Source organism: Salmo salar, chromosome 02, assembly GCF_965601325.2.
Source record: "Salmo salar chromosome 02, fSalSal1, whole genome shotgun sequence".
NCBI lineage: Eukaryota > Metazoa > Chordata > Actinopteri > Salmoniformes > Salmonidae > Salmo > Salmo salar.
In genome coordinates this window covers 14,101,526-14,245,704 of record NC_138292.1, presented here as the reverse complement: position 1 = coordinate 14,245,704, position 144,179 = coordinate 14,101,526, and the positions used below count along the sequence as shown (strand labels likewise).

Here is a 144,179-nt window from a genome sequence, read left to right as displayed (position 1 = left end):
TGTGTGTGTGTGTGTGTGTGTGTGTGTGTGTGTGTGTGTGTGTGTAAGTATTGGGCCTTTCTAATGGCTCTGTATGGAAGAGTACTGGAGCAGAGGAGTTTTTCAGAGTGTCATTTCTCTCTGTAGTGGTATGGTTCATATCTAAAGAGAGGAGGAGTTTTTCAGAGTGTCATTTCTCTCTGGAGTGGTATGGTTCATATCTAAAGAGAGGAGGAGTTTTTCAGAGTGTCATTACTCTCTGTAGTGGTATGGTTCATATCTAAAGAGAGGAGGAGTTTTTCAGAGTGTCATTTCTCTCTGTAGTGGTATGGTTCATATCTAAAGAGAGGAGGAGTTTTTCAGAGTGTCATTTCTCCCTGTAGTGGTATGGTTCATATCTAAAGAGAGGAGGAGTTTTTCAGAGTGTCATTTCTCCCTGTAGTGGTATGGTTCATATCTAAAGAGAGGAGGAGTTTTTCAGAGTGTCATTTCTCTCTGGAGTGGTATGGTTCATATCTAAAGAGAGGAGGAGTTTTTCAGAGTGTCATTACTCTCTGTAGTGGTATGGTTCATATCTAAAGAGAGGAGGAGTTTTTCAGAGTGTCATTTCTCTCTGTAGTGGTATGGTTCATATCTAAAGAGAGGAGGAGTTTTTCAGAGTGTCATTTCTCCCTGTAGTGGTATGGTTCATATCTAAAGAGAGGAGGAGTTTTTCAGAGTGTCATTTCTCCCTGTAGTGGTATGGTTCATATCTAAAGAGAGGAGGAGTTTTTCAGAGTGTCATTTCTCTCTGTAGTGGTATGGTTCATATCTAAAGAGAGGAGGAGTTTTTCAGAGTGTCATTACTCTCTGTAGTGGTATGGTTCATATCTAAAGAGGGGAGGAGTTTTTCAGAGTGTCATTTCTCTCTGTAGTGGAATGGTTCATATCTAAAGAGAGGAGGAGTTTTTCAGAGTGTCATTACTCTCTGTAGTGGTATGGTTCATATCTAAAGAGAGGAGGAGTTTTTCAGAGTGTCATTTCTCCCTGTAGTGGTATGGTTCATATCTAAAGAGAGGAGGAGTTTTTCAGAGTGTCATTTCTCTCTGTAGTGGTATGGTTCATATCTAAAGAGAGGAGGAGTTTTTCAGAGTGTCATTTCTCTCTGTAGTGGTATGGTTCATATCTAAAGAGAGGAGTGAGTTTTTCAGAGTGTCATTATCTCTCTGTAGTGGTATGGTTCATATCTAAAGAGAGGAGGAGTTTTTCAGAGTGTCATTTCTCTCTGTAGTGGTATGGTTCATATCTAAAGAGAGGAGGAGTTTTTCAGAGTGTCATTACTCTCTGTAGTGGTATGGTTCATATCTAAAGAGGGGAGGAGTTTTTCAGAGTGTCATTTCTCTCTGTAGTGGTATGGTTCATATCTAAAGAGAGGAGGAGTTTTTCAGAGTGTCATTACTCTCTGTAGTGGTATGGTTCATATCTAAAGAGAGGAGGAGTTTTTCAGAGTGTCATTTCTCCCTGTAGTGGTATGGTTCATATCTAAAGAGAGGAGGAGTTTTTCAGAGTGTCATTTCTCTCTGTAGTGGTATGGTTCATATCTAAAGAGAGGAGTTTTTCCAGAGTGTCATTTATCTCTGTAGTGGTATGGTTCATATCTAAAGAGAGGAGGAGTTTTTCAGAGTGTCATTTCTCTCTGTAGTGGTATGGTTCATATCTAAAGAGAGGAGGAGTTTTTCAGAGTGTCATTTCTCTCTGTAGTGGTATGGTTCATATCTAAAGAGAGGAGGAGTTTTTCAGAGTGTCATTTCTCTCTGTAGTGGTATGGTTCATATCTAAAGAGAGGAGGAGTTTTTCAGAGTGTCATTACTCTCTGTAGTGCTATGGTTCATATCTAAAGAGAGGAGGAGTTTTTCAGAGTGTCATTTCTCTCTGTAGTGGTATGGTTCATATCTAAAGAGAGGAGGAGTTTTTCAGAGTGTCATTTCTCTCTGTAGTGGTATGGTTCATATCTAAAGAGAGGAGGAGTTTTTCAGAGTGTCATTACTCTCTGTAGTGGTATGGTTCATATCTAAAGAGAGGAGGAGTTTTTCAGAGTGTCATTTCTCTCTGTAGTGGTATGGTTCATATCTAAAGAGAGGAGGAGTTTTTCAGAGTGTCATTACTCTCTGTAGTGGTATGGTTCATATCTAAAGAGAGGAGGAGTTTTTCAGAGTGTCATTACTCTCTGTAGTGGTATGGTTCATATCTAAAGAGAGGAGGAGTTTCTCAGAGTGTCATTTCTCTCTGTAGTGGTATGGTTCATATCTAAAGAGGGGAGGAGTTTTTCAGAGTGTCATTACTCTTTGCAGTGGTATGGTTCATATCTAAAGAGAGGAGGAGTTTTTCAGAGTGTCATTACTCTCTGTAGTGGTATGGTTCATATCTAAAGAGAGGAGGCGTTTTTCAGAGTGTCATTTCTCTCTGTAGTGGTATGGTTCATATCTAAAGAGAGGAGGAGTTTTTCAGAGTGTCATTTCTCTCTGTAGTGGTATGGTTCATATCTAAAGAGAGGAGGAGTTTTTCAGAGTGTCATTTCTCTCTGTAGTGGTATGGTTCATATCTAAAGAGGGGAGGAGTTTTTCAGAGTGTCATTACTCTTTGCAGTGGTATGGTTCATATCTAAAGAGAGGAGGAGTTTTTCAGAGTGTCATTACTCTCTGTAGTGGTATGGTTCATATCTAAAGAGAGGAGGCGTTTTTCAGAGTGTCATTTCTCTCTGTAGTGGTATGGTTCATATCTAAAGAGAGGAGGAGTTTTTCAGAGTGTCATTTCTCTCTGTAGTGGTATGGTTCATATCTAAAGAGAGGAGGAGTTTTTCAGAGTGTCATTACTCTCTGTAGTGGTATGGTTCATATCTAAAGAGAGGAGGAGTTTTTCAGAGTGTCATTACTCTCTGTAGTGGTATGGTTCATATCTAAAGAGGGGAGGAGTTTTTCAGAGTGTCATTACTCTCTGTAGTGGTATGGTTCATATCTAAAGAGAGGAGGAGTTTTTCAGAGTGTCATTCCTCTCTGTAGTGGTATGGTTCATATATAAAGAGGGGAGGAGTTTTTCAGAGTGTCATTACTCTCTGTAGTGGTATGGTTCATATCTAAAGAGAGGAGGAGTTTTTCAGAGTGTCATTACTCTCTGTAGTGGTATGGTTCATATCTAAAGAGAGGAGGAGTTTTTCAGAGTGTCATTTCTCCCTGTAGTGGTATGGTTCATATCTAAAGAGGGGAGGAGTTTTTCAGAGTGTCATTTCTCTCTGTAGTGGAATGGTTCATATCTAAAGAGAGGAGGAGTTTTTCAGAGTGTCATTACTCTCTGTAGTGGTATGGTTCATATCTAAAGAGAGGAGGAGTTTTTCAGAGTGTCATTTCTCTCTGTAGTGGTATGGTTCATATCTAAAGAGAGGAGGAGTTTTTCAGAGTGTCATTACTCTCTGTAGTGGTATGGTTCATATCTAAAGAGAGCTCTTCATGTTCACTTTGATGTTCACTGACTTACGTTGTCTCAGTCCCGATGTGTAAACATAGACACACACACACGATAAGAAGATGGAACATACTGTATATAAATGACAAACATACAGCTGTAACCTACTCTGTGATACAAACTGGTTGTTTGTTCCGTACTGTCTGACAAGCTTGTGGGACTCAGCTGTCACAGACTGTTATTTTCTGAGCTGTTTGGCTTTTTCTCTGAGGAAAACCTGCAATTTGCAGCCAGCCAGCCTTCGCACTGCACAGCCAGCCTCAATACATTGTCCCCAGACACCACAGTGATGGTGATTAGAATCTTTAATACCATCACATTACACTTGACCATTATTGTGTTCTTTTGCATTACCAAAGATGTTGGATTTCTTTCTCTCTAATTCAACCAATTTTCCCCATGACAGAGCAGGGGGCCATTTTGATCGTTTCCAAACAACTCTGTGGAGATATTGAGGATGTAGGAGCCCCCTCCCATCTCATGACTTTTTGCATTCCAAAGTAATGTACACTGGGCTAAATTACCTATTGAAATATTCATGTATTCAGCCGAGGTCTATGTGAGCGTTTACACCTACACAGAGCTGGTGACAGCCAGACAGTTTGTTTTACAATGAGCTCTCTCCCTCAGGAGAGACGTGCTAAAGGCAGGAATTGAAATCTGAAAAAGCAACATTAAGAAGGGCTTTTTCCCCCTCACGATGAGTGTGTGATTGAAGGCTGAGGCTGGGCTGTTAAGGATGGAGCCAGGGGATGATGAATACAATACAGGTGCTGGGGTTTAGCTCGGGTTATGATGAGGTGACAGAAAAGCACATTACCATGGCAGGGGGTTCTCTCCCCTTCTTTCTCTCTGGAACACACAGGCACACACAGATACACACAGATATACGCACAGACATGCCGGAACGTAGACACACACACACACACACACAGGCACACACAGGTACACACACACACACACACACACACACACACACACACACACACACACACACACACACACACACACACACACACACACACACACACACACACACACACACACACACACACACACACACACACGCCAAGCATGTTCTCTTTCACATACACACTCTCTCTTCTCACTCTCTCAGCAAAATAATGTTGAAGTGATACGGAGCAGTGCATTGCAGAGGTGCGTGATTTGTAATACATTCATCAATTCTGTGAAATATTACAGTATGTCATTTGGCCTTCATGTACAATTAAGAATTTTCTCTTTAAAACAAAGACTATAATATCTTAATATGTCCCAGCTACTTGCATTTCTGGCAATCAATGTAGCAAAAGTAGCTCATCCATCACTACGTCTCAGACGATACAGGATAGCTATGGTGTGGTGCATGTTATGATGGCTGCATCACTAGCCAGCATCCTCTTAGCTTGTCTTTGTTGTGTTGAGGATGGGGTAGTTTAACATGATGTTTCTGTCTTTGTTGTGTTGAGGATGGAGGTTGTTTAACATGATGTTTCTGTCTTTGTTGTGTTGAGAATGGAAGTTGTTTAACATGCTGTTTCTGTCTTTGTTGTGTTGAGGATGGAGGTTGTTTAACATGATGTTTCTGTCTTTGTTGTGTTGAGGATGGAGGTTGTTTAACATGCTGTTTCTGTCTTTGTTGTGTTGAGGATGGAGGTTGTTTAACAAGCTGTTTCTGTCTTTGTTGTGTTGAGGATGGGGGTTGTTTAACATGCTGTTTCTGTCTTTGTTGTGTTGAGGATGGAGGTTGTTAAACATGCTGTTTCTGTCTTTGTTGTGTTGAGGATGGGGTTGTTTAACAAGCTGTTTCTGTCTTTGTTGTTTTGAGGATGGAGGTTGTTTAACAAGCTGTTTATGTCTTTGTTGTTTTGAGGATGGGGGTTGTTTAACATTATGTTTCTGTCTTTGTTGTGTTAGGATGGGGTTGTTTAACATGCTGTTTCTGTCTTTGTTGTTTTGAGGATGGAGGTTGTTTAACATGATGTTTCTGTCTTTGTTGTGTTGAGGATGGGGTTGTTTAACATGCTGTTTCTGTCTTTGTTGTGTTGAGGATGGAGGTTGTTTAACATGATGTTTCTGTCTTTGTTGTGTTGAGGATGGGGTTGTTTAACATGATGTTTCTGTCTTTGTTGTGTTGAGGATGGAGGTTGTTTAACATGATGTTTCTGTCTTTGTTGTGTTGAGGATGGGGTTGTTTAACATGATGTTTCTGTCTTTGTTGTGTTGAGGATGGAGGTTGTTTAACATGATGTTTCTGTCTTTGTTGTGTTGAGGATGGGGTTGTTTAACATGCTGTTTCTGTCTTTGTTGTTTTGAGGATGGGGGTTGTTTAACATGATGTTTCTGTCTTTGTTGTGTTGAGGATGGAGGTTGTTTAACATGATGTTTCTGTCTTTGTTGTGTTGAGGATGGGGTTGTTTAACATGCTGTTTCTGTCTTTGTTGTGTTGAGGATGGAGGTTGTTTAACATGATGTTTCTGTCTTTGTTGTGTTGAGGATGGGGTTGTTTAACATGATGTTTCTGTCTTTGTTGTTTTGAGGATGGGGGTTGTTTAACATGATGTTTCTGTCTTTGTTGTGTTGAGGATGGGGTTGTTTAACATGATGTTTCTGTCTTTGTTGTGTTGAGGATGGGGGTTGTTTAACATGATGTTTCTGTCTTTGTTGTGTTGAGGATGGAGGTTGTTTAACATGATGTTTCTGTCTTTGTTGTGTTGAGGATGGGGTTGTTTAACATGCTGTTTCTGTCTTTTTTGTGTTGAGGATGGGGTTGTTTAACATGATGTTTCTGTCTTTGTTGTGTTGAGGATGGGGTTGTTTAACATGATGTTTCTGTCTTTGTTGTTTTGAGGGTGGAGGTTGTTTAACATGATGTTTCTGTCTTTGTTGTGTTGAGGATGGGGTTGTTTAACATGATGTTTCTGTCTTTGTTGTTTTGAGGATGGGGGTTGTTTAACATGCTGTTTCTGTTTTTGTTGTGTTGAGGATGGGGTTGTTTAACATGCTGTTTCTGTCTTTGTTGTGTTGAGGATGGAGGTTGTTTAACATGATGTTTCTGTCTTTGTTGTGTTGAGGATGGAGGTTGTTTAACATGATGTTTCTGTCTTTGTTGTGTTGAGGATGGAGGTTGTTTAACATGCTGTTTCTGTCTTTGTTGTGTTGAGGATGGATTTTGTTTAACATGATGTTTCTGTCTTTGTTGTGTTGAGGATGGAGGTTGTTTAACATGATGTTTCTGTCTTTGTTGTGTTGAGGATGGATGTTGTTTAACATGCTGTTTCTGTCTTTGTTGTGTTGAGGATGGATTTTGTTTAACATGATGTTTCTGTCTTTGTTGTGTTGAGGATGGAGGTTGTTTAACATGATGTTTCTGTCTTTGTTGTGTTGAGGATGGAGGTTGTTTAACATGATGTTTCTGTCTTTGTTGAGCATGGGGTTGTTTAACATGATGTTTCTGTCTTTGTTGTGTTGAGGATGGAGGTTGTTTAACATGATGTTTCTGTCTTTGTTGTGTTGAGGATGGGGTTGTTTAATGTGATGTTTCTTTCTTTGTTGTGTTGAGGATGGAGGTTGTTTAACATTATGTTTCTGTCTTTGTTGTGTTGAGGATGGAGGTTGTTTAACATGATGTTTCTGTCTTTGTTGTTTTGAGGATGGAGGTTGTTTAACATGCTGTTTCTGTCTTTGTTGTGTTGAGGATGGAGGTTGTTTAACATGATGTTTCTGTCTTTGTTGTGTTGAGGATGGAGGTTGTTTAACATGATGTTTCTGTCTTTGTTGTGTTGAGGATGGAGGTTGTTTAACATGCTGTTTCTGTCTTTGTTGTGTTGAGGATGGATTTTGTTTAACATGATGTTTCTGTCTTTGTTGTGTTGAGGATGGAGGTTGTTTAACATGATGTATCTGTCTTTGTTGTGTTGAGGATGGGGTTGTTTAACATGCTGTTTCTGTCTTTGTTGTTTTGAGGATGGAGGTTGTTTAACAAGCTGTTTCTGTCTTTGTTGTGTTGAGGATGGGGTTGTTTAACATGATGTTTCTGTCTTTGTTGTGTTGAGGATGGGGTTGTTTAACATGATGTTTCTGTCTTTGTTGTTTTGAGGATGGGGGTTGTTTAACATGCTGTTTCTGTCTTTGTTGTGTTGAGGATGGGGTTGTTTAACATGCTGTTTCTGTCTTTGTTGTGTTGAGGATGGAGGTTGTTTAACATGATGTTTCTGTCTTTGTTGTGTTGAGGATGGGGTTGTTTAACAAGCTGTTTCTGTCTTTGTTGTGTTTAGGATTGGGTTGTTTAACATGCTGTTTCTGTCTTTGTTGTGTTGAAGATGGAGGTTGTTCAACATGATGTTTCTGTCTTTGTTGTGTTGAGGATGGAGGTTGTTTAACATGATGTTTCTGTCTTTGTTGTGTTGAGGATGGGGTTGTTTAACATGATGTTTCTGTCTTTGTTGTGTTGAGGATGGGGTTGTTTAACATGATGTTTCTGTCTTTGTTGTGTTGAGGATGGGGTTGTTTAACATGATGTTTCTGTCTTTGTTGGGTTGAGGATGGAGGTTGTTTAACATGATGTTTCTGTCTTTGTTGTATTGAGGATGGAGGTTGTTTAACATGATGTTTCTGTCTTTGTTGTGTTGAGGATGGAGGTTGTTTAACATGATGTTTCTGTCTTTGTTGTGTTGAGGATGGAGGTTGTTTAACATGCTGTTTCTGTCTTTGTTGTGTTGAGGATGGATTTTGTTTAACATGATGTTTCTGTCTTTGTTGTGTTGACGATGGAGGTTGTTTAACATGATGTTTCTGTCTTTGCTGTGTTGAGGATGGAGGTTGTTTAACATGATGTTTCTGTCTTTGTTGAGCATGGGGTTGTTTAACATGATGTTTCTGTCTTTGTTGTGTTGAGGATGGAGGTTGTTTAACATGATGTTTCTGTCTTTGTTGTGTTGAGGATGGGGTTGTTTAACGTGATGTTTCTTTCTTTGTTGTGTTGAGGATGGAGGTTGTTTAACATGATGTTTCTGTCTTTGTTGTGTTGAGGATGGAGGTTGTTTAACATGATGTTTCTGTCTTTGTTGTGTTGAGGATGGGGTTGTTTAACATGATGTTTCTGTCTTTGTTGTTTTGAGGATGGGGGTTGTTTAACATGATGTTTCTGTCTTTGTTGTGTTGAGGATGGAGGTTGTTTAACATGATGTTTCTGTCTTTGTTGTGTTGAGGATGGAGGTTGTTTAACATGATGTTTCTGTCTTTATTGTTTTGAGGGTGGAGGTTGTTTAACATGATGTTTCTGTCTTTGTTGTGTTGAGGATGGGGTTGTTTAACATGCTGTTTCTGTCTTTGTTGTGTTGAGGATGGAGGTTGTTTAACATGATGTTTCTGTCTTTGTTGTGTTGAGGATGGGGTTGTTTAACATGCTGTTTCTGTCTTTGTTGTGTTGAGGATGGAGGTTGTTTAACATGATGTTTCTGTCTTTGTTGTGTTGAGGATGGGGTTGTTTAACATGCTGTTTCTGTCTTTTTTGTGTTGAGGATGGGGTTGTTTAACATGATGTTTCTGTCTTTGTTGTGTTGAGGATGGGGTTGTTTAACATGATGTTTCTGTCTTTGTTGTTTTGAGGGTGGAGGTTGTTTAACATGATGTTTCTGTCTTTGTTGTGTTGAGGATGGGGTTGTTTAACATGATGTTTCTGTCTTTGTTGTTTTGAGGATGGGGGTTGTTTAACATGCTGTTTCTGTTTTTGTTGTGTTGAGGATGGGGTTGTTTAACATGCTGTTTCTGTCTTTGTTGTGTTGAGGATGGAGGTTGTTTAACATGATGTTTCTGTCTTTGTTGTGTTGAGGATGGAGGTTGTTTAACATGATGTTTCTGTCTTTGTTGTGTTGAGGATGGAGGTTGTTTAACATGCTGTTTCTGTCTTTGTTGTGTTGAGGATGGATTTTGTTTAACATGATGTTTCTGTCTTTGTTGTGTTGAGGATGGAGGTTGTTTAACATGATGTTTCTGTCTTTGTTGTGTTGAGGATGGAGGTTGTTTAACATGATGTTTCTGTCTTTGTTGTGTTGAGGATGGATGTTGTTTAACATGCTGTTTCTGTCTTTGTTGTGTTGAGGATGGATTTTGTTTAACATGATGTTTCTGTCTTTGTTGTGTTGAGGATGGAGGTTGTTTAACATGATGTTTCTGTCTTTGTTGTGTTGAGGATGGAGGTTGTTTAACATGATGTTTCTGTCTTTGTTGTGTTGAGGATGGAGGTTGTTTAACATGATGTTTCTGTCTTTGTTGTGTTGAGGATGGGGTTGTTTAACATGATGTTTCTGTCTTTGTTGTGTTGAGGATGGAGGTTGTTTAACATGATGTTTCTGTCTTTGTTGTGTTGAGGATGGGGTTGTTTAACATGATGTTTCTGTCTTTGTTGTGTTGAGGATGGAGGTTGTTTAACATGATGTTTCTGTCTTTGTTGTGTTGAGGATGGAGGTTGTTTAACATGATGTTTCTGTCTTTGTTGTGTTGAGGATGGAGGTTGTTTAACATGATGTTTCTGTCTTTGTTGTGTTGAGGATGGAGGTTGTTTAACATGATGTTTCTGTCTTTGTTGTGTTGAGGATGGAGGTTGTTTAACATGATGTTTCTGTCTTTGTTGTGTTGAGGATGGAGGTTGTTTAACATGCTGTTTCTGTCTTTGTTGTGTTGAGGATGGAGGTTGTTTAACATGATGTTTCTGTCTTTGTTGTGTTGAGGATGGAGGTTGTTTAACATGATGTTTCTGTCTTTGTTGTGTTGAGGATGGGGTTGTTTAACATGATGTTTCTGTCTTTGTTGTGTTGAGGATGGGGTTGTTTAACATGATGTTTCTGTCTTTGTTGTTTTGAGGATGGGGGTTGTTTAACATGCTGTTTCTGTCTTTGTTGTGTTGAGGATGGGGTTGTTTAACATGCTGTTTCTGTCTTTGTTGTGTTGAGGATGGAGGTTGTTTAACATGATGTTTCTGTCTTTGTTGTGTTGAGGATGGGGTTGTTTAACAAGCTGTTTCTGTCTTTGTTGTGTTTAGGATTGGGTTGTTTAACATGCTGTTTCTGTCTTTGTTGTGTTGAAGATGGAGGTTGTTCAACATGATGTTTCTGTCTTTGTTGTGTTGAGGATGGAGGTTGTTTAACATGATGTTTCTGTCTTTGTTGTGTTGAGGATGGGGTTGTTTAACATGATGTTTCTGTCTTTGTTGTGTTGAGGATGGGGTTGTTTAACATGATGTTTCTGTCTTTGTTGTGTTGAGGATGGGGTTGTTTAACATGATGTTTCTGTCTTTGTTGTGTTGAGGATGGGGTTGTTTAACATGATGTTTCTGTCTTTGTTGTGTTGAGGATGGAGGTTGTTTAACATGATGTTTCTGTCTTTGTTGTGTTGAGGATGGAGGTTGTTTAACATGATGTTTCTGTCTTTGTTGTGTTGAGGATGGAGGTTGTTTAACATGATGTTTCTGTCTTTGTTGTGTTGAGGATGGAGGTTGTTTAACATGATGTTTCTGTCTTTGTTGTGTTGAGGATGGAGGTTGTTTAACATGATGTTTCTGTCTTTGTTGTGTTGAGGATGGAGGTTGTTTAACATGATGTTTCTGTCTTTGGTTGAGGATGGGGTTGTTTAACATGATGTTTCTGTCTTTGTTGTGTTGAGGATGGAGGTTGTTTAACATGATGTTTCTGTCTTTGTTGTGTTGAGGATGGAGGTTGTTTAACATGATGTTTCTGTCTTTGTTGTGTTGAGGATGGAGGTTGTTTAACATGATGTTTCTGTCTTTGTTGTGTTGAGGATGGAGGTTGTTTAACATGATGTTTCTGTCTTTGTTGTGTTGAGGATGGAGGTTGTTTAACATGATGTTTCTGTCTTTGTTGTGTTGAGGATGGAGGTTGTTTAACATGATGTTTCTGTCTTTGTTGTGTTGAGGATGGAGGTTGTTTAACATGATGTTTCTGTCTTTGTTGTGTTGAGGATGGAGGTTGTTTAACATGCTGTTTCTGTCTTTGTTGTGTTGAGGATGGATTTTGTTTAACATGATGTTTCTGTCTTTGTTGTGTTGAGGATGGAGGTTGTTTAACATGATGTTTCTGTCTTTGTTGTGTTGAGGATGGAGGTTGTTTAACATGATGTTTCTGTCTTTGTTGTGTTGAGGATGGAGGTTGTTTAACATGATGTTTCTGTCTTTGTTGTGTTGAGGATGGAGGTTGTTTAACATGATGTTTCTGTCTTTGTTGTGTTGAGGATGGAGGTTGTTTAACATGATGTTTCTGTCTTTGTTGAGATGGGTTGTTTAACATGATGTTTCTGTCTTTGTTGTGTTGAGGATGGAGGTTGTTTAACATGATGTTTCTGTCTTTGTTGTGTTGAGGATGGAGGTTGTTTAACATGATGTTTCTGTCTTTGTTGTGTTGAGGATGGAGGTTGTTTAACATGATGTTTCTGTCTTTGTTGTGTTGAGGATGGGGTTGTTTAACATGCTGTTTCTGTCTTTGTTGTGTTGAGGATGGTTGTTTAACATGATGTTTCTGTCTTTGTTGTGTTGAGGATGGAGGTTGTTTAACATGATGTTTCTGTCTTTGTTGTGTTGAGGATGGGGTTGTTTAACATGATGTTTCTGTCTTTGTTGTGTTGAGGATGGGGTTGTTTAACATGATGTTTCTGTCTTTGTTGTTTTGAGGATGGGGGTTGTTTAACATGCTGTTTCTGTCTTTGTTGTGTTGAGGATGGGGTTGTTTAACATGCTGTTTCTGTCTTTGTTGTGTTGAGGATGGAGGTTGTTTAACATGATGTTTCTGTCTTTGTTGTGTTGAGGATGGGGTTGTTTAACAAGCTGTTTCTGTCTTTGTTGTGTTTAGGATTGGGTTGTTTAACATGCTGTTTCTGTCTTTGTTGTGTTGAAGATGGAGGTTGTTCAACATGATGTTTCTGTCTTTGTTGTGTTGAGGATGGAGGTTGTTTAACATGATGTTTCTGTCTTTGTTGTGTTGAGGATGGGGTTGTTTAACATGATGTTTCTGTCTTTGTTGTGTTGAGGATGGGGTTGTTTAACATGATGTTTCTGTCTTTGTTGTGTTGAGGATGGGGTTGTTTAACATGATGTTTCTGTCTTTGTTGGGTTGAGGATGGAGGTTGTTTAACATGATGTTTCTGTCTTTGTTGTGTTGAGGATGGAGGTTGTTTAACATGATGTTTCTGTCTTTGTTGTGTTGAGGATGGAGGTTGTTTAACATGATGTTTCTGTCTTTGTTGTGTTGAGGATGGAGGTTGTTTAACATGATGTTTCTGTCTTTGTTGTGTTGAGGATGGAGGTTGTTTAACATGATGTTTCTGTCTTTGTTGTGTTGAGGATGGAGGTTGTTTAACATGATGTTTCTGTCTTTGTTGTGTTGAGGATGGAGGTTGTTTAACATGATGTTTCTGTCTTTGTTGTGTTGAGGATGGAGGTTGTTTAACATGATGTTTCTGTCTTTGTTGTGTTGAGGATGGAGGTTGTTTAACATGATGTTTCTGTCTTTGTTGTGTTGAGGATGGGGTTGTTTAACATGATGTTTCTGTCTTTGTTGTGTTGAGGATGGAGGTTGTTTAACATGATGTTTCTGTCTTTGTTGTGTTGAGGATGGAGGTTGTTTAACATGATGTTTCTGTCTTTGTTGTGTTGAGGATGGAGGTTGTTTAACATGATGTTTCTGTCTTTGTTGTGTTGAGGATGGAGGTTGTTTAACATGATGTTTCTGTCTTTGTTGTGTTGAGGATGGAGGTTGTTTAACATGATGTTTCTGTCTTTGTTGTGTTGAGGATGGAGGTTGTTTAACATGATGTTTCTGTCTTTGTTGTGTTGAGGATGGAGGTTGTTTAACATGATGTTTCTGTCTTTGTTGTGTTGAGGATGGGGTTGTTTAACATGATGTTTCTGTCTTTGTTGTGTTGAGGATGGAGGTTGTTTAACATGATGTTTCTGTCTTTGTTGATGATGTTTCTGTCTTTGTTGTGTTGAGGATGGAGGTTGTTTAACATGATGTTTCTGTCTTTGTTGTGTTGAGGATGGAGGTTGTTTAACATGATGTTTCTGTCTTTGTTGTGTTGAGGATGGAGGTTGTTTAACATGATGTTTCTGTCTTTGTTGTGTTGAGGATGGAGGTTGTTTAACATGATGTTTCTGTCTTTGTTGTGTTGAGGATGGAGGTTGTTTAACATGCTGTTTCTGTCTTTGTTGTGTTGAGGATGGATTTTGTTTAACATGATGTTTCTGTCTTTGTTGTGTTGAGGATGGAGGTTGTTTAACATGATGTTTCTGTCTTTGTTGTGTTGAGGATGGGGTTGTTTAACATGATGTTTCTGTCTTTGTTGTGTTGAGGATGGGGTTGTTTAACATGATGTTTCTGTCTTTGTTGTGTTGAGGATGGAGGTTGTTTAACATGATGTTTCTGTCTTTGTTGTGTTGAGGATGGGGTTGTTTAACATGCTGTTTCTGTCTTTGTTGTGTTGAGGATGGAGGTTGTTTAACATGATGTTTCTGTCTTTGTTGTTGTTTAACATGATGTTTCTGTCTTTGTTGTGTTGAGGATGGAGGTTGTTTAACATGATGTTTCTGTCTTTGTTGTGTTGAGGATGGAGGTTGTTTAACATGATGTTTCTGTCTTTGTTGAGCATGGGGTTGTTTAACATGATGTTTCTGTCTTTGTTGTGTTGAGGATGGAGGTTGTTTAACATGATGTTTCTGTCTTTGTTGTGTTGAGGATGGGGTTGTTTAATGTGATGTTTCTTTCTTTGTTGTGTTGAGGATGGAGGTTGTTTAACATTATGTTTCTGTCTTTGTTGTGTTGAGGATGGAGGTTGTTTAACATGATGTTTCTGTCTTTGTTGTGTTGAGGATGGGGTTGTTTAACATGCTGTTTCTGTCTTTGTTGTTTTGAGGATGGGGGTTGTTTAACATGATGTTTCTGTCTTTGTTGTGTTGAGGATGGAGGTTGTTTAACATGATGTTTCTGTCTTTGTTGTGTTGAGGATGGAGGTTGTTTAACATGATGTTTCTGTCTTTATTGTTTTGAGGGTGGAGGTTGTTTAACATGATGTTTCTGTCTTTGTTGTGTTGAGGATGGAGGTTGTTTAACATGATGTTTCTGTCTTTGTTGTGTTGAGGATGGAGGTTGTTTAACATGATGTTTCTGTCTTTGTTGTGTTGAGGATGGGGTTGTTTAACATGCTGTTTCTGTCTTTGTTGTGTTGAGGATGGAGGTTGTTTAACATGATGTTTCTGTCTTTGTTGTGTTGAGGATGGAGGTTGTTTAACATGATGTTTCTGTCTTTGTTGTGTTGAGGATGGGGTTGTTTAACATGATGTTTCTGTCTTTGTTGTGTTGAGGATGGGGTTGTTTAACATGATGTTTCTGTCTTTGTTGTGTTGAGGATGGGGTTGTTTAACATGATGTTTCTGTCTTTGTTGTTTTGAGGATGGGGGTTGTTTAACATGCTGTTTCTGTCTTTGTTGTGTTGAGGATGGGGTTGTTTAACATGCTGTTTCTGTCTTTGTTGTGTTGAGGATGGAGGTTGTTTAACATGATGTTTCTGTCTTTGTTGTGTTGAGGATGGGGTTGTTTAACAAGCTGTTTCTGTCTTTGTTGTGTTTAGGATTGGGTTGTTTAACATGCTGTTTCTGTCTTTGTTGTGTTGAAGATGGAGGTTGTTCAACATGATGTTTCTGTCTTTGTTGTGTTGAGGATGGAGGTTGTTTAACATGATGTTTCTGTCTTTGTTGTGTTGAGGATGGGGTTGTTTAACATGATGTTTCTGTCTTTGTTGTGTTGAGGATGGGGTTGTTTAACATGATGTTTCTGTCTTTGTTGTGTTGAGGATGGGGTTGTTTAACATGATGTTTCTGTCTTTGTTGGGTTGAGGATGGAGGTTGTTTAACATGATGTTTCTGTCTTTGTTGTGTTGAGGATGGAGGTTGTTTAACATGATGTTTCTGTCTTTGTTGTGTTGAGGATGGGGTTGTTTAACATGCTGTTTCTGTCTTTGTTGTTTTGAGGATGGGGGTTGTTTAACATGATGTTTCTGTCTTTGTTGTGTTGAGGATGGAGGTTGTTTAACATGATGTTTCTGTCTTTGTTGTGTTGAGGATGGAGGTTGTTTAACATGATGTTTCTGTCTTTGTTGTGTTGAGGATGGAGGTTGTTTAACATGATGTTTCTGTCTTTGTTGTGTTGAGGATGGAGGTTGTTTAACATGATGTTTCTGTCTTTGTTGTGTTGAGGATGGAGGTTGTTTAACATGATGTTTCTGTCTTTGTTGTGTTGAGGATGGAGGTTGTTTAACATGATGTTTCTGTCTTTGTTGTGTTGAGGATGGAGGTTGTTTAACATGATGTTTCTGTCTTTGTTGTGTTGAGGATGGGGTTGTTTAACATGATGTTTCTGTCTTTGTTGTGTTGAGGATGGAGGTTGTTTAACATGATGTTTCTGTCTTTGTTGTGTTGAGGATGGGGTTGTTTAACATGATGTTTCTGTCTTTGTTGTGTTGAGGATGGAGGTTGTTTAACATGATGTTTCTGTCTTTGTTGTGTTGAGGATGGAGGTTGTTTAACATGATGTTTCTGTCTTTGTTGTTTTGAGGATGGAGGTTGTTTAACATGATGTTTCTGTCTTTGTTGTGTTGAGGATGGAGGTTGTTTAACATGATGTTTCTGTCTTTGTTGTGTTGAGGATGGAGGTTGTTTAACATGATGTTTCTGTCTTTGTTGTGTTGAGGATGGAGGTTGTTTAACATGCTGTTTCTGTCTTTGTTGTGTTGAGGATGGATTTTGTTTAACATGATGTTTCTGTCTTTGTTGTGTTGAGGATGGAGGTTGTTTAACATGTGATGTTTCTGTCTTTGTTGTGTTGAGGATGGAGGTTGTTTAACATGATGTTTCTGTCTTTGTTGTGTTGAGGATGGGGTTGTTTAATGTGATGTTTCTTTCTTTGTTGTGTTGAGGATGGAGGTTGTTTAACATTATGTTTCTGTCTTTGTTGTGTTGAGGATGGAGGTTGTTTAACATGATGTTTCTGTCTTTGTTGTTTTGAGGATGGAGGTTGTTTAACATGCTGTTTCTGTCTTTGTTGTGTTGAGGATGGAGGTTGTTTAACATGATGTTTCTGTCTTTGTTGTGTTGAGGATGGAGGTTGTTTAACATGATGTTTCTGTCTTTGTTGTGTTGAGGATGGAGGTTGTTTAACATGCTGTTTCTGTCTTTGTTGTGTTGAGGATGGATTTTGTTTAACATGATGTTTCTGTCTTTGTTGTGTTGAGGATGGAGGTTGTTTAACATGATGTATCTGTCTTTGTTGTGTTGAGGATGGGGTTGTTTAACATGATGTTTCTGTCTTTGTTGTGTTGAGGATGGGGTTGTTTAACATGATGTTTCTGTCTTTGTTGTGTTGAGGATGGGGTTGTTTAACATGATGTTTCTGTCTTTGTTGTTTTGAGGATGGGGGTTGTTTAACATGCTGTTTCTGTCTTTGTTGTGTTGAGGATGGGGTTGTTTAACATGCTGTTTCTGTCTTTGTTGTGTTGAGGATGGAGGTTGTTTAACATGATGTTTCTGTCTTTGTTGTGTTGAGGATGGGGTTGTTTAACAAGCTGTTTCTGTCTTTGTTGTGTTTAGGATTGGGTTGTTTAACATGCTGTTTCTGTCTTTGTTGTGTTGAAGATGGAGGTTGTTCAACATGATGTTTCTGTCTTTGTTGTGTTGAGGATGGAGGTTGTTTAACATGATGTTTCTGTCTTTGTTGTGTTGAGGATGGGGTTGTTTAACATGATGTTTCTGTCTTTGTTGTGTTGAGGATGGGGTTGTTTAACATGATGTTTCTGTCTTTGTTGTGTTGAGGATGGGGTTGTTTAACATGATGTTTCTGTCTTTGTTGGGTTGAGGATGGAGGTTGTTTAACATGATGTTTCTGTCTTTGTTGTATTGAGGATGGAGGTTGTTTAACATGATGTTTCTGTCTTTGTTGTGTTGAGGATGGAGGTTGTTTAACATGATGTTTCTGTCTTTGTTGTGTTGAGGATGGAGGTTGTTTAACATGCTGTTTCTGTCTTTGTTGTGTTGAGGATGGATTTTGTTTAACATGATGTTTCTGTCTTTGTTGTGTTGACGATGGAGGTTGTTTAACATGATGTTTCTGTCTTTGCTGTGTTGAGGATGGAGGTTGTTTAACATGATGTTTCTGTCTTTGTTGAGCATGGGGTTGTTTAACATGATGTTTCTGTCTTTGTTGTGTTGAGGATGGAGGTTGTTTAACATGATGTTTCTGTCTTTGTTGTGTTGAGGATGGGGTTGTTTAACGTGATGTTTCTTTCTTTGTTGTGTTGAGGATGGAGGTTGTTTAACATTATGTTTCTGTCTTTGTTGTGTTGAGGATGGAGGTTGTTTAACATGATGTTTCTGTCTTTGTTGTTTTGAGGATGGAGGTTGTTTAACATGATGTTTCTGTCTTTGTTGTGTTGAGGATGGAGGTTGTTTAACATGATGTTTCTGTCTTTGTTGTGTTGAGGATGGAGGTTGTTTAACATGATGTTTCTGTCTTTGTTGTGTTGAGGATGGAGGTTGTTTAACATGCTGTTTCTGTCTTTGTTGTGTTGAGGATGGATTTTGTTTAACATGATGTTTCTGTCTTTGTTGTGTTGAGGATGGAGGTTGTTTAACATGATGTTTCTGTCTTTGTTGTGTTGAGGATGGATGTTGTTTAACATGCTGTTTCTGTCTTTGTTGTGTTGAGGATGGATTTTGTTTAACATGATGTTTCTGTCTTTGTTGTGTTGAGGATGGAGGTTGTTTAACATGATGTTTCTGTCTTTGTTGTGTTGAGGATGGAGGTTGTTTAACATGATGTTTCTGTCTTTGTTGAGCATGGGGTTGTTTAACATGATGTTTCTGTCTTTGTTGTGTTGAGGATGGAGGTTGTTTAACATGATGTTTCTGTCTTTGTTGTGTTGAGGATGGGGTTGTTTAATGTGATGTTTCTTTCTTTGTTGTGTTGAGGATGGAGGTTGTTTAACATTATGTTTCTGTCTTTGTTGTGTTGAGGATGGAGGTTGTTTAACATGATGTTTCTGTCTTTGTTGTTTTGAGGATGGAGGTTGTTTAACATGCTGTTTCTGTCTTTGTTGTGTTGAGGATGGAGGTTGTTTAACATGATGTTTCTGTCTTTGTTGTGTTGAGGATGGAGGTTGTTTAACATGATGTTTCTGTCTTTGTTGTGTTGAGGATGGAGGTTGTTTAACATGCTGTTTCTGTCTTTGTTGTGTTGAGGATGGATTTTGTTTAACATGATGTTTCTGTCTTTGTTGTGTTGAGGATGGAGGTTGTTTAACATGATGTATCTGTCTTTGTTGTGTTGAGGATGGGGTTGTTTAACATGATGTTTCTGTCTTTGTTGTGTTGAGGATGGGGTTGTTTAACATGATGTTTCTGTCTTTGTTGTTTTGAGGATGGGGGTTGTTTAACATGCTGTTTCTGTCTTTGTTGTGTTGAGGATGGGGTTGTTTAACATGCTGTTTCTGTCTTTGTTGTGTTGAGGATGGAGGTTGTTTAACATGATGTTTCTGTCTTTGTTGTGTTGAGGATGGGGTTGTTTAACAAGCTGTTTCTGTCTTTGTTGTGTTTAGGATTGGGTTGTTTAACATGCTGTTTCTGTCTTTGTTGTGTTGAAGATGGAGGTTGTTCAACATGATGTTTCTGTCTTTGTTGTGTTGAGGATGGAGGTTGTTTAACATGATGTTTCTGTCTTTGTTGTGTTGAGCATGGGGTTGTTTAACATGATGTTTCTGTCTTTGTTGTGTTGAGGATGGGGTTGTTTAACATGATGTTTCTGTCTTTGTTGTGTTGAGGATGGGGTTGTTTAACATGATGTTTCTGTCTTTGTTGGGTTGAGGATGGAGGTTGTTTAACATGATGTTTCTGTCTTTGTTGTGTTGAGGATGGAGGTTGTTTAACATGATGTTTCTGTCTTTGTTGTGTTGAGGATGGGGTTGTTTAACATGCTGTTTCTGTCTTTGTTGTTTTGAGGATGGGGGTTGTTTAACATGATGTTTCTGTCTTTGTTGTGTTGAGGATGGAGGTTGTTTAACATGATGTTTCTGTCTTTGTTGTGTTGAGGATGGAGGTTGTTTAACATGATGTTTCTGTCTTTATTGTTTTGAGGGTGGAGGTTGTTTAACATGATGTTTCTGTCTTTGTTGTGTTGAAGATGGAGGTTGTTCAACATGATGTTTCTGTCTTTGTTGTGTTGAGGATGGAGGTTGTTTAACAAGCTGTTTCTGTCTTTGTTGTGTTTAGGATTGGGTTGTTTAACATGCTGTTTCTGTCTTTGTTGTGTTGAAGATGGAGGTTGTTCAACATGATGTTTCTGTCTTTGTTGTGTTGAGGATGGAGGTTGTTTAACATGATGTTTCTGTCTTTGTTGTGTTGAGGATGGGGTTGTTTAACATGATGTTTCTGTCTTTGTTGTGTTGAGGATGGGGTTGTTTAACATGATGTTTCTGTCTTTGTTGTGTTGAGGATGGGGTTGTTTAACATGATGTTTCTGTCTTTGTTGGGTTGAGGATGGAGGTTGTTTAACATGATGTTTCTGTCTTTGTTGTGTTGAGGATGGAGGTTGTTTAACATGATGTTTCTGTCTTTGTTGTGTTGAGGATGGTGTTGTTTAACATGCTGTTTCTGTCTTTGTTGTTTTGAGGATGGGGGTTGTTTAACATGATGTTTCTGTCTTTGTTGTGTTGAGGATGGAGGTTGTTTAACATGATGTTTCTGTCTTTGTTGTGTTGAGGATGGAGGTTGTTTAACATGATGTTTCTGTCTTTATTGTTTTGAGGGTGGAGGTTGTTTAACATGATGTTTCTGTCTTTGTTGTGTTGAGGATGGGGTTGTTTAACATGCTGTTTCTGTCTTTGTTGTGTTGAGGATGGAGGTTGTTTAACATGATGTTTCTGTCTTTGTTGTGTTGAGGATGGGGTTGTTTAACATGCTGTTTCTGTCTTTGTTGTGTTGAGGATGGGCTTGTTTAACATGATGTTTCTGTCTTTGTTGTGTTGAGGATGGGGTTGTTTAACATGATGTTTCTGTCTTTGTTGTTTTGAGGATGGGGGTTGTTTAACATGCTGTTTCTGTTTTTGTTGTGTTGAGGATGGGGTTGTTTAACATGCTGTTTCTGTCTTTGTTGTGTTGAGGATGGAGGTTGTTTAACATGATGTTTCTGTCTTTGTTGTGTTGAGGATGGGGTTGTTTAACAAGCTGTTTCTGTCTTTGTTGTGTTTAGGATTGGGTTGTTTAACATGCTGTTTCTGTCTTTGTTGTGTTGAAGATGGAGGTTGTTCAACATGATGTTTCTGTCTTTGTTGTGTTGAGGATGGAGGTTGTTTAACATGATGTTTCTGTCTTTGTTGTGTTGAGGATGGGGTTGTTTAACATGATGTTTCTGTCTTTGTTGTGTTGAGGATGGGGTTGTTTAACATGATGTTTCTGTCTTTGTTGTGTTGAGGATGGGGTTGTTTAACATGATGTTTCTGTCTTTGTTGGGTTGAGGATGGTGTTGTTTAACATGATGTTTCTGTCTTTGTTGTGTTGAGGATAGAGGTTGTTTAACATGATGTTTCTGTCTTTGTTGTGTTGAGGATGGGGTTGTTTAACATGCTGTTTCTGTCTTTGTTGTTTTGAGGATGGGGGTTGTTTAACATGATGTTTCTGTCTTTGTTGTGTTGAGGATGGAGGTTGTTTAACATGATGTTTCTGTCTTTGTTGTGTTGAGGATGGGGTTGTTTAACATGATGTTTCTGTCTTTGTTGTTTTGAGGATGGGGGTTGTTTAACATGATGTTTCTGTCTTTGTTGTGTTGAGGATGGAGGTTGTTTAACATGATGTTTCTGTCTTTGTTGTGTTGAGGATGGAGGTTGTTTAACATGATGTTTCTGTCTTTATTGTTTTGAGGGTGGAGGTTGTTTAACATGATGTTTCTGTCTTTGTTGTGTTGAGGATGGGGTTGTTTAACATGCTGTTTCTGTCTTTGTTGTGTTGAGGATGGAGGTTGTTTAACATGATGTTTCTGTCTTTGTTGTGTTGAGGATGGGGTTGTTTAACATGCTGTTTCTGTCTTTGTTGTGTTGAGGATGGAGGTTGTTTAACATGATGTGTCTGTCTTTGTTGTGTTGAGGATGGGGTTGTTTAACATGCTGTTTCTGTCTTTGTTGTGTTGAGGATGGGGTTGTTTAACATGATGTTTCTGTCTTTGTTGTGTTGAGGATGGGGTTGTTTAACATGATGTTTCTGTCTTTGTTGTTTTGAGGATGGGGGTTGTTTAACATGCTGTTTCTGTTTTTGTTGTGTTGAGGATGGGGTTGTTTAACATGCTGTTTCTGTCTTTGTTGTGTTGAGGATGGAGGTTGTTTAACATGATGTTTCTGTCTTTGTTGTGTTGAGGATGGGGTTGTTTAACAAGCTGTTTCTGTCTTTGTTGTGTTTAGGATTGGGTTGTTTAACATGCTGTTTCTGTCTTTGTTGTGTTGAAGATGGAGGTTGTTCAACATGATGTTTCTGTCTTTGTTGTGTTGAGGATGGAGGTTGTTTAACATGATGTTTCTGTCTTTGTTGTGTTGAGGATGGGGTTGTTTAACATGATGTTTCTGTCTTTGTTGTGTTGAGGATGGGGTTGTTTAACATGATGTTTCTGTCTTTGTTGGGTTGAGGATGGGGTTGTTTAACATGATGTTTCTGTCTTTGTTGTGTTGAGGATAGAGGTTGTTTAACATGATGTTTCTGTCTTTGTTGTGTTGAGGATGGGGTTGTTTAACATGCTGTATCTGTCTTTGTTGTTTTGAGGATGGGGGTTGTTTAACATGATGTTTCTGTCTTTGTTGTGTTGAGGATGGGGTTGTTTAACATGATGTTTCTGTCTTTGTTGTGTTGAGGATGGAGGTTGTTTAACATGCTGTTTCTGTCTTTGTTGTGTTGAGGATGGAGGTTGTTTAACATGCTGTTTCTGTCTTTGTTGTGTTGAGGATGGGGTTGTTTAACATGCTGGGTAGTGAGGAGGGAACCTCAGGAGAGAGTGAAGCTCTATCTCAATTGCTTAAAATCCTCTCTTTTCTTCTGGTCAGTTCTTTCAGAACCGAACAGAGATAGCATGCTGCGGTAAGGTGTGTGGTACTGTGTGTGCTATAGTGTGTACAGTACAGGTGGTGCAGTACTGTGTGTGGTATAGTGTGTACAGTACAGGTGGTGCAGTACTGTGTGTGGTATAGTGTATACAATACAGGTGGTGCAGTACTGTGTGTGGTATAGTGTGTGCAGTACAGGTGGTGCAGTACTGTGTGTGGTATAGTGTGTACAGTACAGGTGGTGCAGTACTGTGTGTGGTATAGTGTATACAGTACAGGTGGTGCAGTACTGTGTGTGGTATAGTGTGTACAGTACAGGTGGTGCAGTACTGTGTGTGCTATAGTGTGTGCAGTACAGGTGGTGCAGGACTGTGTGTGCTATAGTGTGTACAGTACAGGTGGTGCAGTACTGTGTGTGGTATAGTGTATACAATACAGGTGGTGCAGTACTGTGTGTGGTATAGTGTGTACAGTACAGGTGGTGCAGTACTGTGTGTGGTATAGTGTGTGCAGTACAGGTGGTGCAGTACTGTGTGTGGTATAGTGTGTGCAGTACAGGTGGTGCAGTACTGTGTGTGGTATAGTGTGTACAGTACAGGTGGTGCAGTACTGTGTGTGGTATAGTGTGTGCAGTACAGGTGGTGCAGTACTGTGTGTGCTATAGTGTGTACAGTACAGGTGGTGCAGTACTGTGTGTGGTATAGTGTGTGCAGTACAGGTGGTGCAGTACTGTGTGTGGTATAGTGTGTGCAGTACAGGTGGTGCAGTACTGTGTGTGGTATAGTGTGTGCAGTACAGGTGGTGCAGTACTGTGTGTGGTATAGTGTGTGCAGTACAGGTGGTGCAGTACTGTGTGTGGTATAGTGTGTACAGTACAGGTGGTGCAGTACTGTGTGTGGTATAGTGTGTACAGTACAGGTGGTGCAGTACCTTGTGTGGTATAGTGTGTGCAGTACAGGTGGTGCAGTACTGTGTGTGGTATAGTGTGTGCAGTACAGGTGGTGCAGTACTGTGTGTGGTATAGTGTGTACAGTACAGGTGGTGCAGTACTGTGTTGTATAGTGTGTACAGTACAGGTGGTGCAGTACTGTGTGTGCTATAGTGTGTGCAGTACAGGTGGTGCAGGACTGTGTGTGCTATAGTGTGTACAGTACAGGTGGTGTAGTACTGTGTGTGGTATAGTGTATACAGTACAGGTGGTGCAGTACTGTGTGTGCTATAGTGTGTAGAGTACAGGTGGTGCAGTACTGTGTATGGTATAGTGTGTGCAGTACAGGTGGTGCAGTGCTGTGTGTGGTATAGTGTGTGCAGTACAGGTGGTGCAGTACTGTGTGTGGTATAGTGTGTGCAGTACAGGTGGTGCAGTACTGTGTGTGGTATAGTGTGTACAGTACAGGTGGTGCAGTGCTGTGTGTGGTATAGTGTGTACAGTACAGGTGGTGCATTACTGTGTGTGATATAGTGTGTGCAGTACAGGTGGTGCAGTACTGTGTGTGCTATAGTGTGTACAGTACAGGTGGTGCAGTACTGTGTGTGGTATAGTGTGTACAGTACAGGTGGTGCAGTACTGTGTGTGGTATAGTGTGTGCAGTACAGGTGGTGCAGTACTGTGTGTGGTATAGTGTGTACAGTACAGGTGGTGCAGTACTGTGTGTGGTATAGTGTGTGCAGTACAGGTGGTGCAGTGCTGTGTGTGGTATAGTGTGTGCAGTACAGGTGGTGCAGTACTGTGTGTGGTATAGTGTGTGCAGTACAGGTGGTGCAGTACTGTGTGTGGCATAGTGTGTACAGTACAGGTGGTGCAGTGCTGTGTGTGGTATAGTGTGTACAGTACAGGTGGTGCAGTGCTGTGTGTGCTATAGCATGAGAGCATCAGCTGTTCCGGAAAACTGTGTAATCACGCTCTCCGTAGCCGATGTGAGTAAGACCTTTAAACAGGTCAACATTCACAAGGCAGCAGGGCCAGACGGATTACCAGGACGTGTACTCCGATCAAGCGCTGGCCAACTGGCAAGTGTCTTCACTGACATTTTCAACCTGTCCCTGACCGAGTCTGTAATACCAACATGTTTCACCCTGTGCCCAAGAACACTAAGGTAACCTGCCTAAATGACTACCGACCCGTAGCACTCACATCTGTAGCCATGAAGTTTTTTGCAAGGCTGGTCATGGCTCACATCAACACCATTATCCCAGAAACCCTAGACTCACCCCAATTTGCATACCGCCCCAACAGATCTACAGATGATGCAATCTCTATTGCACTCCACACTGCCCTTTCCCACCTGGACAAAAGGAACACTTATGTGAGAATGTTATTCATTGACTACAGCTCAGCGTTCAACGCCATAGTGCCCTCAAAGCTCATCACTAAGCTAAAGACCCTGGGACTAAACAGCTCCCTCTGCAACTAGATCCAAGACTTCCTGACGGGCCGCCCCCAGATGGTAAGGGTAGGTAACAACACATCCGCCACACTGATCCTCAACACGGGGGCCCCTCAGGGGTGCGTGGTCAGTCCCCTCCTGTACTCCCTGTTCACTCATGACTGCATGGCCAGGCACCATTCCAACACCATCATTAAGTTTGCTGATGACACAACAGTGGTAGGCCTGATCACCGACAACGATGTGACAGCCTATAGGGAGGAGGTCAGAGACCTGGCCATGTGGTGCCAGGACAACAACCTCTCCCTCAACTTGATTAATACAAAAGGAGATGATTGTGGACAACAGGAAAAGGAGGACCGAGCACGCCCACATTCTCATTGACAGGGCTGTAGTGGAGCAGGTTGAGAGATTCAAGTTCCTTGGTGTCCAGTTCCTTGGTGTCATGTTAACTAAATTAGTATTGTTTTTTTTCTCCATAAATTATACAGATCTGTATTAATTCCATTGTTAACTTGATTTTTCCATGAATCACAATTAATTATCCAATTTGATTCATCTAAAATTGGTGGAAAGGGCAACATTTTGTTGGTCTCTTGTGTCAGCTTGAACATAGCTGATTTGGGGCGCGCTCAGCACGACGCATTGATTTGGAACGTTCGGTTAGAAATAGGCTATGTAGAACAAACATGACTTTCTGACTTGTAGAATAAGGAATCATATCAACTCTATTCATGGCATTTCTATCTACAATGTTCACAACGTTTGGCAACTGAACGTGGCCTTGGTTCTGGGTGCTGAGATTAGACATAGAGCATAAACCATAAGTATTTGTATCATTTCATAAGTGTAAATATACATGAATATAAAAATATATATTGCGCTTGATATTCAATTATGTGTAAATGAGATATTATGGCCCTGTACAAAAATCATCACAGTATTGCTGTTAATTTTGCTTTTCTTCTTTTCTTTCATTTCATTCCAACTACTAAATCTAAACTATGAATTGTGTTTTCTTGTTGTTTCTGTCAGACATTAAAGGGCCTAAATAGTATTGATAAATTCTGTATTTATGTGACAGTGATGAGATTCATGCTTTAAATAGCTTGACCCTCCTGGATAAATATTACAGGAAATGAAATCTCCTGCATGAAATGAAGACTAGAGAACAGTGTATTGAAATAAATTGTAAAAACTCTTGTCAGTAAAATATTTTTTGGGGGGATACTCAAATTCCATTTCCATCATTGTAGCACAGTGCCCATTTAAACACACATTTGATTATCATACCCGATGTTATTTTAAAACACTGATTTTGAAATTAGCATTTGGAATAATGAAACACTGCTTAAATGCAAATTCTGAGCAATTGAAAACATTAACGAATTAGAGGAAATCCACTGTTGGGTGAACAATAACATTCTAGTCGGACAACTGTGTGTGTGTGTGTGTGTGTGTGTAAAGCTGAGTGTTCTGTGTTCTAGTAAAGCTGAGTGTTCTGGTCTCTGTGTTCTAGTAAAGTTGAGTGTTCTGGTCTCTGTGTTCTGGTAAAGCTGAGTGTTCTGGTCTCTGTGTTCTGGGTCTCTGTGGTCTAGTAAAGCTGAGTGTTCTGGTCTCTGTGTTCTAGTAAAGCTGAGTGTTCTGGTCTCTGTGTTGTAGTAAAGCTGAGTGTTCTGGTCTCTGTGTTCTGGTCTCTGTGTTCTAGTAAAGCTGAGTGTTCTGGTCTCTGTGTTCTAGTAAAGCTGAGTGTTCTGGTCTCTGTGTTCTAGTAAAGCTGAGTGTTCTGGTCTCTGTGTTCTGGTCTCTGTGTTCTAGTAAAGCTGAGTGTTCTGGTCTCTGTGTTCTAGTAAAGTTGAGTGTTCTGGACTCTGTGTTCTATTAAAGCTGAGTGTTCTGGTCTCTGTGTTCTAGTAAAGCTGAGTGTTCTGGTCTCTGTGTTCTAGTAAAGCTGAGTGTTCTGGTCTCTGTGTTCTAGTAAAGCTGAGTGTTCTGGTCTCTGTGTTCTAGTAAAGCTGAGTGTTCTGGTCTCTGTGTTCTATTAAAGCTGAGTGTTCTGGTCTCTGTGTTCTAGTAAAGCTGAGTGTTCTGGTCTCTGTGTTCTAGTAAAGCTGAGTGTTCTGGTCTCTGTGTTCTAGTAAAGCTGAGTGTTCTGGTCTCTGTGTTCTAGTAAAGCTGAGTGTTCTGGTCTCTGTGTTCTAGTAAAGCTGAGTGTTCTGGTCTCTGTGTTCTAGTAAAGCTGAGTGTTCTGGTCTCTGTGTTCTAGTTAAGCTGAGTGTTCTGGTCTCTGCCAGTCAGCCACGTGCTTCCTTGGCAGCGTGACAGTCTTGGGTGATTCAGCCTTTTCTCAGTGCCATCCCCACAGTGCAGCAATGTGCTCGGCTGCCCGGCTCGCTCCACACAACACAAAGACACTGAAGGCTCACAGACGTTCTGCCTTTCAGATGAAAGACAATTAGCCAACACTCCTTCTGGTTACATCACCACAGCACTTTCCTGTTGTGCGGCTTTCCAATATTGCAACCCCATTGTTGTTACAACCACATTTTTGGACTTTGTTTGTAATTCACACAAGTGTGTGTGTGTGTGTGTGTGTGTGTGTGTGTGTGTGTGTGTGTGTGTGTGTGTGTGTGTGTGTGTGTGTGTGTGTGTGTGTGTGTGCGTGTGTTTAGTGCAAGGCTTCATAGGCTGATTATTCAGACAATCAGTCAAGGAATTTAATAGTACTTGCCACTGGGTAAAGCCACGATGAGTGAATGAATTGCTTGTCGAGCTTAAATATTTTCTCAACCATTAGAGTAGCGTTCATCTCAGTCTGGAGTAATTTACCATCATCCTGGTACCTCTCTTTCTCATAGCAGACATATAATGAAAGTTAATTTTGGGGTTTTGTAATTCACATTATACATATCAATTCCAGTGTGTTTAATTCAAGACTTAATTTACATTGTTAAGACACATAACAGTTGCCGCTGGGTAAAGCCACATTGAAGTAATTGCTTGTCAAGCTCAAATATTTGCTAAGCCTTTATAAATTATACAATAGTGCATAAGTTTGTGTTAACGTTTGGATTGAAACAGTCATGTGCCATTTAATTTACCCTAAACCTAGAACCTGGCTTTGTCATAGCAGACACAGATTCAAATGGAAACAGGGCAGCAGAGATGTAGCAATCGTGACACAGTGGCTCTTAGTCATTGATGATGTATGATATTGACTCGTGTTGCCAGTAGAGGTGAGGTGATACTGTATAATGGTGACTAGTGTATAATGACAGGCAGCTATGTGTTAGGCTGCTGTTGCCTCATTACACCTCTAAGGACCTGGTTTGATCTGTCTCTGTCCGGGAATGGATGAGCGTGTCTGGAGAGGGAAGGATGGAGGGAGGAGAGTCGGAGGGAGGGATAGAAGGAACGGATGGATTGATGGAGGGGCGGGGCGGACAGAGACAGGGATGTATAAGAGGGAGGGGTGTAGATAGGGAGGGATTGAGGAAGGGAGAGGGAGGGATTGACGTAGGTAGGGATTGAGGAAGGGAGAGGGAGGGATTGAGGTAGGGAGGGATTGAGGAAGGGAGAGGGAGGGATTGAGGTAGGGAGGGCTTGAGGAAGGGAGAGGGAGGGATTGAGGTAGGGAGGGATTGAGGAAGGGAGAGGTAGGGAGGGCTTGAGGAAGGAGAGGGAGGGGTGTAGATAGGGAGGGATTGAGGTAGGGAGGGATTGAGGAAGGGAGAGGTAGGGAGGGATTGAGGTAGGGAGGGATTGAGGAAGGGAGAGGTAGGGAGGGATTGAGGGAGGGAGCAGAACTAGGGTCAGTGGAGGTGCTGGTGCATGGGGATTTGAGATGACAAGTCGACTGGCAACAGGAAGAGGACAAGGCTACAGGAAGTGGACTGGTTATATTATTTTGGCTGGGGTGGTGTGGTAGCCTACAGGAAGTGGACTGGTTATATTATATTGGCTAGGGTGGTGTGGTAGCCTACAGGAAGTGGACTGGATATATTATATAGGCTGGGGTGGTGTGGTAGCCTACAGGAAGTGGACTGGTTATATTATATTAGCTGTGGTGGTGTGGTAGCCTACAGGAAGTGGACTGGCTATATTATATTGGCTGTGGTGGTGTGGTAGCCTACAGGAAGTGGACTGGTTATATTATATTGGCTGTGGTGGTGTGGTAGCCTACAGGAAGTGGACTGGTTTTATTATATTGGCTGTGGTGGTGTTGTAGTCTACAGGAAGTGGACTGGTTATATTATATTGGCTGGGGTGGTGTGGTAGCCTACAGGAAGTGGACTGGTTATATTATATTGGCTGTGGTGGTGTGGTAGCCTACAGGAAGTGGACTGGTTACATTTTATTGGCTGGGGGGGGGGGGGTGTGGCAGCCTACAGGAAGTGGACTGGTTATATTATATTGGCTGGGGTGGTGTGGTAGCCTACAGGAAGTGGACTGGTTATATTATATTAGCTGGGGTGGTTTGGTAGCCTACAGTAATGAAATTCTACTGTATCCTTTGGGGTTGTTGAGTGCAAGACCCTCAACAACATGTTGATGAAGGTCAATATAATGGCTATAGCTAGCATAGAGCATATATAGCCATCCAAACCTTTATGTACTGTAACTACCTCCTCTTACCGTACTCCTCATGTAACCCTCTCATCACAAGACTCAGATTGACCAGCATGGGAATAATGGTGAAAGGATAGCTCAGTAAATTACCTGATAATGACTCACTAGGAGAAAAACAAGAGGCTAGGGATATTACTAAGAGATTTATAAAGGCTTAGATTACTGTTTACAGAATGTTCTCCCATCATGCAACAAGAATAAATGCAGTATGATTCAATGAAAATACAACCACACAGGGAAAGCAATTTGACTTGAATATATTAGCTAAACAAAAATTATCAGCTGCTCTATAATCAATTACAGTGTAGAGAAGTAAAAATATAATCCTGGGTATTACAGTGTACTCTTATAAAACTCACTGACACTGTTTAACTAACAAGCTTGTAAGCTAAAGTTGGCGGTCATTGGAGCTCATTGAAGGTATGATGAATGATACAGCAAAATTCATTGAAACCCAATGTTGCTCATGGTACCGGACCAAACTCCCTGAAACAATAATTCCAAGGTCAATGCCTATTTTTTATCCATGGCGGAAAATGCCCTGCTTGAAGTCCACAGCTCACTAGGAACAGCCGTCCTCCCCAGCTCAAGATCTGACGACGCCAGGCTAACGCTTGTTGATTCGACGATGGCTAATCCTCCACACAGCAGGCAAATTCAGGTAAGTTCAATAGATGTTTATTTAAAAATATAATTTAGCCCCTTTTTCTCCCCAATTTCGTTGTATCCAATTGGTAGTTACAGTCTTGTCTCATCGCTGCAACTCCCGTATGGACTCGGGAGACGCAAAGGTCGAGAGCCGTGCGTCCTCCGAAACACAACCCAACCAAGCCGCACTGCTTCTTGACACAATGCCCACTAAAGCTGGAAGCCAGCCGCACCAATGTGTTGGAGGAAACACCGTACACCTGGCGACCGTGTCAGCGTGCACTGCGCCCGGCCCGCCACAGGAGTCGCAAGTGCGCGATGGGACAAGGACATCCCTGCCGGCCAAACCCTCCCCTAACCCGGACAACGCTGGGCCAATTGTGCTCCGCCCCATGGGTCGAACCCAGAATCTCTAGTAGCACAGCTAGCACTGCGATGCAGTGACTTAGACCACTGCACCACTCAGGTGGCAGTTCAATAGGTGTTCAACTAGACTTTCTCTAGTCAGGTAACAGGTAAGTAAGAATAGGCAACAGGGTATTTGCTAAATGTAATTCGAAATCTCTTCACAGATGTAAAAGCCCAACAACAGATAGTGTCTCTTTTCAACCCCATGACTCTTGAGCAGAGTGTCCTCAAAGTGCCCCTAAAAGTTCTGTGTAACAGCTAAACCAGAGTTCACGCAATTGGCCCCAACTTAACAAAGATTTCTCATTCGCTAAACCAAATCAGGTTACTGAGTCCATATCCATGTAAAATTTCTAACTAATTAAGAAGACTTTCAATAATTCAAACCAACAGTGCCTCTTTGATTGACAGGTTGTTTATTTTGAAGTTTAAACTTGAAAGCAACATAATTGTTTGATGCTTTGCAACACAACATAGTAAAACATAGTGTATCTAATACATGGTTTTAACAGGGTATTACATACATAATAAAGGTCTATCCAACCTGCACCTTGGTGGTTGGTAGTTATAACTGAAGAGGTCCTATGCCTGTACTGTGGGTTATGGTTAGTCACTCAAAAGGATCCTAAAATGGCGCCGGAGAAGAAGGCAGATGTTTTACATGCCCCCAGCCGATTGTGTTTTTTAGTTCGTTAATTGGCGTTGTTTGTAACTTATTTTTTAAACTTATTTTGTACATAATGTTGCTGCTACCGTCTCTTATGACTGAAAATAACTTCTCGACATCAGGACTGCGATAACTCACCACGGACTAGCAGAATCCTTTTTTCCCTTTAACGAGTCTGACGAGCCCGATGCGAACGATATACTGCTTTCTCGGGAACAGGCCCAGATCTCCGTGATTTGCATGAAGAGGAGGCGGAGAAAAAGGGGCCAGAGGGCGGGCTGCCTTCTGAGAATTAGTAGGTGATCGAATAACCCCCCACTTCCTTCCATTCTGCTAGCAAACGTGCAATCTTTGGAGCATAAAATAAATGACCTACACGTAAGATTAAACTACCAACGGTACATTCAAAACTGTAATATCTTATGCTTCACGGAGTCATGGCTGAACGACGACACTATCAACATACAGCTGGCTGGTTATACGCTGCACCGGCAGGATAGAACATCTGCGTCTGGTAAGACAAGGGGCGGCAGACTATGTATTTTTGTAAATAACAGCTGGTGCATGATATCTAAGGAAGTCTCAAGCTATTGCTCGCCTGAGGTAGAGTATCTCATGATAAGCTGTAGACTACACTATCTACATAGAGAGTTTTCATCTGTATTTTTCGTAGCTGTTTACATACCACCACAGTCAGAGGCTGGCATTAAGACAGCATTGAATGAGCTGTATTCTGCCATAAGCAAACAAGAAAATGCTCACCCAGAGGCGGCGCTCCTAGTAGCCGGTGACTTTAATGCAGGGAAACTTAATTCCGTTTTACCAAGTTTCTATCAGCATGTTAAATGTGCAACCAGATGGAAAAACAACTCTGGACCACCTTTACTCCACACACAGAGATGCATACAAAGCTCTCCCTCACCCTCCATTTGGCAAATCTGACCATAATTATATCCGCCTGATTCCTGCTTACAAGCCAAAATTAAAGCAGGAAGCACCAGTGACTAAATCAATAAAAAAAACTGGTCAGATGAAGCAGATGCTAAGCTACAGGACTATTTTGCAAGCACAGACAGGAATATGTTCCGGGATTCCTCCGATGGCATTGAGGTGTACACCATATCAGTCATTGGCTTCATCATTAAGTGCATCGATAACGTCATCCCCACAGTGACCGTACGTACAACCAGAAGCCATGGACTACAGGCAACATCCGCACTGAGCTAAAGGCTAGGGCTGCCACTTTCAAGGAGCGGGACTCTAACACGGAAGCTTATAAGAAATCCCGCTATGCCCTCCGACGAACCTTCAAACAGGCAATGCGTCAATACAGGACTAAGATCAAATCGTACTACACCGGCTCCGACGCTCGTCGGATGTGGCAGGGCTTGCAAACCATTACAGACTACAAAGGGAAGCACAGCTGAGAGCTGCCCAGTGACACGAGCCTACCAGACGAGCTAAACTACTTCTATGCTCGCTTCGAGGCAAATAACACTGAAACATGCATGAGAGCATCAGCTGTTCCAGAAGACTGTGTGATCTCTGCAGCCGATATGTGTAAGTCCTTTAAACAGGTCAACATTCACAAGGCAGAAGGGCCAGACGGATTACCAGCATGTGTTCTGTGAGCATTTGCTGACCAACTGGCAAGTGTCTTCACTGACATTTTCAACCTCTCCCTGTCCGAGTCTGTAATACCAACATGTTTTAAGCAGACCACCATAGTGCCTGTGCCCAAGAACACTAAGGTAACCTGCCTAAATGACTATCGACCCGTAGCACTCACGTCTGTAGCCATGAAGTGCTTTGAAAGGCTAGTCATGGCTCACAACACCATTATCCCAGAAACCCTAGACCCACTCTAATTTGCATACCGCCCCAACAGATCCACAGATCAAATCTCTATTGCACTCCACACTTCCCATTCCCACCTGGACAAAAGGAACACCTACGTGAGAATGCTGTTCATTGACTACAGCTCAGCATTCAACACCATAGTGCCCTGAAAGCTCATCAATAAGCTGGGACTAAACACCTCCCTCTGCAACTGGATCCTGGACTTCCTGACGGGCCGCCCCCAGGTGGTAAGGGTAGGTAACAACACATCTGCCACGCTGATCCTCAACACGGGTGCCCTTCAGGGGTGCGTGCTCAGTCCCCTCCTGTACTCCCTGTTCACTCATGACTGCACGGCCAGGCACAACTCCAACACCATCATTAAGTTTGCCGATGACACAACAGTCTCATCGACAATGACGAGACAGCCTATAGGCTATAGGGAGGAGGTCAGAGACCTGGCCATGTGGTGCCAGGACAACAACCTCTCCCTCAACATGATCAAGACAAAGGAGATGATTGTGGACTACAGGAAAAAGAGGACCTAGCACGCCCCCATTCTCATCGACAGGGCTGCAGTGGAGCAGGTTTAGAGATTCAAGTTCCTTGGTGTCCTTGGTGTCCACATCACCAACAAACTAACATGGTCCAAGCACACCAAGACAGTCATGAAGAGGGCACGGCAAAGCCTATTCACCCTCAGGAGACTGAAAAGATTTGGCAATGGTCCTCAGATCATCAAAAGGTTCTACAGCTGCACCATCGAGAGCACCCTGACTGGTTGCATCACTGCCTGATATGGCAACTGCTCGGCCTCCGACCGCATGGCACTACAGAGGGTAGTGCGAACACCCAGTACATTACTGGGGCCAAGCTTCCTGCCATCCAGGACCTCTATACCAGGCGATGTCAGAGGAAGGCCCTAAAAGTTGTCAGACTTCAGCCACCCTAGTCATAGACTGTTCTCTCTATCACACGGCAAGCGGTACCGGAGCACCAAGTTTAGGTCCCCCCCTCTTTTACACCACTGCTACTCGCTGTTGTTATTATCTATGCGTAGTCACTTTAATAACTCTATCTACATGTACATATTACCTCAACTAATCGGTGCCCCTGCACATTGACTCTGTACCGGTACACCCCAATATTTAGTCTTGCTATCGTTATTTTACTGCTGCTCTTTAATTACATGTTACTTTTATTTTTTTAACTGCATTGTTGGTTACGGGTTTGTAAGTAAGCATTTCACTGTAAGATCTATACCTGTTGTATTCAGTGCATGTGACTAATAAAATTTGATTTGATTTGAAAAGGAATATTGTCTTTGTTCTTGGTTATATGGCTCATATTTAGCTGTGTACTGTAGTGCCCTGGTCTACAGCAGTACACAGTATAGGAAGGGGGTGCCATAGTCCAACAGCAATGCAGCATTTACACGAAAAAGAGCTTAAAAATATGTACATAACTACAGTCAGTATATTATATAGCGTCGATCCATGATAATTGCGATGGTAGCAGGACCTCTCTCTGCTCCAGTCCCTCATTAATATTGTTGCATTATGCTAATTATAGCACTTGGTTGGTTACATAATCACAACAGAAGGGAAGAAGTATTCTTCTGGCTCTAATGATTTGCTTCTTTCCTGTAAAATCCTTACAAATAAAAAGGCTTAAGCAGCCCCCCCCCCAACACACACACACACACACACACCCACACCCCTGTTATACTAATGGCTGCATACCCAGAAAAGTACATGCTTTAACTGTCATTTTTTGGTTATTTTTTTGAAAATGTTTAAAAGTGGAAATGTTTGCGTCAAAGAAAGGTGGTCTTTCTTTGCAGTACTGTGTACCGTCAAGCTGTACTGTAAAAACCTGAGTACGGCCATAGCCCTGCAGTATGCATTCTACACAGGAGCCGAGGTAAAGTGGGGCTGGGACAAATGGTGAAAGTGTTTGTAATGTTAGTCTGGGAAGTGTCTGCTACAGTAGCTTTACTACACCTAATGTTCACAGTCAGATGTTGCCGGAGGGTGCCATGATACACAAACGAGAGTTCTGACATCAGAACAGAGGATAGGGGGTTAGAGAAGAGGGGAGGGGTTTAGAGGAGAGGGGGTTAGAGGAGAGGGGATTAGAGGAGAGGGGATTTAACCCCCTCTCCTTTAATCCCCTCTCCTCTAACCCCCTCTCCTTTAACCCCCTCTCCTCTAATCCCCTCTTCTCTAATCCCCTCTCCTCTAATCACCTTTTCTCTAACCCCCTCTCCTTTAATCCCCTCTTCCCTAACCCCCTCTCCTTTAATCCACTCTCCTCTAATCCCCTCTTCTCTGACCCCCTCTTCTTTAATCCCCTCTCCTCTAATCCCCTCTTCTCTAACCCCCTCTCCTCTAATCCCCCCTTCTCTGACCCCCTCTTCTCTAACCCCCTCTCCTCTAACCCCCTCTCCTCTAACCTCCTATCCTCTAATCCACTTTCCTCTAACCTCCTATCCTCTAATCCCCTCTCCTCTAACCTCCTATCCTCTAATCCCCTCTCCTCTAACCTCCTATCCTCTAATCCCCTCTTCTCTGAACCCCTCTTCTCTAACCCCCTCTCCTCTAACCTCCTATCCTCTAATCCACTTTCCTATAACCTCCTATCCCCTAACCTCCTCTCCTCTAATCCCCTCTCCTCTAATCCCCTCTCCTCTAACCTCCTATCCTCTAACCTCCTATCCTCTAACCCGCTCCTCTAATCCCCTCTTCTCTAACCTCCTATCCTCTAACCTCCTCTCACCTAACCTCCTCTCCTCTAATCCCCTCTCCTCTGATCCCATTTCCTCTAATCTCCTATCCTCTAATCCCCGCTTCTCTAACCCCCTCTCCTCTAACCCCCTCTCCTCTAACCTCCTATCCTCTAACCTGCTATCTTCTAACTCCCTCTCCTCTAATCCCCTCTCCTCTAACCTCCTGTCCTCTAACCTCCTAACATCTAACCTGCTCCTCTAACCCCCTCTTCTCTAACCCCCTCTCCTCTAACCCCCTATCCTCTAACCCCCTCTCCTCTAACCTCCTATCCTCTAACCTCCTCTCCCCTAACCTCCTCTCCTCTAATCCCCTCTCCTCTAATCCCCTCTCCTCTAACCTTTATCCTCTAACCTCCTTTCCTCTAACCTGCTCCTCTAATCCCCTCTTCTCTAACCCCCTCTCCTCTAATCTCCAATCCTCTAACCCCCTCTCCTCTAATCCCCTCTTCTCTAACCCCCTCTCCTCTAATCCCCTCTCCTTTAATCCCCTCTGCTCTAACCCCCTCTTCTCTAACCCCCTCTCCTCTAACCCCAACTCCTCTAAACCCCTCTCCTCTAATCCCCCCTTCTCTGACCCCCTCTTCTCTAACCCCCTCTCCTCTAACCCCCTCTCCTCTAACCTCCTATCCTCTAATCCACTTTCCTCTAACCTCCTATCCTCTAATCCCCTCTCCTCTAACCTCCTATCCTCTAATCCCCTCTCCTCTAACCTCCTATCCTCTAACCTCCTATCCTCTAACCCGCTCCTCTAATCCCCTCCTCTCTAACCCCCTCTCCTCTAACCCCCTCTCCTCTAATCCCCTCTCCTCTAACCCCCTCTCCTCTAACCCCAACTCCTCTAAACCCCTCTCCTCTATCCCCTCCCCTCTGACCCCCTCTTCTCTAACCCCATTCTCTAACCCCCTCTGCTCTAACCCCCTCTCCTCTAACCCCAACTCCTCTAAACCCCTCTCCTCTAATCCCCCCTTCTCTGACCCCCTCTTCTCTAACCCCCTCTCCTCTAACCCCAACTCCTCTAAACCCCTCTCCTCTAATCCCCCCTCTCTGACCCCCTCTTCTCTAACCCCCTCTCCTCTAACCCCCTCTCCTCTAACCTCCTATCCTCTAATCCACTTTCCTCTAACCTCCTATCCTCTAATCCCCTCTCCTCTAACCTCCTATCCTCTAATCCCCTCTCCTCTAACCTCCTATCCTCTAACCTCCTATCCTCTAACCCGCTCCTCTAATCCCCTCCTCTCTAACCCCCTCTCCTCTAACCCCCTCTCCTCTAATCCCCTCTCCTCTAACCCCCTCTCCTCTAACCCCAACTCCTCTAAACCCCTCTCCTCTTATCCCCTCTCCTCTAATCCCCTCTCCTCTAACCTCCTATCCTCTAACCTCCTTTCCTCTAACCTGCTCCTCTAATCCCCTCTTCTCTAACCCCCTCTCCTCTAATCTCCAATCCTCTAACCCCCTCTCCTCTAATCCCCTCTTCTCTAACCCCCTCTCCTCTAATCCCCTCTCCTTTAATCCCCTCTGCTCTAACCCCCTCTTCTCTAACCCCCTCTCCTCTAACCCCAACTCCTCTAAACCCCTCTCCTCTAATCCCCCCTTCTCTGACCCCCTCTTCTCTAACCCCCTCTCCTCTAACCCCCTCTCCTCTAACCTCCTATCCTCTAATCCACTTTCCTCTAACCTCCTATCCTCTAATCCCCTCTCCTCTAACCTCCTATCCTCTAATCCCCTCTCCTCTAACCTCCTATCCTCTAACCTCCTATCCTCTAACCCGCTCCTCTAATCCCCTCCTCTCTAACCCCCTCTCCTCTAACCCCCTCTCCTCTAACCTCCTATCCTCTAATCCACTTTCCTCTAACCTCCTATCCTCTAATCCCCTCTCCTCTAACCTCCTATCCTCTAATCCCCTCTCCTCTAACCTCCTATCCTCTAACCTCCTATCCTCTAACCCGCTCCTCTAATCCCCTCCTCTCTAACCCCCTCTCCTCTAACCCCCTCTCCTCTAATCCCCTCTCCTCTAACCCCCTCTCCTCTAACCCCAACTCCTCTAAACCCCTCTCCTCTATCCCCTCCCCTCTGACCCCCTCTTCTCTAACCCCATTCTCTAACCCCCTCTGCTCTAACCCCCTCTCCTCTAACCCCAACTCCTCTAAACCCCTCTCCTCTAATCCCCCCTTCTCTGACCCCCTCTTCTCTAACCCCCTCTCCTCTAACCCCAACTCCTCTAAACCCCTCTCCTCTAATCCCCCCTTCTCTGACCCCCTCTTCTCTAACCCCCTCTCCTCTAACCCCCTCTCCTCTAACCTCCTATCCTCTAATCCACTTTCCTCTAACCTCCTATCCTCTAATCCCCTCTCCTCTAACCTCCTATCCTCTAATCCCCTCTCCTCTAACCTCCTATCCTCTAACCTCCTATCCTCTAACCCGCTCCTCTAATCCCCTCCTCTCTAACCCCCTCTCCTCTAATCCCCTCTCCTCTAACCTCCTATCCTCTAACCTCCTATCCTCTAACCCGCTCCTCTAATCCCCTCTTCTCTAACCTCCTATCCTCTAACCTCCTCTCACCTAACCTCCTCTCCTCTAATCCCCTCTCCTCTGATCCCATTTCCTCTAATCTCCTATCCTCTAATCCCCGCTTCTCTAACCCCCTCTCCTCTAACCCCCTCTCCTCTAACCTCCTATCCTCTAACCTGCTATCTTCTAACTCCCTCTCCTCTAATCCCCTCTCCTCTAACCTCCTGTCCTCTAACCTCCTAACATCTAACCTGCTCCTCTAACCCCCTCTTCTCTAACCCCCTCTCCTCTAACCCCCTATCCTCTAACCCCCTCTCCTCTAACCTCCTATCCTCTAACCTCCTCTCCCCTAACCTCCTCTCCTCTAATCCCCTCTCCTCTAATCCCCTCTCCTCTAACCTCCTATCCTCTAACCTCCTTTCCTCTAACCTGCTCCTCTAATCCCCTCTTCTCTAACCCCCTCTCCTCTAATCTCCAATCCTCTAACCCCCTCTCCTCTAATCCCCTCTTCTCTAACCCCCTCTCCTCTAATCCCCTCTCCTTTAATCCCCTCTGCTCTAACCCCCTCTTCTCTAACCCCCTCTCCTCTAACCCCAACTCCTCTAAACCCCTCTCCTCTAATCCCCCCTTCTCTGACCCCCTCTTCTCTAACCCCCTCTCCTCTAACCCCCTCTCCTCTAACCTCCTATCCTCTAATCCACTTTCCTCTAACCTCCTATCCTCTAATCCCCTCTCCTCTAACCTCCTATCCTCTAATCCCCTCTCCTCTAACCTCCTATCCTCTAACCTCCTATCCTCTAACCCGCTCCTGTAATCCCCTCTCCTCTAACCCCCTCTCCTCTAACCCCCTCTCCTCTAATCCCCTCTCCTCTAACCCCCTCTCCTCTAACCCCAACTCCTCTAAACCCCTCTCCTCTATCCCCTCCCCTCTGACCCCCTCTTCTCTAACCCCATTCTCTAACCCCCTCTGCTCTAACCCCCTCTCCTCTAACCCCAACTCCTCTAAACCCCTCTCCTCTAATCCCCCCTTCTCTGACCCCCTCTTCTCTAACCCCCTCTCCTCTAACCCCAACTCCTCTAAACCCCTCTCCTCTAATCCCCCCTTCTCTGACCCCCTCTTCTCTAACCCCCTCTCCTCTAACCCCCTCTCCTCTAACCTCCTATCCTCTAATCCACTTTCCTCTAACCTCCTATCCTCTAATCCCCTCTCCTCTAACCTCCTATCCTCTAATCCCCTCTCCTCTAACCTCCTATCCTCTAACCTCCTATCCTCTAACCCGCTCCTCTAATCCCCTCCTCTCTAACCCCCTCTCCTCTAACCCCCTCTCCTCTAACCTCCTATCCTCTAATCCACTTTCCTCTAACCTCCTATCCTCTAATCCCCTCTCCTCTAACCTCCTATCCTCTAATCCCCTCTCCTCTAACCTCCTATCCTCTAACCTCCTATCCTCTAACCCGCTCCTCTAATCCCCTCCTCTCTAACCCCCTCTCCTCTAACCCCCTCTCCTCTAATCCCCTCTCCTCTAACCCCCTCTTCTCTAACCCCATTCTCTAACCCCCTCTGCTCTAACCCCCTCTCCTCTAACCCCAACTCCTCTAAACCCCTCTCCTCTAATCCCCCCTTCTCTGACCCCCTCTTCTCTAACCCCCTCTCCTCTAACCCCAACTCCTCTAAACCCCTCTCCTCTAATCCCCCCTTCTCTGACCCCCTCTTCTCTAACCCCCTCTCCTCTAACCCCCTCTCCTCTAACCTCCTATCCTCTAATCCACTTTCCTCTAACCTCCTATCCTCTAATCCCCTCTCCTCTAACCTCCTATCCTCTAATCCCCTCTCCTCTAACCTCCTATCCTCTAACCTCCTATCCTCTAACCCGCTCCTCTAATCCCCTCCTCTCTAACCCCCTCTCCTCTAACCCCCTCTCCTCTAATCCCCTCTCCTCTAACCCCCTCTCCTCTAACCCCAACTCCTCTAAACCCCTCTCGTCTATCCCCTCCCCTCTGACCCCCTCTTCTCTAACCCCATTCTCTAACCCCCTCTGCTCTAACCTCCTATCCTCTAATCCACTTTCCTATAACCTCCTATTCTCTAACCTCATCTCCTCTAATCCCCTCTTCTCTAATCCCCTCTCCTCTAACCTCCTATCCTCTAACCTCCTAACCTCTAACCTGCTCCTCTAACCCCCTCTTCTCTAACCCCCTCTCCTCTAACCCCCTATCCTCTAACCCCCTCTCCTCTAACCCGCTCCTCTAATCCCCTCTTCTCTAACCCCCTCTCATCTAATCTCCTATCCTCTAACCCCCTATCCTCTAACCTCCTCTCCTCTAATCCCCTCTCCTCTGATCACCTTTCCTCTAACCTCCTATCCTCTAACCTGCTATCTTCTAACTCCCTCTCCTCTAATCCCCTCTCCTCTAACCTCCTGTCCTCTAACCTCCTAACATCTAACCTGCTCCTCTAACCCCCTCTTCTCTAACCCCCTCTCCTCTAACCCCCTATCCTCTAACACCCTCTCCTCTAACCTCCTATCCTCTAACCTCCTCGCCCCAACCTCCTCTCCTCTAATCCCCTCTCCTCTAATCCCCTCTCCTCTAACCTCCTATCCTCTAACCTCCTATCCTCTAACCCGCTCCTCTAATCCCCTCTTCTCTAACCCCCTCTCCTCTAATCTCCTATCCTCTAACCCCCTCTCCTCTAACCTCCTATCCTCTAACCTCCTCTCACCTAACCTCCTCTCCTCTAATCCCCTCTCCTCTGATCCCCTTTCCTCTAATCTCCTATCCTCTAATCCCCGCTTCTCTACCCCCCTCTCCTCTAACCCCCTCTCCTCTAACCTCCTATCCTCTAACCTCCTCTCCCCTAACCTCCTCTCCTCTAATCCCCTCTCCTCTAATCCCCTCTCTTCTAATCCCCTCGCCTCTAACCCCCTCTCCTCTAACCCCCTCTCCTCTAACCCCTCTCCTTTAACCCCCTCACCTCTAATCCCCTCTCCTTTAACCCCTTCACCTCTAACCCCCTCTCCTCTAACCCCTCTCCTTTAACCCCCTCACCTCTAATCCCCTCTCCTTTAACCCCTTCACCTCTAATCCCCTCTCCTTGAACCCCCTCACCTCTAATCCCCTCTCCTCTAATCCCCTCTTGTTCTTTCCCCCACTTTTTCCCCATAGAGTGATATCTTGATCTCTTTATGGATTTTCTCAGATCTCATCTTTCCAATTGATTACTTCTCAAGGAACCTCTACTGCTCTCTAGCTTTTCCTGTTCCTGTTCCCATTTAAAACCCTGTTAGAATTCCTCAAACAATACTGCTGCCGTGGTCCTCACCTCCTATCTCTTTCTATATTCTATCTCTTTCTATATTCTGTACTATATTGATCTCTCTCCTCCCTCTTCACTAACGCTTTCATATGAAAATCATTGCTGTGCTCACAGCATACTGAGCGCAGCATGGAGCCTGGATAATGGGGACCTGTCTGGTGTATCCTCTGTCTGTAGCAGACTGTATGATAATGGTCATCTCAGCTTCCTGTAGCAGACTGTCTGATAATGGTAATCTCAGCTTCCTGTAGCAGACTGTCTGATAATGGTCATCTCAGCTTACTGTAGCAGACTGTCTGATAATGGTCATCTCAGCTTCCTGTAGCAGACTGTCTGATAATGGTCATCTCAGCTTCCTGTAGCAGACTGTCTGATAATGGTCATCTCAGCTTCCTGTAGCAGACTGTCTGATAATGGTCATCTCAGCTTCCTGTAGCAGACTGTCTGATAATGGTCATCTCAGCTTCCTGTAGCAGACTGTCTGATAATGGTCATCTCAGCTTCCTGTAACAGACTGTCTGATAATGGTCATCTCAGCTTCCTGTAGCAGACTGTCTGATAATGGTCATCTCAGCTTCCTGTAGCAGACTGTCTGATAATGGTCATCTCAGCTTCCTGTAGCAGACTGTCTGATAATGGTCATCTCAGCTTCCTGTAGCAGACTGTCTGATAATGGTCATCTCAGCTTCCTGTAACAGACTGTCTGATAATGGTCATCTCAGCTTCCTGTAGCAGACTGTCTGATAATGGTCATCTCAGCTTCCTGTAACAGACTGTCTGATAATGGTCATCTCAGCTTCCTGTAGCAGACTGTCTGATAATGATCATCTCAGCTTCCTGTAGCAGACTGTCTGATAATGGTTATCTCAGCTTCCTGTAGCAGACTGTCTGATAATGGTCATCTCAGCTTCCTGTAGCAGACTGTCTGATAATGGTCATCTCAGCTTCCTGTAGCAGACTGTCTGATAATGGTCATCTCAGCTTCCTGTAGCAGACTGTCTGATAATGGTCATCTCAGCTTCCTGTAGCAGACTGTCTGATAATGGTCATCTCAGCTTCCTGTAACAGACTGTCTGATAATGGTCATCTCAGCTTCCTGTAGCAGACTGTCTGATAATGGTCATCTCAGCTTCCTGTAGCAGACTGTCTGATAATGGTCATCTCAGCTTCCTGTAGCAGACTGTCTGATAATGGTCATCTCAGCTTCCTGTAGCAGACTGTCTGATAATGGTCATCTCAGCTTCCTGTAGCAGACTGTCTGATAATGGTCATCTCAGCTTCCTGTAACAGACTGTCTGATAATGGTCATCTCAGCTTCCTGTAGCAGACTGTCTGATAATGGTCATCTCAGCTTCCTGTAGCAGACTGTCTGATAATGGTCATCTCAGCTTCCTGTAACAGACTGTCTGATAATGGTCATCTCAGCTTCCTGTAACAGACTGTCTGATAATGGTCATCTCAGCTTCCTGTAGCAGACTGTCTGATAATGGTCATCTCAGCTTCCGGTAGCAGACTGTCTGATAATGGTCATCTCAGCTTCCTGTAGCAGACTGTCTGATAATGGTCATCTCAGCTTCCTGTAGCAGACTGTCTGATAATGGTCATCTCAGCTTCCTGTAACAGACTGTCTGATAATGGTCATCTCAGCTTCCTGTAGCAGACTGTCTGATAATGGTCATCTCAGCTTCCTGTAACAGACTGTCTGATAATGGTCATCTCAGCTTCCTGTAGCAGACTGTCTGATAATGGTCATCTCAGCTTCCGGTAGCAGACTGTCTGATAATGGTCATCTCAGCTTCCAGCTTCAAGAGGAAGTGATGCTGTACGGCCATGTTATTTCAAATGTAGCTGATGTATAATACCGTTGTTAATCATGTCAATATCCGCCTCGCACACCTACAGCGTAAAGCAGCAGACAGACAGACACTCTGCTTTGACAAGGACAGACATACAACACATACACACACACACTCACATATGCGTACACACACATGCTCATCAAATACGGAGGCTGCTAGGGGGTTTCTACAGTAAGTGGATGCGGACGGAGTCAAAAAGTGTTTCATCTCCTCTCAACCCACACTGACTTACTGAGACAAAGAAAGAAAAGGCAGAGAGAGGCCTGCTGAGCTGGAGCAGTGACAGGTAATACATGCAGAGCAGCTGCAGGAAACACACACAGCTTTAGTATTGACTGACACAGACTCTATACACACACACTGACATATCTCCTAATAGCTCCCTATTAGCCCTCATGAAACGTACTTAGTTTCAGTCACAAATACTGTGGCATCTCTGCCTGAGTAGATCTCTCTGTTGTCAGAATCCATAGAATACCTCTCATAGCACACACACTCACACAGACCAGCATGCACCGTTCCTTTGTGTGGCTGACTGTCAATCAAACCGCCTGCCCATATGAGACCCGACGGCCATTGAGCTCAGCCATATGTTGTTATGAGTAATAGAACACTGCTCAACATAGGCATTCTTCTTACACGGTCTATCTAGAGGAATTTAGCTCAGATGCTACTGCAGGAATGTAGGATAAATGAAGGGTTCATTATATGTGTCAGACGATTGCTAGGAGTGGTGGTAGGAGTCAGGCGCAGAGAGCAGAGGTACGGAACTTTGTGTTTATTTAAATCAAAAAACACAACACGAACAACGCCAACACAATCGGCGTGGGAAAAATGCCAAGTGCCCAAAACAGGTGCACAGCCAGCATACAATATCACAGTCGTAAATCGCCAGCACATCCAATGACAAAAAACACAACCTGACGCTAAGATAATCCCGCACAACACTGGGCGGGCTAACCAGGCTTAAATAACCAAAATTAAAAGACAAATGAGGAACAGGTGCAAACAATAAGACAAACCAAACGAAAAGGAAAAAAGGATCAGCGGCGGCTAGTAGGTCGGTGACGACGACCGCCGAGCGCCGCCCGAGCAGGCAGGGGAGCCACCTTCGGTGGGATTCGTGACAATATGTGCTGTGATGCCAGGGATGGAGCCAGGTCATTTTGATTGCTTACAGTGTGAAATTCCATTCTACCGCTTTGTAGTTCATGCTAAAATGGTAATCGATTTACTACTTGAGAAGACTCACAATGCAAGCCTTGAATTATTGCAACTGCTTTCCTCCAAGCTGATGGAACTAGGTTGGCTCTGAAAACACTATAAACCAGCTGGGCAGTGCACTGCTGTCAAGGTATTTACCTTCATATTTTAGTAGAAGAGGAATCAGGTGTAGTAGCCATGATGAACAACTACAGAACTCTTTACAGGCAGACTGCTGTAGTCACTAGAATGAATAACATCTCTGGCAGACTGCTGTAGTCACTAGAATGAATAACATCTCTGGCAGACTGCTGTAGTCACTAGAGTGAATAACATCTCTGGCAGACTGCTGTAGTCACTATAATGAATAACATCCTCAGCAGACTGCTGTAGTCACTAGAATGAATAACATCTCTGGCAGACTGCTGTAGTCACTAGAATGAATAACATCTCTGGCAGACTGCTGTAGTCACTAGAATGAATAACATCCTCAGCAGACTGCTGTAGTCACTAGAATGAATAACATCTCTGGCAGACTGCTGTAGTCACTAGAATGAATAACATCTCTGGCAGACTGCTGTAGTCACTAGAATGAATAACATCTCTGGCAGACTGCTGTAGTCACTATAATTAATAACATCTCTGGCAGACTGCTGTAGTCACTAGAATGAATAACATCTCTGGCAGACTGCTGTAGTCACTAGAATGAATAACATCTCTGGCAGACTGCTGTAGTCACTATAATGAATAACATCCTCGGCAGACTGCTGTAGTCACTAGAATGAATAACATCCTCGGCAGACTGCTGTAGTCACTAGAGTGAATAACATCTCTGGCAGACTGTTGTAGTCACTAGAATGAATAACATCCTCGGCAGACTGCTGTAGTCACTAGAATGAATAACATCTCTGGCAGACTGCTGTAGTCACTAGAATGAATAACATCTCTGGCAGACTGCTGTAGTCACTAGAATGAATAACATCTCTGGCAGACTGCTGTAGTCACTATAATGAATAACATCCTCGGCAGACTGCTGTAGTCACTAGAATGAATAACATCCTCGGCAGACTGCTGTAGTCACTAGAGTGAATAACATCTCTGGCAGACTGCTGTAGTCACTAGAGTGAATAACATCTCTGGCAGACTGCTGTAGTCACTAGAGTGAATAACATCTCTGGCAGACTGCTGTAGTCACTATAATGAATAACATCCTCGGCAGACTGCTGTAGTCACTAGAATGAATAACATCTCTGGCAGACTGCTGTAGTCACTAGAATGAATAACATCTCTGGCAGACTGCTGTAGTCACTAGAATGAATAACATCTCTGGCAGACTGCTGTAGTCACTAGAGTGAATAACATCTCTGGCAGACTGCTGTAGTCACTAGAATGAATAACATCTCTGGCAGACTGCTGTAGTCACTAGAGTGAATAACATCTCTGGCAGACTGCTGTAGTCACTATAATGAATAACATCCTCGGCAGACTGCTGTAGTCACTAGAATGAATAACATCTCTGGCAGACTGCTGTAGTCACTAGAATGAATAACATCTCTGGCAGACTGCTGTAGTCACTAGAATGAATAACATCTCTGGCAGACTGCTGTAGTCACTATAATGAATAACATCTCTGGCAGACTGCTGTAGTCACTAGAATGAATAACATCTCTGGCAGACTGCTGTAGTCACTATAATGAATAACATCCTTGGCAGACTGCTGTAGTCACTAGAGTGAATAACATCTCTGGCAGACTGCTGTAGTCACTAGAGTGAATAACATCCTCGGCAGACTGCTGTAGTCACTAGAATGAATAACATCTCTGGCAGACTGCTGTAGTCACTAGAATGAATAACATCTCTGGCAGACTGCTGTAGTCACTAGAATGAATAACATCTCTGGCAGACTGCTGTAGTCACTAGAATGAATAACATCTCTGACAGACTGCTGTAGTCACTAGAATGAATAACATCCTCGGCAGACTGCTGTAGTCACTAGAATGAATAACATCTCTGACAGACTGCTGTAGTCACTAGAATGAATAACATCTCTGGCAGACTGCTGTAGTCACTAGAATGAATAACATCTCTGACAGACTGCTGTAGTCACTAGAATGAATAACATCCTCGGCAGACTGTTGTAGTCACTATAATTAATAACATCTCTGGCAGACTGCTGTAGTCACTAGAATGAATAACATCTCTGGCAGACTGCTGTAGTCACTATAATGAATAACTTCTCTGGTTTACCTTCATTGATGGTTCGCTGCTTATTCATTAACATGAGTAACTTCACATATCCACGTTTGCGTAACCATTTACAGCTCTTTAGAATAAGTCTATTGAACCATAACGCTGAGGAGCAGATTATGCTGAGGACGATGCATGTATTAACAGTGGAGGGAGGAGGATATATGGTGGGCAGGCAGACAGTGTGACAGTCAAACAGACAGACACCCTGGGGCATGACATGAGGAGATTCTTACACACACATCCGCACACACACACACTCCATTATTTTGGTGGTTAAAGCCTGTATGCGAGAGGATTGTGAACTAAAAGACAGTGGAAGTCTGCATAAACACCCAGAGTCAGAGCTTCCTTGTTTCCCATGTCAAAATGAATGATGCTATTGTCTACTATGTCTTAAGCCCAGAGTCTCCACTGAATCAGTATTTAAAGCTTTAAGGCATCTATCCCTCCTATCCCTCTGTCTTTCTCTCTCTCTGTTTCTCCCCCCTTCTCTCTTACCCCTCTCTCTCTCTCGCTCTCTTTTTCTCCCCCCTTTCTCTCACCCCCCCTCTCTCTATCTCTTTTTCTACGCCCTCTCTCTCACCTCTCTCTCTCTTCCCCCCACTCTCTCTCTCCCCTCTCTCTCTCTCCCGCCTCTCTCTCTCTCTCTCTCTCTCTCTCGCTTTCTTTAGGATTCTTATAATGTTAATGAGGGGGAAGCAGGACCTCCAATCAGGGCAAAGAAAAAGGAAGAGACCAATCCCAGTGCAGACAGAGGGATGAAGGGAAGGTATGGCTGGAGAGCGTTAGACTAGTCTAACCCTCCTCTCCTCCTCCTCCCCCCACCCCCTCATATTTCTCTTCTGGGTGGTACAACCTAGTAGACTACAAAACACCCCTCCCATGTGCCTCACTGCTCTCTGTACCAGGCTGGAGAGAGTGATCTGATTCTTCTGAAGCGCATGTCAGAGAGGAGGAGGAGGGAGGGAATGAACCAGGAAGAGAGAGCGAGAGAGAGAAGGCAGCCTCCGGTTGACAGTACATGGAGGTCTGCAGGAGCTCCAGAACCAGGAAACATCCCTTGCTGCTGCGCCTGGTGTGTGTTCCGCCTGCTGCTTTCACAAGGGGTAAGTCTGAAGGGTGCTCACACACTCTGTCACACACTCTGTCACACACTCTGATACATACTCTGATACATACTCTGATACACACTCTGATACACACTCTGATACACACTCTGTCACACACTCTGATACATACTCTGATACATACTCTGATACACACTCTGATACACACTCTGATACACACTCTGTCACATACTCTGATACATACTCTGATACACACTCTGATACACACTCTGATACATACTCTGATACATACTCTGATACATACTCTGTCTACATTTGTCTGTTCATTGTCTTGCTTGCCTCAGCTGCCGTAACTTCCCAGGCTCATACACACTGGTTTATTGCCAAGCTTGACTCACTCACAACACCTAACATGTCTTGTTTTAAACAAGGTAACAGATACACCTGGATCATTTCAAATGGACAGACCTGAGAAGAGACCGTAAAACAGGCACTCCTTTTGACTAGCATGGCATCACCTGAGGGTCAAAGTTGGACCTTCGTCTTCTTAAGTTCCTCAGTCTCTTCCTTCCTTTTTCTTTGTTTCCACAGCCGGTAGAACACAGAGCACCTCCTTCTTTTTTGGAAAGATAAGAAGGAGCGTTGCTAAGAACGAAACACGGCACTCTGATAGAGAGAGGCACTTTTGCTGCATGTAATCAATTTCATACAGTGTCTGACATGTTGTCATGGAATCATTAGGCAAAATCCCCTGGAGACAAAGAGTTGCTTGAAGAGCCCAGAGCAAAGAGGGACGTCTGTGTGTTTCATTTACATCGCGTAATGGGATCAATGCTGAGAGACGCACAGTCGCTGGTACACAATCAGCCTTTCACATCACACCAGCCTCCACACAGACACCTCACTCTGAAAATATCTGCCCATTTAGCTGCCCTGCCCAAAACCACTAAGTCATTTTTCTCCGAGGCATGCAGGCACAGCCCCATGTATGATGGGCCAGTGGGTTTTTATTTTCCTCCAGCGAAGACCAGAGAGAAAGAGAGAGGGGGGTAGAGAGAGAGAGGATACAGTGTTGTGGAGGGATTGGTTGGTTGGTTAACCCTGTAGATTCAGGAGCCAGAGCGTGCTGCATTAGATGGAGTGGGAGGACATTTCACCCCTAACGTGTCCCTATTAGAGGCGCTCCTGTGTCTGTGTGGCTCAATTGACAGAGAATGGCACTTGCAATGCCAGGATCGTGGGTTGGATTCCTACTGGAGCCATACAAAAATGTGTGCACACCATGCATGACTGTAATCCACTTTGGATAAAAGCATCAGCCATATTGGACTGGTGTGACCGGTCCTGGCCAGTGTGACTATGGCAGCCATGTTACAGAGTTGATGGGCCTTGACAGCTGACTGGTGGTGACTCCAGTGGTAGACAGTGATGGTGGAGAGGGGATGTGATGGAGAGGGGATGTGGTGGAGAGGGGATGTGGTGGAGAGGGGATGTGATGGAGAGGGGATGTGATGGAGAGGGGATGTGATGGAAAGGGGATGTGGTGGAGGGGGATGTGGTGGAGAGGGGATGTGGTGGGGAGGGGATGTGGTGGAGGAGAGGGGATGTGGTGGTGGAGAGGGGATGTGGTGGTGGAGAGGGGATGTGGTGGTGGAGAGGGGATGTGATGGAGAGGGGATGTGGTGGGGGAGAGGGGATGTGGTGGAGAGGGGATGTGGTGGTGGAGAGGGGATGTGGTGGTGGAGAGGGGATGTGGTGGAGAGGGGATGTGGTGGAGAGGGGATGTGGTGGTGGAGAGGGGATGTGGTGGAGAGGGGATGTGATGGAGAGGGGATGTGGTGGGGGAGAGGGGATGTGGTGGAGAAGGGATGTGGTGGTGGAGAGGGGATGTGGTGGTGGAGAGGGGATGTGGTGGTGGAGAGGGGATGTGGTGGTGGAGAGGGGATGTGATGGAGAGGGGATGTGGTGGGGGAGAGGGGATGTGTTGGTGGAGAGGGGATGTGGTGGGGGAGAGGGGATGTGATGGAGTGGGGATGTGATGGAGAGGGGATGTGATGGAGAGGGGATGTGGTGGAGAGGGGATGTGGTGGAGAGGGGAAGTGATGGTGGAGAGGGGAAGTGATGGTGGAGATGAGGATGTAACTCTAAATTGGATAGCTGTGCTGTGGCATGAACCTCCCTCTCTCCTGACACTGCTTCTTGTAGGATTTGTCCTCAGCAGAAATCACATCTATAAATGCCATAGTGGAAGGTGTGTGTGTGTGTGTGTGTGTGTGTGTGTGTGTGTGTGTGTGTGTGTGTGTGTGTGTGTGTGTGTGTGTGTGTGTGTGTGTGTGTGTGTGTGTGTGTGTGTGTGTGTGTGTGTGTGTGTGTGTGTGTGTGTGTGTGTGTGTGTGTGTGTGTGTGTGTGTGTGTGTGTGTGTGTGTGTGTGTGTGTGTGTGTGTGTGTGTGTGTGTGTGTGTGTGTGTGTGTGTCTGGGAGATCTCCTTAGTTGGCTCAGGAGGAGCAGGTAGATGAGCCGCCATGGAGCCCCACCCCACAGGTTGCCTAGGAGGGGTTGTCTAGGAGGGGATGTCTAGGAAGGGTTGTCTAGGAAGGGTTGTCTTAGAGGGGTTGTCTAGGAGAGGTTGTCTAGGAGGGGTTGTCTAAGAGGGGTTGTCTAGGAGGGGTTGTCTAGGAGGGGTTGTCTAGGAGGGGTTGTCTAAGAGGGGTTGTCTAGGAGGGGTTGTCTAGGAGGGGTTGTCTAAGAGGGGTTGTCTAAGAGGGGTTGTCTAGGAGGGGTTGTCTAAGAGGGGTTGTCTAGGAGGGGTTGTCTAGGAGGGGTTGTCTAGGAGGGGTTGTCTAGGAGGGGTGCTATATGTGACATTTGGAGCTCCTTCCTGTCTCCCTCTCTCTCCGATGTCTTTACACACACATCTATCTCTCCCTTCCTTTTCATCTGAGAAAGAGGTTGACTTTCCCAGACGTTTCTCCTGTTTAGCCAACACCCACTCCTTTAGTCTTTTATATTAATTGCCCAGAGGGGGATGTATAAGGATATGGTGCTATTAGATGTTTTTAGCCCAAATACATTGGGTCAGTTGAGTTTTCAGGCCCTTAAGCTTTTAATTATGCATTTTGATCAAAGGGAGTGGGAATTTGAATAGATATCAAAACCCACAGTCTACGAACTATTTAAAAAACGAATATCTGCTTAAACAACGAATGACTAGATTATATAGCAACCCCTTACAGCTATGAACAATTTCCAATACAAATGTATACACATTAATCCATATGGGTGTTAGTGTCAGGCTGGGAAATATAAGAGCCTTTATTTAGCCACCCGTAAGTTATTTATTTTATAGAGAGAGACAAATGAATTAAAACCAATATATGTATTACAGAAAATGACGACTCAATTTGATCAATCTGACATTGGAATCATCTGTCATTACTCCCTACAACAAATGATATGATGATATGATAATGATATGAACAATGTATATGCATACAGGTATGTTTGGCAAAATAATTAACTTAAACTAATATGATAATTCTGCACTAACGAATACAGCTGGTACTTTTATAGAATGGTATGGATAATGATTCTGTAGAGAGAATGTGTAAGAACTCTTTGACTTGTAGTATTACTGTGTACCATAGTCCCCCATGGTTCTTCATTCTGCTGTCAGAGGACGTATGCACTAACCAAATCATATCCCATAGCTTTGTGTTACTAGACTTGGGAATTCTAGACATAATTGTAAATCTGAAAAGGGATACTAAGTATTATAAAACAAGAAATTATTCAAACGTCACATGCAATTTTCACAATTATTGGACTTTTACTGGAATTCGATGAAATTCAACTTAAATGCTTTGGCATCCCTCTCATCCACTCATAGCCCTCCGCACTGCCTCATTCTTGCTATGCAGAGTTTGTCGTTGTAATGCTATTATGTGCATAGTACTCAGCCATGCATTCTGTGAAGTGCTTGGGCTAGCCGCTATATGCTGGAAAATCCTTGGGTGTGGTGGCATTGCTCACGTTGTGCTGAGGACATTGGACATTAGATTTACCATGCAAATAGCCAGTGACATAACACATTGTAAGTGTACTATAATGCATTATAAAGGACATTATAAAGCATTATACATATGTACTTCATAGAAAGTGGAGTCACTGTACCCGTAGCCTTTTCCATGCCCTAGCAGGCCTGTCTATGTACTGTCATGGTTTGGCCATTCATTCATCAGGGAAATACGGCGTTTTTCAAATGCTGTTCCTTTTCTTCACAATTTCTGTCTTGTTCATATGAGCTCATATATATAGTTAGACTGTCTTGTACACATTCCATATAGGATTTGATTTACATTTAAAATATATATATATTAAATGTTTTGCATGCACCAATTATTATTTTATTTTTTAAACTGTGATATCCAATTGCTGGTGCAGATAGAACAATCTACATTAAAATGAGGAAGTAGACCAGGAGGTTAACTAGACCTATTGCATAGTTGTGAATATATTTGAAATAATAATCTAAGCGTCCGTGTTACACTTCATTCCACTGCTAGGGATATTTCACTATCCCACAGTAATAACCAACCATATCCACTAATTATAGTTATCCAAGTCTATACACGCTGTATTATAGTCCATTCCATGGCAAGGGTTTCTAAAAACATATTTCTTTAGACATGGTAATACACTTAACCTTGCATACTAGCCCGTCCAATGTATACGCAGAAGAATGAACATAGACGGTTGCAAGATGTGTTAGTGAGTGAGGAGGCAGTGTGGGGGGCGTATGGTATGTTATGGTGGGGGTTCAAATCCTTTGTTCTCTCAGAGGGCATGTGGAACAAAGGCAGTTGGGAACTAATGAATTAGATTTTTAATGAGAGAGCTTACAACACCGTTTATTTTGTCACTGCCTTTCACAAATTTCATGAACTAAAATACACACGTTGTAAAATAGTGTATATTGAAAATGGAGAAATAACTCCTCAGAAAAGAGTTGTTAGTAAATCCCACCGCGTACGTTTTACTAGTAGATTAGAGACAGAATGACATAGATATGATTGTTTATGTGTTTATTTTGACGATCATCCTCCAATGATAACATGTAGAGAGAGAGAGACATATCAAACATGTTCAGTAACTGGATTCTAATGGTTCCATGAATTATATGGTACAAATATAACATACACTATACAACACATACATATTTATGTTTACAAAATCATACAGAGTGAAATTAGTCATAAAAAAAAAATCCAGTCTGTTAATTATCTATAGGAGAATTCACATTTGACATTTAATGAAAAAAAATCCTTATAATCTTTCCAACATAGCAATGTACAACATCAGCGTTATTATACTGTGTGCGTGTGTGTGTGTGTGTGTTTGTGTGTGTTTGTGTTTGTGTTTGTGTGTGTGTGTGTGTGTGTTTGTGTGTGTGTGTGTTTGTGTATGTGTGTGTGTGTGTGTGTGTGTGTGTGTGTGTGTGTGTGTGTGGTGTGTGTGTGTGTGTGTGTGTGTGTGTGTGTGTGTGTGTGTGTGTGTGTGTGTGTGGGTGTGTGCATCTTCCATATGTACAATTCATCCCTCTACATTTCTCACTGTTAGAACATTTAGATGGATGGAAATTTAATGAAATAAAAACTATTTTGATTGACTACTGAAATCTGCAGCAACAATTAAAAACACAAAAGGAGAATCAGTCGGTGGAGAAATATGGAGGTGTTTGTTAAGTAGTAGTCTGCCTTGCTGCCACTGCTAGCTGCTTAGAGATTTATCCCCAATCTGAATGGTCTGGGTAAAAAGACCCTGCGTCCCAAATGACACCCTATTTAGTCCGGCCGGCCCAGCTGTGTGGAGTCAGTGGACGGGGGGAAATCCCTCCAGTCAGCAGAAAGTGGTGGTGGCTAGGCTTGCCCTTCCCTTCCATGTCTCCCTCTTCTTTCCTCCATGTTAAAACAGCGACGCTCCTATTCCATATAATGGAAGCATTAACATGTGTTAATAATGCAGCTGGGGTAAGTTTCTGGAGTCGTGCGTTCCCCTAGGGGCTGGTAAAACAGATGTGGGCTAAATCCTCTCTGCTACCTTCTGATGGCTGTCGACCAGGACTGGGGGACAAGGGGACTGGGGGGACTGGGGGACTGGGGGACTGGGGGGGATGGGGGGGGGCTGGGGGACTGGGAGACTGGGGGACTGGGGGGACTGGGGGACTGGGGGACTGGGGGGACTGGGGGACTGAGGGGGCTGGGGGACTGGGGGACTGGGGGGGCTGGGAGACTGGGGGGGCTGGGGGGGACTGGGTGGGCTGGGGGGTCGAGAAGGTTCCTGTTTGTTTTCGCTAGTAGCTAGCCCTCTGGTGAAACAGAAATACACACTTATACAGTAGTAATACACACACTCACTCCATGCACGCACACACATACACATAACATGCACGCAAGAATACACACACACACACACACACACACACACACACACACACACACACACACACACACACACATACTTACAAACACACATTGACATGCTATATACTTACAAGCGCACTCACATCACATGATCATATGGGCTGTGAGGGAGAGTCTTTTTGTGGAGCACATACGCTGAGAGAGAGAGAGAGAGAGAGAGAGAGAGAGAGAGAGAGAGAGAGAGAGAGAGAGAGAGAGAGAGAGGAAGAGAGAAAGCGAGAAAGAGAGCGAGAGAGACTGTATGCACAGGGTGGGATTCCGAGCGGTGATGGAGGGGAGGATGGTGCTGGGGGTAGACTGTTGCTCCAGCATATTTCCATCCATCCAGAGAGAGAGAGAGAGAGGTAGAGAGAGAGAGAGAGAGACATAGAGAGAGAGATGGGGAGAGAAAGAGAGAAGCAGAGAGAGACAGAGAGAGAGAGACAGAGCAAGCTGTGTGTGTGGGAGAACAATGATGGGTTCTCTCTCGTCTGCCTGTTCATATAGTGTGTATCTACTCTCATGTTCTGGTAAAGGAAGGTAGGACCCTTTTATCTCTCTTTGTACTGGCTGTGGCTGATACGCACAGGGTTGTCGTTCCTAGTAGTGACTGTTTATCCATCTTCTCCTTTATGGAAATATTATATGTCATTGTTCTAATATTAATGTATTTTATTGTGATATTATTCAGTAATTATGAGGTAATTATTTTTGTGAACAAATACTGTCTTTATGTCTGAAGAGAAAAATCCATAGACATTTAAAATGTTTTTGATTGGGCAATATCAATTATATGATTCATAAGATCTCAAGATTCGTCCATAAGATTCTATTATTTTTGTTACGAGTTGATTCTCTAAACCTTTTGTGACAACCTGTCTGGCAGGGAGTCACATAGTCCAGTGAGCCATATGAGTTCATTATCTGCCATCAAGTTATTCCATCAATGACTTTTGCAATTTGTCATATGTCAATATGACATGCATATTGGCTGTGAGGGCTTCAACACATATTCAAAGAGGCATACCCTCAGTCCCAATTTGTTGAAGCATTTTAGAACAAGGTCCCCAAAGGAACCTCCATTCTTCATTGTCTTCCAACGCTTCCATAGCCCACATGTGGTAGTTAGTAAAATATGCACCGGTACATTTCCATATCAAAGGTGCTACGGCACCAATGGAGCTATTACTGACCATATATTCTCCATAATAATTATTGTGCAGGCTAATATTAGCTGCCGGCAGTGGGTTGGGGCAGAACAGAGGAGATGGTATGGCAGAGTATGACAGAGTCAACGTGGAGTCATTTTCACATGCTTCACTGGGCTGTGCAGACAGACACCTCTCCTCACCTCGGCAGGGACAGGACAGGAAGACTGACGAGTCTTTGGTTGACGTATACAGATGTAGGATCTTCATTTGAGACAGTTTGCTACAGCAGGAAAAGAATCCTGCAGCAACAGAAAATTTTCATTATTATGTGGATTATAATTAATGGTAATTTTTTGCAGAGTTGATACATTTTTCGTCAGGGAAAATTAAGTCTGAAATGTCAACTTTGAAATTACAAACTTCAGAAGCCTTTTTAAAACACAAATAAACTACAAGTTTTAAATGTCCTGCACTGCAGAAATGTTATCCTGCAACAGGGTGATCACATTAAGATCCTACATCTGTACACCAGTATTTCTCAAGTTCTTTTTTTACCACGAACCGACATGCTCTGGTCCCTCTTGTGTCAGGGACCGATAAACTGTGATTTCTCCTCCTTGACTAAATCAGGGATCAGCCAGCAACATCCTGCGGACTGGCACCGGCCCGTGGACCGGAGGTTGAGAAACACTGCTATACAGTATATTACCATGTGGCTCAGACTTGTGGCCGTATTTATCAAGCGTCTTAGAGTAGACGTACTGATCTAAGAGTATGTCCCTCCTGTCCATCTAATCTTATTCATTGTGATTTAAAAGGTAAAACTGATCTTAAATCAGAACTCCTCTGAGACGCTTGATATACAGTCCCTGCTATCTACAATCTAGAATACACAAAAGGTGCTATCTAGAACCTAAAAGCGTTCTTCGGCTGTCCCCATAGAATAACCCTTTTTGGTTCCAGGTAGAACCCTTTTCACAAAGGGCTGTACATGGAACCCAAAAGGGTTCTACCGAAGAACCCTTTTGGAACCCTTTTTTCTAAGAGTGTACCTCATGCTGTTTCTTACAGTAGGATAGGAAGCCTTTCATCACGATCCATCTCTGCTTCGTTAACCCCAGGTAGTTAACCCCAGGTAGTTAACCCCAGGTAATTAACCCCATGTAGTTAACCCCAGGTAGTTAACCCCAGGTAGTTAACCCCAGGTAATTAACCCCATGTAGTTAACCCCAGGTAATTAACCCCAGGTAGTTAACCCCAGGTAATTAACCCCAGGTATTTAACCCCAGGTAATTAACCCCAGGTAGTTAACCTCAGATAGTTAACCCCAGGTACTTAACCCCAGGTACTTAACCCCAGGTCGTTAACCCCAGGTAGTTAACCCCAGGTAGGTAACCCCAGGTAGTTAACCCCAGGTTTTCTGTCTGTGCCAGGTGGAGGTCAAGATCTCATTTGACTCTGCATTAAACAATCCTATTGTGGGGTAAACGTGAGATTTAACCTATATACTGACTGAGCCTTAGTACGCATCCCAAATGTTGCCCTATTCCATATATACTACATAGAGCTCTGGTCAAAAATAGTGCACTACAGTGCCTTCGGAAAGTATTCAGACCCCTTGACTTTTTCCACATTTTGTTACATTACAGCCTTATTCTAAAAATTGATTAAATTGTTTTTTTCCCTCATCAATCTACACACAATACCCCATAATGACAAAGCAAAAACAGGTTTTTAGAAATGTTTGCTAATTGTTCAAAATAAAAAATGGAAATATTACATTTAAATAAGAATTCACACCCTTTACTCAGTACTTTGTTGAAGCAGCTTTGGCAGCGATTACAGCCTTGAGTCTTCTTGGGTATGACGCTACAAGCTTGGCACACCTGTATTTGGGGAGTTTCTCTTATTCTTCTCTGCAGATCCTCTCAAGCTCTGTCAGGTTGGGTGGAGAGTGTTGCTGCACAGCTATTTTCAGGTCTCTCCAGAGATGTTCGATCAGGTTTAAGTCCGGGTTCTGCCTGGGCCACTCAAGGACATTCAGAAACTTGTTCCGATGCCACTCCTGCATTGTCTTGGCTGTGTGCTTAGGGTCGTTGTCCTTTTGGAAGGCGAACCTTCGCCCCAGTCTGAGGTCCTGGGAGCTCTGGAGAAGGTTTTCATTAAGGATCTCTCTGTACTGATCCCCACAGCCTGATTCTTCCACCACCATGCTTCACCATAGGGATGGTGCCAGGTTTCTTCCAGACGTGACGCTTGGCATTCAGGCCAAAGAGTTCAATCTTGGTTTCATCAGACCAGAGAATATTGTTTATCATGGTCTGAGAGTCTTTAGGTGCCTTTTGGCAAACTCCAAGCGGGCTGTGCTGCAGACATTTTTTGGTACCCTTCCCCAGATCTGATCCTCGACACAATCCTGTCTCGGAGCTCTACGGACAACTCTTTCGATCTCATGGCTTGGTTTTTGCTCTGACATGCACTGTCAACTGTGGGACCTTATAGAGACGGGTGTGTGCCTTTCCAAATCATGTCCAATCAATTGAATTTATCACAGGTGGACTCCAATTGAGTTGTAGAAACATTTCAAGGATGATCAATGGAAACAGGATGCACCTGAGCTCAATTTCGAGTCTAATAGCAAAGGGTCTGAATACTTATGTAAATAAGGTATTTCTATTTTTAAGTTTTTATAAATTTGCTAAAGTTTCCTAACATCTGTTTTTTCATTATGCGGAATTGTGTGTCCATTTTAGAATAAGGCTGTAATGTAATAAAATGTGGAAAAGTCAAGGCCTCTAAATACTTCCAGAAGGCACTGTATGTAGGGAATACGGTGTCATTTGGGAAGCACGCTTAGACATCTCAGTATCAGATACTGAATATCCGGAAAAGCGTATAGGTTGAGGTCAAATAATTACTAATTTGTCACATCCTTGGTAAACAGCTAGTGTAGACTAACAGTGAAATGCTTACTTACAGGCCCTTCCCAACAATACAAAGAGAACAATATAGAAAAAAATGATTACACAGGGAATAAATACACAATGAGTAACGTTAACTTGGCTATATACACGTGGTACCAGTGCTGAATGGATGTGCAGGGGTACATAGTATGTACATATGGGTAGGGGTGAAGTCACCGGGAATTGGGTTGAAAGAAATAAAAGTAACTCTAAACACTTCTGAAATTCTTCAGATGTCTTTCTTGGTGTTTAGCTGACAGTTTTGACAACATTGTATAGTACATACGCTGTGAAGTATCAGTGAAGTAGCCTCCTCCTCAGTGACCATGTTAATCTAGAATGGTAATGCAGCAGTCTCCTCCTCAGTGACCATGTTAATCTAGAATGGTAATGCAGCAGTCTCCTCCTCAGTGACCATGTTAATCTAGAATGGTAATGCAGCAGTCTCCTCCTCAGTGACCATGTTAATCTAGAATGGTAATGCAGCATTCTCCTCCTCAGTGACCATGTTAATCTAGAATGGTAATGCAGCAGTCTCCTCCTCAGTGACCATGTTAATCTAGAATGGTAATGCAGCAGTCTCCTCCTCAGTGACCATGTTAATCTAGAATGGTAATGCAGCAGCCTCCTCCTCAGTGACCATGTTAATCTAGAATGGTAATGCAGCAGTCTCCTCCTCAGTGACCATGTTAATCTAGAATGGTAATGCAGCAGTCTCCTCCTCAGTGACCATGTTAATCTAGAATGGTAATGCAGCAGTCTCCTCCTCAGTGACCATGTTAATCTAGAATGGTAATGCAGCAGTCTCCTCCTCAGTGACCATGTTAATCTAGAATTTTAGTGCAGCAGTCTCCTCCTCAGTGACCATGTTAATCTAGAATGGTAGTGCAGCAGTCTCCTCCTCAGTGGCCCTGTTAATCTAGAATGGTAATGCAGCAGTCTCCTCCGCAGTGACCATGTTAATCTAGAATGGTAATGCAGCAGTCTCCTCCTCAGTGACCATGTTAATCTAGAATGGTAATGCAGCAGTCTCCTCCTCAGTGACCATGTTAATCTAGAATGGTAATGCAGCAGTCTCCTCCTCAGTGACCATGTTAATCTAGAATGGTAATGCAGCAGTCTCCTCCTCAGTGACCATGTTAATCTAGAATTTTAGTGCAGCAGTCTCCTCCTCAGTGACCATGTTAATCTAGAATGGTAGTGCAGCAGTCTCCTCCTCAGTGGCCCTGTTAATCTAGAATGGTAGTCCCGTGTGGCTCAGTTGGTAGAGCATGGTGTTTGCAACGCCAGGGTTGTGGGTTCGATTCCCACGGGGGACCAGTACGGGAACAAAAAATGTATGAAATGAAATGAAATGTATGCATTCACTACTGTAAGTCGCTCTGGATAAGAGTGTCTGCTAAATGACTAAAATGTAAATGTAATGTAGTGCAGCAGTCTCCTCCTCAGTGACCATGTTAATCTAGAATGGTAATGCAGCAGACTCCTCCTGGAACAGTAGAACACTAGTAGTTCATCCTTATCTGACCTCCCACCAGTCCACTTCTCCATGGGAACGGCACCCACAACATAGTTCCCAGTCCACCTCTCAGTTAACACTGCAGGGGAGGTGGAAGGATACGGAAGGAGAAGTTAGACCCTACGTCCCCTATGGCCTAGAGAGCATGAGCCACCCGCTGAAAGTAACTAAGCAACTGGAGACTGCAGGGAACTAACTGCGACAGACGTGTCTGCCACATCTGCCATTCTAGGGCTTTCAGATTTAGTTTCCTATTGGAAAATGACTGGGGTTTTAACTCTGAATGGTGTAGCATGGTGTAGTCTATCAATATACACTTTGTGACTCCCCAAGCACAGTCTGTCTAGTACAGGATTGTGTTATAAAATGACTTAAAGGGTGAGTGGTGAACTACTAGGAGGTAGTGGAACAAAACTGCTCTGAGGATAATAAAATACAGCTTACCCTCTCCTGCATGCTTCAATATGCTGTCTGTGTGCAAACACGCTGGAAGTATGAGTAAGACTTCTAAAAGTGAACCCATTGTCACGTTTAAAGGCAAGGTCAGGAGTGGGTCTGCTGTAGAATGGCCTTAGGATGCGTCCCAAATGGCAACCTATTCCCTACATCATCCGTTGAGCTTTAGTAGTGTACTAAATAGGAAATAGGGTTCCATTTAGGACGTAGTCTTTGTAAAAACTGATCTGGGGCCTGCTGTACTGTCATCCTCAGGGACTTTCTCACGGAATCCTCCTTTCTCCTTTTCAGACATGTTCTTCTCTTTGTGATTCACTAACCTTGGTACTGCAGTCATGTTGGTTTGCTGCCCGAGGACATGCTTGTTTCCGCTGCCACGTATAGATAGGAAATTTAACCAGAAACAATTAGCCTGGCTTGTTTTCTCTATGCACACACACTAACAAAATAAACAGGAGACTGGCTGGGGGACTGAGGCTATAAGAATGTGATGCATTTGACACCTACAGGCCTTGTTCCATATTTTGAGAGGGGTTTCTTTTCAATGAGATGACAAGCTTTCTGCCGGAATCTGTCCTAAATGGATTTCACACTCAAGTCCTCTCAACAGGGGATTTGCTGCTGCCGGGCAAGTGAGAAAAATTCTGCCACAAAATGTCAGCGATTTCCATGCCGCCATTTGAGCCGTCTCCTATGTGGTGGGGTGGTACCAGTCAGTTTATTTATATTAGACCTGTTATTTATCACACCATACTATTATTTAAAGAAACCAAAAGACATTCATGTTTTAGTATGAAGAAAACATTTGGGTTGTGAACCCCAAATCTGTCCTTTTTTTACACCGCTATATTATTAGCTCTAAATTTAATCCACCCAGCCTTCTGCTTAGCTTCTTCTTACTCCCCTTAGCTTACTTCTTACTCCCCCAGAGAGAGAGGGAAAGAGAGAGAGGGAAAGAGAAAGAGGGAAAGAGAGAAAGAGATAGTGCTTTAATTCCTCGCTGAGGATGGCAGGTATGTTAACGGAAGATAAAAAGAGACATTAATTGAGTGACAGAGCTCGCTATGGGCTTTATCTACAGGAGTTGGTGTGTGGCTGCTTTAGGAAGCTTAAGAAACACACACACTCACATACACATCCCTTTCTCTGTTCTCCTTGCTCATTTTCTCCTTATTAAGTGAAGAATATTCACTATGTAAATCCTGGCAGATAGAAGTAATATACCGTAACATACAAGATAAGCGTCAACCACATTTGCAAGAAACACTTACTGTAAAAATCTTTACCGCAAATCCATAGACATGCTCACACCTGACCACTGACAAGCATATGCAATAGAGGTAGACAAAAAATCTCTGTTTTCTTGCGCTCATTTCAAATGTTATACTCAAACTACAACGAAGCATGTTTCATATCGAATGCCTTGTAGTTTCACAGTATTTATCTGACAGTGTAAGGAAAAGACATAGCTACAACACATAGCTACTGTGTAAAACCAGACAAACCATCACAGGTGCTCAGTGTCCACACAGCTATATCCTTTCATTAGTGGAGCACACAGAGACAGAAGCCATTTTGACTTGACCCGGGAGCTTTGTCACGTTTCTATTTCAATCCATGTTTTAGACTGCCCTAATTCTGTATCCTCCTTTTTAAAAAAAAAAAAAAAGCTTATTATGTGTGTTCCTCTCTGTTGTGTATTTTCAGGTTAGGGTGTTCTATGTAAAATCATTATTTGTCCAGCAGCATATGGTTTGACAGACAATGAGGGAACGTTGCGAATAGACTGGGATTGAATTTAACTCCAACTGTCATTACTGTCACATTTAATCAGGTGAAGGGAAACAGACACTATACAGGATTTGTCTGACTGTCATTACATAGGACTGTATAAATAAGTCGTTGCTACTGAGAGTAATGCCTGTTTTGTGTGAATCCATGTTTGGAAAGTTGTGAGAAGCGATAGCTAGCTAGCGGCAAACTATTGGCCCAAAGTGCTTAACCGGAAGTCAGACCGCCCATATTTCAGTGGATAATGAGGTGAATACAGCTTGTGAATTGTGTCTATAATTCCTTCAATACACCTTGTGTATATTTCCTTATTGAATCCAAGTTCAACAATTAATATTTATCTAATACCTGTACTTTATATGTGATACATTTTATTGTAAATATGTAGCAATTCCCTAGCTGATTATTAACTTGTTATTAACATAATCTAGGACAGTAGAAAGGGGAGAATGGACCTCCCTTGTAAATTTGTGAAACATTTCAAATGATAAAACATATTACTCCTTGAGGGAGTTGAGCCATGTTGACCTATACTATACTATACTACTACTATACTATACTATACTATACTATACTATACTATATGTCCTATGGACCTACTGAACCACAGAGTCAATCATCTACTACACATATTAATGAGAGGGAAATCATTCAAACTCCATTTTGTTAGCTTTCATCCTTTAATCAATGAGTCAACTAATAAACAATCACGCCCCAACAAGCCTGGACTAGATTGGTCCAAGCAGTAGCAGCAGCAGAGGACTATTTCACCCCAATCAATGGCCATAATCATAGGACTTACGTCTGATAGAGAGCAGTCTGTGAACGCATGATTAATGACCCTATTATCAGCCAGGCAGCGTAGAGTGGCTGCCTGTCTACTGCCTGCCTGCCTGCCTGCCTGCCTGCCTGCCTGCCTGCCTGCCTGCCTGCCTGCCTGCCTGCCTGCCTGCCTGCCTGCCTGCCTGCCTGGGAGAGGAGAGGCACTGAGAGTCCTCACCTCCCTCCACTGTCTAAAAGAGAGGAAGGGTAGACCGCTGCTTTAGAACAATACTACTAGATATGTTAGACCAGTATTGACTGTTTTGTAGGTCTCAGTTTGATTGATACTGATACGTAAGAGGTTGAGTACAATGAATACATTCAGGTTTCAGGTTTCTGTCTGTCTGTCTGTCTGTCTGTCTGTCTGTCTGTCTGTCTGTCTGTCTGTCTGTCTGTCTGTCTGTCTGCATACTGTGCGTGTGTGTGTTTGTTAAATGGTTCTATGTACTGTATATCACAGTGATGCCTTCACACAACAGAACAGCGATATTTATGCACATTACAAAAATGTCTGTCTTCTTCTTTTTACAGGCTGCAGGGCTTTCATCACCACTGAATGGTATGCTGTCCTGATGTCTCTCTCAAAGCCAGGAGGACTGACGTGGCGTCAGAGGTTTGTCATCTTTCTAACACCTCTGCTGTTCTCACTATAGAATTCTATGTCTATGGCCATTAGGGATCTGTACGAATTTGCATTAAAAGTGCGGTGACTTCTTTCACTTACTAATGAGAACGAATGGCTAGTCAATCCTACAGTAAATTACCCTCTATGCCTTCTGCTTCATGAAATGTATGGTAGTGTAACGGCTGTCTGAAGAGAGAGTAGACCAAGGTGCAGCGGAGTTAGTGTTCATCATGATTTTAATTGGACAACGTGAACACTATACAAAAAACAAGAAAACTGACAGCCAAAACAGTCCTGTCAGGTGCAAACACTAACAGAAACAATTACCCACAAAACCCAAAGGAAAAACATGCTCCTTATGTGTGACTCCCAATCAGCAACAACGAGCTTCAGCTGTGCCTGATTGGGAGCCACACACGGCTCAAAACAAAGAAATACAAAAACATAGAAAAAGGAACATAGAACGCCCACCCAATGTAACACCCTGGCCTAACCAAAATAAAGAACAAAAACCCCTCTCTATGGCCAGGGCGTTACAGGTAGTAATTTATTGTGTCTATGGGTTTGGAATTGAAGCAAAATGTAGCAGCTAAATGAAAGGTTCCAGAAAACATCCTTTTTTCATACAAATGTATTCAGAGATATTGTTGCAGAGAAGTGTGTATCATTCGTTATGAATTTTTCATCACAATAGTAATTATTTCAATTCATGACATTTTGCTATAAAACTTGCTAAAAAGAGCTACTTCATCATACCTACATTTCACAGCAAAATATATATATATATATTTTTAAAGACAAACCTACTTGAATCAATGTAATGAACCAGATTGATTGCTCCATACGAGTGAACCAACCCTTTGGTTTTTACTGTAATGTATGTGAGTGTCACGCCCTGACCATAGAGAGCCTTTTATTCTCTATGTTGGTTAGGTCGGGGTGTGACTAGGATGGGTAATCTAAGTTATTCCATTTCTATGTTGGCCTGGAATGGTTCCCAATCAGAGGCAGCTGTTTATCGTTGTCTCTGATTGGGGATCATATTTAGGCAGCCATTTCCCCACTGTGTTTTGTGGGATCTTGTTTTGTTTTTGTGTAGTTGCCTGTGAGCACTCCAGAACGTCACGTTTCGTTTGTTCGTTTATTGTTTTGTATTTGCTGAAGTTTCACTTTATAATAAAGATGTGGAACACTACGTACGCTGCGCCTTGGTCCAGTTCTTACGACGATCGTGACAGTGAGAAGAAGATCAAACGTTACAATAATTTGATGCCAATCAAGTCAAGGTCATTTCCCTTCTACTGTTATCTACTGCATTTATTTCAGCCTTTCCTTTTTCAACTGGAGTCGCTTAACACGACTGAATACCGACTCAACAACCTATAGAAAAAAAAACATTGGACATAAAATATCCTCTCTCCCAAACAACACTGTGTGCTAGCGAAGTGTACTACAACTAAAACTAGTTGTAGGAGTCAAATTCAAAATACTAAAATATAGATAGATGTATCCTGTACCATCACAATGTAGATAGATGTATCCTATACCATTACAATGTAGATAGATGTATCCTATACCATTACAATATAGATAGATGTATCCTATACCATTACAATGTAGATAGATGTATCCTCTACCATTACAATGTAGATAGATGTATCCTATACCATTACAATGTAGATAGATGTATCCTGTACCATTACAATGTAGATAGATGTATCCTATACCATTACAATGTAGATAGATGTATCCTATACCATTACAATGTAGATAGATGTATCCTGTACCATTACAATGTAGATAGATGTATCCTGTACCATTACAATGTAGATAGATGTATCCATGTTCTACTTTTTCCACAGACATAGTTATACTTATGTCCAAGGGGAGAAACAATATTCAAGATCATATCCTACAGAAACATATTTCATTATAACAACTTCACATCATTATGAGTAGACATTAGTAGGCCTATGTTCAAAATCACTATTGTGAGAAGGCTTGACTGGTATAGGGATCAATTACAAGTGGCCAATAATAGACAGCGGTTGGGCTTATGAAATCTCTTTCATCTTCAGCCCCTGCCTCCCTGTCTCTCCACTGTAGCTCGGTGGGTAATGGGGCTGGTCGTGTGTTCATTGTGTGGACTTGTTAGAGTAGAGTAGAAGGGTAGGCCTGCCAATCTGCCCATTCAGCAGCACCACTCTGCATTTCACTCTGCTTAATTCCCTCAGCGGGTTGGCAGCGCTCCTATATTCAAGTTTAACTGGTGAAATAAAGCAAACAGCCCTTTATAGCCCCGGGGGAAAAGCATTTTATCATGTCCAGAATCCACATAGATATTTTTAACTAGATCTACAAAGGCATAATTGGTTATCAAGTACAGTGAAACCCAGGCATGTGTCTACATGTAACAGTGTATCTTTGTGGAGTTCATACATACACCGTATAGTCATTCTTTGATTTTATGCTGTAGTTATTCGAGATTCATATTGATTTCCCATAATACATAAGTTCTGACTGAAATAATGAAATGTGCAATATGCTGTCCAATTCCATTTATTCCATAGGTACCTGTACGAAATGGGATTTTATGTCATTGTGTTGCACATTAATTTATGTCATGTGAAAAGTGCCGACCTTGTTATGTAAAACATTGAAGATGTTCAATATAATTGGTATGTCACGCTCTGACCTAGGAGAGCTGTGTTTTCTCTGTTTAGCAAGGACAGGGTGTGATAGGTGGGTGGGCATTCTATGTTTTGTCTTCTATGTTTTGGCCGGGTATGGTTTCCAATCAGAGGCAGGTGTCTATCGTTGTCTCTGATTGGATGCCATACTTAGGCAACCTGTTTTTCCTTTGTTGTTTGTGGGTAGTTGTTTTCCATTTTGTCAGTGTACCTTACGGAACTGTTGTCAGTCGTTTTATTGTTTTGGTTTGAGTGTCTTCATTAAAAGTTTAAATATGAGCACCATACACGCTGTGCCTTGGTCTACTCATTTTGACGCCTGTGACAGAACTACCCACCACCAACGGACCAAGCAGCGTGCATTCTCCAGGAGGAAGAGCAGAACCAAGCAGTATGGTTCAGAGGAGTGGACCTGGGAGGAGATCCTAGATGGGGCAGGACCCTGGACAAGGCCTGGGGAGTATCGCCGTCCGCAATGAGAGATAGAGGCAGCGAAGGCGGAATGACGATACTGGGAGGAACGGCTAGGCAAGCAACAAGAGGCCGAGAGGCAGCGCCCCCCAAAAATGGGGGGGGGGCACATGGGTAGATTGGCGAAGGCAAGGTTAAGACCTGAGCCAACTCCCCGTGCTTACCGTGGGGAGCGAGTGACCGAGCAAGCACCGTGTTATGCGGTGATACACACTGTGTCGCCAGTGCGTACTCACAGCCCGGTGCGCTCGGTGCAAGCTCCTCACCGTTGCCGTGCTAGAGTTGGCCGGCAGCCAGGGAGAAGTGCACCGGTTCAACGTGTCTGGTCTCCAGTGCGTCTCTTCGGCCCAGGTTATCCTGCACCTGCTCTACGCACGGTACCCCTCATTCACCAGCACAGCCCGGGTTCGTCCTGTACCAGCGCTCCGCCCTTGCCGGGCTACAGTCAACATCGAGCCAGGACGGGTTGTGCCAGCCCTAAGCGCCAGACCTCCAGTGCGCCTCCAAGGCCCAGTGTACCCTGTGCCTGCTCCGCGCACTCTCCCTCCAGTGCGCCACCATAGCCCAGTACGTCCTGTGCCTGCTCCTCGCACTCTCCCTCCAGTGCGCCACCATAACCCAGTACGTCCTGTGCCTGCTCCGCGCACTCTCCCTCCAGTGCGCCACCATAGCCCAGTACGTCCTGTGCCTGCTCCTCGCACTCTCCCTCCAGTGCGCCACCATAGCCCAGTACATCCTGTGCCTGCTCCTCGCACTCTTCCTCCAGTACGCCTCCATAGCCCAGTACGGCCGGTGCCTGATTTGAGCACGCGGTTCGCAGTGCGTCTCCCCAGTCTGGTGAGACCGGTTCCAGCTCCCCGTAGGAAGCCTCCAGTGATAATCAATGGTCCTAAGCCTCCAGTGATAATCCATGGCACGAAGCCTCCAGTGATGAACCATGGCCCGGAGCCTGTAGTGATAATCCATGGCACGAAGCCTCCAGTGATGATCCATGGCCCGGAGCCTGTAGGGATGATCCATGGCACGAAGCCTCCAGTGATGATCCATGGCCCGGAGCCTGTAGGGATGATCCATGGCATGAAGCCTCCAGTGATAATCCATGGCCCGGGGCCTCCAGTGATGATCCATGGCACAAAGCCTCCAGGGATGATCCATGGCGCGGAACCAGTAGTGATGATCCATGGTACGGAGCCTGCAGCGAAGGTCCCCAGTCCGGAACCTACAGAGACGCACTCCAGTCCGGAGCCTCCAGCGACGCTCCTCAGCCCGGAGACTCCAGCGATGGCCTGCAGCCCAGTGTCTTCAGCGGCGGTCGGCAGTTCAGAGCCTCCGGCGCTGATCCACGGTCTGGTTCCTCCGGCGACACAGAAGCGGGGGGATCAGCGGGCGGTGTGGGGGCTACGCCCCGAACCAGAGCCGCCGCCAATTATAGATGCCCACCCGGACCCTCCCCAATAGGTTCAGGTTTGCGGCCGGGAGTCCGCACCTTTACCACTACTACCATCTATTAACCACATGAACTGGCCTGTCTTCCACTGTTTACCACTACTACCATCTATTAACCACATGTACTGGCCTGTCTTCCACTGTTTACCACTACTACCATCTATTAACCACATGAACTGGTCCACCTTCCACTGTTTACCCCTACTGCCATCTATTAACCACATGTACTGGCCTGTCTTCCACTGTTTACCCCTACTGCCATCTATTAACCACATGAACTGGTCCACCTTCCACTGTTTACCACTACTACCATCTATTAACCACATGTACTGGCCTGTCTTCCACTGTTTACCACTACTACCATCTATTAACCACATGAACTGGCCTGTCTTCCACTGTTTACCCCTACTACCACCTATTAACCACATGAACTGGTCCACCTTCCACTACTACCATCTATTAACCACATGAACTGGCCTGTCTTCCACTGTTTACCCCTACTACCATCTATTAACCACATGAACTGGCCTGTCTTCCACTGTTTACCACTACTACCATCTATTAACCACATGAACTGGCCTGTCTTCCACTGTTTACCACTACTACCATCTATTAACCACATGAACTGGCCTGTCTTCCACTGTTTACCCCTACTACCATCTATTAACCACATGAACTGGTCCACCTTCCACTGTCTACCCCTACTACCATCTATTAACCACATGAACTGGCCTGTCTTCCACTGTTTACCCCTACTACCATCTATTAACCACATGTACTGGTCCACCTTCCACTGTTTACCCCTACTACCATCTATTAACCACATGAACTGGCCTGTCTTCCACTGTTTACCCCTACTACCATCTATTAACCACATGAACTGGCCTGTCTTCCACTGTTTACCCCTACTACCATCTATTAACCACATGAACTGGTCCACCTTCCACTGTTTACCCCTACTACCATCTATTAACCACATGAACTGGCCTGTCTTCCACTGTTTACCCCTACTACCATCTATTAACCACATGAACTGGCCTGTCTTCCACTGTTTACCCCTACTACCATCTATTAACCACATGAACTGGCCTGCCTTCCACTACTACCATCTATTAACCACATGAACTGGCCTGTCTTCCACTGTTTAGGCCTACTAGCATCTATTAACCACATGAACTGGCCTGTCTTCCACTGTTTACCCCTACTACCATCTATTAACCACATGAACTGTCCTGTCTTCCACTACTACCATCTATTAACCACATTAACTGGCCTGTCTTCCACTGTTTACCACTACTACCATCTATTAACCACATGAACTGGCCTGTCTTCCACTGCTACCACTACTACCATCTATTAACCACATGATCTGGCTTGTCTTCCACTGTTTACCCCTACTACCATCTATTAACCACATGAACTGGCCTGTCTTCCACTGTTTACCCCTACTACCATCTATTAACCACATGAACTGGCCTGTCTTCCACTGTTTACCACTACTACCATCTATTAACCACATGAACTGGTCCACCTTCCACTGTTTACCCCTACTACCATCTATTAACCACATGAACTGGCCTGTCTTCCACTGTTTACCCCTACTACCATCTATTAACCACATGAACTGGCCTGTCTTCCACTGTTTACCACTACTACCATCTATTAACCACATGAACTGGTCCACCTTCCACTGTTTACCACTACTACCATCTATTAACCACATGATCTGGCTTGTCTTCCACTGTTTACCCCTACTACCATCTATTAACCACATGAACTGGCCTGTCTTCCACTGTTTACCCCTACTACCATCTATTAACCACATGAACTGGCCTGTCTTCCACTGTTTACCACTACTACCATCTATTAACCACATGAACTGGTCCACCTTCCACTGTTTACCCCTACTACCATCTATTAACCACATGAACTGGTCCACCTTCCACTGTTTACCACTACTACCATCTATTAACCACATGAACTGGCCTGTCTTCCACTGTTTACCACTACTACCATCTATTAACCACATGAACTGGCCTGTCTTCCACTGTTTACCCCTACTACCATCTATTAACCACATGAACTGGCCTGTCTTCCACTGTTTACCCCTACTACCACCTATTAACCACATGAACTGGTCCACCTTCCACTACTACCATCTATTAACCACATGAACTGGCCTGTCTTCCACTGTTTACCCCTACTACCATCTATTAACCACATGAACTGGCCTGTCTTCCACTGTTTACCACTACTACCATCTATTAACCACATGAACTGGCCTGTCTTCCACTGTTTACCACTACTACCATCTATTAACCACATGAACTGGCCTGTCTTCCACTGTTTACCCCTACTACCATCTATTAACCACATGAACTGGTCCACCTTCCACTGTCTACCCCTACTACCATCTATTAACCACATGAACTGGCCTGTCTTCCACTGTTTACCCCTACTACCATCTATTAACCACATGAACTGGTCCACCTTCCACTGTCTACCCCTACTACCATCTATTAACCACATGAACTGGCCTGTCTTCCACTGTTTACCCCTACTACCATCTATTAACCACATGAACTGGCCTGTCTTCCACTGTTTACCCCTACTACCATCTATTAACCACATGAACTGGCCTGTCTTCCACTGTTTACCACTACTACCATCTATTAATCACATGAACTGGTCCACCTTCCACTGTTTACCCCTACTACCATCTATTAACCACATGAACTGGCCTGTCTTCCACTGTTTACCCCTACTACCATCTATTAACCACATGAACTGGTCCACCTTCCACTGTTTACCACTACTACCATCTATTAACCACATGAACTGGCCTGTCTTCCACTGTTTACCACTACTACCATCTATTAACCACATGAACTGGCCTGTCTTCCACTGTTTACCCCTACTACCATCTATTAACCACATGAACTGGCCTGTCTTCCACTGTTTACCCCTACTACCATCTATTAATCACATGAACTGGTCCACCTTCCACTGTTTACCCCTACTACCATCTATTAACCACATGAACTGGCCTGTCTTCCACTGTTTACCCCTACTACCATCTATTAACCACATGAACTGGTCCAGCCTTCCACTGTTTACCCCTACTACCATCTATTAACCACATGAACTGGTCCAGCCTTCCACTGTTTACCCCTACTACCATCTATTAACCACATGAACTGGCCTGTCTTCCACTGTTTACCACTACTACCATCTATTAACCACATGAACTTGTCCACCTTCCACTGTTTACACATACTACCATCTATTAACCACATGAACTGGCCTGTCTTCCACTGTTTACCCCTACTACCATCTATTAACCACATGAACTGGTCCACCTTCCACTGTTTACCCCTACTACCATCTATTAACCACATGAACTGGTCCACCTTCCACTGTTTACCACTACTACCATCTATTAACCACATGAACTGGCCTGTCTTCCACTGTTTACCACTACTACCATCTATTAACCACATGAACTGGCCTATTTACCTCTACTCCTATAAAGCCATGGTGGCTCAGGGGTATGTATGTCTGTGTGTCTGTTATTCTGTCTGTCTGTTATTCTGTCTGTCTGTCTGTGGAGAACAGCTGTTTCCTTCAGCAATGCTGCAGTGCCACGCCTGCCAAACACTCAGTGAAATACCATCACAGTCGAGTAGCAGGCAGCCGTGTACATACATCCAACACCCTCTGCAGCTGTAGCACAAAGAAGGCTCCTTTTACTGTTCAGTGCTACTGTCTGTTGGGATGTTGCCTGGCATGTTACAGATGCCAATGGAGTATATTAGATATGTATAAAATCGGTCCATAATGATATCGTGTCAGAGAGGAATGAGGGACAGGAGAGGGATGGAGGACAGAGCTCCAGAGAGGACTGTCTGTCACTGTTAGCCATGTGTTTTGTGGCAGTCTGGGAACCACAATATCATCAGAAGTGTGTGTGTGTGTGTGTCCCACAGAGAAACTAATGAATCCATGCAGAAAGATCCAGACCAGTGGCTCGATCATCACACACACTTCTCCCTATAGTTTAATGAGCAGACTGCCTTCTCTGTTCTCCCTATAACTTAATGAGCAGACTGCCTTCTCTGTTCTCCCTATAGCTTAATAAGCAGCCTTCTCTGTTCTCCCTATAGCTTAATAAGCAGCCTTCTCTGCTCCCTATAGTTTAATGAACAGACTGCCTTCTCTGTTCTCCCTATAGCTTAATAAACAGCCTTCTATGTTCTCTCTATAGTTTAATGAGCAGACTGCCTTCTCTGTTCTCCCTATAGCTTAATGAGCAGACTGCCTTCCACCGATGGACAGGAACCTCCCGTAAACACTCTCATTACATATCCTTCCTTCTTCTTCTCTCTCTCTCTCTCTCTCTCTCTCTCTCTCTCTCTCTATCTCTCTCTCTCTCTCTCTCTCATTTCACTTCATGTTCAGTTTAGGAGTGAAGCATGAAAACAAATGTTCATCTTTCCGATGTCGAGTTAAGGAAGGAAAGAAATATACTGTCATACTGAAATAGTGTTGTTTTAAGTTAGGCTTATAGGAAAGGTTGCCATATATACAGTAAGGGATATGTCAATCAGTCCATTGTGCAGGATTGACAGGCTGTGGGAAGGCTGATGAGATGATGCCTTTCTGTTACCTGGGCTGTTCCTGACAGCTGCTGCATCCATGATAAGACATGTCTGTCTGCCAGTCTGTCTGTCTGTCTTCTCAGAAATTGCAGTCGATATTTCCTCTTCCGTCTAGCAGGCCAAAACAAGTTTCTGTTGAATTTGTTTGGGCTTTTTCTCTTAGTATTTGGAAATGGAAATGCAAAGGAAAGGCAAAACCATTTCAGATTGATTAGGATGATGCATTTCCCATAATACAGGAGATATTATCAGTGAGCGGAATTTCCACATTCATAGAATTTGATACTAACTGTGCAATCTTACAGATTTGCAAATGTTATTATTAGATACAATACCATCGACATGTCCCCTATTACCTGAACACTGTATCACACAGCAGCCAGTCTGTGCTAAAACAAAAACCCCAGACACAGCCAGTGATGCCATACCCTCAGAAAGAGATCAATTACCAAGACGAGGATGATGCCAATGACTTATTTCTGGGTGTACAGAATATAATTGATCTTCCGGGAGGGCTGAAGGTTCCATTAGGAAACAAATGCTTGCTTTCATCCAGTAAGCAAAGTCCCAAAGTCTCTCTCTCCATTCTGCAGGCTAAGCACAGCTGTCTGGGAGGACTGTGAGGGATGGGCTCGTCCATCAGCACAAAGCCAGGCCAGAGGGAGGGAAATGTGGCCCGAGGTGGGAGGATGGGTGGGGTAGGCTGGGCTTGTCTGGAGACACAGGTGACACACTGCACACGGTCTGGTCGGGCACCAGGATCATTTAGAAGGGAGGTTTAATTACCGTGAGAAGCTATTAATGCTAACTAATGCCTGCGTTTAGGAAATAGCCCAAGCAAGACAACAAACAAGTCCTTAATTGCTTGTCAAAGGGTCTTCACTCCAAGGAAGGTCTCCTATTTTTTTGCTTGAATTGGCATTATTTTTATTTCTATATTTTTTACCTCAAATGACTGGTTTAGCCGTTACACATGGACACTTGTACTGGTACTGTGCCACACTACAGTATATCATTATGGGGTCTGTAAGACACTTTTCTTAGCTTGTGAGTGGGATAAGCATCTTCGACTTGAGAATGTATTGATCCTGAATTTCTCCAAAGGGAATGCAGGTGCTTACGACCACATTGGAACAGTGATTTCAAGGGTTTCTGCTAAGCAAATATTGTAATGAATGGGGGATACGCAAAATGATTCCGGAACTTTCCGACGGAAATGTCAAGGAGGCATGTTGCTGTGCCGAGGGGACTCCCCCAGAATGGAATCCAATCATGGAATCCACAGAATGGAATACAGCACAGTACAAAGGACATGACATCACTGAATGTAGATTACATAGAGATCTGATGAAAAGGAAATAGATTTGTTCAGACAATATGGAGGTGTCAGAAATAGTTATGGCCCCTTGTGTGTGAAATGATGCTTGGCTTGGCTATTTGGGAAATGATCATATTTTATATGAGAATAGCAGGAATAAGTACTCTTCTTTGTTCTCAGCTGGAACCTTAGCTCTGGTCCAGGGCATTACGTGCAGCTTTCTGATGTTGAGCCTTCAGCAAGTTGGACTTAACGCTCTGGACCAGAGCTTCTAGAAACTATGGTCAATTCTGGCCACTTCCCCCCCCAAAAAAGCTTTTTTGAAAGTATTATCTGTCTTTAACTTGCCTGTACAGAAATGGAAGTGTGTATGTTAACAGGCCTGTCCAAAATGACCTTTCACACTATGGTGCAGTTCAGATGTAACTGCTCTCATTGTTGCCTTGACAGAAAGTAGTGGGAGCAGACATGCGCAGTACTGAGGCGTGTGGTGGCTGCTTCTTTTCGGGGCAGGGGAGAGCTTTTCTGCCTATTAAGCACACTGACATTCTTTGTCTGAAGGACACTGGCTGCCATCCAAAAACTGGGCGCCCAAGCCGTTTAATTTTAAACCATAAAGAAGTTCTTGGCACAAAAGCCCTTATGTGGGCTTTGTCGCAATTAGATTAACCAGAAAGGGCAACAGAGCGGATAGAACAGGATTGGGCAGAAAGGTATTGCTGGGATATTATGCTGTGTGGCATGTTCAACTGTGGAGGAATTAGCTGGACTTGACCCTCCAGTGATGGAATATGTCCAGGGGAGAGGACAAACTGCAGATTAATAGAGTCGCATTACAGATAACAGTGGTAAAGGTGTTTGGCCCCCAAACCGTGGCAGCTTCAAATGCAGCTACCTACCAGTATCTCTCTCTCTCTCTATGACACCGTTAATATGCTCTTCTCACTTACAACTTGAAGTGTATTTTGATGGCTTTTAGAGTGAGTTTCATATTAATATGTCAACCATGTTTTCACAAAATGGCATCCATTGAGGAGGAACATGGAATGTATCTGTTGATGGTTTGTGCCTGTCTATCAAGAAGGGATTAAGTTGTATGGTGGGATGGAATTGAAGTCAGAGCAACAATATATCAATCACTGTGGTACTTTGCCCTTTTAAGATGTCCCCTCGATCTGCCCAAGCTGCATCCCAAATGGCACCCTAAGCCCTATATATCGCACTACTTTTGACGAGAGCCGTATGAGCACTACTACATAGGATGCCATTTGGGACATAGCCACTGTCACTGAGGCAGCAGCCAATAAGAGCCATTGTTTTACTGCTCTGGCTCCACGCTGGAAGTTCCAGTTAAGTATGGCCTCAGCACCTCTGTCCTCTTTCTGACCTCTGTCACACAGGGTGGTGCCAGACAGGCTGCAGAGGCTTAGCTCCTTTAACACAGTTGGCTGAGATGGTGGAGCTATGATTCACAAGATGTTTTCTCTCTGCTGTACGCTCTCCCGTCTCTCTCTGTCTCCGTCTCTCTGTCTCTCTCTCTCTCCATCTCTGTCTCCGCATAACAACCAGGCCAGTTAGCCAAACCTTCCTCTGGGAATCATTAAATTAGCACAGACAAAAAAGCTTATCCAAATCTCTCTGTAATGGGTCTGCTGCGATTTTGGATGATGTCTCTCATTCTAATTTCCTGTGTAGCATAACCTCCCTCATCGTTAAAGTGGCACTCCAGTCTCCTTTTACCCTCATTTATCACCTGATTAACTTAGCAAAAGGTACATCTCAATATGTGGTCCAGGTATCATGACATGGCACAAGTGGGGTGGGGCTTTCTCATCTGTTCTCTATTACTCCTCTATTGTTCCCCCACACTAGGGGGGAGGGCGATGACATCAGAGGGCACCATCAGACCATCTTGAAGTTTTCAGTTGTGTCGAAAAAACACCATTTTGCTCCAAAAAACATTTGTGTGTGTGTGTGTGTGTGTGTGTGTGTGTGTGTGTGTGTGTGTGTGTGTGTGTGTGTGTGTGTGTGTGTGTGTGTGTGTGTGTGTGTGTGTGTGTGTGTGTGTGTGTGTGTGTGTGTGTGTGTGTACATTACTGTATTTATACATGGGATATTGTTTTTCAACAGGAAAAGTTCCAAAATAGCAGGAGTGCCTCTTTAATTGAGTCAAATGACTCTAGTTGGATTTCTAAACTTCACTCTAAATAAATGGACATTTGCACATTATGTGAAACCTCTCCCTCCCAATCATTTTACTTGTCCACCCCATCCCAAACCCAGTGTAAACAGAGGTGGATAGAGAACTACAGTCGTGGTCCTCAGTTATTCTCTGCTCCATCTATCTCTGACTTGACCTCGATACACTTCCAGACTCTAAAATAGAAACCTCTGCTCCACTCTGCATGTTGGTACAGTATCTGCCACATCTGAAGACTGCCCCTAATTTACCTGAACCTCCTCACACCCAATACTACACTCTAGATTTGGATAAGTATTTATTGTTTAGACATTGCATTTGGAGCCATGTTTGCAGTTTATTAAAGTGGTGATACATTCTAACCTAAACTTTATTGTAATTATTTTTCCTCTATGGCCTATTTATTGCCTTACCTCCCTAATCTTACTACATTTGCACACACTGTATATAGATTTTTCTATTGTGTTATTGACTGTATGTGTGTTTATGTGTAACTCTGTGTTGTTGTTTTTGTCGCACTGCTTTGCTTTATCTTGGCCAGGTCGCAGTTGTAAATAAGAACTTGTTCTCAACTGGCCTACCTGGTTAAATAAAGGTGAAATAAAATAAAAAAATGAACTGAATGACACTGAATAGGAATGAGTGTTTACTGTAATATTAACTGTAATACTGATGAATGAATGAATAATGATGCTGTTGTTTTTATCAGACTTCCAGGTTCTCTGTGGATCAGCCCCTGAGAGCTGTAGGATCCACGCAGGAGGATGCAGGGCCTCAGGAGGAACAGCTCCAGCCAGCTCTGACTTCTGGTGGGGCAGGACAGCTGGTGTTGTGAATCAGGCCGCTATAGTGCCAGACACGGCTTCTTCCCAACACCAGGGTCACACCCCACTGTCTGCAGCACCGAAGCCCCGGAGCCCAGCCCTCTCCCTCACCGGCAGCAAGGCACAGCAGCAGATCACAGGAGGACAGATCAAAATGCATGCCGAGACTAGTGGAGGATGTGTCTTTCAAAAACAGACTAGTCGAAGTTAATTAAAAATAAACTAAATATTCCACTGTGTGTCTGGGGCATAAGAGGAGCATTTGAGCATCGTCCGAAGCATAACCACCATTGTTTAATTCTCAATTGTGATTAAAGTAGAGTTGTATTGTATTGACTTGCCCTATGACAGTTTCTGTGTGTCTGCACACTAGGACTAGGATTCAACATCAGTGAACTATCAGAGCATAAGACAGTACAACTAGAGAGAGGACAGTGCCTCTCTGAACAAGTGTGATGGGAACAGTGGTGGTTCTAGACCATTTCAACTGGGGGGGCCAAGCTGGGGCCAGTTGTACTGCTAGAGGGGCCAGTTACATTAGACGTTATTGTTGTCATATCGTTTTCTTCAAGGGGGTCCAAAATTGTTGTCACAGTGGCACTGCCCCCCCCCCCCAGAACCGCTAGTGGATGGGAATAGCATGAAATGAATAATCAATCATAATGAAATGTGTTCCGGTTTATGTAAAAGCATGACAAATGAAAGGCTGGGTGTATTCCTTTGTCTGGGATTAAATTGAAAATGGATTTTGATGTTAGTCTCAGTCTTAGTATCAGTACGCTTTGTTGGCATCCCTCTGTGCTGCTTTTATTTCACTTTATATTATATACTTTTATTAAAACTCATCAAAGGACTTTTTATTTGTTATTCGTTACGGAACAAATTTTATGTTTTCATTGTGTGGTGGTAGTTTGTGAGTGAAAGTGTTTAAGTACAATTGTGAATTCGTTTTTGCATCATTATTCCAATATTAAAGCAGGATACATGTGAACAACTACATCTATGTATCTTGTCATTTATATGACTATCTTTGCAAATTATTTGAGTATTTTATTGTGTAAATATTATTTCCATTCAGACTGTACGATACATTGGAAATTAATCGTATAATTCATACACCCATTTCATCATAAAATATATATAGAGATGAAGTTCCCGTGCAGTAGAATTTCCAAATTCCTCCCCCAAAGACCTGCAAGCTTGTCCACTACCGGTGAAAAGTTTTAGAAAACCTACTCATTCAAGGGTTTTTCTTAATTTGACTATTTTCTACATTGTAGAATAATAGTGAAGACATAAAAACTATGAAATAACACATATGGCATCATATAGTAACCAAAGAAGTGTTAAACAAATCAAAATATATTTTATATTTGAGATTCTTCAAATAGCAACTCTTTGCGTTGATGATGGCTTTGGACACTCTTGGCATTCTCTCAACCAGCAACACCTGGAATGCTTTTCCAACAGTCTTGAAGGAGTTTCCACATATGCTGAGCACTTGTTGGCTGCTTTTCCTTCATTCTGCGGTCCGACTCATCCCAAACCATCTCAATTTGGTTGAGGTTGGGGGATTGTGGAGGCCAGGTCATCTGATGCAGCACTCCATCACTCTCCTTCTTGGTCAAATAGCCCTTACACAGCCTGTAGGTGTGTTGGTTCATTGTCCTGTTGAAAAACAAATCATAATCCCACTAAACCCAAACCAGATGAGATGGCGTATCGCTGCAGAATGCTGTGTTAGCCATGCTGGCTAAGTGTGCCTTGAATTCTAAATAAATCACAGTGTCACCAGCAAAGCACCCCCACACCATCACACCTCCTCCTCCATGCTTTACGGTGGGAAATACACTTGCAGAGATCATCCGTTCACCGACACCGCGTCTCACAAAGACACGGTGGTTGGAACCAAAAATCTCAAATTTGGACTCCAGACCAAAGGACAAATTTCCTCCGGTCTAATGTCCATTGCTCTTGTTTCTTGGCCCAAGCAAGTCTCTTCTTGCTATTGGTGCCCTTTAGTAATGGTTTATTTGCAGCAATTCGACCATGATGGCCTGATTTGCACAGTCTCCTCTGAACAGTTGATGTTGAGATGTGTCTGTTACTTGAACTCTGTGAAGCATTTATTTGGGCTGCAATTTCTGAGGCTGATAACTCTAATGAACTTATCTTCTGCAGCAGAGGTAACTCTGGGTCTTCCATTCCTATTGTGTTCCTCATAAGAGCTAGTTTCATCATAGCGCTTGATGGTTTTTGCAACTGCACTTGAAGAAACTTTCAAAGTTCTTGAAATGTTCCATATTGACTGACCTTCATGATTTAAAGTAATGATGGACTGTCATTTCTCTTTGCTTATTTGAGCTGTTCTTGTCATAATATGGACTTGGTGTTTTACCAAATAAAGCTATCTTCTGTATACCCCCTACCTTGTCACAACACAACTGTTTGGCTTAAAGAAGGAAAGAAATTCCACAAATGAACTTTTAACAAGGCACACCTGTTAATTGAAATGCATTCCAGGTGACTACCTCATGAATCTGGTTGAGATAATGCCAAGAGTGTGCAAAGCTGTCATCAAGGCAAAGGGTGGCTATTAGAAGAATCTCAAATATAAAATATATTTTGATTTGTTTAACACTTTTTTGGTTACTATGATTCCATATTTGTTATTTCATAGTTTTGATGTCTTAACTATTATTCTACAATGTAGAAAATAGTAAAGGTTAAGAAAACCCTTGAATGAGTAGGTGTTCTAAAACTTTTGACAGGTGTTTGGTAAATGTGGAAACACCTCATACATAGTGTGTTGTGGTGAATTACACATTCCTAATGTAGGAGGTATGCATCCTATGGCCTGATTTGAGAATAACATGGATTTATCTCTATGTAGGATACACTGTATTGTCAAATGTGTAATGAGGAAGAAAACATACGCTACTCTTAGAATATATATTATGCAATTTATTACTTTATAAAAATTGATGTTGAAATGTAAAATAGATTATATTTTGAACATTACATGTTATATTGTTGCATTTGGGTATATCAAAATATATTTTTGCTAATGTCTTAACACACTATACCACTTTGCAAACCAAATAGATTTATTTTACAAGCACTTGACCACGAATGTAATCCATTGATATTCACAGCACAGGAGTTGGTGACACCTTAATTGGGGAGAAAGGGCTTGTGGTAAGGACCTGTGGTGTAAAGTACTTAAGTAAAAATACTTTAAAGTACTACGTAAGTAGTTTTTTGGGGGTATCTGTACTTTACTATTTGTATTTTTGGCAACTTTTACCTTTACTTCACTACATTCCTAAAGAAAATAATGTACTTTTTACTCCTCGGCACCCAAAAGTACTCGTTACATTTTGACAGGAAAATGGTCCAATTCACACACTTATCAAGAGAACATCCCTGGTCATCCCTACTGCTTCTGATATGGCAGACTCACTAAACACAAATGCTTTGTTTGTAAATTATGTCTGAGTGTTGGAGTTTGCCCCTGTCTACCCGTCAATAAAAATAAAAAAAAACGTCTGGTTTGCTTAGTATAATTAGGTTGGAATGATTTATACTTATACTTTTGATACTTAAGTACATTTTAGCAATTCCATTTACTTTTGATAGTTAAGTATATTTAAAACCAAATACTTTTAGTCTTTTCTCAAGTAGTATTTTACTGGATGACTTTCACTTTTACTTGAGTCATTTTCTATTAAGGTATGTTTACTTTTACTCAAGTATGACAATTGAGTACTTTTTCCAACACTGGTAAGGACTGGAGTGGAATCACTGGAATGGTATCAAAAACATGGATTTCAGGTGTTCGATGCCATTCCATTTGCTCCGTTCCGGCCATTATTATGAGCCATTCTTCCCTCAGCAGCCTCCTGTAATTCACAGGTATGATGAAGCACAAAAGGGGTTTGCTGCAGATGGACAACCTGGACTGGAGGGAAAATGTGACGTTTAAGAAACAAGCCAAAGAAAGGCAGTAAGGAAGGTGTCTAAAAATTGTTTTGTGGGTGAAGAAAATGAACATTCATGATCCATCAGAATCTGACATTGGTTAAAGATCCAATACAGCCGTTTTTATATCAATATAAAATAATATCTGGGTATTAACCTTAATGTAATAGATTTCCATTAAAATGGTCAAAAAGAAACAAAAATGTTTTTTTTTAGCAAAAAAATGTTTCTCAAGCAATATTTTTGCTAGGACTTAGTGGTCTGAGTGGGGAGGGGAAACCCCGAAAACTAGCTGTTATTAGCAGAGAGGTTTGGAACTGTCTTTGTTATTGGTCTATTAACTCATTTACCGCCTGATGTCACCATGGAAAAACGAAACTTCACCCATGCAAAAACCTGCTGATTAGGTCCTGTGTAGATTGTATTTTCAACCAGCAACTATCAGGAAATAACACTGATCACATTTTATCACTCTTTTCCGGTGTTAGTTTCATCTGCTGTTGTTGTACAATATCATACAAAATATAGAAAAAACTGAATTTGGACTGCGTTTAGAAGAGGTGCAATGATGAGCGAGATATTGCTTGTAGCTTTCTAAACTCACCAGCAGAGGTCATTAAACGTCCATATCGGAGCTATCGATGCTTTAGTATAGTAGTGCGATTGCTTTTGTCTGTCTGATTGCTATGAATGGACCACTAGCTGACATTGGACTCAAAATCTATTTAAAATAATTCACTGCCATGCTACCAATTCAGCAATGCAGTCTTAAGAAGGTAATCTGTATTCATTAATTTTGACAAATTCCCGAGCCAAACACTTATCGACATGTGGTTGGTACAGTCTGAATGTGGTTGCTTATTTTCAGCTCACAGCTAGCCTGCATGGAAGCTAGCTAGGTGGGTAAACTAGCTGAACCTGTTTGTTGTTGTGATTTTCTGTTAGTTATAACGAGTCATACGATTTATTGCTCAGTTTTGTGCTGGAATAAACAGGATGAACTTGCAAGCCATACGATTTGATAGCGTTGTTGTTTGGAGTGTTTTCCAATGTGTCCCCTTGGCCTTGCCTTAGGCTAGTCCTGTGAATGCCAGATATACTGTAAATAAGACCTATTGAGTTTGCCCCACAAACCAAGGCTTAGCTGGCTAGCTACTGCTGTAGTATAAATGCTACTACAATCTTTATTAAGATGTGTCAGTTTGGACCAGTTAGCCAGTCAGCTCATAATCTGTAAGCTATTTCATCAACAGGAGAGAATCAACACCTGTGGATGTCACAAGTCAGTGATTTGATGGTGTCCAGGTAGACCTAGCTATGTCTGTGGCCTCTCTCCTGCGAAGTGCCATGAGGTAAGTAACCCACTATAGTACTTACATTATCATATTTACATCATCACCTGCACTCAGAATTGATTTTGTGAAAAGGACCACTGTTAGTGATGTAATCCTAAACTCGGTGCTGGGGCCTCCCTGGGTGCATGTTTTGGTTTTTGTCCAGGCACTAGACAGCTGATTCAAATAACCAACTCATCATCAAGCTTTTACCATTTCAATCAGCTGTGTAGTGGTGCGGCACAAACCAAAACGTGCACTGAGGGGGGGCTGAGTTTGGGAGCCCCTGATGTAATGGTCCCGTGTGGCTCAGTTGGTAGAGCATGGTGTTTGCAACGCCAGGGTTGTGGGTTCGATTCCCACGGGGGACCAGTACGGGGAAAAAAGAAAAAATATATGTATGAAATGTACGCATTTCTGGTTAAGAGCGTCTGATAAATGACTAAAATGTAAATGTAAAATGTAATGCACAGCAGGCATTACATTTTCAGCCCGCCCTCAGTGCACGTTTTGGACTTCATGGTGATCATGGTGACAACCCTTTATCCTCACTCTCTGGTCCATGTTGTTTTTCCAGAGTGGGGAACAGACATGTCGCAGCACATTTGGTCCATCAGAGAGCTCTTTCAGGGGCAGATGCTATCAATGCACTGAGACCTTTCTACTTTGCAGTGCATCCAGACTTCTTTGGCCAGCATCCCAGGGAAAGGGTGAATGATTATGTCCTGTTGTAGGCTAAAAGAGCAATAATGTCCATGTATCATAGAATTATGTCGTAGGGCAATTCCATGGTGACTTAACAATATCCATTTAACATTTTACAAAAACACATTTACTTGAAGAACAGTGTAGATGCAGCACAAACCGTCATTCTGTTACCAAACTTTGCATCTGCACTGTTATTCAAGTAAATGTGTTTTTGTAACATTTTCAGTGGTAATTGTTAAAAGTAGTCCTTGTGCATAGAGTTGTATGGTTTGTTTAACTTTGCATTCATTGTTTTTTGTTTGACATTTTAAAGTGAAAAATAGGAGCCTCAGAATCATTCTGTTATCGTGGAATTGCCAATCAAAATGTTCTTTGTGTAATTCTCTTCAGGAAGTCAATGAAAATTCCCTCAAGAGACTCAATGGTTATTTGGAAAACCTTCAGAAACCGGGGACCCGCTCAGTCCAACCAACAAAGCTCACCTTTTATGTCAGGGAAATAAAGGACAAGGAAGACATTCAGAAAGACATCCTTCCCCATGGTAACGTCCTTTTAGCCTGTTTAAAATATAGACTATACAGTATTGGTGTTTCTTGATCATTTGTTTTTTTCATACCGTTTCCTCTGAGTGAGTATTTTGCATGGATGCATTCCAAATGACACCCTATGCACCCTGGTTAAATGTAGTGCACTATATAGAAAACATGGTGCAATTTGGATTTTTTTTGTGACTGACTACGTTTGTAATACATTTGACTACATTTCCCAGGGTTCCGTTCGGTCAGCTTCACTCTGCAGACCAAGGATGTCCTGACCACTGTAATGGATGTGTTGAAGTCCTGCAGTCTGTCCACAGAGCACATGAAGGGACTCAAGGCCAGCTCAGAGTCACCCAAGAGCCGGCAGCCAGTGGCTGGGCATGGGAACCCTTTCTACAGACCCATCAAATGGGACAAAAGCTACTACAGCTTCACTGGCTTCAGAGACCCAGAGCAGGAGCTGGAGCAGGCCAAGAAAGTAGAGCCCACACTAAGGTACTGTATAATGACTACCTAGCCAATGAAAACGCTAACTTCTTATGTATGTAGAATGACACATTAGACATTAGCATCGCTTTAGCTTGATCACTTTTTAACTGTCAACTCAAATTCACAGATGCATTCCGAAGACGGGTTTAAAAAGAAACAAATGATCTTGCTGTCTTCGTCACTGCCTGTGTACTTGCATTCTTCTAGTTGGCTCATTCCACTCACGCCTTGAGAGAAGTGACATGCTCTACAAGCGAGCCATTGGTCTGTCTGAAGAGTTGTCTTTCTGCTGCAGCTTGTGGCTGAGAAACCATGAGAAGGAGGCTACGAACAAGCAGAACGCCAGTGTCCCTCGACGGGAGGAGCTGAAGAGACTCAAGAAGGAATTGTGTCAGAAATTTGCCTTGGAAGATATCAGGTAATCATCAGCACTCTGAACAACAGCTATTCCATTATGATAGAAGATGAAAACATTGGTGAGTTTCATTAAGTGCACCAACTCCCATGCAGATAGAAAATGGTGCAGAGACACATAGTAAAAATGGAATTGTCACCTGCACCGAATACAACATGACTCTGATGCAAAGTGCTGGTCCTATGAAGTTAAGTGCATAGACCCTTCAGCTTCATAGGGTGCATGTTTGAGTTACTGTTTGACTGGGTTCTACTGGCCTGCGGTACAACAGAAGGTGGTCAATGTCATTCCAAAGTAACGTATTATCAATGTTCTGGAGACTTTGAGCCTCCTCCTGTTGTTACATCACGACTGGCAACCTCTGCTTCCACTTGAACACCTGATCTGAGGACAATACCTCCTCCCTCCTGCAGGTGGCAGCGCAGCTGGGGAGTGACTCACAGATGCTGTCAGCTCCAGAGTCTGAGCCGTCTCTCCCAGCAGAACCCTGAGGCTGTGCTCAACCTGCGAGGTATACACACCTGGAAGAGAGTCAATAAGGCTCTTTATGTCTTAAGAGTGGGCTTGAATTGTTCTATTCTGTTGACATTTTGAAAGATGTCCTGACTGACAGAGAATGATGAGTGAATTAAAATGATGTATGGTAAATTACTTTATCCATTCCTTATTTTCTTTTAGGACACACTATAATATTCACTGACCAATCAGGGATGAATGCCTCAGGTCATGTGATGCTGGGAACAATGGATGTTCATCACCAATGGACAAAAGTAAGGCACATGTTACATTTCAGCTGGAAAAGTTACCAGTCTTTTTTATTTTCCTGTTGCTCATGTTCCATGTTTGTTTGTGTGTGCGTGTGTACATGTGTCCTAGCTGTTTGTGAGTCTCCCCAGCTACCGTAGCCTGCACCAGCAGACAGAGTGGCTGAAGGAGAGGATCAGCCATGTGTTGGGAGGTATTCAGGTGATTGACATAGAGAGACTGGGACCTGTACAGCCTATAGAGGAACACTGCAGCATCCTCAACACCTTCCATAAGAGACTACTGGCCCGACGCCTAGCCCTGCATCCCAGGAGCCTGCAAGGCCTGGCCATGACCCTGGAGAAGTAAGAGAGACTTCCCTATCCACCCACACCACAGACCATGTACCCGACTGTCTACCGCGTACCCGACTGTCTACCGCGTACCCGACTGTCTACCAGTGGGCCAAAATACTCTGTTTATGCAGCACATTGCTGTTCAAGGGTGTGATTTTGATGCTACTGTAATACCAGTCTGTAGAGTGGGGGTCCCCAATTACACTGAACAAAAATATAAACGCAACATGCAACAATTTCAATGGTTTTACTGAGTTCATATCAGGAAATCAGTCAATTGAAATAAATGTATTAGGCCCTAAGCTATGGATTTCACATGACTGGGCAGGGGCACAGTCATGGGTGGGCCTGGGAGGGCATAGGCCCACCCACTTGGGAGCCAGGCCCACCCACTGGAGAGCCAGGCCCAGCCAATCAGAATGAGTTTTTCCCCGCAAAAGGGCTTTATTACAGATAAAAATACTCCAGTTTCATCAGCTGTCCAGGTGGATGGTGCATGTGAAGATGCCGGATGTGGAGGTCCTGGGTTGGCATGGTTACACGCGGTCTGCAGTTGTGAGGGCAGTTGGACATACTGCCAAATTCTCTAAAATGACATTAGCAGTTTATGGTAGAGAAATGAACATTAAATTATCTTGCAACACCTCTGGTGGACATTCCTGCAGTCAGCATGCCAATTGCATGCTCCCTCAACTTGAGACATCTGTGGCGTTGTGTTGTGTGACAAAATGGCACATTTTATTGTCCCCAGCACAAGGTGCACTTGTGTAATGATCATGCTGTTTTATCAGTTTCTTAATATTCCACACCTGTCAGGTGGATGGATTATCTTGGCAAAAGAGAAATGCTTACTAACAGGGATGTAAACAAATGTGTGCACAACATTTTAGAGAAATAAGCTTTTTGTGCATATGGAACATTTTCTGGAATCTTTTTCAGCTCCTGAAACATGGGGCCAACACTTTGCATGTTTGTTCAGTATACATTTAGCCGTGAGCTGACTTTTCCTGATGCCCGGAACATAGTTATAAATGATTTGGATCCCAAACAGATCTAGTATTTGACAAAAGCAGAATCATGTCAAACCTTGATTACATTGAGATAGGATCACATAAGCCTCGCTATTAATGTGTGGGAATACTTGGGAACAGATTTCCTAAATTAAAATCACGTTGAGCAAATTTCTTTGATTTTAGTCTTTTATGTCCAACAACAACAATTCCCCAAAACTTTTTTTTATTATTACTGATTTATTTTGCTCAGAGAACTTGGAGGACCAAATGAAATCACCGGCGGGCTGCCTATAGGGGAACCCTGGTGTAGAGGCATGTGAGAGATTCCCCGGCCACTGATGATGTACCTGTGGTGTTTTGTCCCAGTGACCGCTCCAGCCCCAGCCTGCATGAGATGGGTCACTTCGTCATCCCAGCCACCTGTGAGCCTAGCAGACTACAGACATTCCTCCAGAGCATGGCCTGGGAGGCCCGACAACGAATCAAACACCGGAACCAGTGAGTGTCTCTGTCAGCCTTGTCTTCCTGCCCTCCTACTTCCTACATGTCTGTGTACATTGTTGTATTGATTATCTCTCTGTCTGTGTGTGACCCTGACCTGTGTCCGTCCCCCAGGCTGCAGGCGGAGGAGGAGGAGGTACTGCTCCACTGCCTGGAGGGTCTGGCCCTGAGGAATCTGTCCAAGGAGCCCAGTGTCAGACACAACCAGATGATCCCCTGCTGCAGGCGGTTGCTGGAGGAACGCTCCCCACTCATGGAGGGCCTCCGGGTGGAGGTCTCCCACTTCTACTCTGTCATGCAGGACGGGGACTTGTGCATCCCCTGGGACTGGAAGGGCTGAGGGGACAGGGCCAGGGGACATGCTGCAGCACGCCTGGTTGAGCCAGACTGAATGCTGTGCTCACCATGTCTACCACCAGGCTACACTGCAGCTGCCACATAGAGAAACAAACCAACCGACTCTCACAAGGTCAATCACGTTATCCTTCTACTGGAGAGGACAGATAAACAGACCTTTTCACACTATCGTGCTGAACCAGGCCCCGTTTCCCAACAGCATCTTAAGGCTGAGTTCATAGTTAGAACCTTTTGTAGGAGCATTGTTGGATCTCTGACCTGTTTTCCAAAGCCATCCTTACTGAAGTTGCACTTGAAACCGCTTGTTATTTACCGCCTGCCTCAGATCACTCCTAGAACAGCTAGTGTTATTTTCCCCTTCCACTAAACATAGAATCAAGATGCTTATCCGTCTCTCTGTGACGACCGATAACTTCACAACGATGTTGACTACAAATATAAAGCTGCCGATGTCTATGCATTAGAAACAACCAAAGGATAAAATGATAACCTATATGACTGCATTCAGATATAAATATCTATAGTCTACATAGGCCTATATTTCAAATAGTTTTATTTATCTATTTGGCTACCGTCTGTAATTTATGCCTCTATATATTTCATGATGTGTCAAATCTTGATTTAGTGTATTTATTATAGGGTAAGCGTTAGAAAAAGCCATCTCAATATTTGCAGTCGTACAAGCTGATCTGTTGTCTGTATTGTGGAATCCTGATCCGAGAGCAGTGCTCGGTTTCAATCTTGTCAGTATCGACACACTTAGCGAACGTTCTCTCTGCGTGGCGTTACATCTTCGGCTGTTGTAGGAAAGATGCATCGTTAAAACACTCGTAAGCCTAAATTCCATTCCATCGATATCGGGAAACCAGGCCCAGTACTGTGCTGGCTTGCATACGTTGTTTTCATAATGTCCTTTCCAGCACGTTCCAGTAACTATGGTGGATATGATGGGTAACCAGACTAGCTGAGCTTGGCTTGGTAGTGTGAAAAGATTTGGTCAGAGCAGGCTGGTGCAATAGTTAGTTTGTATTAACCAACAAGAAGGTCTAGTATCTTGAAGTCAGTCAGTGTTCTGGAGGGTGTGCGTGTGAAGAAACCAACACAGAGTAATAGTATTAATATTTTTATGAGGGGAAATAATATGGTTGTTAATGTAGTACAGTAGCACTTTTTATTGATTGTTATTTTAATGAACATGTTGAGTATTATTTCCGAGACCATCTACGAAGACAACTATAACACTTATTCAAATCTATTACACTTTAAACTGTACAGGAACACACTTTGCTATCACAAAAGAAGAGCTAAGAAAAGAAAAGCCTCGGTATTACAAACTGTCTCATACGATGATCAGACGGGAGACGTCCTATACTGCTGCAGTGTTTAAACTCTCCACTAGATGGAGCGCTCGCACTAAAACCAATGAACCCCATACTGAGTTTTGTAATGATGTATATTCTTCTTAGTGAGATTTGATGTTCTGGTGTTTCTCAGAGTAGGAGTGTGGATTTAGGATCAGTTTGACCTTTTAGATCACAATTTAAAAAAATTACATGGACAGGAGAGACCTGACTCTAGATCAGATGTTTGATACTTAGAGCCTATGGTCAGTGGTCTACTGTAGGTTGACCTTGACTGAAATGGACAACAGCTATTAGAAGAAGAGCTATAGTTCTGGAAGTGGATCCCACCGCGTTGATGCAGCTCTCGGGCGACGGTACAGTCAAATGGAATGGAGACTTTTTATACTGCAAGATCAAGTAATACTAACTGTATTTTGCATCAGTTACCTGACTAGCTAGAATACTGTCGAGACAGCTGGGAACAGTAATGATGAATATGTTTGTTTTTACCTCATGTTAACTTTAACACAACCAATACCACAGAATAAAGACCTGCTAAAATAAAGTGAGTGATTTTCAAGCGTTGGGAGAAGATGGATCATTTATTTCATCTAATATCATTTAGAGATGCTAAATGACTCGTGTGTATGACTATTGCTGGATTAACACTATTTTCAACACTCTTGTTTGTTTGCCATTGTCCTTCACAAAGTGTGTTGTAACTTATTGCAGAGCTGACTGACTCCATCCCGAATCAGCTCTGTGCTGAACGGTTGTCAAAAGCCAATTTGATCCAAACACACCCATTCATAAACTCTACATGAACATGTGGACGTCTCTCTCACTCTCCCAGAGTGATAAATGTGTGTTGAATTAGACGATATGAAGTCCCTTCCTCTGTACACTGAGCCAGAACTATATAGATAGATAATGTGTTCTTTATTTAAATCAGTGGTCAGAACAGCCTCTTCAAAGAAACAACAGATCATAGATCCACCATCACCTGTCTACCTGTCGGTCTGACTGTCCAACTCCTAGATTCAGGGCCCGTAAAAAGTAGTGCACTAGGGAATAGGGTGCCATTTGGGATGGACCCTGAGGCAGGGTGGGGTGGATATTAGCAGAGTAATTCCTAGCTTTTTAGGAGACATTAATAGACAGGGGAGGTTGTGTCCCGCCTGGCATGGGGTTGGCCTTCTAGCAGTGCTAGTGTTAGTCATCCTGCCTCTTCATTGTGCAGGATATGGGTTTGGTTGGTTTATGGCAAGCTGATCCTGATCGGCCACTTCCTCCTAGTTAGAGAGGAACCCCCTCTGAGTTTGAGTGTTGCCATGGAGGTCATGACGCTAAATCAGACTGTTTTGAAACAGGAAAGCCTTTAATGATTTATACCTGAGCTCCCACTGTTGTTACCATACCTCCCCTGATCTAATGTAGTCTGGGTACCAGTCTTTAGAACTAACATTCCACTCCTTCCCACACAGGAGTGTCAAGGAGTGGAATGTTATAACTGAACAGAGACAGCAACCAGGCTAGCTCTAACACACTGTTATTACCATCCTGCTCCTTCTCTAATACGCTTCCACAGACCTGGGAGGGGAGCGGTCACTATCAATTACCCCATTTGATCATGACGAGGCGGCGACCTGACCAGCGTTTGGTCCTCTTGTGACTGTGGTAAAGGTTTTCATCAAGTGCAATAAAGTTGGCCATCATTCTGTAAAATAACAAGGGCCATCAATATCTTGAATGTCAAATGAAAAGTCATGGGGAGACAAACATGCTACCTTTCCTGTTATTTAGGTTGCTGGGAAAATAACTTGAATGTCCCTGGCTACTTCAAAGTAGATCATATTTCTGGTTCTGAACTGAATGTTTCTGATCACTCTACTCTCTTTCACGGCGTCATCTTGTTTCCTTTCGTTACCAGAAAATACATCCTGGCATTATGATCAGAACATTCAGTTCAGAACCAGAAATATGATCCACTTTGAAGTAGCCAGGGACATTCAAGTTATTTTCCCAGCAACCTAAATAACAGGAAAGGTAGCGTTTTTATCCACCCGTGACTTTTGATTTGACATTCAGATATTGATTGGGGCTTGGTAGAGTATTACTGGTGTTCATGTGATTCCCGTGTTTTATGTCTCCCAGTCTTTCACAGATTTTATTTACCAAGTTTAATATGACTCAGGGAAGGGAGACATCCATGTTAGAAGTCAACACCGTGCCTACCCCGTCCATCAACACAAGTGTGGTGGAACTGTCCTCTTGGTCTAATGGTTAAGATTGGTTGGTTGGTTCCTCCCGTGGGAGACTCGGGTTCAGATCTCGGCTGGTTAGACGGACAACCAAGTTGTCTTTGGCCATTTCCAACACTGACGCTTCTTGACTCTTTCTTTTCATAGTGCCCCAGTCCTAGTAGCCTACACTCTTGGGTTTTTCCTCTGAGCAGGATTGGGCGGGGCCAGCTCCTTATCCAGGACTGGATAATGGGGTCAAACGGTTCCCTTCAGAGCTCTGTCACTCAGGCTGGCATCCCACTGCTTATTTTGGACTGCTAACATGTAAAGGATAAACCTCACTGGGGTTCTCCTGTCCTGGCCAGGGGGGGGGGGCTGTGTGTGTGTGTGTGTGTGTGTGTGTGTGTGTGTGTGTGTGTGTGTGTGTGTGTGTGTGTGTGTGTGGTGGGTGAGTGAGAGAGAGAGAGAGATATTCCAGGAGACTGAACCAAAAGCACAACATCAATGGCATGGCATTCACAGAGGCATGCATGAGTAAGCATTGCTTGTCAGTCTGAGACAGGATGAATGGATACAATCATGATCAGTAATTTATTTGTTCACATTCAAAGTGGACATTAGAATTGTTTAAATAAAACGTTAGCATTAGGCTACTTACTGCAGTTTAAATAACAATTATTTAGTTTTTAGTTGTTTTAAATACACAAGCCAGAGAGAAAGTTTGATTTAGTTTGCCTGGTACCATGGAACCAATGGAATAGTCTCAAAAGTGTCAAATTAAATTAAAGCCACAGTCTATAATTTTTTCCAGGAAATTAAAATATTGAAATAGATCCCTTGTTTTTGCACAACTGCTGTTTGAGGTCTACTCCACGACATATTGCATACTATACTGTAGCATTTCCAATTCAAATGTTCCTGTTAAAATGGAATGAACAGGGCGACGCTAGTATGTAACTGCCCAGCCCGGCTGTCCAACAAAGTCCCCGAGTCATGAAACGGAAGTATGCTCACGGCTGTAGGATTAGAGACGTTTAGGGCATTTTCGAGAAACTCACGTCTTGCAGTTTACATGGCACATAATACACGTATTAGTAAAACCTACGTTGTACCTCTTGATATTTTGTTTAGTTCAACATGCGTAAAACGCGTGCAAATGAACACATTGGAACGCTTCATTGCACCGGACGAATGGATTAATTCTGCGCTGGCGGATGGTCAATGGAAGCCAGTGGAAAACGCTGTACATTTGATCTCAAGAAAGTGCAGCCTTTTATTAAGCACAACGAATGCATCGCAGAGAGCATTTCGTTCAGAGAAGGTATCATAGAGTAGCAAATCCTTTTTGGGAGACTGTTCAGCAACTGTTTGGCTATTTGATCTTATGCGCGCAAGTATCGCGCTAACTTATTACATCAAATGGATTCATTATTTAATTGTCTTCAACAGTCTCAGTTTGGTGCGCATGGTTGGCTACATTTGAAAGAGTCGTGATGGTGGATTAGAATAATTGGACGGACACTTACTGTTAACACGTTTGTGCGTAATTGAACAGAGGAATTTATAACGAAAACCGGCAGTGGCCTTTCTCTGTGCTTGGGGAGAATCGGAGTGGGGGACACGCAGACGATTTAATGTTTGCCACAATATTGGTTTATTCCCATTGACGTAAACAAGAACATACAACTCTGTAATATTAATTTATAATTACTCTCAAATTTCAATGCGTAAAATGTGAATTATGTATGCAAATAAGGAAGACCTGAAGTTTGTTCTATCCCAAAGAGCTTTCATTGACGTTGACTGCCATTCAAATTTCCTTCAAACGCACGTCCTTCACCCGCAGACCTATTTCATCACTTTCACATTTTATTTGCTGTCAGTGAGTGGATACCAATTTTGCACAATAGGAGCAACATTTAATAGAAACATTTAATCTAGTCTATCGTCATTGCATCTATTTACAAAGGCAACCGTAGGCTATGTCTAAATGCGGGTTTAAAGACCCCTATTCCAAAGCAGTCGTGCAAATGGCTTCATTCCCTGACTCCGACTTGAAGACATGCCCCCTATGCAAAGAACTGTGCCGCTCCTCTGCTCCGCTCTCCTCCAACTCGTCTACCTCCTCGTCCTCATCTCATACCTCAACTAGCTCATCTACCTCATCCTCCAGAAGGCTCCACGTCCTCCCATGCCTCCATGCCTTCTGCAGGCAGTGTCTGGAGGACCAGCGGAACCCCGGAGACCCCTTGAAACTCCGGTGCCCGACTTGTGACCAAAAGGTTCTAATGCCCGTATCAGGAGTAGACGCCTTGCCCTCGTCAAACTTTTTATTTAGCAACATGTTGGATGCCGTGGTAAATTCGTCTGAGGAGCAAATCAACAATACTGTTAGTAGCAGGGGCAACAACTTGTCTCACAGACATAGCAGAGCGCCCCTGTGCAGCTCTTGCAACGAGGGCAACCCCGCTACCTCTCACTGCCGAGACTGCCAGGAGTACCTTTGTAACAACTGTGTATGGGCACACCAGAGGGTCCGGCTTACCAAAGACCATTTCATTGATGGACTAATGGAGAGTCTGTTTCACCAGCACCTGGGGAACCGAACCAACAACTCTAACACTCCTACTGCCACTCTGAGCCGGTCGAGCTACTCTCTGCTGCCTGTCTTTCAGGACAGGCTGAGTTTCTGCCAGGAGCATGACAATGTGGTAAGTTTCTCCATCTGAGTCTAACAGCAGTAATGTTGTTTAATATCATCATGAGATAGCCCCCATCCTCCCATATCCTCTGTCTGACCCACCACCTCTTCAAAGCTTGATGTCTGTTTGGATGTTATTGGACACCTCTTCAAAGCTTGATGTCTGTTTGGATGTTATTGGACACCTCTTCAAAGCCTAACGTGGGTTTGGGGGTTATTGGTCACCTCTTCAAAGCCTAACGTGGGTTTGGGTGTTATTGGACACCTCTTCAAAGCCTAATGTGGGTTTGGGTGTTATTGGACACCTCTTCAAAGCCTAATGTGGGTTTGGGTGTTATTGGACACCTCTTCAAAGCCTAACGTGGGTTTGGGTGTTATTGGACACCTCTTCAAAGCCTAATGTGGGTTTGGGGGTTATTGGACACACTCAAATGGGATCTACCACTTGGGCTTGACAGTCCATAGCAATATCACAGTCTCATAACACCAATTTCACAGTCTGTCTCATAATACCAAAGTCATGGATAAATAATATATGATATAAATGTACATTTGGAGAGTAGTTGGAGCAGTGTCTCTGCTGGGGTGTACTTGGACTATGCAGCAGTGCAGTCCCTCACTCCTGTCCATTGTCTAACGTCACTAGGCGCCATTCTGACGTCACTACTGGGCGCCATTCTGACGTCACTACTGGGCGCCATTCTGACGTCACTACTGGGCGCCATTCTGACGTCACTACTAGGCGCCATTCTGACGTCACTACTAGGCGCCATTACTTAGTGGAAGGCCAGTTGGAATGTCATGAAGTTAGCCTTCAGCAGAGCAGTCATCTGGGAGACATGTTGAGGATGGGACTACAGACACATTCTCTCTGTATTCCCCCGCCCCCACAGACACACTTTCTATTTGTTCTACCTATTCACCCTCTTTTCTACCAATTCTCTCTACAGTCTCTGGTGAGAACGTTGAATGTTACAGAGAACACTGTAACACCAGGTCAGTGAGATGGTTGAACATTCCTGCCTTGTAGTGGGGCAAAGCCAAAGAAATCCAGCATCTGAATAGCCTTCACAACAAGGTTGGGTTAAAGTTGGCCACCTCAGACATAGTGTGCATCCCAAATGGCACCCTATTCCCTAAATAGTGCACTACTTTTGACCAGGGCCCATAGGGTGGACATAGTTTTGGTTAGATGTTTTTACATTTTCCCCCCGCCAGACTTTGACTAGAAACTCAACTCACTACAATACCTTATGTAACTTATTGTAAAAAACAGTTTCCCTTTTCTAGTTGTGAATGGCCTTGGGTCAGAACTAGTAGGAGGCCTATATCCATTCAATGTTTAAGCTGAGAGAATGTTGTGCTCTCTGTCTCTCTCTCTCTCTCTCGTGTGTCTCTCTCTCTCTCTGTGTGTCTCTCTCTCTCTCTGTGTGTCTCTCTCTCTCTCTGTGTGTCTCTCTCTCTCTCTGTGTGTCTCTCTCTCTCTCTGTGTGTCTCTCTCTCTCTGTGTGTCTCTCTCTCTCTGTGTGTCTCTCTCTCTGTGTGTCGCTCTCTCTGTGTCTCTCTCGCTGTGATGGTATAGAGTACAGTATATACATATGAGATGGGTAATGTAGGGTATGTAAACATTTATATAAAGTGGCTAGTGATACATTTATTACATAACTTTTTTATTGTTAAAGTGGCTAGAGACGAGTCAGTATGTTGGCAGCAGCCACTCAATGTTAGTGATGGCTGTTTAACAGTCTGATGGCCTTGAGATAGAAAGCTCTTTCTCAGTCTGATGGTGATGCGTTGTGCAGACCTCACTACCCTCTGGAGAGCCTTCCGGTTGTGGGCGGAGCAGTTGCCGTACCAGGCGGTGATACAGCCCGACAGGATGCTCTCGATTGTGCATCTGTAAAAGTTTGTGTGTTTTTGGTGACCAGCCGACATTTCTTCAGCCTCCTGAGGTTGAAGAGGCGCTGCTGCGTCTTCTTCACCACGCGGTCTGTGTGGGTGGACCATTTCAGTTTGTCCGTGATGTGTACGCCGAGGAACTTAAAACTCTCCACCCTCTCCACTACTGTCCCGTCGATGTGGATAGGGGGGTGCTCCCTCTGCTGTTTCCTGAAGTCCACGATCATCTCCTTTGTTTTGTTGACATTGAGTGTGAGGTTATTTTCCTGACACCACACTCCAAGGGCCCTCACCTCCTCCCTGTAGGCCGTCTCGTCGTTGTTGGTAATCAAGCCTACCATAACTCAAGAGCATCCAGTCTAAATGAACTCTCATTGTGAAAACTCTCTGACAACTTCACCCCTGCATTAAACCTTAGTATTGTCAGAGTATGTCCCCACACCAGCACCAAATGATATTATGACTGTTGCTATAGAGACATGTACTAGCGAAGTATTATACGGTGCTTGAATGAAGTTCTGGATACATGCCACACATCCATGCACTTTAGTGGTAATACATAGGAACATATCAAAGATAAACATCTTTAGGGGCTCTGTATTGTAAATATTGATGTTCTTGGCAACTGACCAATGTAATTGTTTATTGGCCTCCTTTCTCTATACAATGTAGTGATTGGCCTGCATCACTCACCCTGCTTTCTCCATCCTATCCTGTACGCTCTACCCTTTCACTCCTGCAGTGGTGGAAAAAGCAGCCAATCGTTATACTTGAGTAAAAATAAAGATATCTTAATAGAAAATGACTCCGGTGAAAGTCACCCAGTAAAATACTACGTGAGAAAGTCAAAGTATTTGGTTTGAAATATACTTAACTATCAAAAGTAAAAGTGTAAATAATTTCAAATTCCTTATGTTAAGAAAACCAGATGGCATGATTATTTGTTTTTTATTTATTTACGGATAGCCAGGGGCACACTCCAACACTCTGACATAATTTACCAACAAAGCATTTGTGTTTAGTGAATCCACCAGATCAGAGGTAGTAGGAATGACCAGGGATGTTCTCTTGATAAGTGTGTGAATGAGACCATTTTCCTTTCCTGCTAAGCATTCAAAATGTAATGAGTACTTTTGGATGTCAGAGAAACTGTATGGAGTAAAAAGTACATTATTTTCTTTAGGAATATAGTGAAGAAAATGTTGTCAAAAATAAAGTACATATACAAAAAAAAGAACTACTTATGTAGTATTTTAAAATATTTTTACTTAAGTACCTCACACCACTGCACTCCTGCTTCCCCTCTTCATTATTTCTTACCCTTGTTTCTTCTTTCACTCTACTCTGCTTTAGACAGGACTGTGTCCAAAACACTGAGTATGAGATGCCGTTCAGTACATCGTTGTGCAGACCGAGGCAGAGCCATAGCTTAATGTCATTGTTACTATTATTAAATCTTCAGGACCTGACAGTCAACATGTTAGATACTGTACAGAATGTAACAATAGAACTGGCTGCGGTTGGTTGTTGCTGTATGTGAGAGGATAGCTGTTCTGTTGCTGACTGTCTGCTTCTGTGCGTGTCCCTCTGCAGGTTCTGTTGCTGACTGTCTGCTTCTGTGCCTGTCCCTCTGCAGGTTCTGTTGCTGACAGTCTGCTTCTGTGCCTGTCCCTCTGCAGGTTCTGTTGCTGACTGTCTGCTTCTGTGCCTGTCCCTCTGCAGGTTCTGTTGCTGACTGTCTGCTTCTGTGCCTGTCCCTCTGCAGGTTCTGTTGCTGACTGTCTACTTCTGTGCCTGTCCCTCTGCAGGTTCTGTTGCTGACTGTCTGCTTCTGTGCCTGTCCCTCTGCAGGTTCTGTTGCTGACTGTCTGCTTCTGTGCCTGTCCCTCTGCAGGTTCTGTTGCTGACTGGCTGCTTCTGTGCCTGTCCCTGTGCAGGTTCTGTTGCTGACTGGCTGCTTCTGTGCCTGTCCCTGTGCAGGTTCTGTTGCTGACTGTCTGCTTCTGTGCCTGTCCCTGTGCAGGTTCTGCATTTCTTCTGTGATACGTGCTCCGTGCCTGTCTGTAGGGAGGGCAGTGTGGGTTGTCACTTGGGCCACAGCCTCCGCTACCTCCAGGATTCCCTGCAGGACTCCAGGACCCTCACCATCCAGCTGCTGGCAGACACCCAGCGGGGCAGGCACACTGTACATGTGGGTAATGTGATGCAGGTCAGGCACTATTTAGGTGGGTGATGCAGGACAGGTACGCTGTACAGGTGGGTACTAGGATGCAGGGCAGGCATGCTTTAGGTGGGTGATGGGATGCAGGGCAGGCATGCTCTAGGTGGGTGATGGGATGCAGGGCAGGCACGCTCTAGGTGGGTGATGTGATGCAGACATGCTGTAGGTGGCGGGGACTCTATGTAGATCTATAGGGGGATATACAGCGGGGGACTCGACGTAGATCTATAGGGGGATATACAGCGGGGGACTCTATGTAGATCTATAGGGGGATATACAGCGGGGGACTCTATGTAGATCTATAGGGGGATATACAGCGGGGGACTCTACGTAGATCTATAGGGGGATATACAGCGGGGGACTCTACGTAGATCTATAGGGGGATATACAGCGGGGGACTCTACGTAGATCTATAGGGGGATATACAGCGGGGACTCTACGTAGATCTACAGGGGGATATACAGCGGGGACTCTATGTAGATCTACAGGGGGATATACAGCGGGGACTCTACGTAGATCTATAGGGGGATATACAGCGGGGGACTCTACGTAGATCTATAGGGGGATATACAGCGGGGGACTCTACGCAGATCTATAGGGGGATATACAGCGGGGGACTCTACGTAGATCTATAGGGGGATATACAGCGGGGGACTCTATGTAGATCTATAGGGGGATAAACAGCGGGGGACTCTATGTAGATCTATAGGGGGATATACGGCGGGGGACTATGTAGATCTATAGGGGGATATACAGCGGGGACTCTACGCAGATCTATAGGGGGATATACAGCGGGGGACTCTACGTAGATCTATAGGGGGATATACAGCGGGGGACTCTATGTAGATCTATAGGGGGATATACAGCGGGGGACTCTATGTAGATCTATAGGGGGATATACAGCGGGGGACTCTATGTAGATCTATAGGGGGATATACGGCGGGGGACTATGTAGATCTATAGGGGGATATACAGCGGGGACTCTATGTAGATCTACAGGGGGATATACAGCGGGGACTCTACGTAGATCTACAGGGGGATATACAGCGGGGGACTCTACGTAGATCTACAGGGGGATATACAGCAGGGGACTCTATGTAGATCTATAGGGGGATATACAGCGGGGACTCTACGTAGATCTACAGGGGGATATACAGCGGGGACTCTACGTAGATCTACAGGGGGATATACAGCGGGGACTCTACGTAGATCTACAGGGGGATATACAGCGGGGACTCTATGTAGATCTACAGGGGGATATACAGCGGGGACTCTACGCAGATCTATAGGGGGATATACAGCGGGGGACTCTACGTAGATCTATAGGGGGATATACAGCGGGGGACTCTATGTAGATCTACAGGGGGATATACAGCGGGGGACTATGTAGATCTATAGGGGGATATACAGCGGGGACTCTATGTAGATCTACAGGGGGATATACAGCGGGGACTCTACGTAGATCTACAGGGGGATATACAGCAGGGGACTCTACGTAGATCTATAGGGGGATATACAGCGGGGACTCTACGTAGATCTACAGGGGGATATACAGCGGGGACTCTACATTGGTGTGTGTGTGTGTGTGTGACGGCCACTAGTCAGCTCTGACAGTTTGTATTCAGAGACTTGACGCCATCAGGAGCAGAATGGATCATTAGTGTCCCATATCACTCCAGCCTCACAGGGCCAGGAGAATGGGAGTGGAAGGGCGGGCGGGAGGGAGAGGGGGAGAGGCCATAGTGCCCATTTATAGCCCCTCTAACACCATGCTTGCGTCCCAAATGGCACCATGTTCCCTACATAGCGTACTACTTTTGACCAGAGCCCAATGAAGGGAATAAGGGTGTCAGCCCAATGAAGGGAATAAGGGTGTCAGCCCAATGAAGGGAATAAGGGTGTCAGCCCAATGAAGGGAATAAGGGTGTCAGCCCAATGAAGGGAATAAGGGTGTCAGCCCAATGAAGGGAATAAGGGTGTCAGCCCAATGAAGGGAATAAGGGTGTCAGCCCAATGAAGGGAATAAGGGTGTCAGCCCAATGAAGGGAATAAGGGTGTCAGCCCAATGAAGGGAATAAGGGTGTCAGCCCAATGAAGGGAATACGGGTGTCAGCCCTATGAAGGGAATACGGGTGTCAGCCCAATGAAGGGAATACGGGTGTCAGCCCAATGAAGGGAATACGGGTGTCAGCCCAATGAAGGGAATAAGGGTGTCAGCCCAATGAAGGGAATAAGGGTGTCAGCCCAATGAAGGGAATAAGGGTGTCAGCCCAATGAAGGGAATAAGGGTGTCAGCCCAATGAAGGGAATACGGGTGTCAGCCCAATGAAGGGAATACGGGTGTCAGCCCAATGAAGGGAATAAGGGTGTCAGCCCTATGAAGGGAATACGGGTGTCAGCCCTATGAAGGGAATACGGGTGTCAGCCCAATGAAGGGAATACGGGTGTCAGCCCAATGAAGGGAATACGGGTGTCAGCCCAATGAAGGGAATAAGGGTGTCAGCCCTATGAAGGGAATAAGGGTGTCAGCCCAATGAAGGGAATAAGGGTGTCAGCCCTATGAAGGGAATAAGGGTGTCAGCCCAATGAAGGGAATACGGGTGTCAGCCCAATGAAGGGAATACGGGTGTCAGCCCAATGAAGGGAATACGGGTGTCAGCCCAATGAAGGGAATAAGGGTGTCAGCCCTATGAAGGGAATAAGGGTGTCAGCCCAATGAAGGGAATACGGGTGTCAGCCCAATGAAGGGAATACGGGTGTCAGCCCAATGAAGGGAATAAGGGTGTCAGCCCTATGAAGGGAATAAGGGTGTCAGCCCTATGAAGGGAATAAGGGTGTCAGCCCTATGAAGGGAATAAGGGTGTCACTTGGGATGCCGACAACCACTCAGAACATTAGGCCACTCCTCCTTAGGCGGCTGGCTGGGAGGTGGGCTGTCATCCAGCTGTGAATAGAGAGTGAAGGGTGTTGGGAACGGGATGGCTTTGGGAGGACGGACACAATGGAGAGGAATTCTAGGAAGACGCTACCTTCCCCCAACCTGTCACCATACACCCTTCTCCCTCTCCCATACACCCCCCTCCCACCCCCCAAACCAACTCACTCACATGCCAATGAAATATGTATGCCCCTCCCCTTTCTCAAAACACAATAGAAAAACACACCTCCCCCTACCCCCTTCAGTCCTGTGACACTCAGTTGGTGTTTTGAGGCTCACTTAACTTGAAGACCTAATTCACCAAATGCTGCTAACTCAATCTGGGCTGAGTGTTTTTAGCTCCTGTGAAGAGGCTGTACTATGACTATGACCAGCCTGATAATCCATTATCTCCTATGAAGAGATCTCATGGGCTGTGTCCCAAATGGCACCCTGTTCCCTATGGGCCCTGGTAAAAAATAGTGCACTACATAGGCAATGGGTGCAATTTGGGACACACATAATGTTCATGGGCTTGAATGGCACAAAGCCCGAGCTGTAGAACTCTGTCCTGAAAGGTAGAAGACCTTTGGCCTAAAGGGTCACATTAAAACACCATAATCTCATTTGCCGCATTTTTCTGCCCGTTCTGCCACCCCCTTAACCTCTGACCCAGGATTTGTTACCCCTATAGATGATGTCATTGGTGCTTCCTCTCTGATTGACACCACCACCCAGGTAGTACCCCTCATTCCATTGGTTGAGCTCAGTCCTGCCGGGACGGATCAGGTTATGGACGGTTGTCAGCTCCCACCTAGTGAGAAGTTAATTTAACATTTCTGTCCTAGTCAGTCACACTTTACATCAAGGCCATTTAGCAGACACTTTTAGACTTAGTCATGCGTGCATACACTGTATTTACTCTCCCAACAGTTAAAGGCCTGTCTGCTGATAAAGCATTTTGATAGCAGATCTTAACACAGTCTTAACTTAACGCTCTGAGCTTTAGTTCCGACCCCTATATCCACCAGAGGTGCCTCTATGGGGGGACTTCATGATGAGGACCAACTACTGGCTGGAACACAGCTGCTGTGTTGGCCTGGGGTCAACAGCCTCTCTCCAGCAGTAGTACTGGAGCCAGTCTGAGGTATTTCATTCACTTAACCAGCTGGCCTCATACTGAAAGGACTTTGAGAGGTCACTGATATGGAGGGCAGGAGAGGAGAGGAGAGCCATTTACACCATAGTCTCATGATACCCAGTAGCTTGCTGGTCCCTGGTGCAAAAAGGTTGAGAAACACTGACCTACTGTATCTGATAAGGAACAATGTGTCACTATTTAAAGGTCTTAACCTGTCAGGACTTAACCTGTGAATAATGTGTCAATGTACCATTCAAAGGTCATGCTTTTGTCCCCACTAAAGCAGTTTCTTAATGATTTACCTGCAGCTGAGCATTGAGAAAGCCCAGGCCGTTGCCGAGCAGGTGGAACTGAAGGCCATGGTGGTCCAGTCAGAGGTCAAAGCCATCACAGAGCGTCATAAGAAGGCCCTGGAGGAACGAGAATGTGAACTGCTGTGGAAAGTAAGTTGGTTTTCTGCTAAGTAGTATCATACTGTAGGACCTACAGTACATTTACACATTCCAGCAGTGTTACAAAACCTAAGACTATCTTTTCTTTCTCCTTTCTGTCCCTTTTCCCTCTTCCTCCTTTCACCCTCTAAAGGTTGAGAAGATCCGTCAGGGGAAAGCCAAGTCCCTCTATCTCCAGTTAGAGAAGCTGCACCAGAACCTGACCAAGCTGGACAGCACCATCGCTACAGTAACCCAGGTCCTAGAGAATGGCAGTAGTCTGGACCTGCTGCTGGCCAGAGAGAGCATGCTCCTCCAGATCACAGAGCTTAAGGCCCTCAGGGAGCTGTTACTACCGCAGGATGATGATCGCATCCTGTTCACCGCCCCTGACCAGACCTTGCTCCTCGCCATCCAGTCCCTAGGTCTGGTCAGCTCTGGGGCCTTCGCCCCCCTCACCAAGGCCCAGGGAGAAGGGCTATGTCGGGGATTGCAGGGTAAGCAGGCTTCCTTCACTGTGGTGGGGTATGATCATGATGGAGAGCCCAGGTTGTCTGGGGGGGACGGTGTGTCAGCTGTGGTGGTGGCGCCAGATGGTAACCTGCTAAACGCTGAGGTGTCCGACCATCAGAACGGGTTGTACACGGTCAGCTACCTGCCCAAGGTAGAAGGAGAACATCTGGTGTCAGTCCTTATCTGCAACCAGCACATCGAAGGCAGCCCCTTTAAAGCGCTGGTCAAGTCTGGCCGTAGCTATGGAGGTATCCCTTTGACGGTGGCCTCGTTCGGCAGGGAGGGGGACGGAGACGGGCAGCTGTGTCGCCCCTGGGGGGTGTGTGTGGACAAAGAGGGCTACATAATCGTAGCTGACCGAAGCAACAACAGGGTGCAGATCTTCAAGCCGTGCGGTTCCTTCCACCACAAGTTTGGTATGCTGGGCTCCAGACCAGGCCAGTTGGACCGACCAGCTGGGGTGGCCTGCGACAGCCAGAGGAGAATCATCGTTGCCGACAAGGATAATCACCGCATCCAGATCTTCACCTTTGAAGGCCGGTTCCTCCTCAAGTTCGGGGAGAAGGGAACCAAGACCGGTCAGTTCAGCTACCCCTGGGATGTGGCGGTCAGCTCGGAGGGAAAGATCCTCGTCTCAGACACCCGGAACCACCGCATCCAGCTCTTCAGGCAGGACGGCACCTTCCTCAACAAGTACGGCTTTGAGGGGGCTCTATGGAAACACTTGGACTCCCCCAGGGGTGTGGCCTTTACTCAGGAGGACCACCTGGTGGTGACAGACTTCAACAACCACCGTCTGCTGATCATCCGGTCGGACTGCCAGTCGGCCCACTTCCTGGGATCAGAGGGAACCGGTAACGGTCAGTTCCTGCGACCGCAGGGCGTAGCAGTGGACCAGGAGGACCGCATCGTGGTGGCTGACTCCCGGAACCACCGGATCCAGGTGTTCCAAACCAATGGTAATTTCTTATGCAAGTTGGGGACTCAGGGTAGCAGCTTTGGACAGATGGATCGCCCGTCGGGTATAGCTGTTACTCCAGACGGAAGGATTGTTGCCGTGGACTTTGGAAACAACCGAATCATTATGTTCTAGGCTAGGCAGTTTGTCTACTGGTTTGCAAAGAAATAAACATTGAAGAGGAGATTTTGAAACACACCCATCAGATGCAAATGTCTTTGTGAGCAAATGGAGACAGTAATATTGAAACTTGACCTTTTCTCTCAGTTATTACCTCTATTTTGAAAGAGCAAATCAATGCAGTACATGAACCAATGCCAACATGGGGTTATTGTCATAAGCTGACATTTTGAACCCTATCGTAGGCCTTCTGTGACAGTATCTGGCACGATAGTTGTCTTTGCTCCTGATGTGTGTGTCAAAATCTCTGATTTTCTCAGGGAATTTCTTGCATTCTTGAAAGATTTCCACTGCATCATACCTACCTCATGTAGCTGTGTATGAATGTACTCCTTTATTATTTGATGCAGAGATTTCGCCAGTGGAGTTTTGATGAAGTAACTACCTCAATGCAAAAGAAAAGTGTATATAGTTAACATGAAGCAACATTTGGTTGATATTTGCACAGAAAGTGCGCACACATTTTCTCTAATTGTTACTGTGCACATAAAGCGTGTGAAATCCCAGAATGTTGCTGAGAACAATGTATAATAATGACTGTGTTACATACATGTGGAGTCAAACTCAGCAACTGTTATTTTTCCATTTTGTTTTTGAATATGCCTCCATACCTCTGTAAAACCTTTTTACCTCATGTCACGACCACATAGTACCTCAGAACTCCAGTGTCCTCAGGTCGATAGTATGGCCAAGTCCCAAATGGCACCCTATTCCCTAAATAGTGCACTAGTTTTTACCGGAGCGCTATGGACCCTGATCTAAAGTAGTGCACTAAATAGCGAATAGGTTGTAATCTGAGACTCTAAAATGGATTCTCTCCACAAAATGGCTGCTGACAGTTTGCTATAGGCAGGTTGAATATTTGATATCAGTGACCATTGTCGTTCAGTCAGTCGTGATTTCAGTTAAAGGGAAAAAACATTTCATAAGGAATTGACCACCTTGAATTGGGTGAATCATCAGAAAGTTAACCCACTGGTGTGGGTTATTGTTTTATCCTGGTGGCAAATAAAATAATTTTTAAAAGTAAAACTGACCAGTAAATTAAGTGACAGCATTGATGTTGATCTCCATTGCCTCCATAGTATTTTCAATAGATATTCTCCATAGTAACCCCTAGCTGCTGGTCAGTTGCCTGATGACCCACTCATGTAGCCTACAGATGGCTGAGTAACCAAAGCAAAAGGCTCCACATAATTAGAATTCCATCAGCTGCTGCTCCCACACCCACATTCACCCTGCTCTGAACTGTGATGGCAGTGAGTCGGTTGGTCACATTAGACATTGTAATTTCAGTCAGCACAGCAGTTCCTCTCTATTGTACCTCCGTCTGAGAGAACATAACCAGGTCATTCATGGTTCCACAGTGGCTATTAACTACTGCACATCAAGAACCAGTAAAAATGCAAATGTTAAAAATGAATTAGTTTTTTTCCCCCACTATCCTGCCCTGTGTTATAAGCTATCTGTTCATAGCTATTAATATTGTGCTTATAGCTTTAACTGTTAAAGCCAAGTCCCAGCCTCTCCTCCCTGTGTCTCTGACTGCGTCTAATGGGCCAGTATTTCCTGTCTGTTGAGCCACATTGCCACAAATGCTGGTTTACGAGGAGAGCTCGGTTCTTTTCCAAATGGCACACTAATCCCTATATAGTGCACTACTTTTGACCAGAGCTTTATGAGCCCTGGTCAGTAGTAGTGCACTAAATAGGGACTAGGTAGCCATTTGGCACACCGCACTCTGTGAGTTGGTGATGCACCATAGCTGTCGGTCTCCAGCTGCTCTAACCCCCAGAAGAGTTGGAAGGCATGCCAGACACACCTCATATCTCCTTTACCTTAATAATCACAGCTGGGTGTACAGGGGGACCAGTGAGACGTTGGGCTCCAGACACTGCTTACTCAGTTACATCCTCTTAAAGATTGAATCAAAATGGCCACTTTTTAGATATTGAGTTTCCAGGTGTTTTAGTGAATTATTCACATTGACACTGTTCCAGTGTTGTAGCTTCTGCCTTTTGTTATACAGGAGATAAATTACACTTTCTGGGCCAGTTGTGACCAGCAGGAAAGGCATTGTGATGACAACAAACAGTGTAAATGGACTATTTGAAGTAATAAATATAACTCTTATAAAAATGGCTCACCATCACTGTCATTTAGTTTTTCAGTATTTAATTTTGTCCTTGCTGGTGTGACCCCTGGAATATAAAAAAAAAAATTTACCAGGCAAGTCGGTTAAGAACAAATTGTTATTTACAATGACAACCCACTGTTCCCCGGTAGGCCAACTGCCTTGTCCAGGGGCAAAACGACAGATTTGTACCTTGTCAGCTCAGGGATTCGATAATGCAACCTTTTGGTTACTGGTCCAACGCTCTAACCACTAGGCTACCTGCCACCCCATATATATACCTCATTATACAGAAAGATATAGGTATAATGTACATCTTTACCTCAGTATTACTGAGCTACGCCTTTTACCTCATTGCTGAACTGTTAATACCTCGTTGGCATGGTTGCATTTTTCAAACCTCAGTTGAATTTCAGTTAGATGTGTGGTCTTATAGTGTACTGTTACACTAGAGAATGGAAAGGGAAGGCTTGAAGAAGTTATGAACAGTTTGATCAAGTAGATTAAACCGAGGACAATGCTGCTTCAAATCCACACTGATCTGATGTATTTTCAGTACATTGTTGGTTCCTATATTGTTCCTATAGTTTGAACTTAAGTTTGCAGTGAATGTTTCTTAAAATACCTCAAGGTCTTGACACTTAGAAGACAAGACTTGTATATTTTCATTTTAATGCATGATTCAAAAAGTAATTGTGGGAAAGATTTCACTGCTTTTTAATTATTTTAGGGTTATATACAGTTATAGTATGTTAGGTTGAGGAGGATGGCTTCCTTTGACTATAAGATTGTGTCTATTTTCTGAATAGCCTTACTGGGCCCAATCAAGTTACCTCATGATGATGTCAAACAACAAGAGTTCAAACAGAAATACATTTGCCTTAAGTATTTCAGTAGGACCCTCATTAGCTACTGCTAAAGCAGTACATAACACTATACTAGTAGAGGACATTCAACATGTACTCTGTCTATACTTCCACAGTTGGAAGTATCACAATTAATCAAGAAAACTACCAAGGGCTTAAAGTAAATGTAACCTTTGTTGAACTTTGTTATTTACCTGTTTCTGTATCTGCTGTTTGTTTTTTATTGTCAGGTTGCAAAATTCTGGTAACTTCACAGGTTTTCAAGAATTCCAGGTTGGAGGATTCCTAGAATCAGGAGTGGATAAAGAGGGAGGGAATCTTCCAAATGGCATTTCTGGGAATTGGGGGAAAGTTTCTTTGCAACCCTAGCCGCAAGTATACTTTGGGCTCCATTCGATCCGTATGGTGGAAATTCAGCACTGTAGAGAAATTAAAGGCAACGTTCCCACATTTCGTGGAGACTGCATTCACGGTTAACGCTGCATATGTCGACTCAAATCAGAAATGTCCTTTTTACATTTTAATTGCACTATAGCGCTGAACTTCGATACAGATTAAATCGAGCCTCAGTCTATCCAGACTATCAGAAATGCTCTGTGTACAGTCATCCACAGTAACTTATCTGGGTGATCATTATGGGAGGATTCCAGCATTAGTACTTTTCCTCTCATGGAGATAAACAACAGAAGCCTATCAGTTCATAAGAACATGGTCTTAGACTAATGTGATCATGTAGTCAATTTAAGTTGAACTCCGGTAGGTATAATGCTAGTGTTCCACGTTTTGAAAAACTGTCAATAAGCAGCTTTTACCTATTCTGATGAAAACATTTTTTTTCAAAATGACATAAGATCCAACTTTAAAATGCTTAATCAGATAATTTTTGATGGAAAAAAATACTGATTATGAGGGAGTGGACTCAAACAGATTTGTTTTACTTTTCCAATGTATAATTTTTGTTGGAGTGTGTCTCAGTATGTGGGGAAAAATGTCTCAAGGAAAAAATATTCTGAATTGTCACAATTCTATGGCGTTGTGAAATATACATTATACTGTCAGATGTCTCTGATCCTGATCCCAGTCAGGCCATTTCAGCATGGTGAATGGGGTTTATTAATCATTTGATACTTTAGGCCATTTACTCTGGAATTGTGTTGAACCCCCAAAAAAAATCACTGTATGAAAAACATTGAGGTCGTTTGACCCTTTTGTGGGGTTTATATAACCTGGAGTCAAGCCTAAATATTGTGCTGTTTCATTTGAAGTGAAATGGAAGGATGCTCCATATGGATTCCACTTATGAGTGTTTGAAAGGGATAGCAGTGAGATTAGGGGACTCTAAAAGAGTTCTTCCAATACTCCCTCCTTCCCTATACCCTTTAGTGACTGGTTGGAAGTGTTGGTGTGAGCCCTAAATGCCACCCTGTTCCCTAGAGCACAGGTGTTAAACTCATTCCATGGAGGGCTGTTTGTTTTCACTTCTTCCTTGTACTTGATTGAGGAATTTAGGTCACCTGGTTGTCTTATGTTTTAGCAGACGCTCTTATCCAGAGCGATGTGCAGTACTCTTCTGTACTGGTCCCCCGTGGGAATGGATCCCACAACCCCGGTGTTGCTAGTGCCATGCTCTACCAACTAGACACACGGAACCTGGGTTGTCTAGGTCTTAATTGAAAGGAAAAACCAAAAACCTGCAGACACGACTAGGACATCCATGGAATGAGTGACACCCCTGCCCTATAGAGGGCACTACTTTTAACTAGTCCTATCAAAAGTTGTGCATTTTATTGGGACTAGGGTGCAATTTGGGACTCAGGAAGAAGCATTCTGAAGGATGTTAGGCAACTGTTAACCTGCCGTCTGCTTCTCGTCTATATGGACTTAACATTTCCTATGCAGTTTGGGATTTCAATAAAATGGGATTCTTGTATCCAACATCCATTTCCTGATCTGTCTTTTTGAATCCACTATTATTCAGGCACAGTAGAAAAGCGGTGTGTCCGCATACCAAGAGGGGAGGGCAGTGATCAGGCAAGGCCATTTGTTTTTATTAGTGAGAGTATTCTCATGGCTTAGTCTGTCAGCAGTGAAGGGGCGGCTTTAGAAAGTAACACCCCAGTCTCCTTTTCATCACCTGATTTACATAAGGTACATTACAATGGATGGTCCAGGTATCATGACGTGGCCCATGTGGGGGGAGGGGGCCTTCCTCTCTTGTTCAAGTAAGAAGGTGCAAATGACAGAGAGCACCATCAGACCAACTCCTTGAATGCCTACTCCATGAAATTTGCATTTGTCTAAAACTTTACTGTTTCGTTTGTGTACATTACCTGTATTTATACATAGTTTAACAGGAAAAGATCAATAGCTGGAGTGTGTTTAATGGCACCCTATTCCAAAAACGATGGGCCCTGGTGAATCAAGTGTTGTACTATGTACCAATACCAGGTTTTAGTTTGTGTGTGTGTGGTCCTTGTGCCCTCCTCTAAAAGCAGACAGCCAGCTCTTAACCCCTCCCCCACACAAAGCATTAAACACATTCCTCCTCTGACATGACAGCAGCACAACTCCACCTTCTCCCTCAACGGTCTGAGAACTTTTACAGACCCACCAGCAATATAAAATGCAAGTCAGCTTATTTCTGTAAATAAAATTTATTTTTTTATACAGGTATTTCATTTGCCCCAAGCAAAAGTCGGTCAGTATATATCATAACGGATGTTGCTGTCACAAATGGAAAGTTAAAACTCTCAGAGAACAGAGAAATCATGTCAGATCTGCCCCAAAGACACTGCAGGTGATAGCCACTGAATAAAGGCTCCGTCCCAAATGGAACCCAGTTCCTTATATAGGGCACTACTTTTATTAGGGCCCCATAGGGCTCTGGTCAAAAGAGTGCACTTACATAGGGGATAAGGTGTAATTTGGGCCGCATCCGAGGCGGGACCATACTGTGAACGCACCCTTCGTCCACCCGACAGGAGACCTCTGCATTTCATACCAGGACCTGACCTGGAGGGGCTCCGTCTGGGCTCTGAGGGGTTCAGTTTCCCCTAGGTACAGATCTAGGATCAGCTTCCTCTCCACCAATGTTAACCTTAACCATTAGTGGGAGGAAATGCAAAGCTGAGCCAAGATCAGCATCTAGGGACAACTTCACCCTACACCGGCACTGAGTTGGGGTCAGCTTGCCTTAAATAAATAATACATTGAGGTGAAGTGATGAGAGGTGGACAGGTGCGTGTTGATGTTGGTGTGCAATGGGGCAAGGAGGGTTAGGGGAACCCAGGGTTGAGGGCTCATTTGCGCTGGACTGTTGTGAACGGTGAGGGCATCTGGATGGGTGGTTGGACAGGCTGGAAGGAGGAGGGAACGGGCTTCTTTCGTGTGTCTGGAGAGGGCGTCTGGAGCACTGAGGGGAGGAGCTGGTTACGTTTGATGATCTGCAGGGCGAGCTGCGTGTTCCCTGAGAGGGGGGGTGGGGGGGGGGGGGGGAGTATCAAAAAGAGAGGCCGAGGGAAACAGTGAGATCATACACAGCTCTTAGTAAGGTCATAAGGTCCTGACCCCTGACCTTTCTACACAGGACAGAGGTTGACTGACAGCAGTAATCTGTCATCACTGCCTTTGTGCCAGACTGTGGCCTTCGGCATTCTACCTGGAGAATTCTAGAACTGGAATGTCAAGAGTTTGATTGACATCAGCCCCAACACTTCCTTGGAACCCCCCCCAACCTCATACTATGCTAGAAAACAATAGTCAAGAAGAATCTATCAAAGACAACTATCATAAGTGCCAGATTGGAAAACCTGAGGGCCCCACGTCACAACTTTGCAGGTGGGAATGAGAACCCAGAGAGATGTAGCTGACTCACCGTTCTGCAGCTCCAGGTAGACAGCCAGTAAGATGGCTTCAGGAGGAATCTCCTTGGTGTTCACCATGGAGGCGGCCTGGGAGAGAGGAACAGGTTCACAAACATCTAAACAGTCATGTTTGGAACAATAACACATCTGAATGGTTTCAAGAGATAAGTATGTACTGTAGCTGTGTGCGTGTGTGTGTGTATGAACCGTACCTGATGCAGGCACTTGCGGGCCTTCTCGTACTCACTCCTCAGACAGTAGGCACTGCCCAGGTTGAACAGCATTATGGCCCGGGCTGAGCTCACTGTGCTGGGGTAACACAGAGGAGTCTGCTTCCCTGCTGTACCAACACACAACACACAAAACACCCTGTCAACAGAGGAGTCTGCTTCCCTGCTGTACCAACACACAACACACAAAACACCCTGTCAACAGAGGAGTCTGCTTCCCTGTTGTACCAACACACCCTGTCAACAGAGGAGTCTGCTTCCCTGCTGTACCAACACACCCTGTCAACAGAGGAGTCTGCTTCCCTGCAGTACCAACACACAGCACAACCTGTCAACAGATGATCACTGGATGTCACCTCACACACAGATGGGGAGTCTCTACTGAGACTGCAGGGAGTGTGTTAGGTGTGTGTGTGTGTGTGTGTGTGTATACACTCACATGACTCGACAGGCTCCAGATCCCCTTTATCTGGCCCTGTGAACACAAACACACTATCAAACAGTGATCCAGTCATCATGTGACTCAGACATCAAACCATCATGTGGTTAAATGGATAGGTCATTTCAGTTAGGGCAGAATACTGGTTGGGGTGCATCGATTGGAGCGAGAGAGGTGGGTGTGAGGACTAACCTTGGTCCTGCTCGCTGGACAACACCCCCATGGAGACATCAGTGACGTTCTCTGGGTTGAGGTGACCGATGGCCTCTGAGATCCGGTCCAGGGATATGAGGGCCTCTGCAGCATACAGGTGGCCCAGGAACCTGGAACAGAGAGACAGAGGATGTACCGTCAGACAGAATCAGATGCACCATTGACTCACTAGTACTGGGGCTTGTTCATGTGGATGTGAACATAAAAACGGATGATTGCTATCATTTATTTTTTTATGTCACAAATCCAACATTAAACCTCGTAAACAATGAATGGTAATCTGGTAAACAGTTCATTTTCTGAAATGTCTGCTGTTGCCCGGCTATTAAATGGGACTGGTGGCTATTTGATACTGAGTTTTACAGTATGTACAGGTGCGACCAAATATACTGGCACCCCTGCACTTTCCTTAAATAATTCCCCTATTCTCAAAGAAATTTGACATAACGTTTTTTTCCCTTCATACTTTGTTATTGGATTTTCAACATTGCAGAACCAATTTTAGGTTTGTAAACTTAAGCCAAGATAAATTTACAATTTTAATTTAGAAAATAAAGACAAATGACATGGACAAAATGATTTACAGCTCTGGGGTGCCACTTGCACAACCTTTAGCCAAGATAACTGCAGACAAACACTTCTTGTAGCCATCAATGAACTTGCTGCACCTTTCTACTGACAATTTGGCCCCCTTTTCAGCAGCAACCAGCTCTAATTCTTTCATGTTTGAGGGGTGCCCTCCACCAACTGCTGTTTTCAGATCTCACCATAGGTTATGAATGTACAAGGTGTGGTGAGCAAAAGTTTATATTTCAACTTCTTTTAGAAGAAATACATTAACCCGCCACATTCTGGGGTGAGGAGGACAGCAGGATACCCCCCTAGTCTGTCATTAACCCACCACATTCTGGGGTGAGGAGGACACCAGGATACCCCCCCTAGTCTGTCATTAACCCACCACATTCTGGGGTGAGGAGGACACCAGGATACCCCCCCTAGTCTGTCATTAACCCACCACATTCTGGGGTGAGGAGGACAGCAGGATACCCCCCCTAGTCTGTCATTAACCCACCACATTCTGGGGTGAGGAGGACACCAGGATACCCCCCCTAGTCTGTCATTAACCCACCACATTCTGGGGTGAGGAGGACAGCAGGATACCCCCCCTAGTCTGTCATTAACCCACCACATTCTGGGGTGAGGATTACAGCAGGATACCCCCCTAGTCTGTCATTAACCCTCCACATTCTGTGGTGAGGAGGACAGCAGTGCAGTCCAGGGACATGGTCTGTAATTAACCCTCCACATTCTGTGGTGAGGAGGACAGCAGTGCAGTCCAGGGACATGGTCTGTAATTAACCCTCCACATTCTGTGGTGAGGAGGACAGCAGTGCAGTCCAGGGACATGGTCTGTAATTAACCCTCCACATTATGTGGTGAGGAGGACAGCAGTGCAGTCCAGGGACATGGTCTGTAATTAACCCTCCACATTCTGTGGTGAGGAGGACAGCAGTGCAGTCCAGGGACATGGTCTGTAATTAACCCTCCACATTCTGTGGTGTGGAGGACAGCAGTGCAGTCCAGGGACATGGTCTGTAATTAACCCTCCACATTCTGTGGTGAGGAGGACAGCAGTGCAGCCCAGGGACATGGTCTGTAATTAACCCTCCACATTCTGTGGTGAGGAGGACAGCAGTGGAGGGACTGATGGGAAGTCTGTGGTCATGAAGTCATGAAGCAGTCTGAAGAGTCAAGAGGTCTGCTAGGGCCACATTACCATTACCAGACGGTGAGTCATGTTAAGTCCCGTAAGCTTTGGGGGAGGGGGGGTAAGTCATATGGAGGTTAATGAAGTGATAACAAGAGCTGCATGGATAGCAGGAAGGAGGGGGAAGAGGAAGAAACAGAAAGAGGTGTTGAGAGGGGAAAGGGGGAGTGAGGATGAAAGGTTAAGGGGATAGAGGAATGAAGTCCATCTGGTATAAGACTTTATCTGAGTGGGGAAAGAGATAGAGAGATAGAGAGAGAGGGATGGATAGAGAGAGAGGGATGGATAGAGGTCTTACTTGAGTGATCCAGACAGCTTGGTCTGGTGAAGGAGCTTCTCTGCATGGTTCAGGGCCATCAGGTTGTCTCCTAACACCAGGGCCACGTAGGCACTGCAGGCCAGGAGGGAACACCTAGAGAGACAACACCACATAGGAGAACCCAGTCAGCACAGACAGGACAACATAACAGATCACACCAACCCTGCACTGGGAAACATAGTGGGTTGCATAACATTCAGATGTGGGGGAAATTAATTCTATATTGAAATGAATACTAATTAAACAATTCATTTAATTATTTGTGTTAGTTAAAGAAAAGTGCAGGTGGGGAGAGTCTGCACTGTAGTGGTCGTGTCCCTCCCAGGCCTCTCACTGGTTGGCAACAGAACACTCAGGGATTCCAGGAAATAAACCCAAGAAGTTAACGGGGCTGCTCCTAAACTTTCCCTGTGGGGTCAGCCCTTCATTCAGCACATCCTCCCCAACTCTACCCCCTCCTAATGAAAAGTGGAAGGAAGGAGGGCAAGCTTTATCCAATTAGTCCAGAGAACAGAGACCCAGGAAGACCAGGGCAACAGAGACCCAGGAGGACCAGGGCAACAGAGACCCAGGAGGACCAGGGCAACAGAGACCCAGGAGGACCAGGGCAACAGAGACCCAGGAGGACCAGGGCAACAGAGACCCAGGAGGACCAGGGCAACAGAGACCCAGGAGGACCAGGGCAACAGAGACCCAGGAGGACCAGGGCAACAGAGACCCAGGAGGACCAGGGCAACAGAGACCCAGGAGGACCAGGGCAACAGAGACCCAGGAGGACCAGGGCAACACAGAATGGAAAAAAGAAAGAAGAAAGGGGAGAGGGGGTTATTAACTGACTGGGGGAGACAGGGTTATTAACTGACTGGGGGAGACAGGAAGGGGAGAAAGGGTTATTAACAGACTGGGGGAGACAGGAAGGGGAGAGAGGGTTATTAACTGACTGGGGGAGACAGGAAGGGGAGAGAGGGTTATTAACTGACTGGGGGAGACAGGGTTATTAACTGACTGGGGGAGACAGGATGGGGAGAGAGGGTTATTAACAGACTGGGGGAGACAGGAAGGGGAGAGAGGGTTATTAACTGACTGGGGGAGACAGGAAGGGGAGAGAGGGTTATTAACTGACTGGGGGAGACAGGATGGGGAGAGAGGGTTATTAACAGACTGGGGGAGACAGGAAGGGGAGAGATGGTTATTAACTGACTGGGGGAGACAGGAAGGGGAGAGAGGGTTATTAACTGACTGGGGGAGACAGGAAGGGGAGAGAGGGTTATTAACAGACTGGGGGAGACAGGAAGGGGAGAGAGGGTTATTAACTGAATGGGGGAGACAGGAAGGGGAGAGAGGGTTATTAACTGACTGGGGGAGACAGGGAGGGGAGAGAGGGTTATTAACAGACTGGGGGAGACAGGAAGGGGAGAGAGGGTTATTAACTGAATGGGGGAGACAGGAAGGGGAGAGAGGGTTATTAACTGACTGGGGGAGACAGGAAGGGGAGAGAGTTATTAACTGACTGGGGGAGACAGGAAGGGGAGAGAGGGTTATTAACTGACTGGGGGAGACAGGAAGGGGAGAGAGGGTTATTAACTGACTGGGGGAGACAGGAAGGGGAGAGAGGGTTATTAACTGACTGGGGGAGACAGGAAGGGGAGAGAGGGTTATTAACTGACTGGGGGAGACAGGAAGGGGAGAGAGGGTTATTAACTGACTGGGGGAGACAGGAAGGGGAGAGAGGGTTATTAACTGACTGGGGGAGACAGGAAGGGGAGAGAGGGTTATTAACTGACTGGGGGAGACAGGAAGAGGAGAGAGGGTTATTAACTGACTGGGGGAGACAGGGAGGGGAGAGAGGGTTATTAACTGACTGGGGGAGACAGGAAGGGGAGAGAGGGTTATTAACTGACTGGGGGAGACAGGAAGAGGAGAGAGGGTTATTAACTGACTGGGGGAGACAGGAAGGGGAGACAGAAAGGTACAGAGGTCTCTCTTACCTGAGGTTTTCAACCTCCTGTTTCCTCAGAGGTGAAGACGGTGCTGCAGAAAGGAACTTGTCTCCTTCTTGACCCTTCCCACTGTCAAACCAACGATAAGGAAGTCGGGGAAATGGAAAGAAACATACTCCCTGTAAAGTTCTTCTATAAGAGGACATGGAGAGCTGAATCCTTGTTAATAGTCTATAACCTTAATAACCACAGTGCGCTACAAAAATAGATTTGGAAGATTTGACAAGGCATGTTTTAGCAACAAGCCAATCTCAGGGTGAGATGAGACACTGACCTGCAGGCGTCGCTGTTCTCTGAGCCGCTCTCTGTGCTGCCTGACTGGCTGGGTGTCTTGGGGCCGTTCTCTGCCTTGTTCTCCTGCTGCTGGTGATCAGGGAGGAGGACCAGGCCGTTCCTCAGACAGATCGCTGCAAACTCCATACTGGCCACCGGAATGGCTGCAGACTGCCCATCACTACACACACCCACATTTAGGAGAGGAAAGAGTAAACCATGAGGTTAATGGAGATATAGCAATGATCAACATCTTGGGTTGTCTCAGTACCCTCTAATTTCAGCAATCACTACCATGTAAACAAATGTTTTAGCGCCATCTCCTGGACAGTACTGGTTTGGTCCATAGGGAGAGGGAAAACTGACCTGTAGATTGTGTTCTGGGTGGACTGTGACGCCAGGATGATCTTGCGATGGTAGCCCTGCCCAACGATGGCCTGAACGATACCTTTTTTACTCGGAAGACCCTTGTTGTCTTGTTCTAAGCTCTGGAAAAATAACAAAATGCAAAATTTGAATGTTGATACGTTTTATTTCACGGTAAGAAAACAAGTGAGCGTGTGTTTGTGAGTGTGTGTGTTTTTATCACAACTCACACCCTTGTTGGCAGCGATGCAGCACTCAGCCAACCGTAACCAGAGGCCAGGGTTAGAGTGGTACACCTGCACAGCATCCATCAGACAGTCGAAGGCTGCCAGGGGCCGGCCGATGTGCAGCAGCTGGATCCCACAGTTATACAGCAGCTCATAACGCTTGTTGGCTAGCAGCGCACACATGGGGATGCCCGAGAACTGCTTAGCTGGAAGGACAGAGAGACAACAGAGCTAGTCGGGGTACAACAGAGCTAGTCGGCGTACAACAGAGCTAGTCGGCGTACAACAGAGCTAGTCGGCGTACAACAGAGCTAGTCGGCGTACAACAGAGCTAGTCGGGGTACAACAGAGCTAGTCGGGGTACAACAGAGCTAGTCGGCGTACAACAGAGCTAGTCGGCGTACAACAGAGCTAGTCGGCGTACAACAGAGCTAGTCGGCGTACAACAGAGCTAGTAGGCGTACAATGACGGGAGAAACATGTAGGATCAGTTTCCCGGACACAGATTAAACTAGTCCTGCACTAAAATACACTTTTGATGGAGAATCTGCATTTAACATACTTTTAAGTCCAAGACTAGGCTTAATCTGTGTCCGAGAAACTGTCCTGCGGCTTTGAAAAGTGTTAAACCCAGTTTATGTTGACTCACATTGCCCGTTACCCGTCGCCCCGCCGTCCCCCAGCTGTGCACACGTGTGGTCGTTCTCCTGCAGGGCCTTTTTGAAGTAGAATATGCCTAGGTTGTGTTTCCCCATGGCAAAGTGTATGCAACCCAGATTGTTCCAGAACATACAGCGCACACATTCACCTGATGGTAGAAACAAACAAGACAGAACATTTAGTGGAACTTTCATATAGGGCAGTGGTTCCCAAAGTTTTTATAGTCCCGTACCCCTTCAAACATTCAACCTCCAGCTGTGTACCCCCTCTAGCACCAGGGTCAGCGTACTCTCAAATGTTTTTTGCCATCATTGTAAGCCTGCCACACACACACACACACACACAACGTTATATGATACATTTATTAAACATAAGAATGAGTGTGAGTTGTCATCACAGCGCAGCTCGTGGGAAGTGACAAAGAGCTCTTATAGGACCAGGGCACAAATAACATAATAAATCAATATTTTAGCTCTTTATTTAGCTTTCTTACATATAAACTTAATTTGTTCATCAAAAATTGTGAATAACTCACCACAGGTTAATGAGAAGGGTGTGCTTGAATGGATGCACATAACTCAGCAATGATGGGTTATATTGGAGAAAGTCTCAGTCTTAAATCATTTTCCACACACAGTCTGTGCCTGTATTTAGTTTTCATGCTAGTGAGGGCTGAGAATCCACTCTCACATAGGTACGTGGTTGCAAAGGGCATCAGTGTCTTAACAGCATGATTTTCCAAGGCAAGAAACTCTGAGCGCAGCCCAATCCAGAAATCTGGTAGTGGCTTCTGATTAAATTACATTTTCACAGAACCGCTTGTTGTAATTTCGATGAGGCTCTCTTGTTCAGATATCGGTAAGTGGACTGGAGGCAGGGCATGAAAGGGATAACGAAGCCAATTGTTTGTGTCATCCGTTTTGGGAAAGTACCTGTGTAATTGCGCAACCAGCTCACTCAGGTGCTTCGCTATATCACATTTCACATTGTCCGTAAGCTTGAGTTCATTTGCACAAAAAACATCATACAATGATGGAAAGACCTGTGTGTGTTGTCCTTGTTAATGCAGACAGAGAAGAGCACCAACTTCTTAATCATAGCCTCAATGTTGTCCCACACATTGCAGATTCAGATCATTCAGGCGATAAAAAACATCACCCAGATAGGCCAGTCGTGTGAGAAACTCGTCATCATGCAAGCGGTCAGACAAGTAAAAATGATGTCAGTAAAGAAAACTTTAAGCTCATCTCTCAATTAAAAAAAACGTGTCAATACTTTTCTCCTTGATAACCAGCGCACTTCTGTATGTTGTAAAAACGTTACATGGTCGCTGCCCATATCATTGCATAATGCAGAAAATACACGAGAGTTCAAGGGCCTTGCTTTAACAAAGTTAACCATTTTCACTGTAGTGTCCAAAACATCTTTCAAGCTGTCAGGCATTCCCTTGGCAGCAAGAGCCTCTCGGTGGATGCTGCAGTGTACACAAGTGGCGTCGGGAGCAACTGCTTGGACGCGCGTTACCACTCCACTATGTCTCCCTGTCATGGCTTTTGCACCATCAGTACAGATACCATCACATCTTGACCACCAAAGTCCATTTGATGTCACAAAGCTGTCCAGTACTTTAAAAATATCCTCTCATGTTGTCCTGGTTTCCAGAAGAGGATGTCTTCCTTAATTGACCCCCCATAAACGTAACGGACATATACTAGGAGCTGTGCCAGGCCCTACATCTGTTGACTCATCCAGCTGTAACACATATAATTCACTAGCTTGTATAAGAAGCAGTAATTGTTTCAAAACATCTCCTGCCATGTCACTGATGTGCTGTGAAACAGTGTTGTTTGATGAAGATAATGTCTGTATAGTTTTAGGGGCCTTTTCCCCCAGCATTGTCCCAGCCATATCCGCGGCAGCAGGAAGAATTAAGTCCTCCACAATAGTATGGGGCTTGCCTGTCCTAGCCACTCAGTAGCTCACCATATAATACTCTTCTAGCCCCTTCTTATTAATGGTATCTGTTGCTTTTATACATGTCTTACTACTCAAAAGTAGTCTTTATTCTCGCTCAAAAAACTCCTGTGGCTTATTTTTGAAATTGTCATGTTTCGTTTCCAAATGTCTGCGGAAGAGTGGAGGTTTCCCGCGAGAGAGTAACGGTTAATGTGATTGGATGTTAATTATTTGACTAGGCTACCTGTATTAGACATTGTGTTGTTATTTCGCTGAACACTAGATGGTTTAATTTTATTTCTGTTATTGAAACGAGGCTACTCAGACGAGAAAAAGACCCTCACCCAAATGTATAGACCCATTGGAAAAAAAATAAAAGTACCGTTTACATTTTTTTTTAAATGTGAATCACATTTTTATTTGGCGTACCCCCGACGGCATTGCGTGTACCCTGGTTTGGGAATACCTGATATAGGTAATATTCAATTGTGCTCTGTCGCTGGCAGGACAGTCTGAAACCCTTTTCACCATCTAGCCAACCTGATCCATAGTCCTGAATTGGATATATACTTTTACATAGGGTCTAAACGTACCTGTTTTGATGGCCCCAGGGTGCTCTGCGATGTTGGAGCTGTTTAAGAGCTTCACTGCTTTGCGGTAGTTTCCTCTCAGGTACTCAAAGTTACTCTTGAGGAAGAGTGAGGAAGCAGACTAGTGGGAGATGAAGGAAAAACAGGTTGGCATGGAAACATTGACATTCTAGTCATTTAGCAGATGCTCTCATCCAAAATGACTTACAATCAGTGCATTCGACTGAAGCAGGGAAAGGTAGGAAGTGGATGTTTGGGAAAGAGCAGGTTTAGTAAGGCAGTTTAATAACCTGGTTCTAGATCGCTTCGTGCCGTCTTACCAACTCCTATGGTCATTGTCACGCCATTGACCATAGGAGTTGGTAAGACAGCACAAACAGACCTGGAACCAGGCTAGTTTAGTCATGGGTTTAGCAACGCAAACATCATGACTCACATTCCCTGCTGTGTTCATCACAGACTTGATCTCCCTTTTGCATGCCTTTGATGACTTCATCTGAATGTACGCTCGCACTTTGTACTGTGAACGAGAAGAACAAGAAGTGTGAAACAAAAGCAGCAATACAAAAGCTGCTTTCCCGTCTTCATTTCCGCCATCTCAGGAAAAGGATTGGTGTTAAACGTACCTGGTGCATTTTGGATTTTGCCGCTTCGATCATGCCAATGAACTCTGCCTTCTGGTTCCGACCATCTTTGTTGGCGCTGTTGACACTCTGCAATATCAAGATAGACACCAACGTTTGAAAATAACCACATTGCATTAAGAAACTATAGACTTCAAATGTCTTCTCATCTCATAGGAAGTGAAGTTTAAAACCATTAGTAAAATAGCCTGCACTCAGATGTAACTAGCGTAACTGCATAACCTCAGTAAGATATTTTTTTGGGCAGGCAAAAATGACGTGGACATCCAAAGTAGGAGTGTGGTGTGTTTGGTTCTAAAGGCACCTTTACACTGACCCAACATTGACCAACGCTCCAACATTTGCCAACAACCACCAAATCACATCTATCCAATTCTGTGTTTGTTGGTCAATGTTGTGTCAATGTGTAAGCGCCGGAAGTATATTTTAGTAACCTGTCCTCCAGTAAGCTCCCTGAGATTATCCTGAATGAGGTCTGCTGCCTCCACTACCGGGTCCCTGTGAATGTAGAACTTGCACTGTGCCTGAAATATTACCTGGACATGACAGACAACCTCAATGTAAGTACATATGCAGCAGCACATCTTTGCTCTCAACACAATAACCCTGATATCTCACAACTTTACAGTTGCCACCAATAATAACATATCTGCTTAGGAAGAGTCATTTCTCTAAGAGGTGGAAAATAACATTCAACATACATGAGCACAGTAACAAACATCAGAACATCCAGAACATCATGGGTCAAAGTCAGAAACATGACACCCGAGAATGGTGCATGCTAGCACACCCCTCTTTAGAGGGACACGTACCTCCCCTTTGCCGTTCTTGTTGTTTCCCTGTACAGACAGTTTCTCCAGCACAGCAAGGAGATGGAGGGCCTTCTCTGGCTGGTACGTTAGCAGGTACAGATCCACCAGCAAGAAGCAGACCGCCAGAGCAAACTTCTCTTCTAGGACAAATAACACCATCAAGCCATGCTAAACTGTGGGGCTGCAAAGGCCGATTCATCAGGAACATTGCCAGTTGCTGTGACTAAGTGTATGTGCGTACTGTGTAGTCATGCAATACATTTCAATGTTTGTGTTCTCTGACAATTACGAATGTCCATATAAAAACACCAAAACCTACCAAACGGCTCCAGAAACTGGTACAGCCTCTCTCCAATAGCAATAGCTTCAGAGTACTGTCTCATGTGGTAGTGAATGATAGCTTGATTGTAGTAGAGCAGACTGTTTTCTACATCATCCAAACCATCAATATCCTCCATTGATGTGTGAACCTTGATAGACAAAAAAATGCATGAATGTTAAGGATTAGCCAACTTAATGACTGAACTATTGTGTGCATGTGTGAATATATTGATGAAGAATCAAGACATTTAAAACAGGAATCAACGATACTAGAATATGTTTAACATTTATTTGGCGTGTCATTGAGAGAACTGGATAAAAAGTTTCAACGATAGTCACCTGGTTTTTCATTGCAATAAGAGTCTGCTTCAGGGTGCATGTGGTGGTTTGGCCGCTCTTGTAGAATTCAGCTATTGCTTTATTCAAAGCAATCTTGTAGTCCTCCTTGTTCAACTCTTGCAGCTTCCCAAGGTGTTTCAAAGATTCCTCATAGTTTCCGGCCTGTGAGTAAACAAATTAAAATCAACAAATGTAAACAAACATTGTAAATCAGATAGGTTTGACAGATGGAGTTGTAGCCAAGTTGGCCAACTCCCTAGGATTGCACAATTTGCAGCAAACTGTTGATGGTAAATAAATGCGACGTTACCGTAAACGCCTCCAAAGCATTTGCAGCTATTGCTTTTTCTTGGTCTGAAATCCCAGGGGAAGAAGTGTTATCATGCTTGACTTCATTTAATTCTGGTTGAATAAAAAAAATAAAAAACAATATACAGCCCATTTAGCTAGCTAATAATGCCAACTGTTTGCTGCCGAGCCATAACAATGTTAAAACAAGTTAGTTAACGTAAGCTAGCTAGGTCCAAATTCTGGTGGGCGTGTGTTGACAGTTAGCATTCATGACACGCTAGTCAAGATTGTTGACATGACAAGTTTGGGAACTTGCTAGCTAGTGCATAGTTAGTCGAGTGTGCCAATGTTGGTTACACGTGACACAAGTAACTACTAACTAGCTAGCCAACTAAATAGTTGTTTATTGGCATGTTTAGTTAGTAAATATCAATTCATAGCTAGTTAACTACCAACGCAGCTAGAGCAAGGACACTGGAAGGATAGCTAGCTAGCAACACTGGCGTTTACTAATATTAGCTAGCAAACCGGTGGTTGGTTAAATGTAAAGCCCATGTAAATGCTAGTGGATTAAAACTAGTGTTTGTACTAGCTAGCTATCCGTATATAGTTAGCATACCACTTTAGTTAACACATATTAGCTAGCTAGCAAGCTAGTCACTCTCCCACCTGTGTTGTTATCTGCCATTTCGGGGATCTCGTGCTTTAATTGTTGGAAATGCCCCAGCCAGAAGGTTTACTAAGAGAAATATTGGGACAAAACGCTTCGTTTACTATGTTAGCTAGCCAAGATGATAAATTTAAGTACACCGCTCGTTTGTAACTAGAACAAGATATCCGAAATCTGACCGCTCTCAAATGCTTTTTTTCAGTGTTCCGCCATTGAAATGACGCTGAAGTAAACAAATCTGAAAGAAGGGCAGCTCGTGACGCAGATGCCTGTCAACACAGATAAATAGCACCATCTACCGGTATGGAGGGAAAATGCAAGAAAAGTGCATCTACTCAAAGCCTGGTCCCCATCCCATACATCAAATAATGTGGTCACTCTCACTGTCAAATAAAATTATCCTGCGTATTAATTTGCGTTACCGGGTTATCAGAAGACATACATGATCTGCTCAACTTACTAAAAAACCAAAGCTTATCAAGTATTTTGCATCAGTTTTCAATAACTCGTACCCCTAACTTATCTCCACATGGTGGCAGTAAATGATCATTATTGATACATGATGATGCCCTGCAGACTGGCAAGTAAGAAAGTCAGAAAAACAAAAATAAAGTATAAAGTAGGCCTGATCGTTGCATTGCTTCGCTTCACAATCATGCATATTTGACACCATTTCAAATATGATGTAAAACGTTGTTTAAAAAATTATGTTTGCTCACTATAAAAGGGCTGCACTGTACTGTCGTGAAGCTCCAGGGAGGACAATATAACTAACAAAGTAAACCAATTGTGTACTGCAGGCTAATAATGAAAATCAATTAAGTATCGTTACAGAATCTCTCTCCATCTCTCTCTGTCTCATCAAAAAGGAAGTTAATAAAAAAACACTAATGGCTTTTTAATTGTATTTCACTCAAGCAATTCCACACAGTCTGTGGTTCTTTGATTAAAGGAACCAGAGTAAGATCGGTTATTTGACAAAGTCAAAAAGAAATAGAAGATGCTGAAAGATGTTTGAAACCCAGTGGCAGTTCCTGCTCTCAATAGTGAAGACTCGAAGGAGAGACTTGGCAAGAACAGCTCAAATATGCAAAGAGATATGACAGTCCATCATTACTTTAAGACATGAAGGTCAGTCAATCCGTAAAATGTCAAGAACGTAGAAAGTTTCTTAAAGTGCAGTCGCAAAAACCATCAAGTGCTATGATGAAACTGGCGCTCATGAGGACCGCCACAGGAAATGAAGACCGAGTTACCTTTGCTGCAGAAGATAAGTTCATTAGTTACCAGTCTCAGAAATTGCAGCCCAAATAAATGCTTCACAGAGTTCAAGTAACAGACACATCTCAACATCAACTGTTCAGAGGAGACTGCATGAATCAGGCCTTCACGGTTGAATTGCTGCAAAGAAACCACGACTAAAAGACACAAATAATAAGAAGATACTTGCTTGGGCCAAGAAACACGAGCAATGGACATTAGACCGGTGGAAATCTGTCCTTTGGTCTGATGAGTCCAAATTTTATGAGACGCAGAGTAGGTGAACGGATGATCTCTGTATGTGTGATTTCCACTGTGAAGCATGGAGGAAGAGGTGTGATGGTGTGGGGGTACTTTGCTTGTGACACTGTCAGTGATTTATTTAGAATTCAAGGCACACTTAGCCAGCATGGCTACCACAGCATTCTGCAGCGATACGCCATCCCATATGATTTCCGCTTAGTGGGACTATCATTTGTTTTTCAACAATATAATGACCCAACACACATCAAATCAAATCAAATCAAATGTTATTAGTCTCATGCGCCGAATACAACAGCGAAATGCTTACTTACGAGCCCCTAACCAACAATGCAGTTTAAAAAAATACGGATAAGAATAATAAGGAAAAGTAACAAGTAATTAAAGAGCAGCAGTAAAATAACAATAGCGAGACTATATACGGGGGGTACCGGTACAGAGTCAATGTGCGGGGGCACCGGTTAGTTGATGTAATATGTACATGTAAGTAGAGTTATTAAAGTGACTATGCATAGATGATAACAACAGAGAGTAGCAGCGGTGTGGAAGAGGGGGAGGGGGGGGCAATGCAAATAGTCTGGGCAACCATATGATTAGATGTTCAGGAGTCTTATGGCTTGGGGGTAGAAGCTGTTTAGAAACCTCTTGGACCTAAACTTAGTGCTCTGGTACCACTTGCTGTGCGGTAGCAGAGAGAACAGTCTATGACTAGGGTGGCTGGAGTCTTTGACAAATTTTAGGGCCTTCCTCTGACACCGCCTGGTATAGAGGTCCTGGATGGCAGGAAGCTTGGCCCCAGTGATGTACTGGGTCGTTCACACTACCCTCTGTAGTGTGTTGCGGTGGGAGGCCGAGCAGTTACCATACCAGGCAGTGATGCAACCAGTCAGGATGCTCTCTATGGTGCAGCTGTAGAACCTTTCGAGGATCTGAGGACCCATGCTAAATCTTTTCAGTCTCCTGAGGGGGAATAGGTTTTGTCGCTTCACTCTTCACGACTGTCTTGGTGTGCTTGGACCATGTTAGTTTGTTGGTGATGTGGACACCAAGGAACTTGAAGCTCTCAACCTGCTCCACTACAGCCCCGTCGATGAGAATGGGGGCATGCTCGGTCCTCTCCTCCAGGCTGTGTAAGGGCTATTTGAACAAGAAGGAGAGTAATGGAGTGCTGCATCAGATGACCTGTCCTCCACAATCACCCGACCTCAACCAAATTGAGATCGTTTGGGATGAGTTGGATCGCAGAGTGAAGGAAAGCAGCCAACAAGTGCTCAGCATATGTGGGAACTCCTTCAAGACAGTTGGAAAAGCATTCCAGGTGAAGCTGGTTGAGAGAATGCCGAGAGTGTGCAAACCTGTCATCAAGGCAAAGGGTGGCTACTTTGAAGAATCTAAAATCTAAAATATTTTTTATTTGTTTTTTGGTTTCTACATGATTCCATGTGTGTTATGTCATAGTTTTGATGTCTTCACTATTATTCTACAATGTAGAAAATATAAAAAATAAAGAAAAACCCTTGAATGAGTGTGTCCAAACTTTTGACTGGTACTGTATTTCGAAGTTTAAGATGTGAACCAAATAATAACTATCTTGATTCAAGCATAAACATTTTAGGATTTTTTTTTTCCATCAATAAAATAGTTTGAAAGTGAGTGATAACAATATGGAACATCTGTAATATTACTCTCTAGAACCACTGTTTAGAATCATTGAGATCCTAATTATACAGTCTCACCACACTGATGGCTATGTTTGTATGTATTACCAGTAGGAAATTCCTGTATTCCTTGTTCCTGGAGTATTCTAACCCATGAGGGTCTCATCCTGTTCTCACTATACAACACAATAGCTCCCCATGAGAGAGGGCCAGCAGACTGTGTATGGGGATTGGTTAGATTCATATGCAGCTCAGCTCTGCAATGTAGTATATGGTTAAGCCCACAGATACCCACAGCTTTTTGAGTTGTTATTTATTTTTGATTAACATTTTTTTAACCTTTATTTAACTAGGCAAGTTAGTTAAGAACATATTCTTATTTGCAATGACAGCCTAGGAACAGTGGGCTAACTGCCTTGTTCAGGGGCAGAATGACAGATGTTTACCTTGTCAGGTCAGGGATTTGATCTAGCAACCTTTCAGTTACTGGCCCAGTGCTCTAACCTCTAGGCTGGTTTGACTGGGGAAGGTGAAAGGGTAAAGGTTCTAATACACAATATGCTTTCCCTCTCAAGCCTGAAGAATACTTTTCAAGTTAACTCAGACTCTCTGTCAGGTATAGATGTCACACAGTATTGGATATAATTGTGAAAAGGTCAATGGAAGATGTAACATAACAATATGATGAAGCTGTGCTACGGACTGGGGCCATTATTTACTAATCTGACACATATTTGACATATACTGTCCACTTTCTCAAAGGTGGTGGCTATATGTTTTCATTCACAATCCCTCACAAATCAATTTTCATTAAAATGTCAGACAATATTGTATAAATTCTTAAAAAGGATAGTAAAGAAAGGAATGAGGATAGTCAATGGCAAATATAACAGGGCAGTATCTCCTAAAACTGCTGCACTTCTCCTGAACTTCTGACTTGAAGGAAATGATGACGCTGAGACAGAGAGATATACTACTCGGGTTCAGGTGGAATTGTGATGGATAGCTCTTGATTGACTGTGTAGAATGGGAAAGGATGACTATTTTATGTATTTGGGCACAGGGGAAATTAGACATTCTGGCTAAGTGAGTCATCATTACACCAATACCATTTTTAACAAGAAAACGAGGACATTGAAATGAAGAGCTCAAAACGTAAAAAAATATTATTTAATGCGGTTACATCAGTTCTTGAGATAAAGTGGCTCTGTTGGTCTGGTAATCGAGTCCACTGTGATTTGGAGCAGAGGATCCTAGGTAACTGCTTGGGGTGCACAATCAAAATCAAATCAAAATCAAATCCAATTTTATTGGTCACATACACATGGTTAGCAAATATTATTGCAAGTGTAGCGAAATGGTTGTGCTTCTAGTTCCAAAAGTGCAGCAATATCTATCATGTAATCTAACAATTCCACAACAACTACCTAATACACACACATCTAAGTAATGAATGGAATAAGAATATATACATATAAATATATGGATGAGCAATGACAGAGCGGCATAGGCAAGATGCAATAGATGGTATAAAATACGGTATATACATATGAGATGAGTAATGCCAGATATGTAAACATTATTAAAGTGGCATTATTAAAGTGACTAGTAGTCCATTTATTAAAGTGGGCAATTATTTAAAGTCTGTATGTACTGTAGGCAGCATCCTCTCTGTGTTAGTGATGGCAATCAGACAGTGCCTTAATGATAGCTCCCCAGAGACTATCATCACAACTCTGAGACAAGTCATTGTGGACGCTACAGCACCATTGAGATGTGGCAAGTTAGTGACAACTAGCCTGGTTAAACCAGACTGAACACTGTCCTCAACAGTATTTCACTTGAAACAACACAAAAATATAGTGAAATCAGCTTGGATGCCAAGCTAAGGGAAGCCCCCTCTAATTATGGCAAAGATGGAGAGAGAACTGTACTATGGTAGTGGTCTCCTAAGGACAGTAACTTACTTTTTCATTTAGCAGACACTCTTATCCAGAGTTACTCACAGGAGCAATTAGGGTTAAGTGCCTTGCTCACGGACACATTGGCAGATTTTTCACCTAGTTGGCTTGGGGATTTGACCAACCAGCGGCCTTTTGGTTACTGGCCCAATGCTCTTAATCGCTAGGCTACCTGCCGCCCCATACCCCATACAATTCAATTCAGGATATCCCCTGTGTTAGAATAAATAAAGACCCAGGACAGCTCTGTGGGTTCAATCATGGATGCTCAGGTGTACTGTACAAACTTGTGTCAGGTAACATTGTCCTACCCTTGTCACGGTACTTCCTGCTTCAGACTTGAACAATGTATGACTATCAGGATATTAGATCAACGAGAGCAAATAACACATTGACACATTTCAGTATAGATACTCTGGCCAAGCTTGGCCTGCAAGAAGTGAATGCTCCTTGTAATTTACAATCTAAGCAATTACAGTGAGTGAAAAAAGTATTTGATCCCCTGCTGATTTTGTACGTTTGCCCACTGACAAAGAAGTGATCAGTCTATAATTTTAATGGTAGGTTTATTTGAACAGTGAGAGACAGAATAACAACAAAAAAATCCAGAAGAACGCATGTCAAAAATGTTATAAATTGATATGCATTTTAATGAGGGAAATAAGTATTTGACCCCTCTGCAAAACATGACTTAGTACTTGGTGGCAAAACCCTTGTTGGCAATCACAGAGGTCAGACGTTTCTTGTAGTTGGCCACCAGGTTTGCACACATCTCAGGAGGGATTTTGTCCCACTCCTTTTTGCAGATCTTCTCCAAGTCATTAAGGTTTCGAGGCTGACGTTTGGCAACTCGAACCTTCAGCTCCCTCCACAGATTTTCTATGGGATTAAGGTCTGGAGACTGGCTAGGCCACTCCAAGACCTTAATGGGCTTCTTCTTGAGCCACTCCTTTGTTGCCTTGGCTGTGTGTTTTGGGTCAGTGTCATGATGGAATACCCATCCATGACCCATTTTCAATGCCCTGGCTGAGGGAAGGAGGTTCTCACCCAAGATTTGACGGTACATGGCCCCGTCCATCGCCCCTTTGATGCGGTGAAGTTGTCCTGTCCCCTTAGCAGAAAAACACCCCCAAAGCATAATGTTTCCACCTCCATGTTTGACAGTGGGGATGGTGTTCTTGGGGCCATAGGCAGCATTCCTCCTCCTCCAAACACGGCGAGTTGAGTTAATGCCCAAGAGCTCCATTTTGGTCTCATCTGACCACAACACTTTCACCCAGTTGTCCTCTGAATCATTCAGATGTTCATTGGCAAACTTCAGACGGGCATGTATATGTGCTTTCTTGAGCAGGGGGACCTTGCGGGCGCTGCAGGATTTCAGTCCTTCACGGCGTAGTGTGTTACCAATTGTTTTCTTGGTGACTATGGTCCCAGCTGCCTTGAGATCATTGACAAGATCCTCCCGTGTAGTTCTGGGCTGATTCCTCACCGTTCTCATGATCATTGCAACTCCACGAGGTGAGATCTTGCATGGAGCCCCAGGCCGAGGGAGATTGACAGTTCTTTTGTGTTTCTTCCATTTGCGAATAATCGCACCAACTGTTGTCACCTTCTCACCAAGCTGCTTGGCGATGGTCTTGTAGCCCATTCCAGCCTTGTGTAGGTCTACAATCTTGTCCCTGACATCCTTGGAGAGCTCTTTGGTCTTGGCCATGGTGGAGAGTTTGGAATCTGATTGATTGATTGCTTCTGTGGACAGGTGTCTTTTATACAGGTAACAAGCTGAGATTAAGAGCACTCCCTTTAAGAGTGTGCTCCTATTCTCAGCTTGTTACCTGTATAAAAGACACCTGGGAGCCAGAAATCTTTCTGATTGAGAGGGGGTCAAATACTTATTTCCCTCATTAAAATGCAAATCAATTTATAACATTTTTGACATGCGTTTTTCTGGATTTTTGTTGTTATTCTGTCTCTCACTGTTCAAATAAACCTGCCATTAAAATCATAGACTGATAATTTCTTTGTCAGTGGGCAAACGTACAAAATCAGCAGGGGATCAAGTACTTTTTTCCCTCACTGTACATGGAATGACTGTAATTTGCAATAGACAAGGAAGTCATTACGGAAAGGAGGTGAAGCTTTTATTGGGCCCAGAGGGCCTTTGGACTGCACAGACACACATCCTACCCCGGAGAGAACCTGTGCACAGCTCTGGCCATTAGGATAAAGTGTTCCATTAAAACGAATGTCGGCTTAGAACAAGGGAAAGGGATGTCTCTGCATTGTCCAATCATATCGGTCTGTGCTTCTCCAAGGGCATGATGTGCAGACACAGACAGTTGCTGTTTGATAGAGGCTGTTTCTAGCCGTGTTGACTGTATTGTCATTAGGGTGTCCACATGGTACTTTCCAGGGCTGTCCATCTTTAACAAGACACACTGTAGTGGCCTGCTGAGCCAATAAGAGAAAGAAGCACAAACCTACAGAGGAATATTCTCAGGGATTCATTGAGCGATAGGCACGGATGGCTCCTCATTTACAAGCTCTTCATGTTCTGAATTAGGTTGTGGAGATTTGAGGAGAGGTCATAGGTCATACTGTAGGTAATTATCTCTACAGGTCATACTGTAGAAATAATGTGTTGCAAATTTGCATTGCCCCCCCCCCATTTTTTTTACATTATTTGGTAAAGTTGCTTGTTTACCGGCAATAGGTGGGCCCTGCCACCTTCAACAAGGGGTAGAGGTGAGTACAGAGCTACACTGGGGCTTTGTAATAATATAATAACCACCAGTCTGAGGTTAAATTGGAAAATAACCTGCTAATACATCAAGTGAAGTCACCACTCACCTTTGCTCACGGCAAAGGAAAAAAGGCATTATGGGGAAAAACATTGAGGGAGGTTGCTTTACTGCAGGGATCATCAACTAGTTTCAGCCACAGGCTGTTTTTTTTCTTGAGTGGATGGTCAGGGGGCCGGAACATAATTACAAATAATTAGTAGACTGCAAGAAGCCCAAACAGATATAATATTAGACTAAAACATAATAATTTAAAACCTTGTTTATATTTGTATATAATCACGTCTCTCTATTATGTGTGGGAATACTTGGGAACAGATTTCAAAATGAAAATTACTTGGAACTGATTTCCTGGTGTTTTTACAGTCTTTTCTCTCCAACAATCACAAAATAGACGTTTTGTTTTTTAACCAGTACCTATTTCCGTCCAAGTCAAGCACTGCTCTACTGCATGTTACAGGTAAGAGACAGGAAGGGGAAAGTGTCCCACACATCAACAAAAGACTCAAGGCAGTTGACTAAAAAGTAGACTTACGATGCCCCTGATGCTGTTGGAGGTGTTTCTCCACTTCTCCAACTGTATTAGTCAAGTAAAGAGAGAGGGAAAATTGAAGGTGCCATTGTATAGGGGAGCGAAGCCCTTGAGGCATTGAAGGTTCTCCACTGTTCTGAGAGACTGAGTTTATCCTCGGAGGACTGAATAGAAATGCCTCAAATTGCTTTGAACTCCACAGTCACCCCATTTCACTGACATCTTCCTACTGTGCCTCGAGGCAGGAAGAAGAGAGAGAAAGAGAGAAAAAAATTAAAAAGGAAGAGAGAGAGAGAGAGAGAGAGAGAGCGAGAGGGGAGAGGATGAATGCCTGATGAGTGTGTTTTGACCAGGGGCAGTGCCAGGGGACTGACCATCTGTAGGGGCCTGTAGGGTCCTCCCTAGCAGCTGATGTTTTATTGAACTTTGGGAGCCCAGAGCCACTAATAAGCAACCTGTGCCACGTGGCCCCTGGAGTATGGACAGACGTATACGCTCGGAATAATCATCAAAGAGGAGCTTTGAATGTTCTGGTTTCTTTGATATACCCTCCTCCCCATCGCTCTGCATTCTGTTACTCTGACAGAGTGTATGAGGGAGGATGGAACTACACAGCAGGCAGCAGAAGTGGAGAAGTGGAGGAGTCCATTTATGTTTGCATTGCAGAGTGGTGCCATGCAATGAGAAATGTGCCCAAAGGGATTGTTGCCTGCTCCAGACACTATACAGATGCACGATCTTAATTTGACCCTGCTTCTCACAGCAGGAAAATAATCCAGGAATTGTGAATTATTATGTGCATTTTAATTAATGGTCATTTTTGTAGGAATCGGAGGTGAGATAGTTTTCTTCCACTGTCATTCTCTGTGAAGCTCTGTTTTATTTGTTTATTTATTTCACCTTTATTTAACCAAGTAGGCTAGTTGAGAACAAGTTCTCATTTACAACTGCGACCTGGCCAAGATAAAGCAAAGCAGTTCGACACATACAACAACACAGAGTTACACATGGAATTGTAACGGCTGTCTATGGAAGAAGTGGACCAAAATGCGGCGGATTTAGGTTTCGTCATATTTAATGTCACGAACACTATGCATTTACAAAAAAAAAAAAAAACTGACAGCCAACACAGTCCTGTCAGGTGCAACCACATTGACAAGCACAATTACCCACACCACACAAAGGAAACGTAGGCAACTTATGTGTGACTCCCAATCAACCACAACCCTCTACAGCTGTGCCTGATTGGAAGTCACACGGCCAAAATCAACGAAACAATAAAACACTCACTCCCTTCTGCCACGTCCTGACCCAACTACACCCTCTACTGGTCAGGACGTGACAGGAATAAACAAACATACAGTCAATAATAGAGTAGAAAAAGTCTATATACAGTGTGTGCAAATGAGGTAAGATAAGGGAGGTAAGGCAATAAATAGGCCATGCCATGGTGGCGAAGTAATTACAATATAGAAATTAAAACACTGGAATGGTAGATGTGCAGAAGATGAATGTGCAAGTAGAGATACTGGGGTGCAAAGGAGCAAGATATATAAATAAATACAGTATGGGGATGAGGTAGTTGGATGGGCTATTTACAGATGGGCTATGTACAGGTGCAGTGATCTGTGAGCTGCTCTGACAGCTGGTGCTTAAAACCTCTTCGCTATAGGGGGTAGTATTTTCACGGACGGATGAAAAATGTACCCAAATTAAACTGGTTACTACTCTGGCCCAGAAACTATAATATGCATATTATTAGTAGATGTGGATAGAAAACACTCTGAAGTTTCTAAAACTGTTTGAATGGTGTCTGTGAGTATAACAGAACTCATATGGCAGGCACAAATCTGAGAAAAATTCAACCAGGATGTGGGAGATCTGAGAATTGTAGTTCTTCTTTCTAATCCCTATCGAAACTACAGTGTCTGTGGGGTCACGTTGCACTTCCTAAGGCTTCAATTGGCTGTCAAAAGCCTTCAGAAAGTTTTTTCATCCATCTCCTGTAACTGGGCAGAGAAAAGAAGCTCAGTCAATGAGTGGACTGCTTGGGACAAAGGGTTTGGTAATGCGCGATCCCGAGAGCGCGCCTTTCCTTCTTTTTCTTCTTGAATGAATATGCTATTGTCCGGTTGGAATATTATCGCATTTTTACGTAAAAAATACCATAAAGATTGATCGGAAACAATGTTTGACATGCTTCTAAGAACGGTAATGGAACATTTTGACTTTTTGTGTCTCGAATTGCGCTCGCACGTTATGCCTTTGGATAGTGACCTGAACGCCCGAACAAAACGGAGGTATTTGGACATAAATATGGATTATTTTGAACAAAAACAACATTTCTTGTGGAAGTAGCAGTCCTGGGATTGCATTCTGACGAAGATCAGCAAAGGTAAGAGAATATTTATAATACTAATTCTGAGTTTAGGTGACCCCAGAACTTGGCGGGTGTCTGTATAGCTTGCTTTGATGGCGAGCTATGTACTCAGAATATTGAAAAATGCGCTTTCGCTGAAAAGCTATTTTAAAATCTGACACAGCGGTTGCATAAAGGAGTACTGTATCTATAATTCTTAAAATAATTGTTATGTATTTTGTCAACGTTTATGATGAGTATTTTTGTAAATTGATGTGCACATTCACCGAAAGTTTTGGTGGGAATACATTTTCTGAACATCACGCGCCAATGTAAAATGCTGTTTTTGGATATAAATATGAACTTTATCGAACAAAACATACATGTATTGTGTAACATGATGTCCTAGGAGTGTCATCTGATGAAGATCGTCAAAGGTTAGTGATTCATTTAGCTGTGTTTTGGGTTTTTGTGACATATCTCCTTGCTTGAAAAATGGCTGTGTGGTTATTTTTGTCTATGTACTCTCCTAACATAATCTAATGTTTTGCTTTTGCTGTAAAGCCTTTTTGAAATTGGACAATGTGGTTACATTAAGGAGAAGTGTATCTTTAAAATGGTGTAAAATAGCCGTATGTTTGAGAAATTGAAATGATTGGATTTTTGATGTTTTGTATTTCGTGCCCTGCTGTTCAATTGAATGTCGGCTAGGTGTTCCGCTAGCGGAACGGCTATAGCCAACAGGTTAAAGTGAAGCTAGTGAGGGAGATAAGAGTCTCCAGCTTCAGAGATTTTTGCGGTTCGTTCCAGTCATTGGCAGCAGAGAACTGGAAGGAGAGGCGGCCAAAGGAAGAATTGGCTTTGGGGGTGACTAGTGAGATATACCTGCTGGAGTGCGTGTTATGGGTGGGTGCTGCTATGGTGACCAGTGAGCTGAGATAATGCGGGGCTTTACCTAGCAAAGACTTGTAGATGACTTGAAGCCAGTGGGTTTGGCGACGAGTATGAAGCGAGGGCCAGCCAACAAGAGCGTACAGGTCGCAGTGGTGGGTAGTATATGGAGCTTTGGTGACAAAAAGGATGGAACTGTGATAGACTGCATCCAATTTGTTGAGTAGAGTGTTGGAGGCTATTTTGTAAATGACATCGCTGATGTCAAGGATCGGTAGGATGGTCAGTTTTACGAGGGTATGTTTGGCAGCATGAGTGAAGGATGCTTTGTTGTGAAATAGGAAGCCGATTCTAGATTTAATTTTGGATTGGAGATGCTTAATGTGAGTCTGGAAGGAGAGTTTACAGTCTAACCAGACACCTAGGTATTTGTAATTGTCCACATATTCTAAGTCAGAACCATCCAGAGTAGTGATGCTGGATGGGCGGGCAGGTGCTGGCAGCGATCAGTTGAAGAGCATGCATTTAGTTTTACTTGCATTTAAGAGCAGCTGGAGGCCACGGAAGGAGAGTTGTATGGCATTGAAGCTCGTCTGGAGGTTAGTTAATACAGTGTCCAAAGAAGGGCCAGAAGTATACAGAATGGTGTCGTCCGCGTAGAGGTGGATCAGAGAATCACCAGCAGCAAGAGCGACATCATTGATGTATACAGAGAAGAGAGTCGGCCCGAGAATTGAACCCTGTGACACCCCCATAGAGACTGCCAAAGGTCCGGACAACAGGCCCTCCAATTTGACACATTGAACTCTAAGTAGTTGGTGAACAAGGCGAGGCAATCATTTAAGAAACCAAGGCTGTTGAGTCTGCCGATAAGAATGTGGTGATTGAGAGAGTCGAAAGCCTTTGCCAGGTCGATGAAAATGGCTGCACACTATTGTCTCTTATCGATGATGGTTAGGATATCGTTTAGGACCTTGAGCGTGACTGAGGTGCACCCATGATTAGCTCTGAAACCAGATTGCATAGCGGAGAAGGTGTGGTGGGATTCGAAATGGTCGGTAATCTGTTTGTTGACTTGGCTTTCGAAGACCTTAGAAAGGCAGAGTAGGATAGATATAGGTCTGTAGCAATTTGGGTCAAGAGTGTCCCCTCCTTTGAAGAGGGGGATGACCGCAGCTGCTTTCCAATTGCAGCCAGCTGTGACAGAGCCTGGGCTTGAACCCAGAATCTCTGGTGGCACAGCTAGCACTGCGATGAAGTGCCTTAGACCCCTGTGCCACCCAGGAGGCCCAGTTCAATTTTTTTTGAATGGGTCATGCTTATTTAAGATCGTGAGGAAGGCACTTTTGAAGAATAACGAGGCATCCTCTACTGACTGGATGAGGTCAATATTCTTCCAGGATACCCGGTTCAGGTCGATTAGAAAGGCCTGCTCACTGAAGTGTTTTAGTGAGCGTTTGACAGTGATGGGGGTGGTCGTTTGACCGCAGACCCATTACGGATGCAGGCAATGAGGTAGTGATCGCTGAGATCTTGGTTGAAAACAGCAGAGGTGTATTTGGAGGGCAAGTTGGTTAGGATGATATCTATGAGGGTGCCCATGTCCCAGTTTAGGTCACCTAGCAGCACGAGCTCTGAAGATAGATGGGGGCAATCAGTTCACATATGGTGTCCAGAGCATAGCTGGGGCAGAGCGTGGTCTATAGCAAGCGGCAACAGTGAGAGACTTGTTTCTGGAAAGGTGGATTTTTAAAAGTAGAAGCTCGAATTGTTTGGGTACAGACCTGGATAGTAAGACAGCCTGCAGAGTTCTATCTCTGCAGGAGATTGCAACACCGCCCCCTTTGGCAGTTCTATCTTGTCGGAAAATGTTATAGATAGGGATGGAAATTTCAGGGTTTTTGGTAGTGTTCCTAAGCCAGGATTCAGACACGGCTAGGACATCCGGGTTGGCAGAGTGTGCTAAAGCACTGAATAAAACAAACTTAGGGAGGAGGTTTCTAATGTTAACATGCATGAAACCAAGGCTTTTACGGTTACAGAAGTCAACAAATGAGAGTACCTGGGGAATAGGAGTGGAGCTAGGCACTGCAAGGCCTGGATTCACCTCTACATCACCAGAGGGACAGAGGAGGGGTAGGATAAGGGTACGGCTAAAGGCTATAAGAACTGGTCGTCTAGTACGTTCGGAACAGAGAGTAAAGGGAGCAGGTTTCTGGGCACGATAGAATATATTCAAGGCATAATGTATAGAAAAAAGTATGATAGGATGTGAATACAGTGGAGGTAGGCCTAGGCATTGAGTGATGATGAGAGAGATATTGTCTCTAGAAACATCATTTAAACCAGGTGGTGTCATCGCATGTGTGGGAGGTGGAACTAAAGGGTTGGCTAAGGTAAATTGAGCTGGGCTAGAGGCTCTACAGTGAAATAAAACAATAATCACTAACCAGAACAGCAATGGACAAGGCATACTGACATTAAGGAGAGGCATGCATAGCCGAGTGATCATAACGGTCCAGTGAGTAGTGAGGCTGGTTGGAGACACGGCGATTCAGACAGCTAGCGGGCCGGGGCTAGCAAGCTAGCAGAAGGGACTCAGAGGGACGTCCCGACGGGGGAAGTCTGTTTATAGCCTGTGCCAGCGTAATCCTTTTGAGTTTGGTCTGCTCTACCCTACCCAGAGGTGTTGGAATGAATGCCATGCCACACAGCTCACACTCACATTCATAGTAAGTAGCCTTACACAAGCCTTGGCTGGCGTGAACTGGAATGGCTCATAGGAGCAGGAGCATTCTGGGGCGGCAGGTAGCCTAGTGGTTAGAGTGATAGACTTGTAACCGAAAGGTTGCAAGATTGAATCCCTGAGCTGACAAGGTAAAAAAAATAATCTGTCATTCTGCCTCAGAACAAGGCAGTTAACCCACTGTTCCTAGGCGTCATTGAAAATAAGAATTTGTTCTTAACTGACTTGCCTAGATAAATAAAGGTAAAAATACTGTATCTCTGGTTTCTGTAGTGAGAATACAGCTTGATGTAGTACACCCCCTGGACAGGATGCTAGTCTATTGTAGGGACTATAAAATGGGACTGTGATTGAGTTGACATGCTACAGGTAACTGCTAAAAATAAAGGAAACACCAACATAAAGTGTCTTAATTGTCACGCCCTGATCTGTTTCACTTGTCCTTGTGATTGTCTCCACCCCCTCCAGGTGTCGCTGATTTTCTCCAGTGTATTTATGCCTGTGTTTCCTGTCTCTCTGTGCCAGTTCGTACTGTATGTTTCCAAGTCAACCAGCGGTTTTCCTGTTCTCCTGCTTTTTGCATTTCTCCTTTTTCTAGTCCTCCTGGTTTTGACCTTTTGCCTGTCCACGACCATTCTCTTGCCTACTCCTTTTGGATTAATAAACATTGTACGACTCCAACCATCTGCCTCCTGTTTCTGCATCTGGGTCTCGCCTTGTGTCATGATATTAATAGGGCGTTGGGCCACCACGAGCCGCCAGAACAGCTTCAATGCGCCTTAGCATAGATTCTACAAGTGTCTGGAACTCTATTGGACACCATTCTTCCACAAGAAACACCACTTGGTGTTTTGTTGATGGTGGTGGAAAACGCTGTCTCAGGCTCCGCTCTAGAATCTCCCATAAGTGTTCAATTGGGTTGAGATCTGGTGACTGACACACACACACACACACACACACACACACACACACACACACACACACACACACACACACACACACACACACACACACACACACACACACACACACACACACACACACACACACACACACACACATGAGATCTCTTCTTCTAGCCATGGTAGCAACTGGGCATTTTTAGACATGATGGGATCTTAATTGCTTAACTCAGGAACCACACCTGTGTGGAAGTACCTGCTTTCAATATATACTGCTCAAAAAAATAAAGGGAACACTTAAACAACACATCCTAGATCTGAATGAAATAAATAATCTTATTAAATACTTTTTTCTTTACATAGTTGAATGTGCTGACAACAAAATCACACAAAAATAATCAATGGAAATCCAATTTATCAACCCATGGAGGTCTGGATTTGGAGTCACACTCAAAATTAAAGTGGAAAACCACAGTACAGGCTGATCCAACTTTGATGTAATGTCCTTAAAACAAGTCAAAATGAGGCTCAGTAGTGTGTGTGGCCTCCACATGCCTGTATGACCTCCCTACAATGCCTGGGCATGCTCCTGATGAGGTGGCGGATGGTCTCCTGAGGGATCTCCTCCCAGACCTGGACTAAAGCATCCGCCAACTCCTGGACAGTCTGTGGTGCAACGTGGCGTTGGTGGATGGAGCGAGACATGATGTCCCAGATGTGCTCAATTGGATTCAGGTCTGGGGAATGGGCGGGCCAGTCCATAGCATCAATGCCTTCCTCTTGCAGGAACTGCTGACACACTCCAGCCACATGAGGTCTAGCATTGTCTTGCATTAGGAGGAACCCAGGGCCAACCGCACCAGCATATGGTCTCACAAGGGGTCTGAGGATCTCATCTCGGTACCTAATGGCAGTCAGGCTACCTCTGGTGATTACATGGAGGGCTGTGCGGCCCCCCAAAGAAATGCCACCCCACACCCTGACTGACCCACCGCCAAACCGGTCATGCTGGAGGATGTTGCAGGCAGCAGAACGTTCTCCATGGCGTCTCCAGACTCTATCACGTCTGTCACGTGCTCAGTGTAAACCTGCTTTCATCTGTGAAGAGCACAGGGCGCCAGTGGCGAATGTGCCAATCTTGGTGTTCTCTGGCAAATGCCAAACGTACTGCACGGTGTTGGGCTGTAAGCACAACCACCACCTGTGGACGTCGGGCCCTCATACCACCCTCATGGAGTCTGTTTCTGACCGTTTGAGCAGACACATGCACATTTGTGGCCTGCTGGAGGTCATTTTGCAGGGCTCTGGCAGTGCTTCTCCTGCTCCTCCTTGCACAAAGGCGGAGGTAGCGGTCCTGCTGCTGGGTTGTTGCCCTCCTACGGCCTCCTCCACGTCTCCTGATGTACTGGCCTGTCTCCTGGTAGCGCCTCCATGCTCTGGACACTACGCTGACAGACACAGCAAACCTTCTTGCCACAGCTCGCATTGATGTGCCATCCTGGATGAGCTGCACTACCTGAGCCACTTGTGTGGGTTGTAGACTCCGTCTCATGCTACCACTAGAGTGAAAGCACCGCCAGCATTCAAAAGTGACCAAAACATCAGCCAGGAAGCATAGGAACTGAGAAGTTGTCTGTGGTCCCCACCTGCAGAACCACTCCTTTATTGGGGGTGTCTTGCTAATTGCCTATAATTTCCACCTGTTGTCTATTCCATTTGCACAACAGGATGTGAAATGTATTGTCAATCAGTGTTGCTTCCTAAGTGGACAGTTTGATTTCACAGAAGTGTGATTGACTTGGATTTACATTGTGTTGTTTAAGTGTTCCCTTTATTTTTTGAGCAGTGTACTTTGTATCCCTCATTTACTCAAGTGTTTCCTTTATTTTGTCAGTTACCTGTACTACACACACACATTTTGTTTTACGTACATGCTCGTTGGTGAGCGTTGTTCATGCTGTTGCAGTGTGGCTTTGTAGCCATGTAACACTGGCTTTGCTTGATGTTATACCGTATGAATCATACTGTATTTTCAAACAGTAAAAAGGGTGTTATGTAAAAATGGCATCTTGAGAATGTGTGTGCTTGCTTGTCTTGAAGTATGTAACTAATGATTATACTCAGGGAAATGACATACGGTCAGGGAAATGACATACGGTCAGGGAAATGACATACGGTCAGGGAAATGACATACGGTCAAGGAAATGACCAGCCATAGAGGAATGCATCAGTAACGTTAATTCTATAAGTATTTGTCTAATAATGGGAGATTCCATCTTTCCTGTTGTTTCAACGTCTGTGGTCTCTGAGCTTGATAAAACCAGAGCATTAACACCAGAGCATTTCCTCACTAATGATTCCTTATACCCCAGAAGACAGTAAGATAAGAGACAGTAGTGTGACCCTTTATAAAGGGTAGACAGTAGTAGGACCCTTTATAAAGGCTAGACAGTAGTAGGACCCTTTATAAAGGCTAGACAGTAGTGTGACCCTTTATAAAGGCTAGACAGTAGTGTGACCCGTTATAAAGGCTAGACAGTAGTGTGACCCTTTATAAAGGGTAGACAGTAGTGTGACACTTTATTAAGGGTAGACACTAGTAGGACCCTTTAAAAAGGCTAGACAGTAGTGTGACCCTTTATAAAGGCTAGACAGTAGTGTGACACTTTATTAAGGGTAGACACTAGTAGGACCCTTTATAAAGGCTAGACAGTAGTGTGACCCTTTATAAAGGGTAGACAGTAGTGTGACCCTTTATTAAGGGTAGACAGTAGTGTGACCCTTTATAAAGGGTAGACAGTAGTAGAACCCTTTATGAAGGGTAGACAGTAGTAGGACCCTTTACAAATGCTAGACAGTAGTGTGACCCTTTATAAAGGGTAGACAGTAGTGTGACACTTTACAAAGGGTAAACAGTAGTAGGACCCTTTATAAAGGGTAAACAGTAGTAGGACCCTTTATAAAGGGTAAACAGTAGTAGGACCCTTTATAAAGGGTAAACAGTAGTAGGACCCTTTATAAAGGGTAAACAGTAGTAGGACCCTTTATAAAGGGTAAACAGTAGTAGGACCCTTTATAAAGGGTAAACAGTAGTAGGACCCTTTATAAAGGGTAAACAGTAGTAGGACCCTTTATAAAGGGTAAACAGTAGTAGGACCCTTTATCAAGGGTAAACAGTAGTAGGACCCTTTATCAAGGGCTACTGAGAAAAAGGGTGGGAAAAGAAGGGAAGAGGATAGGTTAGGAGTTAGGACTGGGTTTAACCCGTATCGCCAAAGTATCGTTGAAAGATTAAAATGTAAAGGTCATTTACGATTGAACCAACAGTGGTTACCATGAATGTAGTCTCCACGACTGCGGGAACATTGCCTTTAATTGTGATTTGCACTACAAAGCGGATCTTCAACGCCACGGATTGAATAGAGCCCTAAGTCAGTAGTATTTCCCCACAATGAAAGGCTACTCAGATGGAGAGAAAACAAGGAGCATTAATGTCTGGAGGAGGATAATGTAATGCATCCTTCCTTCTTACCTGAGACTAGCTGTTCTGCTCTCCCTGTAAATGGTGTTTCCCAGAGCGTATCCTGGCTGTTCTTGTGTTGACCCGGCCAGGCCCACATCCCACCTCTGTGACACAACACTGGCATTACATATCATCTACCTCCCACCTCTGTGTCACAGCACTTACATTACATATCATCTACCTCCCACCTCTGTGACACAACACTGGCATTACATATCATCTACCTCCCACCTCTGTGTCACAGCACTTACATTACATATCATCTACCTCCCACCTCTGTCACAGCACTGACATTACATATCATCTACCTCCCACCTCTGTGTCACAGCACTTACATTACATATCATCTACCTCCCACCTCTGTGACACAACACTGGCATTACATATCATCTACCTCCCACCTCTGTGTCACAGCACTTACATTACATATCATCTACCTCCCACCTCTGTCACAGCCCTGACATTACATATCATCTACCTCCCACCTCTGTGTCACAGCACTGACATTACATATCATCTACCTCCCACCTCTGTGACACAGCACTGACATTACATATCATCTACCTCCCACCTCTGTGTTACAGCACTGACATTACATATCATCTACCTCCCACCTCTGTGTCACAGCACTGACATTACATATCATCTACCTCCTACCTCTGTGTCACAACACTGACATTACATATCATCTACCTCCCACCTCTGTGACACAGCACTGACATTACATATCATCTACCTCCCACCTCTGTGTCCCAGCACTGCCATTACATATCACCTGCCTCCCACCTCTGTGTCACAGCACTGACATTACATATCACCTGCCTCCCACCTCTGTGTCACAGCACTGACACTACATATCATCTAACTCCCACCTCTGTGACACAGCACTGACATTACATATCATCTACCTCCCACCTCTGTGTCACAGCACTGACATTACATATCATCTACCTCCCACCTCTGTGTCACAGCACTGACATTACATATCATCTACCTCCCACCTCTGTGACACAGCACTGACATTACATATCATCTACCTCCCACCTCTGTCACAGCACTGACATTACATATCATCTACCTCCCACCTCTGTGTCACAGCACTGACATTACATATCATTTACCTCCTACCTCTGTGTCACAACACTGACATTACATATCATCTACCTCCTACCTCTGTGTCACAGCACTGACATTACATATCATCTACCTCCCACCTCTGTGTCACAGCACTGACATTACATATCATCTACCTCCCACCTCTGTGTCACAGCACTGACATTACATATCATCTACCTCCCACCTCTGTGACACAGCACTGACATTACATATCATCTACCTCCCACCTCTGTGACACAGCACTGACATTACATATCATCTACCTCCCACCTCTGTGTCACAGCACTGACATTACATATCATCTACCTCCTACCTCTGTGTCACAACACTGACATTACATATCATCTACCTCCCACCTCTGTGACACAGCACTGACATTACATATCATCTACCTCCCACCTCTGTGTCCCAGCACTGCCATTACATATCACCTGCCTCCCACCTCTGTGTCACAGCACTGACATTACATATCACCTGCCTCCCACCTCTGTGTCACAGCACTGACACTACATATCATCTAACTCCCACCTCTGTGACACAGCACTGACATTACATATCATCTACCTCCCACCTCTGTGTCACAGCACTGACATTACATATCATCTACCTCCCACCTCTGTGTCACAGCAC

General features: G+C 43.9%; 3 protein-coding genes across 10 annotated transcripts; 2 read left to right on the top strand and 1 right to left on the bottom strand.

Annotated features, from left to right (window-relative positions):
* The first annotated feature begins 82,182 nt into the window (after positions 1 to 82,182).
* Positions 82,183 to 89,934, top strand: LOC106606051 (T-cell activation inhibitor, mitochondrial). Of its 3 annotated transcripts, none has more exons than XM_045719089.2 (11): positions 82,183 to 82,331; positions 82,809 to 82,907; positions 83,467 to 83,599; positions 83,988 to 84,138; positions 84,367 to 84,631; positions 84,921 to 85,043; positions 85,454 to 85,551; positions 85,719 to 85,810; positions 85,917 to 86,149; positions 87,520 to 87,651; positions 87,769 to 89,934. In XM_045719089.2, exons 2-11 carry the CDS (start codon positions 82,873 to 82,875, stop codon positions 87,992 to 87,994), a joined length of 1,488 nt encoding a protein of 495 aa, XP_045575045.2. In that variant the 5' UTR covers positions 82,183 to 82,331; positions 82,809 to 82,872; the 3' UTR covers positions 87,995 to 89,934. The 3 variants fall into 3 exon arrangements, with proteins under 3 accessions (XP_045575045.2, XP_045575044.2, XP_045575046.2); XM_045719088.2 differs by having other exon boundaries at positions 82,323 to 82,454; XM_045719090.2 differs by lacking the exon at positions 87,769 to 89,934 and having other exon boundaries at positions 82,323 to 82,454; positions 87,404 to 87,646.
* A 2,547-nt stretch (positions 89,935 to 92,481) lies between these two features.
* LOC106606066 (E3 ubiquitin-protein ligase TRIM71) lies at positions 92,482 to 109,499 on the top strand. The gene is made up of 4 exons (XM_082960003.1): positions 92,482 to 94,308; positions 98,221 to 98,388; positions 102,785 to 102,919; positions 103,062 to 109,499. Exons 1-4 carry the CDS (start codon positions 93,580 to 93,582, stop codon positions 104,511 to 104,513), a joined length of 2,484 nt encoding a protein of 827 aa, XP_082816129.1. The 5' UTR covers positions 92,482 to 93,579; the 3' UTR covers positions 104,514 to 109,499.
* Positions 109,500 to 110,193: 694 nt separating this feature from the next.
* Positions 110,194 to 123,770, bottom strand: LOC106575761 (CCR4-NOT transcription complex subunit 10). Of its 6 annotated transcripts, none has more exons than XM_082959993.1 (20): positions 123,539 to 123,752; positions 122,889 to 122,980; positions 122,579 to 122,740; positions 122,238 to 122,388; positions 121,919 to 122,058; positions 121,541 to 121,642; positions 121,089 to 121,175; positions 120,899 to 120,982; positions 120,466 to 120,583; positions 117,906 to 118,064; positions 117,260 to 117,462; positions 117,030 to 117,151; positions 116,665 to 116,844; positions 116,379 to 116,459; positions 114,370 to 114,483; positions 112,283 to 112,413; positions 112,091 to 112,126; positions 111,634 to 111,761; positions 111,433 to 111,508; positions 110,194 to 111,024 (listed from the first exon to the last, which is right to left on the bottom strand). In XM_082959993.1, exons 1-20 carry the CDS (start codon positions 123,555 to 123,557, stop codon positions 110,858 to 110,860), a joined length of 2,352 nt encoding a protein of 783 aa, XP_082816119.1. In that variant the 5' UTR covers positions 123,558 to 123,752; the 3' UTR covers positions 110,194 to 110,857. The 6 variants fall into 6 exon arrangements, with proteins under 6 accessions (XP_082816119.1, XP_082816120.1, XP_082816122.1 ...); XM_082959994.1 differs by having other exon boundaries at positions 121,919 to 122,055; XM_082959996.1 differs by having other exon boundaries at positions 122,889 to 122,932.
* Positions 123,771 to 144,179: the final 20,409 nt, after the last annotated feature.

Excerpts from the sequence above, each read along its gene's own strand:
- LOC106606051 (XM_045719089.2), top strand. The coding sequence starts at position 82,873 with ATGTCTGTGGCCTCTCTCCTGCGAAGTGCCATGAG. Across the intron at positions 83,600-83,987 it reads GCCAGCATCCCAGGGAAAGG|GAAGTCAATGAAAATTCCCT; the intron begins GTGAATGATTAT and ends AATTCTCTTCAG. Across the intron at positions 87,652-87,768 it reads CGAATCAAACACCGGAACCA|GCTGCAGGCGGAGGAGGAGG; the intron begins GTGAGTGTCTCT and ends TCCGTCCCCCAG.
- LOC106606066 (XM_082960003.1), top strand. The coding sequence starts at position 93,580 with ATGTCTAAATGCGGGTTTAAAGACCCCTATTCCAAAGCAGTCGTGCAA. Across the intron at positions 98,389-102,784 it reads GGGGCAGGCACACTGTACAT|CTGAGCATTGAGAAAGCCCA; the intron begins GTGGGTAATGTG and ends ATTTACCTGCAG. Across the intron at positions 102,920-103,061 it reads AATGTGAACTGCTGTGGAAA|GTTGAGAAGATCCGTCAGGG; the intron begins GTAAGTTGGTTT and ends CACCCTCTAAAG.
- LOC106575761 (XM_082959993.1), bottom strand. Across the intron at positions 121,176-121,540 it reads GGGAGCTTACTGGAGGACAG|AGTGTCAACAGCGCCAACAA; the intron begins GTTACTAAAATA and ends TTGATATTGCAG. Across the intron at positions 120,983-121,088 it reads CAAAATCCAAAATGCACCAG|TACAAAGTGCGAGCGTACAT; the intron begins GTACGTTTAACA and ends TCTCGTTCACAG.